This window comes from Juglans microcarpa x Juglans regia, chromosome 1D (assembly GCF_004785595.1).
Source record: "Juglans microcarpa x Juglans regia isolate MS1-56 chromosome 1D, Jm3101_v1.0, whole genome shotgun sequence".
Lineage (NCBI taxonomy): Eukaryota > Viridiplantae > Streptophyta > Magnoliopsida > Fagales > Juglandaceae > Juglans > Juglans microcarpa x Juglans regia.
In genome coordinates, this window is record NC_054594.1 from 49,453,612 (window position 1) to 49,592,927 (window position 139,316).

At 36.6% G+C, this 139,316-nt stretch overlaps 19 protein-coding genes and 2 long non-coding RNA genes across 32 annotated transcripts; 13 read left to right on the plus strand and 8 right to left on the minus strand.

The window, feature by feature from the left end:
* Window positions 1-4,370: 4,370 nt before the first annotated feature.
* Window positions 4,371-6,495, plus strand: LOC121239347 (adenine/guanine permease AZG1). The gene has a single exon (XM_041136586.1). The coding sequence runs from the start codon at window positions 4,546-4,548 to the stop codon at window positions 6,289-6,291; it is 1,746 nt and encodes a 581-aa protein (XP_040992520.1). The 5' UTR covers window positions 4,371-4,545; the 3' UTR covers window positions 6,292-6,495.
* Window positions 6,496-8,372: 1,877 nt separating this feature from the next.
* On the minus strand, window positions 8,373-15,050 carry LOC121265924 (reticulon-like protein B16). The gene is made up of 6 exons (XM_041169584.1): window positions 14,736-15,050; window positions 10,346-10,526; window positions 10,102-10,243; window positions 9,577-9,646; window positions 9,007-9,230; window positions 8,373-8,776 (listed from the first exon to the last, which is right to left on the minus strand). The coding sequence occupies exons 1-5, from the start codon at window positions 14,893-14,895 to the stop codon at window positions 9,064-9,066; spliced, it is 720 nt and encodes a 239-aa protein (XP_041025518.1). The 5' UTR covers window positions 14,896-15,050; the 3' UTR covers window positions 8,373-8,776; window positions 9,007-9,063.
* LOC121266929 (40S ribosomal protein S9-2-like) lies at window positions 12,368-13,046 on the plus strand. The gene has a single exon (XM_041170786.1). The coding sequence runs from the start codon at window positions 12,369-12,371 to the stop codon at window positions 13,044-13,046; it is 678 nt and encodes a 225-aa protein (XP_041026720.1). The 5' UTR covers window position 12,368.
* Window positions 15,051-17,574: 2,524 nt separating the features above from the next.
* On the plus strand, window positions 17,575-19,301 carry LOC121249031. Its single transcript, XR_005937571.1, has 2 exons — window positions 17,575-17,869; window positions 19,045-19,301. It is a non-coding gene; the product is annotated as an uncharacterized LOC121249031 (long non-coding RNA).
* Window positions 19,302-21,145: 1,844 nt separating this feature from the next.
* Window positions 21,146-33,423, plus strand: LOC121265406 (UDP-xylose transporter 3-like). Of its 4 annotated transcripts, XR_005940663.1 has the most exons (9): window positions 21,150-21,523; window positions 22,887-23,071; window positions 23,185-23,252; window positions 25,160-25,292; window positions 25,467-25,628; window positions 25,722-25,994; window positions 26,137-26,347; window positions 26,574-26,640; window positions 30,458-30,777. XR_005940663.1 is itself a non-coding variant. In XM_041169026.1 (7 exons), the coding sequence occupies exons 1-7, from the start codon at window positions 21,403-21,405 to the stop codon at window positions 33,410-33,412; spliced, it is 1,068 nt and encodes a 355-aa protein (XP_041024960.1). In that variant the 5' UTR covers window positions 21,146-21,402; the 3' UTR covers window positions 33,413-33,423. The 4 variants fall into 4 exon arrangements, 2 of the variants coding, with proteins under 2 accessions (XP_041024960.1, XP_041024968.1); XR_005940662.1 differs by lacking the exon at window positions 26,574-26,640; XM_041169026.1 differs by lacking the exons at window positions 26,137-26,347; window positions 26,574-26,640; window positions 30,458-30,777 and adding an exon at window positions 33,387-33,423 and having other exon boundaries at window positions 21,146-21,523; window positions 25,722-26,094.
* Window positions 26,817-28,274, minus strand: LOC121265396 (protein DETOXIFICATION 53-like). The gene has a single exon (XM_041169015.1). It carries the CDS (start codon window positions 28,272-28,274, stop codon window positions 26,880-26,882), a length of 1,395 nt encoding a protein of 464 aa, XP_041024949.1. The 3' UTR covers window positions 26,817-26,879.
* Window positions 33,424-33,464: 41 nt separating the features above from the next.
* On the plus strand, window positions 33,465-34,443 carry LOC121236831. The gene is made up of 2 exons (XR_005934817.1): window positions 33,465-33,585; window positions 33,811-34,443. It is a non-coding gene; the product is annotated as an uncharacterized LOC121236831 (long non-coding RNA).
* Window positions 34,444-35,997: 1,554 nt separating this feature from the next.
* On the plus strand, window positions 35,998-39,334 carry LOC121234835 (superoxide dismutase [Mn], mitochondrial-like). The gene is made up of 6 exons (XM_041130955.1): window positions 35,998-36,390; window positions 37,342-37,388; window positions 37,486-37,611; window positions 37,739-37,795; window positions 38,351-38,428; window positions 39,028-39,334. The coding sequence occupies exons 1-6, from the start codon at window positions 36,120-36,122 to the stop codon at window positions 39,118-39,120; spliced, it is 672 nt and encodes a 223-aa protein (XP_040986889.1). The 5' UTR covers window positions 35,998-36,119; the 3' UTR covers window positions 39,121-39,334.
* A 2,484-nt stretch (window positions 39,335-41,818) lies between these two features.
* On the plus strand, window positions 41,819-44,341 carry LOC121239458 (40S ribosomal protein S26-1-like). Its single transcript, XM_041136709.1, has 5 exons — window positions 41,819-42,000; window positions 42,085-42,177; window positions 42,702-42,786; window positions 42,868-43,001; window positions 44,074-44,341. Exons 1-5 carry the CDS (start codon window positions 41,998-42,000, stop codon window positions 44,146-44,148), a joined length of 390 nt encoding a protein of 129 aa, XP_040992643.1. The 5' UTR covers window positions 41,819-41,997; the 3' UTR covers window positions 44,149-44,341.
* Window positions 44,342-45,765: 1,424 nt separating this feature from the next.
* On the minus strand, window positions 45,766-48,177 carry LOC121238830 (tRNA (guanine(26)-N(2)/guanine(27)-N(2))-dimethyltransferase). The gene is made up of 6 exons (XM_041135882.1): window positions 47,531-48,177; window positions 46,957-47,157; window positions 46,711-46,810; window positions 46,437-46,637; window positions 46,286-46,348; window positions 45,766-46,105 (listed from the first exon to the last, which is right to left on the minus strand). Exons 1-6 carry the CDS (start codon window positions 48,148-48,150, stop codon window positions 45,989-45,991), a joined length of 1,302 nt encoding a protein of 433 aa, XP_040991816.1. The 5' UTR covers window positions 48,151-48,177; the 3' UTR covers window positions 45,766-45,988.
* Window positions 48,178-48,814: 637 nt separating this feature from the next.
* Window positions 48,815-61,742, minus strand: LOC121265534 (alpha-galactosidase 3). The gene is made up of 16 exons (XM_041169201.1): window positions 61,469-61,742; window positions 60,967-61,025; window positions 60,378-60,434; window positions 60,259-60,293; window positions 59,773-59,876; window positions 59,559-59,631; window positions 58,865-58,923; window positions 58,725-58,790; window positions 58,547-58,630; window positions 57,818-57,882; window positions 57,631-57,713; window position 57,381; window positions 56,785-56,874; window positions 56,554-56,612; window positions 49,964-50,104; window positions 48,815-49,186 (listed from the first exon to the last, which is right to left on the minus strand). Exons 1-16 carry the CDS (start codon window positions 61,678-61,680, stop codon window positions 49,076-49,078), a joined length of 1,299 nt encoding a protein of 432 aa, XP_041025135.1. The 5' UTR covers window positions 61,681-61,742; the 3' UTR covers window positions 48,815-49,075.
* LOC121265528 lies at window positions 53,821-56,198 on the minus strand. The gene is made up of 2 exons (XM_041169189.1): window positions 55,682-56,198; window positions 53,821-55,555 (listed from the first exon to the last, which is right to left on the minus strand). The coding sequence occupies exons 1-2, from the start codon at window positions 55,782-55,784 to the stop codon at window positions 55,041-55,043; spliced, it is 618 nt and encodes a 205-aa protein (XP_041025123.1). The 5' UTR covers window positions 55,785-56,198; the 3' UTR covers window positions 53,821-55,040.
* A 19,568-nt stretch (window positions 61,743-81,310) lies between the features above and the next one.
* Window positions 81,311-88,379, plus strand: LOC121255300 (potassium transporter 2). 6 transcript variants are annotated; one of them, XM_041155567.1, is made up of 10 exons: window positions 81,311-81,664; window positions 82,854-82,938; window positions 83,206-83,440; window positions 83,524-83,769; window positions 83,863-83,916; window positions 85,028-85,288; window positions 85,447-85,499; window positions 85,645-85,762; window positions 86,034-86,288; window positions 87,121-88,379. In XM_041155567.1, the coding sequence occupies exons 1-10, from the start codon at window positions 81,657-81,659 to the stop codon at window positions 88,242-88,244; spliced, it is 2,439 nt and encodes an 812-aa protein (XP_041011501.1). In that variant the 5' UTR covers window positions 81,311-81,656; the 3' UTR covers window positions 88,245-88,379. The 6 variants fall into 6 exon arrangements, with proteins under 6 accessions (XP_041011501.1, XP_041011512.1, XP_041011527.1 ...); XM_041155578.1 differs by lacking the exon at window positions 81,311-81,664 and adding an exon at window positions 82,394-82,743; XM_041155593.1 differs by lacking the exon at window positions 81,311-81,664 and adding an exon at window positions 82,394-82,651 and having other exon boundaries at window positions 82,849-82,938.
* A 315-nt stretch (window positions 88,380-88,694) lies between these two features.
* On the plus strand, window positions 88,695-89,661 carry LOC121255338. Its single transcript, XM_041155604.1, has 3 exons — window positions 88,695-89,069; window positions 89,158-89,221; window positions 89,362-89,661. The coding sequence occupies exons 1-3, from the start codon at window positions 88,740-88,742 to the stop codon at window positions 89,532-89,534; spliced, it is 567 nt and encodes a 188-aa protein (XP_041011538.1). The 5' UTR covers window positions 88,695-88,739; the 3' UTR covers window positions 89,535-89,661.
* Window positions 89,662-90,746: 1,085 nt separating this feature from the next.
* LOC121256239 (mini-chromosome maintenance complex-binding protein) lies at window positions 90,747-95,958 on the plus strand. Of its 3 annotated transcripts, none has more exons than XM_041156953.1 (14): window positions 90,747-91,069; window positions 91,311-91,424; window positions 91,516-91,629; window positions 91,882-92,013; window positions 92,414-92,455; window positions 92,881-93,000; window positions 93,118-93,276; window positions 93,405-93,494; window positions 93,655-93,768; window positions 93,942-94,144; window positions 94,263-94,398; window positions 94,672-94,899; window positions 95,394-95,461; window positions 95,548-95,958. In XM_041156953.1, exons 1-14 carry the CDS (start codon window positions 90,908-90,910, stop codon window positions 95,660-95,662), a joined length of 1,797 nt encoding a protein of 598 aa, XP_041012887.1. In that variant the 5' UTR covers window positions 90,747-90,907; the 3' UTR covers window positions 95,663-95,958. The 3 variants fall into 3 exon arrangements, with proteins under 3 accessions (XP_041012887.1, XP_041012877.1, XP_041012898.1); XM_041156943.1 differs by having other exon boundaries at window positions 90,748-91,069; window positions 92,414-92,458; XM_041156964.1 differs by having other exon boundaries at window positions 90,750-91,069; window positions 92,414-92,458; window positions 93,420-93,494.
* Window positions 95,959-96,753: 795 nt separating this feature from the next.
* Window positions 96,754-98,311, minus strand: LOC121256258 (expansin-A8-like). The gene is made up of 3 exons (XM_041156989.1): window positions 98,065-98,311; window positions 97,373-97,685; window positions 96,754-97,289 (listed from the first exon to the last, which is right to left on the minus strand). Exons 1-3 carry the CDS (start codon window positions 98,210-98,212, stop codon window positions 96,986-96,988), a joined length of 765 nt encoding a protein of 254 aa, XP_041012923.1. The 5' UTR covers window positions 98,213-98,311; the 3' UTR covers window positions 96,754-96,985.
* A 3,418-nt stretch (window positions 98,312-101,729) lies between these two features.
* Window positions 101,730-105,524, minus strand: LOC121256251 (bZIP transcription factor 18). The gene is made up of 4 exons (XM_041156976.1): window positions 104,913-105,524; window positions 103,756-103,888; window positions 102,638-102,722; window positions 101,730-102,256 (listed from the first exon to the last, which is right to left on the minus strand). The coding sequence occupies exons 1-4, from the start codon at window positions 105,371-105,373 to the stop codon at window positions 101,877-101,879; spliced, it is 1,059 nt and encodes a 352-aa protein (XP_041012910.1). The 5' UTR covers window positions 105,374-105,524; the 3' UTR covers window positions 101,730-101,876.
* Window positions 105,525-109,455: 3,931 nt separating this feature from the next.
* LOC121235772 (RING-H2 finger protein ATL74-like) lies at window positions 109,456-110,867 on the plus strand. The gene has a single exon (XM_041132173.1). The coding sequence runs from the start codon at window positions 109,970-109,972 to the stop codon at window positions 110,570-110,572; it is 603 nt and encodes a 200-aa protein (XP_040988107.1). The 5' UTR covers window positions 109,456-109,969; the 3' UTR covers window positions 110,573-110,867.
* A 6,021-nt stretch (window positions 110,868-116,888) lies between these two features.
* LOC121251550 lies at window positions 116,889-118,104 on the plus strand. Its single transcript, XM_041150829.1, has one exon. It carries the CDS (start codon window positions 117,135-117,137, stop codon window positions 117,837-117,839), a length of 705 nt encoding a protein of 234 aa, XP_041006763.1. The 5' UTR covers window positions 116,889-117,134; the 3' UTR covers window positions 117,840-118,104.
* Window positions 118,105-125,442: 7,338 nt separating this feature from the next.
* On the plus strand, window positions 125,443-130,993 carry LOC121251530. Of its 2 annotated transcripts, none has more exons than XR_005938047.1 (7): window positions 125,443-125,876; window positions 126,002-126,104; window positions 126,619-127,755; window positions 128,083-128,145; window positions 128,234-128,454; window positions 128,837-129,020; window positions 129,052-129,745. XR_005938047.1 is itself a non-coding variant. In XM_041150804.1 (7 exons), the coding sequence occupies exons 2-7, from the start codon at window positions 126,005-126,007 to the stop codon at window positions 130,740-130,742; spliced, it is 1,749 nt and encodes a 582-aa protein (XP_041006738.1). In that variant the 5' UTR covers window positions 125,444-125,876; window positions 126,002-126,004; the 3' UTR covers window positions 130,743-130,993. The 2 variants fall into 2 exon arrangements, 1 of the variants encoding a protein (XP_041006738.1); XM_041150804.1 differs by lacking the exon at window positions 129,052-129,745 and adding an exon at window positions 130,634-130,993 and having other exon boundaries at window positions 125,444-125,876; window positions 128,837-128,955.
* A 1,040-nt stretch (window positions 130,994-132,033) lies between these two features.
* On the minus strand, window positions 132,034-137,849 carry LOC121251544 (U-box domain-containing protein 62-like). The gene is given in 10 exon segments (XM_041150819.1): window positions 132,034-132,440; window positions 133,136-133,206; window positions 133,299-133,394; window positions 133,591-133,679; window positions 134,300-134,357; window positions 136,062-136,143; window positions 136,762-136,889; window positions 136,892-137,097; window positions 137,203-137,550; window positions 137,596-137,849. Coding segments are annotated over 10 exon segments (1,347 nt in total). The 5' UTR covers window positions 137,741-137,849; the 3' UTR covers window positions 132,034-132,316.
* Between the last annotated feature and the right edge of the window lie 1,467 nt (window positions 137,850-139,316).

Genomic DNA, 139,316 nt, shown 5'->3' on the forward strand with positions numbered 1-139,316 from the left:
GCAAGGACGTTGCAGACCACAATGAGCCCACACGTCCACAAAATGTTAAAAGAAAAAGAAATGCCCAGAGAATGACCAAAATTATTCCTCCCGGTGTCGCACTCGAGATAATAAAAAAGAAAAAAAGAAAGAGGGATCCCTCTTGAATTGTCTCCAACCCACTAGGGGTTGGCTCCCCCTTCCCCCCCACTTTCCTCTCAAAGCATCATTGAGAGTAGTGATCGTCGATAATGACATCCCTCATCTGATATCCAACTTCCCCAGTAGCTAGCTAATCCATTTTATAATCTGCGCCTACCATTCTATTTGCTAATAATGCTATATATATATATATATATATATATATATATATTCAATGAATGCAATATGGGCAAGCAATAGCATGTTCACGTGGGCATAGATCCAAATGGGTGTACCTGCTTTCTTTCTTTCTGGACCCTCGTTAATTAAATTTGGAGTAGGGCCTACTGCCTCCTACAGTTTTTGTTACGTGTGATTCATTAAGAGCAACCCACTGGCATTTGCATGGATAACATCCTCATCCGATTCCCAAACAAACATTCCTTCGTGTTTCTATTCGCCACGCCTTTATGCACGTACAGTACTCCACAGATTCTTACTTACAATTGGTTCATTGTTTCTATTCGGCATTTGCAGGACCCCATTGTTTATGATGTGCTTCTTCTTCTTCTTGTTTTGTTTTTGTGGCATCCAACGCGACATTTGCTGATAAACAATGAGCTTATAGATGTAATAGAGACATCTGGCCTCTTGGGCAGGCATACAAAAGTTAAAAAGTAAAAAAATCCCCTCCATTTCCAGAGGCCAGTGCCTACTTCTCAACCTGATCCTCCTCCATCATCTTGAGTTGTACGTAGCATTCATTATTTTTAGAACGCGTGTCACTCATATGCATATGTTTGGCCCAGAAGCACCACCAAAAAAAGCGAAGTAAAACTCACGTGATGCGTGTCAACTCAAGCATTTTTTGTAAAGCGGTACTGTAACTGGAGGGATCCCAAGTCCTACTAAGTACTACATATATAACGCAACATCCATCTAGAGGGAGTAATCAGAAGTTTGGATCTTTTCGATGCCCTGAAACAACAAATAAGATTGAGAAATTGGTTCATTGGAGACAATTAGAATTAGCAACTTGTACTTTCACCCCCACCACGTACGTACGTAAACAAAGGGATCATGAACTCTCTTGTCCTGTACAAATAATTCATGCTCCCAGAACAGAAAGATCTTTTTCACCACTTCAGGACCATTCAGGTGAAAATATTATTATTATTATTATTATTAATTATCTTACGATTTCTTCTAATTGCATCATCATTTGAACTGCACTTCTTTTGCCAGGTTTTTGTCTAAAGTTGCGCTGGGATTCAGTGAAACCCTTATAATAATGATTAAGAGGAAAAAGAAAAATTAATAATAGCACCGAAGTGTAAGAGGTCAATTAAAGGTGTCAATATGATCATCAAGTTCTTTGATTTTATCATGCAGATTATAACCGTAAGTGTCAATACTGGATGACATGATTATATATACAAGTGGGCAAAGATGGGGTCCGACTACTATTTGACTGTCACCTTTTTATGATTCCCAACTCCTTCGGATATTGCTATCGCTTTCCAATTTCTATCCAGATTGTAAAATCCATTTTGAAGAAAAATCTATCGAAAAAAATAAATAAATAAACAAATACCGAAAGTTGTATAGCTATTATCTTTTACGTTTTTCCTTTTTCTGTCGGAGATAATAATATATAGCAGAGGGTGATTTGCCAATCTGTTCTGCTAGGCAAAAAAAAAAAAAATCACTGCTTTAATTTATGCCAAATACATTCCTTTGTGCTTGTCATAATCAAGCAAATGAAAAACACTACATCGGCCGGCAATTATGTAGTCCCACATGGAATGGACAAATTATGCTATCCAGCTAAGGAAGCCAATGAAGAATAAACTATACATTAAATAAGCATAAACTGCATTATTATATAATTTGTCCTTCATTCAATTATTTTCTCGTGTCCATTACTATAACATTAGACAAGAAAGCTAATTAAAGTTACAATTATATATTTGGGTTTAAATGTTGGGACTAATGACTCATTAAGTATCACAACGTACAACGCCTTTTTGTTGTCTTCACTTGGCCTAGGAAAAAGCAGTCCTTAGCTAGTGCGCATAGGTTGTAGAATTTGGATATCTTTAATTAGAGTGAGTAATTATTAAGTATTTTTTAAATTTAAACATGCACATGATATTCTCATTCTATTATTCGATATGGTGTCAATGAAAACTAATCAGCATTTGGCATAATTTACATAAGTAAGGTTAATTACATGGCATACTTTGATCATAGAATGAAAGTAATACTCATGTCATCCATATTCTAAGAGTACTTAATAATTCTCCATTTAGAGTTTTTATAATTTTGAGTGGAAAAGAAATAGATACATAAATATTTATTGAGTGGTGCTACGTGTATTTACAATTTTACTAACAATATTCATTTTGTTAGTTTTCTTTTGAAATTCAATTTTCAAATTTCATGATTTTCAGCATATCTACAATTGACATGTAGAGAAATCAGTTTTTTTTTTTTTGTAATTTATTAAGTAGATACATTTTGTTAAATAGTGCTATATGTACTTACAATTTTATAACTAACAACACTCATTTTATTAGTTTTCTTTTGAAATTCAAATTTTAAATTTTAAATTTTATGATTTTCAGCATATATATCAATAACTGATATGTGGAGAAGTAAATTTTTTATAATTTATTAAATAGACACATTTTGTTAAGTAGTGATATATCTACTTACAATTTTACTAACAAGACTCATTTTGTTAGTTTTCTTTTGAAATTTAAATTTTGAATTTCAAATTTTATGATTTTTAGTATATCAATATTGACATGTAGAGAAATAAGTCTTTTGTAAGTTTTTTTTTTTTTTTTTTTTTAAGTTCATTTAGCATTCTCCATATTTATTTATGTTTCTCTTTCATTTTAGATTTAAGAATTTCAGTATAAAGAATTTTGGGGTAAAGGCATAATAAATTAATAATGTATGAGATTGAAGCGATTATCTGAAACTAGATATAGATAGACAGCTAGGCTAGATTGCGCCAAAAAAAAAAAAAAAAAAGGGGTGGACCAAATAGCGTCAGATCCATGAAAGGTGGAGATACACTTTCTACTCTCAAATTGCAAAAATCACATTAAGGATGCGGGAGAGGAGATTCTAAGAGCCTATGATGTCTTGGAAGGGTTTGACTTGACACAACTAATACAACGTCCAAATTTTCTAAATTAAAAAAGAAAAGTATTCTCGTGTCTATGCTTATTTCTATATATATATATATATATATATGAAAAATTCTTTTCATCAGTCACTATTTACTATCTCATACTTCACATTTTATAAAACAAAATTAATAAATATAAAGTATAAAAATAAATAATAACTGATGTATAATATTATATATATATATATATATATGTAAAGCCAACGTGTTTTTCAGAGATAATTAATATAAATAAGGGACAGTACTGCATCTAACCCGAGTGTGAACTCGAGACAACTAGCTGCACTTGCCCTTCAATTTTCCGTCACATTCACACATAATATATATATATATATAACACATATTATATATATTATATATATCTTGGAAATAAAGTATTTACGAAAATAACAATAAGTAGAAATTAAGAAATAAAAATTGAATGGTAGAATTTGAAAAAAGGAAGTCAACTGAAGCCGCATTTGTCTATATCTTCAATTCCAATATGGACATTCAAAGTGGAACCATACGGTAGGAATTATACAACGCCACGCAATTTCCCACACGTTCACATTAATTTTGATTAATTTACGGGTTTTGTTTGTTTGGAATCAAAGAGGAATTGGCATTAGACATCATTCGGCCAACATCCAATCATATTCATATATCTTTGGCCAAACAACAACTGGCCGTCCGTCGCGGGGGAAAAGTAGTTATACACTTTCGTTACGTATAGATTTATAGTTTGGTCTTTGCTGGTTCAAGTTTTTCAATCAAACTAGCAAGACTTGTCATTGGTCACGTGGGTCCCTCCCCTCTCATTAGATAAGCCTTTAGATAGGCATTGGTACGTACTCTCCCCCTTCTTTAGATATTTCAAATTATTCAGTTATATTTTGACAGAAGATGCAGTATTATTAATCTTTTTTACGGTTTTAATGATATTTGGAAAGTATGCTTTTTTTTTTCCAATTTATACTGCCTACAATAATCCAAAAAGAGAAGAAAGAAAATTAATTAGAATCCTTGAGATACTTTCCCTTGCATATTAACAAAAGAAACCTTTCCTTCGTGGGAATCTATCTCCTCATCCACACTAATCACTCTTATTTTATATATATATATATATGACTCCTAATACATTATATATAGTGCGTAAAAACAAGAACTAATTTAATTTACCCTACTTCTACCTCCTCTTGATCGATCCAAGCCACAGCGAGTTTTCTTCCATAGCCCAGGTTATGGAGATCCAAACACCCCCACCAAAGCGCAAGCCACTGACCCGAATGAACACGTACGTCGCCAACAGCTGGGTGGGCAAGCGGTTCAAGCTGGCCGAGCGCAACTCCACCTTCACCACCGAGCTCCGAGCCGGCACCGCCACGTTCCTCACAATGGCCTACATCCTCGCCGTCAACGCCTCCATCCTCACAGACTCCGGCGGAACGTGCTCGGTCTCCGACTGCATAAGCCTCTGCTCCGATCCCTCCATCTCTGTCCTCAACTGCTCCGGGCCCAATCTCCGGGTCATCCAGCCGGACGCGTCCTGCAAGTTCAACCCTGTCAACCCGGGTTACGAGGCCTGCCTCGAGGGAATACGCAAGGACTTGATAGTAGCCACCGTGGCTTCTTCTCTTATCGGGTGCGTCATAATGGGTGTATTTGCTAATCTTCCTTTGGCTTTGGCTCCGGGTATGGGTACCAATGCTTATTTTGCTTACACGGTTGTGGGGTTTCACGGGTCGGGAAGTGTCTCCTACAGCAGCGCCTTGGCTGCCATTTTTATCGAAGGTTTAATCTTCTTGGCAATTTCAGCAGTTGGGTTACGAACCAAACTTGCCAAACTCGTCCCAAAACCCGTCCGAATCAGCTCATCGGCTGGCATCGGTCTATTCTTGGCTTTTATTGGGTTACAAAACAACGAAGGAATCGGGTTGATCGGCTACAGCTCGTCAACCCTGGTGACACTGGGAGCCTGCCCTGCATCCTCTCGGGTCTCCCTCGCCCCTGTTATAACCGCAGCGAACGGGACAGTTAGTTTACTCCCAGGAGGTACCGTCTCAGGGGGAATCTACTGCCTCCAAGACACCATGGAGAGCCCAACGTTTTGGCTCGGAATCGTCGGGTTCGTAATTATTGCATATTGCCTGGTGAAAGACATTAAAGGCGCAATGATTTACGGAATAGTATTCGTAACGGCGGTGTCGTGGTTCCGGAATACGAAGGTAACGGCGTTTCCGGATACGGAAGCGGGGGATACGGCGTACGAGTATTTCAAGAAGGTAGTGGATGTGCATGCGATAAAAAACACGGCGGGGGCATTGAGCTTTAGTAGTATCGGAAAAGGTTCCTTTTGGCAAGCTCTGGTCACGTTCTTGTACGTGGACATACTGGATACGACCGGTACGTTGTACTCGATGGCCCGGTTCGCCGGCTTCGTGGATGAAAACGGCGATTTCGAGGGGCAATATTTCGCTTTCATGTCGGACGCCACGTCAATTGTGGTGGGGTCGTTGCTAGGGACTTCACCGGTGACGGCGTTCGTAGAATCGTCGACGGGAATTCGGGAGGGAGGAAGAACGGGGCTAACGGCGCTTACGGCGGCGGGATACTTCATGTTGGCGTTTTTCATAACGCCGTTACTGGCGTCGATACCAGCGTGGGCGGTGGGACCGCCGTTGATACTGGTGGGGGTGTTAATGATGAAGTCGGTGGTGGAGATAAACTGGAACGATATGAGGGAGGCAATCCCAGCATTTGCGACGATGATATTGATGCCTTTAACTTATTCAATAGCGTATGGGCTTATTGGTGGGATCGGGACTTACATTGTATTGCACCTCTGGGATTGGGGTCACGCACTTATGGTAAGACTTGGACTGGTGAAGCCAGTCGTCGAAGTACATGGCGGATTGGTCAATGGGACACCTCATCCTACTTCCACTTCTAATTCTCCTCCTTCAAGTCTCAAACCACTCGAGGTCTAATCTAATTGGAGGGGACCATGTTAATTTGCTTTTGTTTTTTAGTCCTTTTGATTAAGAATATTCCACTTTTCGTTGTTGTTCCGGTGAAACAACTGGGAAGAAAGATTAGAAATATTGGATTATCGATCCATGATTTATTTATTTATTTATTATTGTGTAAATAAATATAAAATATTTCCATGCTTAGTTGTAGTTTCACGATTGTTTGTAAACAGTTGGATAGCTAGGTTGGTCGGCAAGTCTCGGTTTCAAACTTTGTTTCTATTTTTGATGCATCGTTTAAGTTATTCTATTCTATATACAATCGTGAAATACATAAATATTATATAATCGTTTTGAAAAAAAATATATTTTATTATTAAAAAATTAATTTTTTTATGTGAATTTTATATTTTATTAATTTTTTTTAAATTAATTATGTAATAATATATAATTTATAATTATAAATATTTTTTCTGATTTTATTTATTAATAAATTAGAGTGGTCAAATTGATGATGATGGTTTCCAAGCTACACACAACCATATAAATTTGTAAATTTCTTCATCAATTGCGTCCTGGATGAGAGTATAGCATTGACCTCTCTTTTTTAGCCTTTTTAAATGGAGTTTAGGTATAGGCAGGTAGGCAAGTACAGGATTGCCCTAATAATTGATTACATGTGCACAAATTAAAATTAGCCAAAAGCACCGCTCCACAAAGTTTCCTATACAGAATCGAAACATCATAACACAAACTTTCGTACAAAGGATGATTCTTGTAGCAATGAAGAAGACATATTGGGTGGCAAGCTCGTATTTGCCACGCCCATCTTTCCCCAACACCACCGATTATTCTGTTTGCTAGATGATAACATAATTATGCATGGATTTGGGGACGTATATTTATATATATATATATATATATATATATATAATATAGAAAATGAGTTGGCTGAGAGAATAAATTATTTGCCTCTGTGTTCAACTGATGTATGAACCTGCTGCATGTCATTTTAGAAAGAAATTATATTTGTAGTCGTGAGTGTACAAGTATTGCGTAATCTTTTTAAAAAAAATTAATAAATACAGGATCTACATGAAAAATAAATTAATTTTTTAATTCATAATGAATCTCACTCTTTTTCAAAGTAACTGCATGATTGTTGCACACTCCACGATTATATATAGTATTACTCTATTTTAAAATATTATTTTTTTGTTGCTCCAAAAATAAAAAGACAATTTTTGTTGTTTTTTAATTTTCTTTCTGAAGCTAAGCTAGATCCAACATGTCTGCGTGGGGCCTTCCCCGAATACGACCATCACCAGCTAAAAGCTTTGAAGATTCAATGTGCATTACAAATATTTCAAACTTCAGTTCAATTGATTGAATTCAATTGCTCCTACCTACCAAATGCATGAAATAAAGCCTCCCCAGTCCAATTTGACAACAGGTTATTTCAAGATGATGAAAGCTGCCACGATAGCTATTATCTACAGAAATTAGACGTCTGCCTCCACGTACGATTCCCCAATATCTTTGAACTTGTTTTGATTAATGCCGCACAGCTGGTTAGTCCTGATAAATGGGTAATTTCTTATCCATAGAAATCTTCTTGGATACTTACTGGCATTAATTATATGATGCATTGATAGTAGCTACACTTCATTCTTCTCGCGCCACATATTTGCAAGGGATTATTAATGTATGTAGTGAAGAATATCACGAGCTTTCTTTGGGAAAAGCGATCATCATCATCATCTGGTGCTTGCTATCTTGTCATGTGTCGTTTATCTATGTCTTGATAAATGAAACCCATTTAAATGCTGCTCCAACTTCTATCTCCATATATAATGCCACTATATATTATACGCACCCAAGGAAACATGTTCTTTTGTTTCTTTCTTATGGTCTTTATAAATATTGTATTGGTAGGGCCAATAAATTGTATTCGTCGTCATCCTGCTCGCATAATAGCGTGTCTCAAGGGTGTTGTCCACGGCACTCGCACGAGAGAGAGAAAAGAGTATTACACAAGTGTAACGAGTAGGTTTTTGCCACTTAACAATTTGACATACATTAACATACAGAAAAAGAAAGAAAGAAAGATCCTTAATTAGTCTTACGAGTAAATTGCGAGCGCTGTATACAGAACAGGACTGGAGTTTCATGGCAAAGCCTAGTTCTTGCAATGAAGGGCAAGGTTACGGTCGACAATCTTGGGCCAACAGCCTAATATTACGACGATAGGCTACAAGGCTAAAGCCCTTCGTTCTGGGATCCTACCACAGAAATAAACCTTTCGTAGTTCGGCCTGGAACCTCTAATGCCAGAAAAGTACATAATTTATCTTGCTGCCTTCACGACCAGATCAAAGATGCAAAACCATTTTTTTTCCCTTCCTAGTTCCGTCTCAGCAGTAATAAACAGTAAACATTACTAGCACACTGCACAACTCCAGCCAGCAATCCTTCTCTCTGACAAGATCACTATCCATGCGACCCTGCCAAGGCATTTTTCCTACTATGTGTAAATATGTGTTTAAATAGAATGACAAATCACATGGTGTGTGGTGTAAATGATGATTAGTAGAATTTTTCTTCCTACTATACTATGATGAAAGATAACAGGGAAGAATCCTCCCGTTAAGCACAAAGAGAACAAGGAAGCAGGGATTTCATTCCGGTCCAACATATAGACAACAACAAAAATACAGATGACTTCAAATTGCACCTGAAACTCTCGAGTCTTCTGCACAATGTCATTGCGACTGAAACTAGAATATCAGAACTACGCATCCTTGTCCTTGGTTAAACTTCGAGGAAGTCTGCTAATCACACTTTCATCCACTATTTTATAGTGCTTTGAAAATTGCCGGTGGATCATTCCGCAATACCTATCCACACGCTCTTCATACTTGCTGTACAAGGCAGGAACTGTAATGAATATGATGGTTCCTGTCAATATCAAATTAGAGAGATGTTAAAGGTGAAAAAGAAAAAAGAAAAAAGTGAAGCATCAGAAGGCAGGAAGTCGGAAGCTCCCAAACAAAGTTTCTTTGGTGAGCTCAAGTCACAAAAAGATTGATTATGTAGTAATTGGCAGGATATTTTTTTTCGTCAAGATATGGACGGCTTATGCAAGCCATGCAAGAAGAGTCAAGTGCCCCACGTGTTTGGAAGGAAAATATGAATTAAAAAAGTTAGAAAAAGGAAGGCAAGTAGAATGCAGGAACAAAGACCATAATTCTGAGACAACACAGCTCAGCACTAAATTGACAAGGCTAAAGATGAACATCCATACCAATATAAGCGATTGTGAAGAAAGAGAAGAAGCTCCCAACGACAGACAAGAGCCACACACAAACAACCACCTGTCAAAACATCAATAATATGGACGAAAATTTCTTAAAATGAATCAGTTATGAACACAATGCACGGTTAGAAGCGAAGTTCTGTAGTTTCAATGGGGCAGATCATACATCCCAATAACTTATTCAAATAGCTGAGAGCACCATAAGGAATGCAGGGGAATGGGACCCAAGGACAGTGGTTTCCACTACCCTCCTGCAAACCATATAGTAAAATATATTGACAACTAACCTGGGTGCTTGATTGTTCTCTGAGAGCACATAAAACAAATATTCATGCTCCCCATTTTTTGTTGGCATCATAAATCCATTTTACAGGGCACCAAGACTCATTGATCAAATTTTATTTTAAGAATAGAAGTACCTATTATCTATAAATATATTGGCCCCACTAGGACCACAACACCTCAGCTACGCCACAGCAGTTTTAAATTACTATACTATTAATTTAGACTGACCTTAGAAAAAAGTCTAAAATCCTTGCCAAGTGTGATGTCATGAGCCATAAGCAGCACGTTATTGATTTTAACACGAAATGATGCTGCAGCATTATTAACCATTTCCTCTGACAATACTAGCTCCGGTAATGTTTGCAATTGTCTGCTCAAAAGTAGAAACAATTCTTGTGATGAAATTAGTTTCCATGCTACAATGGTAGAAAGTTGTAATCAATAGGCAGATTGAGGGTAGAAGACTTGTTACCTATCTCTGAAAACAGCATAGTTGGCATGAAGAAACAACAGTACAATTAAAATCAGCAACACATCTGAACAAATTGATAAGAACGATAATCCAGACCGCTCAAATAGGAGCCATGCAACTGTAGCAACAGCAATGATGCCTAAAGAAACATTCCGCCGCTTCCACAACAGAATATCAGCAGCTAAATGAAGAGGGAAGGGGAAGAATCAAGTATAAGTCTAAAAATACTTTTTTTTTATCCACAGTATAAGTCTAAAAATACTAACAAGAGCACATAAGTGAATATGCAAAAGAATGTACCCAGCGTCAACAAAAGTTGTAATCCAGCAATTTAGAACAGGTCTCAAAATCAATTGAATGAAAAGGGCAGAGGGGAGAAACAAAAGTATAAAGAAAACAATATCATGCCTAATTTTTTTTTTTTCTCATATAAGTAAGGTCATAGCTAAATAACAAGAGTGAGAAGTAAGTGTTGATCTGCAAGGAATAGCATAATCCACTAAGGGAATGCTACACAAAGCATTGACTCTCATCTCAGATCATATGTCACATCTAATGTCTAAAGTACTTTAAAGAATCTGCAAGAATGAAAATTGTACGGAAGAACTCAAGCCATTTAAAAAGGACAGTCTCAGCAAGCAAATGGAAACTTTCAATCTGAGGAGAGGAAAATTTTCACCAGTACATGATGGATAAAAAGAAAAGACCAACGACAGTTATGATTGTATAGATACATTGCATTCACTCTGCATTGCCGTTACCATCACTCTTGGCAATAGCACACCATGAAAATCTCTTTGAAAGGGAAATGAACGCACGAATAAATAAAAGAAGACAGTTTATGCTTCATGTCCAAACATACAGGCAGCAACACATCCTGCAAGGCAAACTTTGTGATACAACCCATGCCTATGACAAAATGTAAATGTTGGCTGCTCCTACAATATATCTATAAATAGGATATGCATTCTATCTTGCTTTTGTCACAGTCCAGGAACAGGATACATGGGCCATGGGCCAGTTTGGGCCTATTACTTGTTGTTTTCCTTTATGTTATGTAAGGAACTGGACCATAGAGTAGCTGGGCCATTAGCTTGTTATTTCTTTTTATCCAGTCCGTTAGTTATTAGTCTTGAGTCAGGTTTTATCAAGGCTGAGGCCTTTTTCAGATGTTTGGCAAGATTCTAGCATATATGTTCACTGTAGCTACCGAAATGATCTAATCAAAAAGTTAATGCAAATATTACTTCTCATTCTCTTATCATCTTCTTCCTTTCTTCAATGGAGGTGCTCCCCTCGAAGTGAGTAATTTTCTTGTATTTTCTCGTATATTTTCTAGTCACCCAAACACCTACTATTAGGTGTGTTACAAGTGGTATCTAGAGCCAGTCTTTCCTTGGCATCAGCTTCATCAATCCGTGAGAATGGAAAACATCTTCTCATCCTTACTCAATATCAAAGAGCTAATGGAACAAATCTTCAATGCTTCAATGTTCTTCAACAACATCTGAAGGATTTTCGGGAGAGCCACAACAAAATGCACCAAGTATTTCAGCAGTCCCTTGACGAATTTGCTAGCAACTTTCAGGAAAGCTTCAACCAATTCGAAGATCAAATCTATGACATACAAGAGGAAGATGCAGTTGTTGTGGAAGAAAAAGATGAAATCAAGCCCGCTCAACTTATTCTTTCTCATGTTCCCAAAAATCCTGAACCATTCCTACCATTCTCTGATCCTCCCCTAAGAATCTTGTGTCCCTCTTTTCATCTCAGAAATTATTTTTTCTCTTCTTCCTTCCTATCGGTCGCCGCTAGCAACAAAGACTCATTAATCATAAGAGGCCTAACCATCGTATGGGAGTTCAATCCCAGTGGCGTTGATCACGACCTTCAAAACTTCATCGCCTCTCTCTCTCCTTTTTCTTGCGACAGCGAGAGGATGATGCTCTCATTTTCGTTCCATCCTGAGCGCACAGTGACGCACCAAATCTATTCCACCACTCAACCCGTTGTTGTGCATCTGATGCTCCAAGATTTTACAATTCTTCAATACGGGATTTCCGTCGGATTTACAGATTTAATTGAACTTGTTGGGGCTTCATCGTCTGGTAAAACACAATTAGAAGTCAATTTGAGATCACATATGCTGAAAGGAGATATGGTCCATGTCGGTTTCTACTGGAACTATGGGAAGACTTTCAAAATTCCACATCGTCCGTATGAGAAGGAACAATTGGATCATGAGCTGAAGCTTGTGGGAGAGTACGGGCTCCGATGTAAGAGAGACTTGTGGAGGGTTCAATATCCTTTGAGCCGCAACCGTAATGCCGCCAAGGAACTTCTCACTCCGGATGAGAAGAATCCTTGTAGGAGATTCGAGGGTGAGGCCCTTCTCCGCAAATTGAACAGGTACGGGCTCTTGGATGAGGGCCAGAACAAGCTTGATTATGTCTTGGCTCTGATTGTGGAGAACTTCCTTGAGCACCGACTCCAAACCCTTGCATTCAAGTTAGGTATGGCCAAGTCGATTCACCATGCCCGTGTATGTATTAAATTAGTTAACAAGGATTCAGTTGTGCCGTCCATCTCCAAGGCCTCCTACGATGAGTTGTCCCTCCATCACCGCGCATTTTCCCTCGACTCCTCCATCCGCCGCCTCCAATCTTTAAGCCATGCTCTACTCTCCTATCACCTTATATGATGCTATACCTCCAACCGATTCAACGAAGTCCTTGTTCGTTGATGTTGGTGTTTCAATTGATGGCTCCCAAGGGTTATTTTAAGGTTTGTTGGTAATGTTGGCTAGTGTAATGCATAGCATACCCGAGGGATTTACTATGAAGTCGACACTTGCTATAGCCTCTAAAGTACTTATTCATGGCATAGTATATTTCATTGCTACGGAGGCAATTGAGCTATATGAACAATTGGAGTACATTAATGTTTTCTTTGGAGAGATAAAATTATTATTGGTCCCGCCTATTCCTATTATCCATGGCTATAAAGTGGAAGATGGGGCCTATGATGGTATGGGAGAACTCCTTAATGGTGGGGTTGTGGTGAAACATGGTGTGGCAATTGAGACAAGGAAAGTCTTTGTTTTTTACCCTGGTTGTGGGGGTGGGACCTTTGATGTCAGTGTCTTGACTATTGCAAATGGTGTTTTTGAGTTTTGGCCCTATCGGCAACATTCATCTAAGAGGTGAGGAAATTGATTATAGAAAGACCCTCATGGTACCTATCAAGAAGACTAGGGAAGATGTCAGATTAGAGAAGAACCAAATTGCTGGAAGTTTGCTGGTCCAACGGCTTCTTAAGGTCTACTTTGGACGTATACCGCACACCTTGTGGACAAGGTACTTCTATGGGGGATGGTTTGTCACAGTCCAGGAACAAGATACATGGGCCAGTTTGGGCATATTACTTTACTTGTTGTTTTCCTTTATGTTATGTAAGGAAGTGGGCCATAGAGTAGCTGGGCGGTTAGCTTGTTATTTCTTTTTATCCAGTCCGTTAGTTATTAGTCTTGGGTCATGTTTTATCAAGGCTGAGGCCTTTTTCGGATGTTTGGCAAGATTCTAGCATATATGTTCACTGTGGCTACCGAAATGATCTAATCAGAAAGTTAATGCAAATATTACTTCTCACTCTCTTATCATCTTCTTCCTTTATTCAATGGAGGTGCTCCCTCGAAGTGAGTAATTTTCTTGTATTTTCTCGTATATTTTCTAGTCACCCAAGCGCCTACTATCAGGTGTGTTACAGCTTTATTCTGCAGTTTTCATCTTATTTACTGTCGGTTGCTTAATTTTTAAATATCAAATAACTGAGTACTGTAGCAAGTAACAGCAATGGACTTTTCGGATTATATAAAACTTTAGAAGAAAAAACTTGCATCATCCTGAATGACATACCAATCACGGACATAAGATGCACAGAACATTATGTGGAACATAGGACCCAAATCTGAGTGACGTAATACCCAATTCGTTCTTCTTTTGGCCCAATAATACATTGAAAATTAAAAAAAAAAACAAAACAACACAAAAATGAAAGGAATCTAAGGGCAATCTACAAGTGCCGGTATCACCTCAGTGGTGCCTTAGAATATGCAAGGGAAACTATTAAACTCGAATAAAAGAAGAGACATACTGAAGAAAGACATCAAGTAAACGGAAGATCACATGAACAATAAGACTGCTGACCAAGAAAGCCACCTCACACAACACCCATTTATGTTCTTCATTAGAAGCAGACAATCACAAATCCCATTGACTAAACAATCAGAAAGAATACCCGCATACGGTTTAAAAATAAAAGAAACAAACCCATATGTAAAGGAAGCAAACTGAACTTGAGGAATGGAAGAAATCAAAGAGAAAAATCTTACCTTGACCTCCGCCCATACACTGGTGGACAGAGGCTTGGCGACCGAACAATCGGTAACCTGACCCTCCTGAGCTACATGGCGATGTTGATGATGTACAAGCCGTGGGTTTCCTGGCATCCCCATCACCCTCCACGTTACATAAATCTTGGGAATATTCCATGAAAGCCAACACCAAGAAAACCCAGAGAAATTGAAAATTCAGCCCCCACAGGGAAAAAGAGAGTTCCAAATCGAAATTGGGCAAAGTTTTGAAATAGGATCCGAGATTTGGGACGCCGGGGCCCGGGAGTCCTCAACTTCTCTGTTTCCCAGCTAACAATACGTGTCCAGATCCTTCGGGGTGGGTAAAAATGGAAAAGAAATGAAAGTCGCCTTTACAACCACGAGAGACTTTAGGGACTTTAGGAGTAATAGCAGGTACAAACTTTATATATGTAAGTTTTAAATTTTGAAAAAAATTAGGTTTTATTGATAAAAAATAATTTATTTTTTTAGGTGGAGTCTATCTTTTTACAAAAATTTATATGAGATTTGTCTATTTGAGATTTATACGAAAAGAAATTCTACTCAGCCTCATATTCTTACGTGGGAAAATCTAAATGCAGTCTATTTTGGAGACGAATCTGCACACGAATCCACCTGGCCCATTAAATGAAACGGCTCGTTTTGCCACTTCAGCTGACCGAGTTTTGGGCGGATAAAAATGAAATGATAAAAGCCAGACCAACTATTCCTCTGACTTCTACAAGCTTCTTCTCAATAATGATAATGTCCTCTGCAATAGTGGCCTGAACCCATGGATTTTGCGTTGGCGAGCCAGAAGGTTCGCGTACAACAATAGTAGAATCGCAATGTTTGATTCCTTCAGAAATTTTAGTTCTTCTGATAAATTCACATTTTTGATAGCCGGCTATGGGCCATTGCTAATATGATTCATGGTGTTTGTGGGGCTAACAGTATATACAGTTATGTTCCTAGTATTGGCAGAAATTGCTCGTGCCTTCCAGGATATAAGATGATAAATCATACCGATTGGTCTCAAGGGTGTGAACCCGAATTGGTCTCAGCCAGAACGTGTTTGATTTTTTTGCAGCTATCCCATCTTTATTTTTTGCAGTTATGATTACAAACAAGGAAGAGGTGCAGGAGGGATTGTGTACATAGGGGTGTTGGCAGACAATCGAATTGGGATCTGGGGGAGGGGAGATGAAAATGGATTAGGGAAGTCGTGGGTCGTCTTCTTCTTCTTTTCGTGTTTTTCTTTTCATTTTTTTTTTAAATAAAAACAGCTTTGACAGCAGCAGGCTACACCGTGTTTTTATTTTTCTTCTTTTTTTTCTCTGACAGCAACATGCCACATCAGCTTCGTACGCGGATTTGTCCACCAAATCGTCTGTACCTAGACGGACTCATTCTTTCCTACACCGCACTCATTGCTGACATGGTTTACTTTTATTTTTATTTTTTCTCTTTTTGCCTAAAAACCAGTGTTTTGTCTTCTTTTTTTTTTTCTATTTCGTCCCCCCACCCTTTTCCCGTACACTTTTACCACGCCAGAGAGCCACTTCTTGTCCGTGCGAATCTCCTCCCCCACTGTGCACCACTCCTCCTCCGTGCGAGTCTCTCTCAGCGACCAAAGATGTCCCTCACTTTTTCTGCTTTCCTGCCATCAGTAGTTGGAAAGTAAATGAAAAACTAAACTAGCATCACATTACTTTTGATAATGTAGTTTCTTGCAGAGTTGCTTCCAATAATATAGGCCAGATTGTTTCTCTAATCAATAACTAAACTTGTCCTTTATATGGCATTCCTCTCCAGTTTTTGTTTTACTTACATTTTTGGAAAATTCAAACATTTAAGATAAAAAATACAACTTCCAAGAAATCGCAAGAAGTCATCTTCATAATAATCATATAAGTCTACACAAAGAAAACTGTTTATTTACATCAACACAGCCACCTCTTGAGTCTAGACTCCACACTTGGGATTGGATCGAGTCTTAACTTATATATATCACTCTCTCATGTGCAATAGATGAGTTGACAGGGGCCACAAGGTTCTTGATCAGACCAAGGCCCCAGGCCAACAAGTTTCTCACTAATTTCCCACTTTCCAAGCCGCTTCATCACTCACATCTTGAGACAACTGGTTCTTAAATGAAGCCGAATCCTTGTTCCAGCTCCAGTAAACACCAGACTTTGTTAAGTTTAGATCACTCACCACCTTATACATTAGAAGGAACCAATTAATATCGTACACCCCTGAAAATGAAAAAAAAAACAATTATCTTACTCTGATGTCATTACCTGAACGAGCATTTTTCCAAATTCTTCAGAGATGAAGTCCTTAGTGATGTACTTCTGGAATGAGGGTAAGAGGAGCCTCAACAAGCGGATACGCTTGAATTGGCGTGGGAAAAGTGTACGGGAGAAGGGTGGGGTAAAGGATGCCGGGGGGAAGGACGCTGGGGTGGGGGAAATCAAATAGAAGAAGAGACAAAACACTGGTTTTTAGGCAGAAGATAAAAAATAAAAATAAAAGTAAACCATGTCAACTAAGGAGTGCGGTGTAGGAAAGAACCGGAGAGGCTGAGTAGAATTACTCTTATACAAATTAAGGACCCGTTTGTTTTCGGAGATGAGTTGAGATTAAAGTTAAAAAGTTAAATAAAATATTGTTAGAATATATTTTTTAATATTATTTTTGTTTTGAGATTTTAAAAAGTTAAATTGTTTATTTTATTTTGTATTGAAAGTTGAGAAAGTTGTAATGATTATATGAGATAAGATATTTTTTAAAAACAAACGAGGCTTAGACTATTCACTCGGACTGGATTTTTTTCGGCCCAATCCGGAACCCAGATAACTGGATTTCGATTACTGGTTTCAGCCCGTATAGGAAAACCAAGGCATACCGAGTCTGGGTTACAGGTTTGTACCCGAGTTTTATAAGGAATAAAAAAATTTAGAACTCGGGTTTATTATCCAAGGCACTCAAGTCTCTCTCTCTAAACCTCGGCACTCAAGTATCTCTCTCTCTCTGTTGTTTTGGATATGTGTTCTTTTGCAGGTTTAGCCAAGCAAAGACTAGCTTCATCGTTAGCCCAGTGATTTACTTTCGATGACTCTAAGATGGTTCGTTTTCCACTCACTCTGTGCTATGAGATCTACAACTTAGAGACAATGAGAGTATCGATTTTATTTTGTGTTTATGTGTGTTTGTTTAAACTTAATATAAATGAAGAAGTAGAGCTTCTGTCTATTATATGACATGAAAAAGACTAAAATTAATGACACCCAAATATAGATTTTGCATTCTTCTAGTTTTGCTAATGATGAATCATGATTCAGACACATATCTAAGTTTACTCATATTTTGGGTTTGGTTCTCAAGTTTTTTTATGCAATTTTTTTTTTGGTTAGATTCGTGTTTTGAAATATGTCTACCACAAATTAGTTGGGGAAGAGATGTTGTGTTATAGGCGCACAATAAAACAAATATTAGATGTATAAAGAAGGATATAAAGCAACATATAGTCTACCATTTTACAAGTATTACTTGATGTATTCTATGACTAGTTTTAACTAATTTTCCACATTGTTCTTGATTATTTGTGTCGTACATTGGTTAATGGTACATTACAAAGTAATATTATTTTGCTACTAGGCTGTCAAAGGGATGCTTAGAATTTAAGCTCTAGGTACTTTTTATAGGTTTCTGATTCACACAGAAGTCATCCTTCAAGGAAGAACATCTTGATTTGGGTTGTTCATGTGACGTGTAGATATTCTTAGATATATAAGATGGAGAGATTTATTGCCAAATGAATGAAATCCATTCAGTTCATTTTCAGTGACTAGAATATTTATGGTTTGATGCACTATTTGAAATTGCAGTTTCATTTTAAGGGACGTATTAGGAAGTTGATTACACATCTTGTCTGGTGTTAATCTTGAATGAAATAACTAAATTGAAGTAGTTTTATTGTTTGAGGTCATCTTATCTGGTTGTTTTCTTCTTGTTAAACCCACTTATAAACTGAAAAGTTCTTAAAACTAGTAAATACGTTTGGGTGGGCTTGCAGTTTTTGAAATGCTAATTTCATATCTAGCAACCTGGTTCATGTTAGCTTCAGGTTATACTTTTGGTAACTAGTCTTCTATATACTAGCCATATCTGCAATTATATTGACATTCTTTATGGAATACTATATATTCATTCCCCTTATTTTTGACTAGTTTGGATTTTAATAAATCTTTCCTGCATTTTCATTTAATTTTCATAATTGGAATCCTTTAGAACATTGCAGAATATGGTGGCAACAAAATTATTGGGTAGTGGTTGTTGGATTTTTGGCTACTCTGGTTCTTGAATTGTCAATTTACGGGGCATGGTTGAGTTGGAGGTCTAGACAAGGGAATGTATCATATGAACTTGTTGGTGCTGTTGCTGTAACTCATGTGGTAATTTTGTGTTTTGTAATCTAACGTATAAATACCAAATAATGTAATATGTAGTGGATTGCATTGTGTTGTATGCATTTTACGAGATGAATATTTTATTTTATTTATTATTGTACATGCATTTAGTTAAGAAGTTACTTAGTTTTTTATAGTTTTAGTTATTTTTTACATAAAATTAGTTTTCCAGTTTGATATATTTTATTATTATGTACAATATTCAATGCATTAGTATTATACTTCTTGAAAAACTTAATAATATATAGGCTTTTATATATAAAAAAAAAAATTATGGTTTTCAGCATCATTTTTTCTTGAAAAAACTTTAAGTATAGGATTTTATATATTTAAACAAATTATTTTTTTCAACAATTTTTTTCTTGAAAAAACTTAAATAGAATATAGAATTTTATGTATAAGAATTATGCTTTCCAACATTCGGTGTTTTTCTTTTTCTTGAAAAATAAAATTCATCATATATAGGCTGTTTTATTAAAAAAAAAAAATCATAACATATAGATTGTTTTATAAATAAAAAAAATCCTGAACTTGGATGTAGCTCAGGTTCCGTATCGGGTTATAACCGGGATACCCAGTCTAGGTTCTGGACTCTATTTAAAAATTGAGTTCCAGTTCAGGAATACCAGACCTCTCGATCTAAAACCCAGATGAACAATATTAATACAAATAATTTCTCTTTGTATTATGGCTCGAATTTTAAACACAATCTCTGCCACCTTGATACAAGGCTCGTGTAAACAAGTTGTCAGATATAATGAAGCAAAGCAACTCAACATTTGTTGCTACTATAGTTGTGCAATTATCGTTATCGTCGTCAAGAAAGATACAAGGGAGCAAGTAAAGGTAAAACATAAGTATGTGGTAACACGTAACTGCTTGAAAGGGGGTTTTTCCCCATAGGCCCTAGAAGCAAACCAAAAACCACTAGGGAGGCTAGTCTGAAGGCCTAATCGAGCGTTACGACCCTCTGTTAAAGGGAGTCAATGAGCTCTTAGTAGGGTATTTGGCCCACGGGCACAACCTGCCCATGAATCAACTCCCTAGAGGGGAAAGTGGACGGTCAGGGTAGAGGGGACTCACTGCCTTGACATCACCCCAATGATAGACTACTCTCGAAAACCTGCCTAGGCAGGCGTATGGGAAATATGAAGAACCTGTGACTTCCTGATAGTAGGCATGAAGAGGCTTAATAGGAAACGTCCCGCAGGATAAAGTGAGTTAAGAAGCTACGGCCCATTAATAATACCACTACTCGGACTCCACGTCGCATTAATGACGCCGCCCCAAAAGTCACGCCGCATTAAATGATTATAACAAATGAATAGTAGAAATGACATAAATCTCTCAAAGTTAGGGATGGACTATCCTCACTCGAAACCTAGTATCCTTTAAGTTTATGCACAAACTACCAAGGTCCCGATTCTTCGTGTTTGTTTAAAGTGTGCAGGTAACAACTCGAAGACCCGAGTTACTGGAACCCGGTCCAAAAGCATGCGAAACACGATGTTAACACTGTTTTTCTCTATTTTTTATGTATTGATTATTTAAAAATGTAATAAATCTTTTAATTTAATTTCATAATGAGTGGTAAGTCAGCCATATTCGAACTAGTACATATTTATACAATTTTTTTATTTTCAATTTTAGAGGGGCTTGGAAATTTCAAGACAATTTTCGACTAATTATCGTCCTCCTCTATTCAAATTTCAAAGCTAGCTAATCTAGATCAACAAAAATGCAATAAATATTGTCTAATCGTGAAATTCCAGTTTGCAAATCAAACTATATCAAAATCATCATTTAAGTGACTTTTCTTTGGTTTATTCAATATTACTAATCTTTTGGTCCTAAATCGCACATTATAATTATTTTGATTAATACTATATTGATTTGTCAATGTAAATACGCTTGCCTAAAGACCAGAGAGATGTAAATAAAGAAAAGAAAAAAAATCCGACCAAAAGTTATCAAAGGAAAGCCTTCCTTTTCATCACCTTTGTTGCTTAACACACCCACCAGATCTAGCGCTTTTGAACTTCTCTCCGGCACCCGCTAGTTGCGAGGTTAGCTGCCTCTTGTTTTTTGTGTTTTTGGAGGGTCGCCAGTGTGAAATCTGAGGGGGTTTGTTATCGCTTTTACCAAATAAGAAAGAAAAGAAAGGGAGAGTAAAACGAAAAAGGAAAAAGATGGGAGGGGGTGAGCGGTTTCAGCTGGGAACGGTTGGGGCGTTGACTCTGTCAGTAGTTTCATCAGTGTCCATAGTGATCTGCAACAAGGCTTTAATCAGCTCATTGGGTTTCCATTTCGGTATGTTTACATTTTACAACCTCTGCTTCATGTTTTGCTCAAACATACAACTATGCCTTTTTTGTTGGGTAGGGGCTGGGGGCTCGTGTAATGCTTTTAATTCTCTGCCAAGTGACAACCTGTTCGTATTTTGAATTTTTGATTGTTATTGATGATGTGGTTAAGGCTCTAAGTGGCGCGATGAGGTTGGCGAGCCATAAACCGTTTACGTAGTGACAGAAGGGACCGATTTAAATTGTTGCAAATTAGGACCTAAACTACCTAAAATGGAGAATCTAAAAATCAAGCCAAGTGCCTAAGTACACTTGTTACCGGCCAGAGTAGGGGCATTTAGTCGTGGCATGTAAATTGGATTTTGTTTTTTGTTAACCCGCTTTGTGTTGGTAAATCAAGGGCCTTTTAGAATTCTAATTAATTACTGATGATTTTTTGGTGACTGAATTATATCCCTTCGATGTAATACTCTTCATAATAGTTGTGATGACGATGGTGATTTAATTTGTTACTATTAAGGTGCAGTAAGATCTTGTATTACAACTACTATTAAGGTGCAGTAGACAGGATGCCTGAGATAATCTTCGATTTTCCATTCACTGTTTTCTATTTCAATGTAAGATGAAATGGGCAGATTCAATTTCTGAGCGATTGTCCAGTACCCTATCTAATGTATTACATGTATTTAAAGTGTCAATCCTGGGAGAGAATCACTTTGGTCTCTGGCATCCCACTGAATAGATCAACCTGTGTTGAAGCACATGTTTAGCATATTTCACATAGTTTGTGTGTGCTATAATTCATTTTGTATTTAAATGATGAGCATACTCTTCATAACATAATAAGGATCTTTAACCTATATGAATCGTCGTATCGAGAACCGTCAAGCATCTATGATGGTAAAGATGTGATTATCCTATGAAGGATACATGGGGTTGATGAATTGATTTCCATAATTTATTGTCAAACTAAGATTTGATAGGTCAGGTCGTCATTTGACAGATCAGATCATCATTGCAATCTCGAGCAATTTGTTCCTTTGGATGATACCTCCTCTCCCAATGAGTTAAAGATATTACGTTGCTCGTCCACTTGATGCCTACATCAGGCTAAAGGTGCGGTGTTATGGGCTGGCAATGACTTGGGAATGCCTTTAATGACAACATTAGCCTTTAGCACTTCCATCTGACATGTGCCACCTGTGTATAAAGCCCACAGATAGATTGCCCTTTCCAGAAAAGATGTTTTTTTAGGAAGATTTAGTCTGATTCTGATGAAATTATTACAGTTGTGATGACGATGGTGATTTAATTTGTTAGAACTACTATTAAGGTGCATTAAGATCTTGTATCCTTCCATACTTGCACAGCTACAACTTTGACAAGCTGGCATCTTCTAGTCACCTTTTCTTCTCTTCACGTGGCTTTAAAGATGAAACTGTTCGAACACAAACCGTTTGATCAAAAAGCTGTTATGGGCTTTGGCATTCTAAATGGGATCTCCATTGGACTTTTGAATTTGAGCCTGGGTTTCAATTCTGTGGGATTTTATCAGGTACTTCTGTTATTTTTTAAACTACTTTGGCTTTTGATCTATACATCCTGTGTTGTTTCAATGTTTTTCTCAAAATTAACATTTTGAAGGATCTACTGTTTTTTCCAATCCAGATGACCAAGCTGGCAATCATCCCTTGTACTGTACTTTTGGAGACCCTTTTCCTTGGGAAGAGATTCAGGTTTGTCTTGAGAAACATTTATCCTCCTACGACCAAGATGCTTACATACTGTGTGCACAACTTATCTAAAATAATTATAAGCTATCAAAAAGTTTGTACCACATGAGACATATGACACAAAGGAATCATCTTCCAAGCCGTGCCCACTTGAGAACAACCATGAAGCCCATTCCAACACGCAAGAAGGTCAACCACTCTCAAAGGCATCAATCACCCAAGCCAAGCCTATTCTACAAAAGAAAAGATGTCATCCCACAAAGCCCTTGCAACCTCACAATGCAAGAGTAGATGATCCACGGTTACCCCATTCTTTTTACACATGAAACACCAATCCATAACTATAATACCTCGCTTCCTGGAATTATCTAGCGTCAAAACTTTCTCAAGAGAGGCAGTCCAAATGAAAAAGGCCACTTTGGAAGGCACGTGGGACCTCCAAATACACTTCCAAGGAAAAGGAGGACTATCCTGAAAAGTCAACAGCTTATAGTACGAACGAACAGTGAGCTTTTTACACCCCTTGACTTCCACAACATCCTATCCTCATCATTACCACCAATCCTCGAAGAGTATAAAAAGCTGAAGAAAGCTGAAACTTCGTCAATCTCCCAATCCTGTACAGCTCTAGATAAACAAATATCCCACTAATCTTACCATTAGAATGACAAAGCAAATCTGAAACAGCGGCAAACTGATCTGAAGCCAATCGAAAAATAGCTGGAAACACACTATTGAGGGCCCAATAACCACACCAAATGTCAAACCAGAAACGGATCCTAGATCCTTCACCAACAGCATAACTGACATGACTAATAAAGCTCTCCAAGCCCTTTGTAATGAACTTCCAAAGCCCCGCACCACAAACTCCCCAAACTACATTAGAACACCAACCCCCGCAAGCACTTCCATACTTCCGATCAATGACCTCCCTCCAAAGCGACTCTCCTTCCGATTGATATCTCCATAGTCATTTCCTCAATAAAGCCTTGTTGAAGATCCTCAAATTATGAATTCCCAACCCTCCAAACAAAATAGGAGAGCACACTTTATTCCAACTACCAAGGTGGAATTTAGTTTCCTCACCCATGCCACCCCATAAAAAAGCATGAAACAACTTCTTAATCCGGTTGGTCACCCCTGCAAGCAATGGAAATAGTGATAGAAAATAAGTGGGGAGATTAGAAAGGGTACTCTTAACAAGAGTAAGGCCTCTTTTGTTTTCGCAGATGAGATGAGTTTAGATAAAAGTTGAAAGTTGAATAAAATATTTTTAGAATATATTTTTTTAATATTATTTTTGTTTTGAAATTTGAAAAAGTTGAATTGTTTATTTTATTTTGTGTGAGAATTTGGGAAAATTGTAATGATTAGATGAAATGAGATGATAATAGTTGTGAAAACAAACGAGGCACAAGTGGTATCCTTCAGATAAATATAGTTGCTTCCAACTAGCCAACCTTTTCTTAACTTTCTCAACAACCCCATCCCAAATAGCATGAACCTTTTCTTTTTTGTAACTTAACTCTCGCAGTTTGATCATCTTTGTGGTTGTATTGCTTTTTGTTTTTTTTTTAATCTGAATTATATTATTTTCCTCTGAAGATCAGTAATGTTGCTTGCAGTTGGCAAACATTGTACTGATACTGTCTGTACTAATTATTTTTGCATTAGGGGTTCCTGGCCTTGTTATAAGTATCATGGTCGCTGCTGTTACTGATCTGCACCTCAATGCTTAAGCTCTTTTTTATCTTTTTAGTTGTTAAGAGCATGGATTACTCAAACTGTCTCAACTGCAGCTGTCTTTAATTAAATCCACATTTGTATTACCTCTTGATCGAACCATTTAGATGCATTTTGGTTTCTTCAACTGTGAAATAACCTGGTTTTCACCTCTGTTATTATGACAGTAGGAGTATTCAGCTTTCGCTCATTATCCTCCTTCTGGGAGTTGGCATTGCAACAGTCACTGATTTGCAACTCAATGCTTTGGGCTCTGTCCTATCTCTCCTTGCAATTGTTACAACATGTGTTGCTCAAATTGTATCCTCAATGAAGTTACATTAATTGAAAATCTATACACACCACTCTTTAGTACTTTGAGACATGCACAGGCGTTGATGCTTTAGGCTCAGTCTTTGCTAGCAATGTTCTTGCATGGACAACATGTTTCTCTGACTTTTATCTTGTTTAAGATCTTAATTTAGTTCATTTCAGATGACCAATACCATCCAGAAGAATTTTAAGGTTTCTTCAACCCAACTTCTATATCAATCTTGTCCATACCAAGCAGGCACTTTGTTGATCTCTGGTCCATTTTTGGATGGGTTTTTGACTGATCAAAATGTATTTACTTTCAAATATACAACTCAAGTACTGGTGAGAATTAAAGCTTTCTGAAGCAGAAAACTCTTTCTTCTCCCCCCTTTTGTCTCCTTATGTTTGAAATCATTCTCACTTTCTCTGTTACAGGCTTTCATCATTCTATCCTGCCTAATATCCGTCTCTGTAAATTTTAGCACATTCCTTGTAATTGGAAAGACTTCCCCAGTCACCTATCAGGTTCTTGGACATCTGAAGACATGCCTTGTATTGGCGTTTGGTTATGTCTTACTTCATGATCCCTTTAGCTGGAGGAATATTTTAGGAATTTTTATTGCACTGATTGGGATGGTTCTATATTCTTATTTTTGCACTCCTGAGAGTCAGTCAAAAACTACCGAAGCGTCAGCACAACCATTTCAGGTCCTGGCCACTTTTGTTATTGTTTTATCTTGTTCTCATAATAGTTCATACTTTAATTGCCCGACATTTCATCCATCTCTTGTTAAGTCCTTTGCCAACATGCTTTGTGAACTCTTTTTCTTTATGTTTTGAATGATGCCAGCCGGTGGAAGGTGAATCTGATCCTCTGCTGAATGCTGAAAATGGAAAAGGTGGATTAATTGAGGCTGTTGTCCCAAAACCCCCTGTATGGAATTCAAGCAAAGATTTGGATGCATGAAGGATTTTTCATACACCTAAGAGAAGCAGATGCAACAACCATGAGGGCAATGATGATACACGAGACCCATGTCTTACATCCCAAACTTGCACAGGTGTGAGCCTTAGTTTCCTTTTTAGTGTGGTTTATCATTGTATTGAGTCGATATCCTGACAATTAGCTCAAATGAAGTATGCATATAGTGGGTATTTTTTTTTTCCCTGAAAGCAAATATGGTTCAGCTTTGTAATTACTGAATTTATATATGGAATGATGAATGCTCAGAATTTTTTTAATGCATAAAATTTATAAATCATGTTGTTCATTGTTATTAATTATAGATCAGGATAGCCTTTTATTGTTGGGGACATAGGAGGCCACCTGGGCATATGGGCTAAAAAAATGCAGGTAACTTTTCTCACCCTCAGGATATGATCCCAGCTCTATGGTATCTTCTCATTTCACTACTTTTTACTTTCTTTGGCATCCTTTTGCTCTCTTCTTCAAATATAAATCTGACAAGTAAGTTGAAGGAAGAAAGATAAGGAAAAGGGTGTTGGGGGATACAAAGCCGATATTTTTACCATTTAGGACTATGTCATCTCATAGTACAAGGAGTTTATTTTATCAACTACTACAAAGCAAAGTTAGCCGATGAGGTTGGCTTCCAAATCAGTGCCGTTACCTTCAGTTGTTTGAGTCAGTTCCCTGGCCCTATTTACTTGGTTCTTCCAATCAGTTGAAACCAAAGCACAGATCATCATGCACATACATGAAATCTGAGCTGCTGCGAGACCAAACCATAACCCCACAAAGCCCATCTCGAATGTAAAACTCATGAGTGCTGCAACTGGCAAACCAATTAGGTAAAAGGAACCAAAATTAATGCAAGCACCAAGCTTAGCCCTTGCAGAGCCTATAAGGATTCCACATGCAGCTGTCTGGGGACAATTTCCTAGCTCACAGAAGCCTAATATGGGAAGGGCAATTGATGTTAGAGCAAGTACCTTTGTTTCACATGTAAACAGCTTGCCCCACCCATTTCTCACTGCAACTGTGAAAACAAAAGCTAGTATACTGCACACAACCGCCACAACGAGTCCAATTACAGTAGTCCGTTGAGCCCGTGCAGGCTGCCCAGCCCCCAACTCTTGGCCAACAAGTGTTGATAAACCCAAGCTAAGAGAGTGAGGGAACACATAGAGCAATCCTGTTGTTTGTATGAGTATTCCCATTGCAGCCACACTTTCCTGTGGATGACTTAGTAGGCCACACAGTAGCAGCATTATTTCATACCACCACCACTCCAAACAGACAGAGAGTACGCTTGGCAAGGCAAGGGTGAGCAGCGGTTTCCAGCCTTGAGAGCATGCATGTTTTGCTTTCCCATCCCAAGGTTTAAGTGCCGTCCTCGATTGAAAAAGGTAGACTAGCAAACCAAAGTACAAGTTTAAGGTAGTCCAGGCTGAGGCTAGAGCAACACCTCTCATCCCCATATTCAAGTATACAACGAGGCAGTAGTTGATAGGAAGGTGGAGAATCATTGCACACACAGCAGATAAAGTGAGGGGTTTCGTTAGACTTTGTGTCCTTAGGAAAATTCTTAAGGGATGAAGGAGGACTTGGGCTAGCAAATCTGGAAGAGAATATGTTATATAGACCTTAGCCATAGGCATAATGTTTCGATCCTGACCTAGCCACAGTAGGATTGGCTCCATGTTTAACCACAACAGAGAAATTGGAATGGCTGCTAGAAAGAGGAGACACTGAGTCCTTTTGTATGTCTGGCAGAGAACCTCCCACTTTTTTGCTCCATAAGCTTGGCAACATATTGGTTCCATCCCCATGGCAAGGCCTTTCAGAACAGAGTAGCCTGTAATATTGGCAAATCCAATTGAGAGCGAGGCCCCTGCTAACTCAGAATTCCCAAGATGTCCCAAGAAGAGCATAGAGATGAGTGTCTTGAAGTATAAAAGCAGGCTTGATACAACTATGGGGCATGCAATTTTGCAAAGTGATGTAAGCTCCTCTGCTACCTGCATTTGTCCATAACCAGAATTAGGTAATACAAAAAATAAACATGTGAGCACACTAGGAACAAGGCTTGCAAAACATGATTGCTTGTAAGATATTTGTTCAAAATTGATATACCATAATGCTAAGTAGAACCGATTAACTGCACAGTGTTTGTCAATTTTGACTGCCGGTGGGATGAACACGCTTTTCCCTGTTTTGAAAGAATTAGGGTTTTCTTGACTTCTCCCGATACACCCACTTGAGATTTTAGATATTCTTACCAGAACTCTCTTATTTTACTATTATTGCCTGAAATACCCTTCCATGGGTCAACATATTTGAGGTCCAGCCACAAAATACGTAATACACGTCATGAATATCTATGGACAAATTGGTTCCCTTTTATGAATGGAGAAGGACAACGCTATGCACGTGGTAGGCAGTTGCATAAGCGGACAAATGTGGGTAGTTGGAATTTACTTATTGACCTCGAAATTTGTGGCAATACAATCGCGTGCCAAATGCACCCTAGCAAAGCTTTTGGTGGGGGTGAAATTGTGTTTTTGCTTCATCTGTTTGGGAAAGATATCCCATCTATATCTGCCAACCTGGTCATGAGTAAGTGCTTGGAATTGTTTCCATTAATTGTCCTAAATTTCACTTTGTATCATTGCATCTCCTTCATTGATGCTTTCCCTCTTTGTCAACCTGCAGTTTTCCAATTATAACTTGCAAAACTAGTAATTTTCGTTGGTATAGGTGAATAGATATACAGGCTGTGAATCTTACTATATATTAGTTTGATCATGGAATTAAACCCATTGGTCCGGATGGTGGATCTCTCATATGTTTTCAGAGATTCCATTGGCAGTATAAATCATCACATGCCATTAAGTTTGGACCTCGGTGGATTTTCATAATACATTTTTTTATTTGGTTTTTGATGTATTAGGTGCCGTGAATCATTTTTTTAGTAAGCTTCAAAGTTTTAATTAGCGATGAATTACTTATTAAGAAAAGTAGGATTCAAAGAGGCTTGATATGAGTGCTTCGTGCCTACTTTCTCTTGTGTATACTTTGTGTACTTGGGTTATGCCTGTTGCACTTTTTTTTATATAATCTTCAGTTTCTTATTAAAATATGAGTCCTTCATGCTTGTTTAGATAAGTTTGATTCCATTGGTAATTAAGAGGAGAAAATCGAAGTTGCTTTTCGGCGAGCAAAAAGAACATTGTCAAAGGAATTGTGGGGGCTTAAATTTGAGTAGTTTCGTTCAAGTTGGCTGGCTTTTAGTTGAAATGACATTGGCGCATATTTTCATTTTCTATGTGCTCTGTGCAAATTGAATCCCGAAACCAAAAGGTGGAGTTGCTCCCTCTAAGCAGGATGCCCTCCCCTGCTGGCTTTGCAACTACCTTAATTTTACCTCAATTTCCAGCAAAAGCATAGTGGGGACCTGTAAAGAGAGACATTTAGCTTAGAAAATATAGATGCTTTTCCTTAGAAATAAAACTTTTTAGGAGGCACACATTGATCATTATAGCAGATTCTGGCGGTACCTAGAGGAGAGGGGCATCCCTTGCTGTTAGTTGGAGAAGTTCAGGTTTCTCATCTCTGGAAGCGCCTCTATGTCCATTAGTTCAGCATGATTAAGATTAATTTGATGGTGCAAATTGACAGGTTTTTGATTTTGCATAATGCATAGTGTCATTTTCAGGTAAATATTTGTGTGCGTGAGTTCATTCTCTATGATGCTAAGCAGGAAGTCAGTGTCTAGCCCTGTTGGCAATTATATATAAATGTCTTTCACGGTTACTCCTATTTTCTGATAAACTGAAATTACAAATTTACAAGCCATGCTCATTGTCTCTCGACGCGTTAGTGTATTTGCCCATGTGCCATCCCGCCTTTTACTTGTATAGAAAATACGTTATCTCAAGTTAACATTAATGTAAACAACTTTGAAGGCAGTATAACTATAGCTTCGGCGCAAAATTGTAGTTTCTGTCGAGATGAAAGGGGAGAGAAAAAAAAAAAAAAAAAAAGGTTACGAACAGGAATAATTCTACAAACAGATGATGAACTTGGAAGTGGTGCCTTGATCTGCGGCTAATATACAATGATTTCATAATTTCCATTAGCATAATTGCGTCCTTTTATCTGCCTTTCGTCTATCGTCTGTGTCATTTTTATCTGCATTGTTTGAAAGGATATCATGCTACACTGATGGAGTCGGTTGAAGTGCTAAATGTCAAAGAGATAGCAACTCAGGCAGAGCAAAGAGTGGAATGACAGATGCCCAAATTGATGCTGGGGGAGGAGTAGGCATTTAGAGGATCGACACAATGGGGTCTAGTAGCTTGTTTCTGTATTATATATTCTATGGTCGGTTGTAATCATACATATACTGCACATGTTTGTGATAGGTAGCTAGTTCCATTTAAAAGAAGCTTTTCGAATCACTATTATCGCCTGCCATGCTGAGTCACAATTTGTCTTGGGTTCCTGTATATACAAGAAACGTTAGGACTATTTAGGGGAAAGGATTTGATTGAAGGTGACGTTTTTTCGGCGGGGCGGAGGGACACCACCTGGGTAGATTTTGGTTAGGTTTAGATGATAAATTCATTATTATTATAATTTTTTAAAATTTTAATATAATATAATAAATAATTTAATTTTTTTAAATCTCAAAAAATAATATTTTAATAATATTTTATTATTTAACTCAAATTAATTTAACTTACTTCAACATTTAAATGCAGCTCTCAATTCAAGGAGATGGCATATTTAATTAGTGAATAGAATGCTGTTATTCATTTTACATTTTTATTAATTTAAAAAAATCTAAAATGAAGAATAAGGTAAAATAGTTCAGAACTGAAGATGGGACTTGCTTGAAAACAAGCATATGCATGCTTTTGGGTAGAAATTGAAGGTTCAGGGCACAAGAGAGAGAGAATTTTGTAGATGGGAGTGGAATTGCTATGTCCTATCCTATCGATTCCATTGGGTAGACTGAGTACTGGGTTCCCTTGAAATTATAAAATTTCAAATTATAATAGACTAGAAAGGAAATTGATGGATAAAAATGTTAAGTTTACTCATTCAAAGGTGCAATTAAAATATACAAAAGAGCGATTGCCTATTGTTGAGCTATTTCGGATATGATAATTGATATTTATAATTATGGAGTGTGCAAACACGGTACAATTCCTTTAAAAATATAAGTAAATACATGATTCATATGAAAAAAAAATAAAAACTAATTTTTAATAGTAACACTCTAGCTATAAATAGATTATATAAAAATAATTTTACAAATTGATGTAATATGATGTTGTTCGTTAGATTGTAAATTTACTTTTATTATAAAGTAAATATAATGGACTACATGAAGCCACGACATTTTGCGAGATTACTTTTGTGTAATCTATTTTACTGCAACAGTACTCTATATAGATATGTGTGTGTGTGCGCGCGCGCACGCGAATAATGGTTTTTGGCGCAACGCTTAGTGGGGATTCAGAAAAATACTTGAGATTGCCCTCAATAGTTGGGAAGTCCAAAAACATAGCATTGAGAGGGATAAAGGAACTATGGAAGAAAGTGCACAACTGGAAGAACAAATTCCTTAACCAAGCAAGAAAGGATCATAAAAGCTATCATCCAAGCTATCTCTACCTATGCTATGAGTGTGTTCAAGTTACCCAAGCAGTTAAATAAATAAATCTCAAATATAATGTCAAGGTTTTGGTGGGATCATATGGAGCAAGACAAGAAGATACAATGGAAGAAATGAGGTAAGGTGGGTAGATCAAGGGTTGTAGGAGGTTTGGGTTTCAAAAATATAGAAATATTTAATTAAGCTTTGTAGGCAAAGCAGTGCTGGAGGTTACTTACAAATCCTTCATCTTTGGTAGCTAGAATTATGATGGAGAAATACTATAAAGGAGACACTGTTGTGGAAGCAAAACTAGGAGTATGCCCTTCACAAATATGGAGAAGCGTATGGGGTGCTAGAAATTTACTCAATGAAGGACTAAGGTGGCGAGTTGGAAATGGTCATCGGATCAATATATGGGGAGATAGGTGGCTACCTATACATAGCACTTTGAGGGTGCAATCTCCAGTGAAAGTACTTAACAAGGAGACCAAAGTGAAGGAACTGCTAAATAGTGACAACAGAAGCTGGAAGAAGGATTTAATTTATGAGATTTTTGATGAAAGAGAGGTAGGTATCATTTGTAGTCTTCCATTCAGTAGCCTGAGATTAGAGGATAAACTAATATGGGGTCTTATGAAAAATGGTCTTTTCTCAGTAAAGAGTGCATACCACTTGGAAGTTCAGAAGAAAAAGTAAAGAAAGAGGTGTAGCATCATGTAGAAAGGGGGATAGCGTAGTTTGGGAGAAAATTTGGGCTCTAAATGTGCCTAATGGGGTCAAAGTTTTCATTTGGAAGGCAATGAATGGTACTCTGCCAACCAAACATAAATTATTCATGAGGCACATAATAGACAATGTTATCTGTCCTATCTGCAATACCATTGAGAAAACTATATGTCATGCTTTATGGAGCTATGCAGCTTCATTAATGTATGGGCTGAACCTCTAAGCCCAATTCATAAATGGTCCAATAGTAAGGATAATTTCTTTGATATTTGGGGTAATTTGGCAACAAAGTTGAAACAACAAGAAGTGAAGGAGGTTGTTGTTATTCTTAGAAGAGTTTGGTAAAGAAGAAACAAACTTATATTTGAACATAAGTTTGAGAGCCTAAGAACCTTAATCACTTCAACACACAACGAGTTGGAAGATTTTAAAATGCACAGATTGCTTTGATTAAACATCCATCTTCAACTGGAACGATAGATCGAGTTGTTGAATAGATCAAGCCTGCTGTAAGTGTCTATAAGGCAAATTGAGATGCTGCATTGAATAAAAGAAACAAGAAAATGGGAGGTGGATAAGAGTGTGCATCTGGACCAGATTTTTTTCTGGTCCAGTTCAAATCCAGAAATCCTAGTGAATCTGGGCAGTTATCCGCTTGGATAATACCCGAACAGGTAGAATATTATTCTGCCCTCCCAAATCCAATTACGGATACCGGATATTAACCCAGTTATCCGTATCCAATTTTATTTAAAAAAAAAAGTCCTTTAACATTAGACTTTTGCATTTGGATTAAGTCCTTTTATTACGCGCCTAGATTCCACCTTCCAGAATACTCTTATTACTCTCTATCTTCTCTCTCTCTCTCTCTGTGAAACCCTAGCATTCCTGTTGTTTATCCATCTTCGTCGGTGACTAGTAGAGGTTGCCGTATGCTACTCTCGGTATGTTCCTCCCCCCCCCTCTCTCTATCTCTCTCTCTCTCTCTACTCTTTATGGCTAGGGTTTTGTCTACCATCATGTGTTTCAGTGCATGGAGTCGGGCACATGGCCAACCTCTAAGGCACTCTGGTGTTGGTTCTTTCTTCTTCTTTTTTTCCCTTCCTTTGGTTTGGATTTGAGTTTGTGGTTTGGTTTGGATCTGGGTTGTGTTTGTGTTTATTCTATAGGAAAATCTATCTTCATCCCGATTGAGGCAAGATTAGGCCCAATAAAGGAAAAAGTTCGACCCAAAAGTTGTATCTCCACTTAGATGATAATAATCACGAGAACAATGGTGTATATTTATGTTTTTTCCTATTGGAAGAAATATTTGGAGCATCGTTGATTCCGAAGTACTCAAGAATAGAAGAGGGAAGTTTGGGGATCTTGAAAGACATACCAGCTCAGAGACACTAGGTCAACTTAGGCGAGTTTTCCTGCCCCGTATCCCATGATTCCCATCCTTCTTCCTCACTAGTAGTTGGGTTTTATCAGATTTCATGCGCCTGCAATTTTTCTGCCCCCCATTATTTAAATATTCGGCTCTTACGGTTCTGGATCTAGTGCATGCATTCTTGAATTTTAGGATTTTTTGTTTTGTTTTGTCTGCGTTGCTTTTATCCTCAGAACCGATATTTCTAGTGCGATTTCGAGATTTAGGGTTTCAATTGCTGTCTTGTAGCCTACAAAAAACATGCTTGTAGGCCAAAATACAAAGGGGAGTTGGTCTCATTTTTTGGCACTTTTTCTTTCACTATATAGTCTGCTACCTTAGAAATTTGTTCATAGTTATGCAAAATCTAGTGACAGCTGCTCCAAGTCTAAAAAAAAAAAACAAATACTCAGTGATGGTCAATAATATCTCTAGTTTAATGTACAAATTCCTAGTTTAATGTACAAATTCCGCTTCTTCAACAGTAGGAATAAATTAAGAAGAGGTGGGGGGAATCTATAGAAAATGACATTATCAGGTTGGCATGGTGTTCCCAATTAAAATTGAAAGAGATTCATTGAGAGTTTTATGTTAATTAATTGATGTGGGATTATAAGTTGGTGTAGTAATAGTTTTTTTTTTTAATGAATTCTCTTTGTTTAGGAGTCTTTTCTAGATACAAGAGTTTCCAAACTAATTCTGGATAAATCAAGAGATGGAATGAACTCCTTCTACATGCCCTGTTTTCCCCCAACTCTGTATCATAATTTCTCAAACTCCCTTTGTTATCTTTGCTAACTTCTCTATTGTTGGAATGAATGTTGGACTGTTGTGGACAACTTAAATAATCAAGCAATGATTGAAAGTTGCAATTGAAGGAAAAATTTTTTTTGCTGTTGCACACTTATTCACATAAATGTAAAAGTGATGCGAATCTGGTAAAACGCTACACCATGCAATCGCATTTTTTTGACTTTTCTTTTCTTTGTTTAATGCTACAGCCTACACCACCTTTGCTTGTTCATAAGTCTGTTATTTTCTATTACATTTCAATTTTAACTGCCACTGACTTTATTTTTTCTGTGAAGTGTTCAGAATTCTTTTAAATGTGATTGAAATTCTTTGAGATCAACAACAGAGGAAATTTGAAGATGGTTGTATTCATGGATATAAATCATTGTGATGAGAAACTCATAGATTTGTTCATTGTAAAATTGTTGTTTTGCATTGTGATGTAAACAATGTAATATTATTATGTGTTGATGTCTATTATTATTTATGTCGTTTTATAATTGAATGGGCAATAAAAAGTTTTAAAAAATGGATATAAAGATATTCATTATGTAAAAAAATAATAAACATAAAGGCATATATTAAAAAAAGCCTTTTAAAAGGGTAAAAAAAAAAAAGCAAAAAACTCCATGTTTATTGAAGAATATTAACAAAAAAAATTGGGATTTATTGAAGAATTTATTAAAAAAGCACAAAAAAATCTGGATAATAAATCCAGATATATACCCGAATTTTAATCGGGATATCCGCCCGTTATTAAATATCTGGATCTAAATAAACAACCCTAGATGTGGAATCATTGTCAGGGACTGACAGGGAGAGGTAATTGCGGCTTTGTGTCTAAGTGAGGATGCAGTTTCAACACCTTCTGCAGCAGGAGGAAAAGCATTATGGCGAGCTATGGTCTTTTGTGCTGAAATTGGTTTACATGTTGTAATGTATTAGGGGGGATGCAAAAGCAGTAATTGATGCAGTAAACAACCCTGAGGAAAATTGGTCTGAGCATGGACAGATCATTGAGGATGTTAAAAGCATCAAGAGGAACAGACAGCAGTGGCCTCATCTTCAAATATTGCTCTGATGTAAACGTTGACACGTGACATGCTCGTGTGTAAACAAAATAATAAATCGTGCTACTAAAATCGAAAAATAATATTCTAAACCCACTACTAGTCGGTCGCCCCCTTTCTGTCACTCCCCCTGTTTTCCTTCTCACATACTACACTGCCCGAATACATCCAGACCTCCAGACCTACCTTCCCCTCATCTCCCATGGCTCTCCGATCCCTAATGACCAGAAAAGCCACCCTAGGTCTCGGCCTTCGCGGTCTTCAGACCTTCTCTCTTCCTGATCTTCCCTACGATTATGGTGCCCTCGAACCCGCCATCAGCGGCGAGATCATGCAGCTCCACCATCACAAGCACCACCAGGCTTACATTACCAACTACAACAAGGCTCTCGAACAGCTCGAGGGGGCTCTGGCCAAGGGCGACACCACCTCCATAGTCAAATTGCAGAGCGCCATCAAGTTCAATGGCGGAGGTCCTTTTCCTTCTCTCTTATTTATTTGAGTACGACTTGGAAATTCGTTATTATGTCTTTTTTATTTTTTATCCAATTTAATATACGTCCAAGTGGAATTTCTTTTCTCCACGATGCGTTTCGGATTGCATGTTTATGTTTGTTTTTTTTTTTTTTTGGTACGATACATTTGGTTGATTTAATCAATTTGATTATATTTCGAAGTTATGGTGTATTTTTTGTTAGAATAGAGTTGGAGAAACGGTCAATTGAGTTTTTATGTTGGATTTTAGTACTCTATGTCCTTTTGTGAAAATTGGGTCAACTTCATGAATTACGCAGAAACTTGAAATTTATCAAAATTGATCAGTTTGTGAAAGTGGTAATGGAGTTTGATATGGGATGGGTAGAATTCGTGATTATGTAAAATTGTGCATCACATTAACATGGTTGCTGATGGTTCTCGATGTGACTTTGCTGAAGTAATTAACAGCCAGAGATCTTTCCGGGGGATATTTTTTATGGCATCCTTCTTTTTTTAATCTAAAGAAATGTTAATCAAATTTGTAATTGAAGGAGTCTGCTACATACCCATCATGTTTCTAGTCATTTAAATGGCACGTTCCTCCTTTAGATTTTAAATCTAAGAAATTTATATGTTCTCAAACTGAATCTGTTTTAGTTTTCTGGTGTTAGTTTTCTTTTTGTTTCTGAAAGTTGTAGGTATTTCCTTTGTATACATCCTGTGTACTTGGGATTACGCCTATTTCTTTGAATAAAATTGTTACTTACAAAAAAAAAAGTTATATGTTCTCAAAACTACCCTAGCATAAGCAGTTAATCTAATTTCTTGTTCTTTTCTGGTTGTCATTGTTTCTATTATCATCTTTCTTTGTAACTAACCTGAAGATAAAAAAATAATCATCTTTGTTGTTAAGTTCATTTAACATAGTCAAAATATTTTTCTTACAGGCCATATCAACCACTCGATTTTCTGGAAGAATCTCACTCCCGTGCGTGTAAGTTTATATTCTTTAGGTCCCTTTGAAATTCTTTTTTGTTTTAATTGATTTTTCTTTAAGAAACTTCGTTTACCCAGTGCCTTAAACATGACAGGAAGGGGGTGGTGAGCCCCCACACAGTTCCCTAGGTTGGGCTATTGACACTAATTTTGGTTCACTGGAGGCGCTTGTGCAAAAAATCAATTCAGAAGGTGCTGCTTTACAGGGCTCTGGATGGGTGGTAGGTTTTGCAGCTTGTGAACTTCCTAACATCCATTTTGCATCCCTGATCATTGGCTGGTTCTTTTAGTCCATGCTCATTTTATTTTTTTTCTGTATGGTTCTTTTCACTTGTGTCTGTCTTTCAGTGGTTTGGTCTGGACAAGGAGTCAAAGAAGCTTGTGGTTGAAACCACTGCAAATCAGGTATAATTTAGAATATCCAATCAGAAGGTCATACCGCAATAATCATTAGTGTTTCCAATTTTCTCTTTGATTAAACATAATTTTAGCTATGTTCTTGTTGAATTTGTAATCCATACTGCATCAAATTCGTGGTCACTTGATGATACTGCTGTCCTCTTTGTGTGGCAATGGCTTTGGCTCATTATACTTATGAAAAAATGGCTTTGACTCATTTTAATCTAGGAGTTACGTTTAAGGTTGTCAGGATTTTGAGTTCAATCTGATTATGTTCGTTGCACAGAACAGTTGGCTGTTAAACTTTGTTACTGTCTTGTTTTGGGTTTGATCTTATGCTGGATATGTGCTTCTATGTAAACCCTCATTTTTATGAGCTCTGCAATTATGAAGAATTAAAAATAAATAAAAAGATTTAAAGTTGCTGGTCAACATGCTTTTGTGCATGGTTTTTTACTCTCTGTAATATACTTCTGCCAAAATGTGTCTGATTATCCAAACATGCAGACAAAAACTGGATTCTTATGTTAAAACTCTTCTCTGATTCTGAGTTTTTTTCAGGACCCACTGGTAACTAAAGGACAACATTTAGTTCCATTGCTTGGTATAGATGTTTGGGAGCATGCGTACTACTTGCAGGTAAATTAGTGTTCTTTAGATTGCTAATGATGCTTCAAAGGTGGTTGCTTGATGTTTCAAACTTGCGACTGTTAAGTTTTGTAGAGATTTTTTATTTGTAAGTAGGATTTGTGGAGATTTACTCCCCTTTCTACACGTTGGCCTGGATTATGCACAAGCACAGGGTTTGTAACGACACATGATAATTTTTTCCTTCTATGGTCATCTTCAGTCTTTTCCACTTTGGGCTTTTTTAAGTTGTTAGAAAAGTGGCATATAGGATTCGTTTGCAGGAAACCTTCTTCTATGATTACTGAGCGGCCTCTAGGTATTGAATATTCCTTACATCATGTTGTCAGAGTAGATGAGGTTAAGAGGAGGTGCACATGAGGTTGCCTTGTTTAATATAGCAAAGCCGTTATTGAAAGACTGCTTGATTTCTATTCTAGCATTTGTAAATTTTGTTTTCGTTTTCTGTTTTTTTAATAGTCAACTTCTTTCTGAAGTGTCCAGTGGAGCATCATCCCCAGTTAGGGAATGGCAAAATTTACCCTGATTTTATTCTTCTTTAGCAATCATATGACATTTTCTTTTCTTTTCTTTTCTTTTTCATGTTTCAGTACAAGAATGTCAGACCAGATTATCTAAAGAACATATGGAAAGTTATTAATTGGAAGTATGCCAGCGAAGTTTATGATAAAGAATCCAAGTGAGGTGAATGAGAAGATGGGCTTCCAGAGAGATTGTCTTTGAATTGGCCTGGTTAATGGAATAAATGTAATGTTGCAACTGTGAGGGACGGACCCTTATTTCTCTTGGGGGTGTTTGATTACCGGTGCATGTCATGTATGAAAATCAAATTGAGTTTGAGCTATATGCTCTTTGTAGCTTTATGCTTAATCCAAAAGATTGAAATTTGCGCTGTTACATTTTTACCCAATTTTTCATTTGTTTGGAATTGCATGGCTTAACTGCATATAGCGCAAATAAACTACTTCTTTTTCGTCAAGTGATACATGCTAGTAGTGAACTCGTTATTGTCCATTGTATTGTTACTTAAAAGTAAATAAATTAATTAGAATAATACTATACACTACACTCTCATCTCACTATGTAAAGATGTGGCATATAGTTATTAAAAAATGCTAGCCAGAAGCCCCTTTTAATGAAGCAAACCGCACACCCTCCATGTCATCATATGTGAAATGCCGATTTTACCAACTTAAAACTCATTTCTCTCTTCTTCTTTCTTTTCACCTTCTCTCCCAAGCTTCTTAGATAGTTAGAGGCTTCGAAGACCAGAGAGCTAAGGTTTGTTGATCATGTTTTGCACTAGGGCTCTTGCTCTCAAATCTGAGCTACTTAGAGTTTCAACTTTCAAATCTTCATTAGGGCTCTCGACGGGAACCACCTCTCTCTCGAGTTGCTCGAGGTTTTTGAAACTTCACATATATTTTTCGTGGTTCTGGTTTGTGAAAAAATTATTTGGTTTTGCAGTTGATGGCAAATTCTCTGGTTTGTAAATTTTTTAGTTTGTATGGGACTTTCCATCCTGAAATGTGAATTTTGTGGTTATGTTGTGGTTTTGTCGTGATGCTGAAATTCATGTTGTAATGGTGAATTTTCTGGTTTGAATTGTCTTTAAAAAAATCCTAGAAAGCAAAACACGTTTCTTTCCTTTTCAAACCTAACTTTGTTGATATGTGATGAGAGAATGAATGGCTTTTCAAATTGCTAGAACATCTTGAGTGATACTAACTTAACATTCAAATAGTGTGTACAAGAAAGGTGTTTATGGGAGAGAAACTGTAGAAAGGAAGAAGGGCGAACAAAGCTTTTGAAGATAAAACGATTTTTTAGGGGTCTTGTACGAGAAAGGAGGAAGAATTTAAAGCATATTTCTCTTTTAATTTTTTTAAATTCAAATCAATTGTTTCGTGCGGTGTGCTCCACTTAAAGAGCTTATTTGTAGCATTCTTATTCTAAATAAAGGATCAAGGGTAATAATTACGAGCAACGCTGTAGAGAAGTCCCTTGAGTGGAGCACACTACATGAAACAACTAACTTGAATTAAAAATACACGCTCCAAATTCTCCCTCCTTTCTCGTATTGGACCCCCCAAAAATCATTTCTCTTTGAAGGCCTTGTTCGCCCTTCTTTGTTTCTACAGTTTCTCTCCCAGAAGCTCCTTTCTCGTACACACTATATAAATGTTAAGGTAGTGTCATTCAAGATGTTCTAGCAATTTGAAAAGCCATTCATGCTCTCATCACATATCAATAAAGTTGGATCTGAAAATGGACGAAACGTGTTTTGCTTTCCAGGATTTCTTTAAGGACAATTCAAATCTGAAAATTCACTATTACAACATGAATTTCAACATCACCACAAAACCAAAGCATCACCACAGTGACCACACCATTTCAGCATCACCACAAAATTCATATTTCAAGATGCAAAGCACCATACAAACCAGAAAAGTAACAAACCAGAGAATTCGCCATCAACTACAAAACCATAGAGTTTTTTCACAAACCAAGACCACAGAGGATATTTGTGAAGTTTCGAAAGCCTGTGAGCATCTCAAGAGGGAGCTAGTTCCCATTAAGAGCCCTAGTGAAGATTTGAAAGTCAAAACTCTAAGCAGCTCAGATTCAAAAGCAAGAGCCCTAGTGCAGAAACACGATCAACAAGCCCTAGCCCTATGGTCTTCGAAGCCTCTAACTCTTTAAGCAGCTCAAGAGAGAAGGTGGAAAAAAAAAAAGAGTTTGAAGTGAGGATAAAATTGACATTTCAATATGATGACAGGCTTGTTTGGGGCCTTAAATGAAACATAAAATTTTCATCTGATCTCATTTATCTCATTTAATCTTATTCTCAAACATAATTTAAATACAAAATTTTCAGCTTAATTATTACAATTTTTTCAAACTAATCATTATAAATTTTTCAAATTTTCAAATAAAAATAAAAAATAATTTCAACTTTTTCAAATCTCTAAATTAAAATAATATTATAAAACTATATTCTTATAATATTTTAACTTTATAATATTTTTTATTTAATTTTTTTTCTCTCATTTTCTAAAACTCAAAAAATATTTAATACAAACTATTTCACTATTATTCACAAGAAAAATGATTTATACAACATTTTTTATAACATTTTACATAACTATATTTTAAATGAGAGATATTTTTATAAAATATCTTATAAAAGTAATATTATTTTATAAAACTATCCTTATTTTATAATATTATTATGATATATTATATAATATATTGTGTGTATATCATTAATCTATTTATAAATTATCTCATTATTTACAAAATTTTCATGTTATGTCCCGTCAGCCTAAAAACGAGTTAAAAGTTCAAACCAAGGAAGGAGAGTACAAAGAAGAGAAAAAGTGGGGTTCCTCACTCTGGTTGATTGGGCGCGTCGTGGTTCGTGCCAATATAAAAGGGCATTCCCTTTCCATTCCGTAGACGCAGTCCCCAGCAGCCTCCAGCGGCATAAGCCCTAGCAAGCCAGAGCCGTCGACTCCAACGCCTCGGATAGATCTCCAGCGGCGTAAACCCTAGCAACCATGGTTGGATAGATCTTATCAAATAGAACCTCAAATCTTCGTTGTTTCTACTCCTTTCGTCGTAATCTTCTTGTTTTCTTTTTGTAGACTTTCAAGCGCAGGAATGGTGGACGCAACAAGCACGGCCGTGGTCACGTCAAGTTTATTCGCTGCTCCAACTGCGGTAAATGCTGCCCTAAGGTATTGATGTAAACTACTTACCTATGTCAATTTATATGAATGCATTTCTATGCATTCAAATCCGCTTATAGACATTTTGTATGGTTTTCATCTGTGGAAATACCTGTGCAATTTTAATGATACATGTTTTATTATGTTTGTATGATAGTGATTTAAATTGTTGATATGCGTGTAATTGTGCTTCTGTGAATGAAATGTCAAGAGTAAAAGAACAAATTGTATATGTTTGCAATGAGTCAGTATTTTTCATATTGATCATACGCACAAACTTCTTTGAAATTATGATTTTTGCTGTGTATCATCTTCTCCGATCTTTGTGTTTTCTTTCTATTCTGCCAAATCTGCTTAAAATATATATGTGCAACTGGTGCATGTATATTTACGCGTGCCATTTTTGGTTCTGCTAAATCTGCTGTTTTCAAGTGATTGGAATTACAAATACTTGTATGATTGCGAATTGTATATATGACTTCAACTATAGATCTTGACTTTTAATTTGGGTTATGTTGGAAAATGTAAAAAAGGACAAGGCAATCAAGAGGTTCCTCGTGCGGAACATTGTTGAGCAAGCTGCAGTTAGAGATGTTCAAGAAGCCTGTGTCTACGATCGTAATATACTTTTCCTTGCATTAATTTCTTCTCTTTCTTTAGCCTTCATTACGACTGCTGAAATGTACATTTTGTATGCAGAATATGTTCTTCCCAAGCTGTATGCAAAGATGCTGTATTGTGTTTCATGTGCGATTCACTCTCACGTTGTGAGGGTCCGCTCTCGCACTAATAGAAGGAACCGTGAACCACCACAGCGCTTCATCAGGCGCAGGGTATGCTTTTGCATTACATGATGCAGTTTTGTGATTGTTTTAATTTTTGCATATGGCTTACCGATATAAAATAAATAAATAAATAAAATAAAATAAAAAATAAAAAAATCTGCCTATGGGTCTGCTTGCTTATGGACGATCTTATCAATTCTAACAATGATATTCTAATTAAAGATGCATTTTTTCCGTTGATTTAGTTTTTACCTTATGTGGTTTGAGATTTGAGAATGAACTTACAAAATTTGCAAATGTAGACTTGGTATCTTTGTTTTAGTTGCCATTACCTTAGTTTCTTGCACTGTTTCTCATTTGCCTGAATGTCTCGAAACTGGCCTAATGCTTTCCCTGCCAAAAGATTTTTTGAATTGAGCCCGCCAAAAGTGTCCCTAAGCATGCTGAAAATTGTCTTTAAAGGTCCGATCGTTTTTTCTCCTTAAATTAGCTTCTAAAGCAGGAAACAGAATCTCAGAAATGTTGTCTTATGTAAAGCCAGACTTCAGTCTTTTATCTACCTTGTCATTGTTACTCTTTAAGCATTGTGAGTTGGAAGCCTTAATGTATGATAGTTATTTTATTAAGACTGGAGCAGTTAGTTTTTGGTTAATTTCTGATGTTGTATGTCAGATTTGTGTTTAGTATGGTCCAGTATATACACTTGCCAAATGCGTACCTAAACCCTTTTAGAAGGTGTGGATGTGATATGCAAGTAGGGCGAAAAATTTGTTTATTTTAAAAATTATGTGATATGGAATATTCTTAGTTTTACATCCAACAAAAGGCTTATGGCCTAATAGAGATTTATCTAATGGGGCTACAGTAACAACGCTTACCATGGTGGCACAAAACGATGGATTTGGCATTTACTTGAACTGACAGGATTCTTAGGCTAAACTCCATTTTCTGTGCACACCTTAAATGATATCTCAAACAGATTTATTTTCTGAAGATTAGCTCTGGGTTTTTTAGTATAATATTGAACGGATTCTTTGATAGTTGCATGCACTTACCTGCACTGATTAGCTTGACATGCATTAGCAGACATCTGGTTCATTGCAATTTGGTGATTTTTCAGGATGATCAACAAAGGCCAGGTCAGCCTGGTCAAGCACCTCGTCCTGCTGGAGCTGGGAATCCCGTCCGTGCTTAAAACGCAAATCAATTTATTTATTCTGGCATGCTCCTTTATTCTATGGGTATCTCGAGTTTCTAGAACTTTTTCAGTTTTGTAGCAAGTCTCAATGTTGGATAATGTAATTTGATGAGAATGCAACTGGAAAATCCGCAATTGTTCTTGTTTTCAGAAAGATGGTTATTCTGAATCTTACGAGGCACTTTTGAAATCGTCATTTCGTCAACCCTCTATTCTTCTTGCTCTACTCCCATTCTCTTATTTAAGCAATACCATGGTAAAACATCTGTTTTGAGTCTTGGACATTTGAAAAACAATATGCAAAGAGTGCTGTACTGTTAGCTGGTAAGCATTTTTGTGGGATTGGTTTGGCCTTCTGATGGTGGGTTTCGTTGGAAACTGTAACTGTAGCCCAGACAGACGCCACCTGGTTAATATCTTTCAAAGGCAGGCCCGATTGCATTTGGATGATGGAAAGTTAAGATGTCCCACATTAGAGCTACAGGGCATATCGTGCCTTAAAACAAAATTTAAGGTACTTCAATTATGGTATGCGAGAGATCTGAGATGAGTTTAGTATTGAAGTCTATGACTGTTCATTTGGGTTCCAGCTCGGGAATCTGAGTATATCTGGACTGGAATCTGGATTTCAAAATCGGGCTTTTAAACCCGGAATCTAGATTTACAGCCTGGTATCTGGTTTTTTGTTTTGTTTTTTTATTTTTGGTAGTTTAAATATTTTGATGTCTTTTTTTTTTTTTTGTTCCTTTCTTTGTTTCGTACCCCTTGCGGCCTTAACATTTTTGTCATGAAAGGAACTCAATTTACATGTAATTAATCAACCACAACTGTGAAAATACTGCTTCTAGACAGAGATAGTATGCGTGTTTGGATCTTTTTTTTCCCAAAGTAGAGAGAGCCCGAGTATCTCCCCAGGACCACAGAGCAGTTCGGACTATTGCCAATGCTCTTGAGTTTCCATTGATCTCTCTTTTCTTCTACTTTTTTCCCTATGCTATTCTTCTTGTTATTTTTGCTTTCTTTTGCGGGTTTGTTTGTATGCATCGTAAAAGCTAACCTGGCCATGCACTTCTTTCTCCTCCAGATCACGGGCCTGTGCTACAAAATTCTTTCCAATATTATTCTCTTCTCCGTACCTTTAATTTTTATTCTCTTTCCTTCACGTCTTGTTGCTTAACGTTGGACGTACAAAAAGAAGTTTCGGGATCGTCTTGTAATTGCCAAAAGCACGCCAATAATTATTTAGTAAGAGAGATCTGGTATGTGTGTTTGATATATTTTATTTGCATTTGCTTACTCTTGATACATTTTATTTGCATTTGCTTCCTCGTCAAAGTAGATCACCATGGATAATGTCCAGCTTGCTAGCTAGCTAGCAAGCCCGTTTCTAATGATATCAATTATTTGTTGTCTTGATCTTGGAGACAAGCATAGAAGCTTAGAAAAAATAAATAAATAAAAATAAAAATAAAAATGGTTTACAATCTGGTACTCGGACCGGGTGTATCCAAGTTTTGCAACCCGGGTTTTGAGCCGGAACTTGGAACCGGAATCCGGTTTCCTGATTTCCAGACCGGGCTAGAAAAAAAATCCGATCCGGATGAATAGTCTTCCTGAAGTCATACTCTTTGAAACTTCAGAATCATTTGCATCCATTCATGATTTTTAATCTTTCGAAAATCTCAAGCAATAAATGGACACCAGATTGTAGAAGTGAACGCGGAATCGAATCTCCTTCCATTGAACATTGCACATCGTGGATAAAAATGTGCTGGCAACAAAACTAGGTGTAGCTTTGACGTCCAGTTTGTTGAGCAGTATAACTAAACCTGCCAAATCATTCACCAGTGCAGGAATCCTGTAGTTTCTTGGCAATTCTCATGCATACAGTCATGGGGCAGTTTGTCTTGATCACATTGGGAGAAATGTGTGACCTGCTAGCTACGTACCCTTCCTGCATGAAACCAACTCGGTTTATATTTCATCTTCGGATACCAAAAAGCATTCCCATATGATCATCCAAGTCTAAACATAACGAGGATGTATGTGACTTGCAACAAATACAAACGTCCATGTGTTTCTTGGCTAATCACAACCGAAATGCTTGCCCCTAAGAGATTGCTGGGGACATTACCTGGTGCATGGCGCTCATCATGATCCGGAGGGGTGGAGAATTTATTTTGGCACGGCTTGCCACCTGGTACATAAATGAAAAACTACATTTATTATTTGCAAATATTATATGGTAGAGGACAGAAACTGATGAAAAGATATTGCAGGAGAACCTCATCCAACTTGATGTACCCAAAAGACAATTTGGGGTCACTTTCATCTACCATCTGTTTCAAAAGTTTCTCGAGTTCAGCTCCTTTGACATTGCCCACCCAACCCCATTGCTCCGCCAAATTTAGCATTTGTGTGACATAGGCAGCATCGTGAAGAGGTCCCGTCCAAAGGGGCCCCGAAACCACAAGGGATTTGGAAACCTGGAAACAAGTCGAAATACCCAACAGAACATTTGCATGCAAGGTAGATTAACGCTGTAGAGGAACATCATACCTTTGAATCACCACAGGGGCAACTCATATGACCTAGTTCATCCCATGAAAAGGCTTGAGAGTTTCCGCAGCTGTGGCAGTAGCCTATGAATCCATAATGTCTGCCATTAACGGTTGAAGCAAACGATAATCAGCTACATATATTATAGATAAATCACGAAACATTTTAATACAATTTTTTTTTTTTTTTTTTTTTTAATAGGTACATTTTAATACAAAACTGGAGCGCAGGTATATCCACATCTACCTATGATCAACAAGCTTCCCACGGCTCAACTGGAGCATGACTCGAAAAACAGGTCCATGGTACGAGTAGTACGAAAATAGGGGTGTGACGCGATAGCCTAGCACAGAAGCTTCCCTTACAGCTCCGCCTATAAGCATCCGCAAACCAACCTCATTCGAATACGGCATTGGGCGAACATAAGCCCCATATGCAGATAAAGATCTGTCCTAGCGATAATTGAAATACACAGGTCATCAACTGTCAATACTGTCCTGTTGGAAGCAGCAAAATGGCATAACAAGCAGGCTAGATAAATAAAGAGTTAGTTCGATATAATAATCAATTCAGAGGTGTAAAGTACTGTAAAACAACGCAGCTGAAGAAAAAATGGGAGGAACACAGTCCGTCGAAACGTGAACTGTCAAGCATAACTGAGCTTCAACATCTCAGTATATCATAGGCTTTACTCGGAAGGCGTCCTGGGTGACGTCTCCCTGCACTAGTAGTATATGTAAATTAAATGCCTATAATCTAAAGAATCAAACTGATTCGTGAATCGGATCCAATTACATGGCTGCAAAACTGAGGAACTCACTGGCAAGGCCGGTGACCACCGGATGTGTATCCATCGGTACAAGTAACATAAAGCAACCCATTCAATTTCAGAGCGTTCATCGCCGACCTCAAAAACGATGAATCGCTTCCGAACGAATCCACGTCAATGAAATCGAAAAACTCTCTTTGCAGGTAACACTCCGCCATGACCCGATTCGCATCGAAGTGCGTCACCATCCATCTCCGCTCGTCCTCCAAACCCCTCCAAACCACCCGAGATAGATTCTCCGAGATGATCCTCCTGTACTCGTCGTTTGCGTCATTCGCCCAGACGAAATCAGCCTCAGCTCCAACGAGGTACCGAAGAGATCGGATCCCACAACCGCACAACGCATCAAGAACCCTCAATTCACCTTTGGATTTCTTGTAGAGCGAGGCGGCGAGCACGCCTAGGTCTCGACCCGTAGCGCTCTCTTGGCGGAAGAAGGTGTCGCCGGTCTGGAATTCGAGACCCCTTTCGGTCCGACACTCGGATTTGCAAATGTTATTGGATGCTGGCTTCAATTGGCAGGGGTTGGTGAATCTAGAGTTAGGGTTTTGGGGGATTTTTGGGTTGAATTGAAAAGGGGGAACAAAGGATGGAGTACTGAGGTTTAACATGGCGGGAAATGGTTTGGTTTGGCCCGTAGCTTTGATAAATAATTAAATAAAATTGCACTTAGAGGCCCACAGGTTGCATGATGATCCAACGGTGGACGATCCAGATGTACACGATCGACGATCGTGTTTTAAAAATAATTTGTTTATTGTCCCACTTGACATTACCACGTCAGCTTCAGGGTTCATGTAAAAATAAATAAAAAATACTTACAAATATAGACTTTTCAACTAATCTTCTTGTCGATAATGAATTTTCTATAATTATACATTATATAGTAAAAAGAGATATTCTCCCAATTCAATAACCTTAGGAATGTGAATAAAGTATTTAAAATGTATAACGCTTGATTTAGGACCCATTTCGATATTAAAAATATCTCAAAATATATGTAAATAATAATAAAATAGTCTAGAGTTGTAATAACGTTGTTACCAAAGAAAACTACGATTGGAGCGTTATATAGATTACACCATCAATACCATCAGACACCAAGTTAATAACTTAGAGTAATTCTACATACAATCGTAAAATACATAAACACTATATAATCACTTTAAAAAAAGTAAGATTCACTATTAAAAAATTAATTTTTTTCATGTGAATCTCATATTTTATTCACTTTTTTCAAAGCGATTATGCGGCAGTTACACAATTCACGATTATAAATATCTTTTCTCTATTATTATTCGCAGCAGTCTTTGCACTACATACATTACAGGATTTAATTTTCATTTGTATGAACAATATGTTACAGGTATTGCTTGGTAACCACCAAAAACTCAATACACAACCTGGCGACAGTATCTGTAATGCATGAGAAGGACCCACACTACTGTTAAAATGTTGCCAAGGGGTCCAACAAGCTGCATAAAATGCTTTAAACCTAAAACAGCTGAACATCCAATGGGCTAATGGTACGATGACCTAAATCACAAAGCGAGACACTGTCTTGGGGGTGAAAATATAAATCTGACAGTCGTGGGCATCCACTCGGCCACTGAATGATGACACTGCATCTCCTGTGATGTCTTTTTGCTGCAAGCAGTCATGATATTAATCATAAAAATACCTTGGAAGATCAAAAACTCGAATTAACTTGAAAGGTAATAAAGGTTTTTCACTTCACTTGTAAGCCTGATGGGTTGTAGGCTGTATAAATTGATTTGCTTAGACAAAAAAAATGTTCCAATTTGTCATCGAAAAATACTAAACTGTTCCAACTTCCAAGTTCAAAGTCAAACAAATCACCTTGACCCAATGTCCAACATGAACTAACCCCAATCAAGTTCCCTGCCAAATAATAGTTTGGCAGATGCACGGTCGATGCAGCCAAGTACTAAACTAGTTTCAAAGGATAGGGAATTAAATTTCACAGCCTAGTGTCCTTAAAACCTCTGAAGATGTGTTTTTTTTTTTAATAAGTAAAAAAGCTCTAAAGATATTGAAGGTGCCAACTAGCTTAATTGGTGAATTCTCACCAAGGACCTAGGACCAAACCCCACTTTCAATCCGAGGTTTAGGGGATAGAACATATATAAACATACTCAAAAAGGATTTTGAAAATCGAAGATTTTTTAGATCAGAATGCGTCTTCCAAACACAACTGCTTTAGGATGCTGCAAAGGAATCTTCTGGGTCAAGGTCTGAGGATTTATTGGGGACATCAATTTGGCATGGATGAAGAGAAAGGGGGAAAGGTTCTTTATATACCATCTCAAGGACTCATCTGAAACCTGCCCGTGAAGTGACCAGTCAGGCCTTCACTAAAGATCAAAACTCTTACTAAATGTTCATGCAGGTAACTTTCCTCACCTGCCACAAATCTCTAATTGAGACAACGGTGTTGGATTCAAGCCCAAGTACATCCCATCCAGCAGTGATAGTCGCCACTTTCGAACAGCGATTCCAAAGAACAACAACTAGTCGATGTCCAGATAGAGGACCCGCCCAAACCTGAAATGCATAATCATATTAAATGAACCAAGTTTAATTAGGTACAATATATATACAATTAGCCATGAAATTTCCAAACCGTCAACAAACACTTATACTTCTCGTTGTTGCTCATATTATTTTTGTCTGCAAAAATCTTATACACAATTATATCCTCTTAACCTTACATTTGAGAACCTGAGAACTTTTATATTTTGTTTTCTCACTAAAGACAACATAAGCACGTGTATATGCACATATTAATAGGGACCGAGGTTTAGCCTGAGTATTTGATTGTGAGAACAAAGTGAATAAAGAATATCCTCTTCAATCAAAACCCTGTATGGGAGGGAGCATGGTGGAAGTTTTATCAGCCTTCAGTTAGAGAATATTTGGAATGAAATCACATTTGGCTTGGATACGATTTTTTTTATGGGTAAAGATTCACATTTAGCTTGGAAAAGATTCATCAGTATTTATATAAATATTTTTTTTACTAGTAAAAAGAAATATATTAAGTCATGAAAATAGGCAAGGCCTGAGTACACAGGGGGGTATACAAAAGAGCCTAGATACAAGCTAAGGGCTGCAAAAAGCAGCGTAAAGATCATTGAAAGAAGTGTCATTCAATACAATAGAAGAAGCCCAAAGTAATAAAGTATGATAAAAGAAGTCCCTAAACCTTTCCGGTGAACGCTCCTTCTCCTCAAAACATCGATTATTCCTTTCGTTCAAAGTGCACCACATTACTCAAAGAGGCACCATCTTCCAAATAACTGTGATCTGCCCCTTACCCCAGATTCCTCTCCAACATGCCAATAGCTCTATCACCCTACTAGGCATTACCCATGGCATACCTAGCCTTGTGAAGATGTCGTCCCATAAAACCTTAACTACTTCGCAATGGAGTAGATGATCTGCTAACTCAGTGTCGTGTTTGCACATGAAGCACCAGTCTGTTAGGTAGAGGCCGCGCCTTCTCAGCTTATCGATAGTCAGAATACTCCCGTGGGATGCTAGCCAAACCAAAAAAGCCACTTTTAAGAGAACCTTAGTCCTCCATATGCACTTCCAGGGGAATGCATTGCAGGGGCGTGTCGATAATACCTTGTAAAAGAAACACACTGAGAAGTTCTTGTTCCCTGAGGATGACCATAGCAAACAATCCTCTCCATCAGTATGTAGATTCAGCGCATGTAGTGCGCTATAAAAATCAGCAACATCTCCCAGCTCCCAATCCTGCACCACTCTAGTGAATCTCACTAACCAATTTGAGGAGATGTCCAGATTGTTAGCAACTGTAGCTTCCTTATCGAACGCAATCCTGAAAAGAGAGGGAAAAGTGCTCTTCAGAGCAACCTCGCCACACCAAGTGTCATGCCAAAAACTGATTTAAGTGCCCCTATCCACTGCAACCCTACAATTAGCAAGAAAATCTGTCCAGCAATTGCATATAAATTTCCACACACCCACGACATAGACCCCTCTTACTTTATTGGAACACCAACCTCCCCACATGCTCCCATATTTAACGTCAATAATTTCTCTCCAAAGGGCGTCTCTTTCCCTGTGATACCAACATAACCATTTACCTAGTAGAGCTTTGTTGAAAGTTCTCAAGTTGCGAAGCCCCAATCCACCGTTAGACAAAGGTGTACAAACCTTTTCCCACTTGATTAAATGGAATTTTTTCACGTCTTCCGAACTGCCCCACAGGAAATCACGAAAGGTCTTCTTCAATCCATGTGCCACACCTGCAGGCAAGGGGAATAAGGAAAGAAAATATGTGGGTAGATTAGAGAGTGTGCTCTTAATAAGAGTGACTCTGCCACCTTTGGACAGATAAAGACACTTCCAACCCGATAGTTTGCGCTCGATCTTCTCGACAATCCCATCCCACAGAGGGAGACCAAGATACTTCATAGGCAAGGATGAAACCTTGCAGCCCAGAAAATCAGCCAATTCGCTTAGATTATCAACCACACCAACTTGTACAATTTCAGATTTCCTAAGATTGACCTTGAGGCCAGAGACAGCTTCAAAACAGAGCAAGAGAGCTCTTAGAGAGCAAATCTGATCAGGATCTGGCTCACAAAAGATCAGCGTGTCATCAACAAAGAGAAGGTGAGAAATTGAGAGATTACCATGAATGGAGCCACCTACCGAGAAACCCGAGATGAAACCCCCCTCCACCATTCCATTCAACATTTTACTTGAGACATCCATTACTAAGATGAAGAGAAGAGGTGACAAAGGGTCTCCTTGCCTCAATCCCTGAGAACTATTAAAGAAGCCTTCGGGAGTGTCATTCACCAAAACAGAAAATCTGGTTGTAGTGATACAATGCTTCATCCATTGGCACCACATTTCCCCAAAGCCGTACCTGCCAAGTATGTGCACCAAGAAATCCCAATTTACATGATCAAAAGCTTTCTCCATATCCAACTTGCATAAAATACCTGGAATGCCGGTTTTGACTCGACTTTCCAAACATTCATTAGCAATAAGGACCGAGTCAAGTATTTTATGATTTTTGATATGATCATATGATCTGCCTCCCTCTTACAAAGGCAGTTTGGGACTTCGATATGATCTTCCCCATCACTTCGCTCATCCGCTGGGCTAGCACTTTGGAGATGATTTTATAGACCCCACTCACCAAGCTAATGGGGCGAAAATCTTGCACCTCAACCAATCTTGCCCTTTTTGGGATAAGAGCGATAAATGTAGTATTGAGACTTCTCTCAAATTTCAAGAAGAAATGAAATTCAAGAAATACCTTCATGATATCCTCCTTGACAATGTCCCAGCTAGCCTGAAAGAAAGCCATTGTGAAACCGGGCCTTGTCTTTTTTTTTTATAAGTAATAATATTATATATATCAATAGGAATAACCAAGTACACTAGATGTATACAAGAAAAACACCTAGCCCATATAAGAAAGCCCATAATGACCCAAAAGCCCATGAAAACCTACCCAAAATACACCTAACCCGAATTGGAAAACTATCATTACAGCTCCCCGACCTCAATCCCCTAGATTCCGTAAAACTAATCCTCAACCCGAACATCACAAAGCCCTCCCTTTAGCTTTTCCTCGACTTGAGCTACCTCCCTTAGCATCGCAGTTGATTGCCCATGAAAGATTCTTTAACTTCCTGCTCTTCTTAAAATTAGATTTGGTTTCAAGCGTGTGGCTTGCCTCGATTGCAGTGAGTAGTGTTTTAAATTGGTCTTCATATTCTCCCTGTTCTCCATATGAAAGTCACAGGGTTTGTAGAAACCCGTTATCTTTATTCAGAATCCAATCCGATGTTGAACTTGCTATATCATTGATCAGAGGAAGAGAAACCAGGGGAACAACATAGGGGGCCTTGTCTTTTCCCATCCCTTTTAGCACATTAAACACCTCCTCCTCTTCAAACGGCCTTTCTAACCACACTGCGCTAGGTGAATCGATAGAATCAAAAGTTAGTCCATCTACCTTGGCCCACTAGGGGTGTTGCTCTTTGAGGAGTTGGTCATAAAAGTGGACTATGTGCTCCTTTATGGCTACCCTGTCTGATATGATCCTCCCTTTAGAATGGAGAACCTTGATGGCGTTGGTTCTTCGATGAGAGTTAGCAACACGAAGGAAGAATTTAGTGCTCTTATCCCCTTCCTTCAACCAAAGGGCCCGAGATTTTTGTCTCTAGGATATCTCCTCCAAAAGCGTGATCTTCTCCAACTCAGCTATTACAACCATTTTCCTTTCCTTTTCATCAGCCGTGAGGGCCCCAATCACCTTTTTGTCCTCGAATCACTGCAGTTCTTGAAAAAAATTATACCTTTGGTCATTTAGATTCCCAAAGACTTCCATGTTCCAAGTCCTCAGGTCATTTTTCAAGGCTTTAAGTTTCCCCACTAACACAAAATTGGGGATGCTCGAGATATGATAGGACCACCACCATGATCTGATTTTGTCCATGAACCCATCTACCTTCAGCCACATATTCTCAAGTTTGAAATATCTCTGCCCCTCATGAAGACCCCCGCAGTCCAGCAAAAGTGGAAAATGATCTAAGCAAAGCCTAGGGAGGCGTTTTTGGCATAGAGTGGGGAAGTGTGCCTCCCAGGAAGGAGAGACAATAAATTTGTCCAGCCAAGACCATGCCTTCCTGTTTGACCAAATGTAGTCACCCCCCGCCAGTGGGAGATCAATCAAGTCCATTTCAGGAAATAAGGCTGAAAAGTCAGCCATGGCTGTTCCTGAGTTAGAAACCCCCGACCTCTCACTCGAGAACCGAGTGTTGTTGAAATCACCTCCAATTCACCATGGGCTCTCCCACCAGCTACACAAACCAGCAATCTCATCCCAAAGAAGCTTCATGTTGTTGTCATTGTTAGGTCCATATACGCCTGCAAAACCCCACCCAAATCCATCCTCCAAAGTAGTGAAAGAACATGCAACCCACAAACTCCTCAATAAACTCCTCCACCAAATCAACTCCTCTCTTGACCCACATCACAATAATACCCATGGGTCCTCTCTCGATGGGTTATCGACCACTGGGTTCGTGAAGACTTCATCTAGAGTCGAGAGAGGGTCCAGGTTGCAACCCAAGGGTTCGACTGAGCCTATTGGCCCTTTCTGTGGCGGCGTCAAGCCTCCGATAGCCTAGGAAGCGTGGCAGCGTCATTTTCCTCTCCAAACAGCGTTGTCGAAGTCGATGTTGTCGCTGTCGTGCCCTTAAGCCGCGCACTAACAGTGCCTATAGGAACAACAGGGTCCGCGGCGATGTCTGTGTTGCCGGCAAGGGTGTCGGCGGGATTAGGGCACTCGAACCTAAGGTAGAGGCTCGAGCCCGAGAAGGATCAAAAGGCTCACGAGCTTGGTGGGCTTCTGGGTTGTGGGCCCAACCCTATGAGAAACCCTAACGAGGCCTGATCCATGGGCCTCTTCAGTTCCTGTGCAGGCCTAATCCTGCATATCCTTTCCTGCACAGCCTTTCCAGACCTGCTCCTGTGCAGCTCCATTTCTTTGGCCCATTAACGTGCTTAAGCCCCAGTCAACCTTCCTCATAGGAACCGAAATCTCTTCTGATAGCCCTGACAAATGGCCTCTGACCTCCCACAGCACCCCTTCTACATCTCCCAACATAGTACCTGCAACAGGGGCTCCCCTACCACCCATGTCAGTGATAGGTCTGCTACACAGCCTTTCTCCCATTGCATGCTTCCTGTCAGCCATCGTGTCAGGGACACTCCTTGCCAGCAAGCTCAATGCAGCTGCATATGAGGTCCTGTTGGAGGGTGGAAAGATTTCTTCCTCTAGTGTCCTTCTTAGATGATTGCCAGCAACTTTACCCAGGTGGTAAGCGAAATCCTCCCAATCATTGCCCTTCAAGCCTTTAACCAGCACTGATCCCCTCTTTTTTTCAAATCCAAGTTCTGCCAAGTGCAAGAAGCACCCTCTGGCTTTTACGTGCCTTTGGATAGCAAGAACTCCGTTTCCCACCCTCTTTTGCTTGAAGAAAGTATACCGACGACGAGAGGCTAACCCTTCCTCCACCATTTGGACTACCCATGAAGCCAAAGCTCAAGTTACTACAATGGATGTGACCAATCTTCTGCTATGTTCAGTAATACAAATGCTACTACCCCCCTCCAACATGAAAAAAAAGGATTTTGATTCCACCTTGAAGTGCCTAACATACTCCATAGATGAAAATGAAAAAGAAGCTAATACAAGACCAGAAAAACTGACTAGGAGTTGAGTTAATCAACTCCGACGTGAGGCACTGGAGATGAGTTTACATACATGCATGAGAAAACAGGGGAGGGAGAAAAGTGAAAATTGTACGGAGAGAAAACTGGGGTCAAAAGTGAAAAAAGAAATTTATATAAATATATATATATATATTACTTTTTTGAATTGCTAGGTTACATATGTGCTCCATGGGTTTTGAACCTAATACAACATCCTCCACCTTGTTATCACAAAAGGGAGAAGATGCTTTTAGAGGGGATGCTTGAGGAATGAGGTGAGATGAGAAATTTGTAAATAGTAGTGAAATAGTTTGTGAATAATAGTGAAATGGTTTGAGTTATGATGTTTTATTGGGTTTTGAAAAATGAGAGAAAAAGTTGAATAAAAATATTATAAAGTTAAAATATTGTTAGAATATAATTTTTTAATATTATATATGTTTTGGGATTTGAAAAAATTCAAATTATTTTTTGTGTTTTGTTTGGAAGTTTGAGAAAGTTAATGATTAGATGAAAATTTTGAATATTTGAAATTGAAGTGTTTGTGTTTGAGTATTTTTTTTTATCAATATTTGTGTTTGAGTAATGTTTGGGAATGAGATGAGATGAAACATCTTCCAAACAATCCCTAAGACTCACTGTTTTCAAAATCATCTATATTCCATATCACAGGCAGTAGCACCATTTAAATATGCCAAAAAGGGGTGCAAGAGGGGGAAAACCTGAAGGCAACCATCTGTTCCCGTGACATGAACTTTCCGTCCCTGAACCCCAAGCGGGTCTGCAAACAGTATTCTTGTTCACTTAGTTCTGTGACGATGATTTGAAAACATTGTGGCATGTAAATAACATAGAAATAAAGATAGAATGCAATTTTTGTGCAGCGACTAAAGAAAAGCATAGAGAGAGAGAGAGAGAGAGAGAGAGAGAGAGAGAGAGAGACTGTGCTTCACCTTGGTTAACAGCAATGATCTCCTTATTGGTTAGAATCTCAAAAGTTTCTGCAGTCATATTTCTTACATCACAACCGATCAAAAGAGGGCCTGCAAGTTTTAATTTTGTGTTTGTGAAAGGTTAAATTTCAATTAATATAGTGATTGAAATGAAGCAAGGTTCATTCACATAGAGCTAAGAGAATCCTCGTAACAGAAGTCTTAGGAATACTTTGAATACTATGGATACCAATATAGTGACTAAAATAAAGCAAGGTTTATTCACATAGACTGCTAGGAGAACCCCATAACAGAATTCTTAGCAATACTATTGACTGCTATAGATACAAATACTTCAAAATTCAACACTACTCGGAGTGGAATATTGATCTGATAACATTGAGGCATGTGAAGAAAAAACACACATGTTTTCTACAAACTATTACCATAAGATTGCTAACTATAAACTGAAGAGAAACACACTAATCTACGAGAACCACAAAGAAAGCAAGATTCATATAGACCTGTTTTGAGCATCTGTCACTAAGCTATCAATCAGAGAGGCCAAGCCAGTGCATAATTATCGTACCAAAGTCCACATCTAAGCATTGTGGGACTCTCCAACACCTTTCTCTCATGTCAAATCCCTAAATATGCAAACATACTTGACATGCGGGCTAACAAACAAACAAGTCCTGCTCTGATATGTACCATGTTAAAAGACCCAACCCAAAAACATAAGCCACTCAGTAGGGAGGCACAAATAGTGCCCAAACACCCATACCAAAGTACACAAAATAACTAACATAGAGACTCCCCAACACCATGCCAAAACCAAGAACAAAGTAGAAAAAATTGAAGAGAGACCTTCATCAAAGCCCAGATGCTAAAATGAGCTCGATACTCCTGATATGTCATGCCTCCATTGCCAACTTCCAACATATCTGGATCTGCCCAGACAAGCAAATAAAGAGAATAAAAAAAAACTAGTTCACAGATGAAGTTAATTGCTGCATTTTCACAGGCTACTTTGTCTACAAAGATCATATTTTACCATTCCATCCACCGGGTCCCGCATAGGCTGCCCATTTGTCATTCAGATCGGCAATTGTAGTCATGCTTAAAAACAAAAGAACAAAACTTAATCAATATGACAACCAACATGCTAATTAAAAATCTACATTTTTAACCCTGTTCTTTCTTTGAAGCAAACGGTAAAACTTGTACATAATGTGTTAAGATTTTGCAACCAAGCCTGCAAATGCCACACACTTTTCCAAGGAGAAAGGGCACTGCACTTATCAGAAGAGTGTGAAAGAGCTTTTAAGGACCCTTTTTTAGAGAAATACATCGCGTATGAATCATAGAATTGGAAATGAGGTGAAATCTCTAGACATGTAAAGGGGTCACGTATACAATTAACCATATTAACCAACTCTTTAATTTGCATAAATGGACACTCATACCCAACTAACAAGTATATCCATCACGATAGTCGTCAATCCTAAGCTGATTCTAACATATTTAATTCGATGGCCTGTGCATCATTGCGATTAGTCAGGATTCTTTTCCGGAACCCAGTGATGATAAAAAAAATATATATATATTTAATTCGATGGAGAAAGACACATCCGGTATCCCCATTGCAGACCATATACAATTGACTTCAGCGCAGACTCTTTATAGACAGAGCATCTCAGGTAATCAAGTAGCAAAGTTACCAAAAGCACCAACACATCCAAGTTACTGCCAACTAAGAGCTAGGAGTCCAGATAATCTTAACCTTGCCCATGAATCATTAATGTCATCAGTAGTTCGCCAGCTGTTTCCAAGCTTGCCGGCCCATAAGGCTGGGTCATCCTCTCCCCTGAAAAACCATAAGATAAGGCCAAAAAATTGCTGTTGAGGTAAAATTTTACTATTCTGGGTATCTAACCAAAGATACCAATAAACTGTATTACCAGTCGCATATTGAATAGAAAATAGTGCGGCCAGTTCCATTTAGAGCATCACGCATTGGTGGGTATCTGGAGTTCAATGAAGCACATCAAATCAATTGAAGCCACTTGATAATGATTATGAGACTAAGATGAGGTGATACCGTTCTTCAGGCTTGATGCCTAGATTGAAACAGTTGTCATACTTCAAATAATCTACACCCTGTTAAGACAACATTGAAAAAATTAAGACAAGTAATGGCCAAGTAAAAAGTCAAGAATGTAAGCTTACAAAACTCCTCATCTGAGTTAAAAATAATAATAATTTCTGATTTCAAATTATATTACCAAATTGTTTACCACCAATTGTTTTCAAGATAGACGACGCATTCCATTATTTTTCTTTTTTGTAACGCCTATCTAAATGAGTTACTTATCAAAAAAGTATCTATATCAATCAGTTAACTTCATAATTTGTATGAGATCGCGCAATATTTGAGAACCAAAATCATTCGTAGTTTGAGTTATTGTCTTGATTGATGCTAATTTTCAGATATGATGACTCCACTATTTTTCACTTTGGGCAACCACCTTGTCAAGAGATGGATTTAGCTTGCACTCTTATTAAGATTGAATTACTTACCAAAAAAAATGTTAAAATGCCACCATAGGAAGAAGCATGAATCATAGAAAGGAAATGTAAAAAAGTTCCAAACACTCTCCAAATAAATGGCAAATATATTTTAATGAAAAGGCAACACCATTCAAAGTGCAGAGGGGCACCACCCAAGTAAACCCAAATGAATAGAAAATATCTGTGATATAGGGAATGAAATTATCCAGTGAGCAGGAACTAACCCAAGAAGCGAACATTTCTGCATCATCATTTTCATAATAAAGTGACCCTGGTCGAACTTGACATGTAAAAATCCTATGAGATGCAATTAGCTAGGTTAGATGAGTGGGGAGGAGATTGAAGTAGTAGTCTAAGACATTGGAAATATTGATGAGTGATCATATTAAAAAAAATAAAAAACATCTAAGCTTCTGGCCTGCAAGAAATTTGACCTACCCGGCATCAGAATAAATTCCAAGTTTAAGGCCTTTTGCATGTACATAATCAGCAAGATCTTTAATTCCCGATGGAAAAGTTTTTGGATCAGGGACCAATTGATTCTGTACAATTAAAAATGCCACAAAAGGAAACTGAAAGCTTAGGGCAACTTCAAAATCCTTACTAGTGTACACTAAAAAGTTGAAAGAAAGATGAATATGTGCAACCAAGGGTGCTTCATAATTTAAACCTAGAAGAGAAGCCAAATAATGAAGTGTACGACAGTAAAATTATCATGCTAAGATGCAATTTGATCTGATCCACTCAAACAGGTAACTCGAAGATAAATAGTAAAAGAAGTGACCTTCAGAACTGATTTCACCTAAAGAACATTACTTATTTACATATGGCATTCCCTAGAGACAAGAAGATCTACTATTGATGTTACAAATTACAAATTTGGCTAGAGTTATGATTTATTGAAAGTTAAAGGATTCAACAGACCTCTGAATTCCTCTTTGATGAAGACCAGCAATCATCTGCAGCCAATGAAATAAATTAAGTCCACAACAATCTATATAAGTGAAGATAAACTAGATATCTGAATCATGCGAGAATAATACCTATATTGACGTGCACATAACCTAGATCAGCCAAACCAGTTGAGATAAGTGCATCAGCTGCCAATGACCAAAAAAGAAATTAGAATGTGTTATGGAGGCTGATCAGAATATATAATACAACAGTTGCCAAATGCCAACAGTCACGTTTTAACTGGACACCCCATAATGAGAGAAAGCAAGAGAGTATTCTCTCCATCTCATTTAAAACCCATAAAAAAAGTACTTATAAAAAAAAAACCCATAAAAAGAACTGATCAAACAGTAGTCACAGATGAAGGCATCAAATTCTCTAGAAAGGTGTGTATTCATCAGTTGACATAACAAGGAACACAGAAATTTGACTACATGCCAGGCCTGTTAAGTATTCCTGAACAATTTTCAGGTAAACTCTGCCAAAATATTACAGTCATCATTCGTTATGCATAAAAAATTTCTAATTCTTCAAGACCCCGAATAAGAAATCCCCATCTAATTACCCGAAATCAAGAATACAATAATCCCACAAAATGCATGTAAAATATGTAGTACATTAATCGGCTTGCCATATACTAACCAAGGCAAATGACCCATGGTAGAGATAATTGAATACCTGTTTCCTTGATGACTGTCTCGTTGATATTGCAGGCAAAGAAATTCCAGCTATTCCATCTAACGACACGTATTCCAAAACAAATTATATTTTTTTTTATCGGTTTAAATCACAGATAATTTGGGATCAGACTGACGTGCAACAAACTATATATGAAACACCCTATGCATTAGAAACAATTTCAATAAACAAATTATATATGGAACACCCCTATGCGTTAGAAACAATCTAAATCTCTCCTAAAAGGAAAAGAATTACACGCTGAATCGGCAGATTCCCTAATTATTATATCAAATTCCTACTCATATGCAAGAAATAACACTTAAACCACTCCAAAGTTAGAATCATTGATATACACACCTCCTACAGATTGCCTACAAGTAAAAGATAAATAAACATAAGAACTCTACAATAACTCTACTTTCCAATTTTCGGAGAACCCAAGTAACAAAAAATCCAGAAAATATATGATTAAACGAGAGAGAAGCGAAAAGAGACGAACCCCATGGGAGGCGTCAGAGCCAAGCCGTTGTTGAGTTGGAGAATACCATACTTAGAAGTATCGTATAGCGCACGAAACGTTGATCGAAAACCGGATTTATGATAGCTCTGCAATAGAGGCACTACTCTCCCCTCGATCGCCACCGCCGATAACATGCATAGGCAAAGAACCTCAAAGCACAGAGAGAGAGCACCGTTTTTCTTCGCCGCCATGGATGAAGGGTCTGTTCCTCCGACAACGGGAAAAATCAACGTATTAGAATTTAGGTGACGTTTGGCAGTAAGTTAGATATAAGTTGGATAAAATATTATTTTTTAATATTAATAATTAAATAAGATAAAGTAAGATTGAGATAATTTTTCGATAATATCCGCTCCAATTTCTTTTTCTAATGCATGTGAGGACTCTCGTTTTCTTTGTTGTCGGATTAGAGTACTTTTTATTGCGAATACATCCTTAGTAAAAATATTTATTGTATTATTTTAAAACTAATGCATTCAATTTGGAAAAAAATAACAAAATCTTAATTTTTTTTTTTTTATACTGAAAATCTCAATTGATTTGTGGTGGAGAAAAAAAAATCCATTATATTTTCTTTTTAAGACAACTTGAGAACAAGATCACATATTTTTCATTGCAAACTCCTTTGGCAAATCATAGATAAGTCAAGTTAATCTATTTTTAGGCATTAATTTGCAAGTATAGTTTTTTTTTTTTTTTTAATCTTTATAAGTTTCCTATTGCGAGAGTTTTGTTTTTTTAGATTATTTTATAACTTTTAAATGCTTATTTTGCACGTGATATTTCTCCATTTAAAATTTTAAATGGAAATTTTTCTAATATAATGATGTGGAAGTGGAAGGAGTGTAGCAAAATTTTTCTAATATAAATAGAAATGGGGAGCAACCACATTACAAAGCTTAAAAGATTGATGAAATTAGATTGGCTCGTAATACTAATATGATGTGGAAGTGCGAGTCCTTTCTTGACATCATAGGATGTTCAAATTATTTTTTTTTTTAGAGATAAATTATTTATACAAATTTAAAATAAATAAATTCTGTAAAAAAATAAATTCTATCTTTAAAAATTTATAAAAAAAAATATTATACTTTATTAAAAAGATATTTTTTTTAATAAAAAAAATTTATATCAAATTTATCCATTTAAAACCTCTGCCTAACCTTAGTTTTTTTTTTAAAAACAACCGATTGGATCCGAAAACATCCGCTTCTGACTACTCGAAACTTCCGAACATGATTACTTTACTCAAGTACTGTTTATTCCATGGTTTACCTGAAACGCGTGTATTCTACATTCTGACCCGAATATTTGTTTTCTAATTAAATTAGCTAAAAAATAAAAGGCAACTGTTATTTATTTATTTATTTAAAAATTACAAAATCATGAACCCAAAAAACCGTTCAACCCATGTATTTGGTCATAAGTGTAGTTTTGACCCAGCTCAAATCTTTTGATTTGACTTTGACTCAAGTTTCGTTCAAGACAAAAAATAATAATATTTGTGACGAGATATGTATGATAAAAATAATTATTAATAACTAAGATATAAAATAAATAATAAAATTTATATTTTTATCAGTTTAACTTTTTATGATAAGTGATTATTTCATATAGTATCATAATAAAGGTCTTCAAACTTTGACTCTACAGTATTTTATTATATTTAATTAAATATTCTACGTGTTAAATCATCTATTGAGTAAGAGTCAGACCCACACACAAGGAGGGTGTTAAGATATAAAATAAATAATAAAATCTATTACTTTTTATCAGTTTAAATTTTTAATATAAATAGTGATTTCACAAAGAAAATACTCATTTTAACAGAAAATAATCATTTTAATAAAAAATAATTGATGACAAGCAAACAGTTTTATTGTATTTGAGATCGATAGATTTTAGTTCCTGCCGCCAACCTTTGTGGACAACAACTCAACAAGTTAAGCCATTGGAACAAATTGAACTTATTGCCTTCATGACTTGCGGTGCTCTTAAATTAACCTTGTTTTTTTTTTTTTCCCACATACTCATCAACCATTTATGGCATTTGTAAATTTAAGTTGCATCGAGTTTGAGTTGTAAAAAATTGTATGGCAGCACCTAAATCTCTTAGCAAATTTTAGTACCGTCCGAACTGCAGTCTGGCTGCATGCATGCATGCATATCTTAAGAAGACAAGGAAATCGGAACTCAAAGAAATGACCTCCGACTGGTCGATTAATGTGCGCATGCTCAATGGTTAATGAAATAAATTGAAAATGAAATAACATTGATCTAGTAATTAAATATAAATAAATCAACACTGTCAGGCCAGCTATTATAAGCCTATAATTTTTGTATAATTCGTGTAACAAGCATTTAGCATCCAAAAAAATAGTAACTATGAAGAAGCAAAAAAAAAAAAAAAAAAAAACAGAATTAATATTTAAGAATCAAGAAACGCGGTGAAATGGCATGCATGCATGGGTCTTGATCAGCTTTTCAAGTTATCAGTTGTTGCCTTTGTTTGTCCGATGGCCAGGTCCAGATGGCGGTAGCGGTACTCCCTTGGGAAGCATGTTGAGAACCATGGTCGACCCATATTTGCGGGGAAATAATAATTTGGACTTGCATGGTAAAACATGATGCTGATCATCAACTTCTTTCTCCAACGGGTAATCCCCGGAAGCATTAATGTCTCCGGGAAGCGCAAGGTTGAGAGGCATATTCAAGATCAGCCTGGCCGACGAAGAAGATGGAAAGGTGGATATCATAATTAGACAAATGACAATCAACAATGTTAGTGTTGGTGTAGAACGGTAAGACGTAGGGTATGGTTTTGCCATTAGAGAACTAATTAAGGCAAGAGGAACTAAGAACTATTCTTTAGGGCGCTTCCGCTTGTTTTTCCGGAATTTTGGAGTAGTGTGTGTTTTGAGGGAGGGTGGTGAGGGGATAACCGGGTTTTATAGCCTTCAGTATGGGTTGGGTTGACAAGGTCATAGTGCCGAAGTCCTACCCAACCCATGAGTTATGGCGGTAGTACTGACTACTGATCCCGCATACACGCTCCATCCATACTCCCCTTGTAGGAAGTTAGCCACGACTGACCGACTGACCGAATGGTTTGACAATCATTTTTAAAGAAAATGATCATATACTGATTATATTATCAAAATGTATTTTTATTTTTATTTTTTTAGTATTTGTGTTTGTTTATTTTTTTAGTATTATGTTTTTTTATTCTTTTGTATTTTTAAAAAAATACACAAAAAATAATGTAAAAAAAATGTTTTAACACTCTGGTACAAAACTCGGTTTCTGTAGACGTAGCAACGTCCAATTTTTAATTAAAGATAATGACCAGACTTCTAACTATATTATATATTATATATATTATATATATGATCAATGTGCCAATGACTAACTAACTCACCAAACCAGACGAGACGAAAGCTCTTGCCTCTTGCCTCTTGCCTCTTGCCCAAATCGTGGCTGTGGGCGTGGGTAACCCATTTTCATTGTTGACTGCAAGAAGAGCGTATGGTGCACGGCGAGCGTGGGCAAGAGAGGGTCAAGTTCCCTGTAATCACGCGTTAGCTCACCTCCTCCGCGTAGTGAACCGAGAACGTAAGCAAAGACTTCCTGCACACGTTTCCCAAGACCTCTAACACAGTCAAATTCTTCTTCTCCTTCTTCTCCACGAAATGTATTATTATTATTATAGCCATGTTCACAGTTCCCATTAGTCTTTCTTTCTATGGTTAGGGTCATGTCCAAATTCAATGTTTCTACTTGCGAAAAAGGATACTTCACCGTTGGTTCTTATCGCTCAATATTATCGTTGTAATTTTTTATTTTATATTATAATTTTTTTTATTTAATGATTAATGAAAATATTAAAAAATACATGTAAAAAAATATCAATTATATCTATAAGAGCTGAGAGAGATGGACGTAACACTGTCCTCTACGAAAATATTTGGAAAACTGAAAAGAATATATTATTTAAATAGCTTATTTATCTAAAAATGAATAAAAAAAATGAGAGCCACAGACAATTTATACCGAAACCACCGCACCGAATTATGTGGCATCTGGGAGCCTGTCTCACTCTTAGGGTGTGTTTGGTTATCAAATTGACCTCAACTTCTCATTACAATTTTTTTAAATTTCAACATAAAATATAATAAACAATTCAATATTTTCAAATTTTAAAATAATAATAATATTAAAAAATAATATTTTAACAATATTTTATCATCACAATTCAACTCAACTCAACTCACTTCAACATTCAAACACACCTTTATAATAGGGGTGGGCAGCGGGGCCCCGCCCCGCTACCCCGCCTCGCTTCCGCCCCGCCTCCGTTAGGCGGGGCGAATCACCCCGCCCGTTAGATGCGGGCGGCGGGGCCACCCGCCAGCATCTGGGGCAATATCCGGGGGCTGGGGCGGGCTGGGGTGACCCCCGCCCTGGATATACCCCGCCCCGCCCCGCCCGGATATTATTATATATATATAATTATAATTATATATAATTATATTATATATTATACGTTATTTACATATATATTAAAAAAAAAAAACCCAGGCATGAAACGACGTCGTTTCATGCCTGGGTTTAAAATTAAAACTGAAACCCTAGTTACCCAGCCCCCCTTCTTGCCTCTGCCGAGCCCCGATTTCTCATTTCTGTTCTTCTCAGTTCTCACTCTCGCAGCCTCGCTCTCGCCTCTCTCTCTCCCTGAGTTACTTCTCGCAGCCGTGAGCCGCCGCCCGGTCCATCTATCTGCATCGCCATCCCCGTCGCACGACTCGGACTCACACCCGGTTCCTCTCTCTTCATCTCCGAATGTAAGAAACCCAAATTCGACACTTCAATTTTTTTTGTGATTTACATATTTAATGGAGATTGGAGGAATGATGGGGTTTATCGGAGATGGAGGATGGGATTTTGTGAATTGTGTGCTGTGTAGTTTAGATTGTGCATGTGGTTTGATCTTTGAAATTTTGAATGGCTCCCGTGACTCGTGAATTGTGTGCTGTGAATTTTTTTTTTTTTTGCATTATATAATGTGTGTAAATCACTGAATTTCAATATTATTGTGTCTAATTAATTCGGATTGGAGGCCTAAATTAATTTACGGCTCCAATCCGAAACCCTAAATTAATTTAGGGGTTTCAATCTTTGAAACCCCTAAATTAATTTAGGGTTTCGAAATACCCTAAATTAATTTAGAGATTTTAATCTCAATATTATTGTGTCTAATTAATTCGGATTGGAGCCCTAAATTAATTTAGAGCTCCAATCCGAAACCCTAAATTAATTTAGGGGTTTTAAAGATTAAAACCCCTAAATTAATTTAGGGCTCCAATCCGAAACCCTAAATTAATTTAGGGGTTTTAATCTTTAAAACCCCTAAATTAATTTAGGGTTTCGAAATACCCTAATTTAATTTAGGAGTTTTAATCTTTGAAACCTCTAAATTAATTTAGGGGTTTAATCTTTAAAATTGCTATGCACTAGGGGTTTAAAAAATTAATTTAGGGCTTTAAAAACAGAATTTGATGTTCCCTACCAAATTGAACAAAAAAAAAAAAAAAAGAATGCACTAGGATATTTTGAAATTCAATACAATGAATTAAGATGAAATATATATATATATATATGAAATTATGAATGTCAAGTGGTATTTTTTTTTATTCTACTTTTTTTTTTTATGTTCATTATAATTTATATAGTTGCTATGCTTATGCCTTATAGTCTTTCAAGTTATAAATATATATATATATATATATATATATATATATGTATATATATTATGAATGTCAAATTCATTTGAACACAAAAGAGAATTTGCATAAACATGTTGTTTTAGTAAAAACAAAGCATTTAGGGTGAGAAGACAAAGCCCTCAACAAATTTGGAACATTCATACTAACACAATAATTATGGTGCATGCCCATTATCGATATGGACATTCATCCTTTTGTAAAGCGACCATAATCATTATTATCCATTCATATCAACATCTCATCCCTTATTTTGAGTTGATTTCTAGACGTTTCATTTTTATTGTATTGTATTTAATTTCTTTATTTAATTTAATATGCTCGGATATGATCATTTTTCTTAATATGTTGGTTCAAATTTGTCTGTTTTGAGTTCGGAGAAATAATTAAAATAGTACAATAAAAATAACTAAAACCACTATAAGTCTTTTTATAACTTGAATAATTAATGTGTCTTTTTAATGCCTAAAATTTATGACTTTAAATTTTTTACAATTGTTTGATGAATTATATGGTCTAATTTTTTATTCTAATTTTTTTTTTATGTTCATTATATATTTGCTATGTTTTCTATAATTTCAGATTTGTTGTTTGCTTGAGTTCATGGATATGCCAGCAGATTCTAGTGCGAGCTCTCTTTTCCAGGCAGAGGGCACCCCTACCCCTACCCCTACACCTACACCTATACCTACACCTACCCCTCCTACTCAAACCCCTACCCCTAGCCCTACGGTACCTTGCCCCGCCCCCAAGCCCAACAATAAACCTGCTTCAATAGTTTGGAGTCATTTCACCAAACTAGAGGGTGGTGACTCAAGTAACCCCCAAGCCAAGTGTAACTATTGTGAAAAAATTTATGGATGTTACTATAGGAAACATGGCACCTCACAATTAAAGGTGCACTTAGAAGAGCAATGCAAAAAAAGTCCAATATTAAGATCATTACAAGACAAAAGCCAATCTAGGCTAGAAAATTGGATTTAAAAAAATGGCGGATGAGACTAGTGGGGGTGCAACTTTGAAAGGGTATACTAAGTATGATCCCGATGAGTGTAGAAGACACCTAGCTCGTATGGTCATAATGGACGAGCTACTTTTTCAAATTGTTGATGGGAAAGGGTTCCAAGCGTATTCTCGCTACTTGGAACCAAGGTTTAATATTCCTTCTCGCCACACGGTGGCAAAGGATGTAAAAAAACATTATTACATTGAAAAGGAGAAGTTGAGGGGTCAATTGGCGGATCAATTTGTTTGTCTCACCACTGACACTTGGACATCGATCCAAAATTTTAATTATATGTCTTTGACTGTGCATTTTATTGATTGTCATTGGACATTGCAAAAGAAAATTATAAAATTTTGTAAAATCACCGATCATAAGGGTGAGACAATTGGAAAGGCCTTGGAGGCCGCAATAAAGGAGTGGGGGTTGACCCGAGTGGTTACAGTCACAGTCGATAATGCCTCGTCTAACGATGTTGCATTGGGACATCTAAAGACCTATCTTAGAGAGGCAAATAAGACACTCATGGGTGGTGAGTGTCTGCATGTGAGATGTGCGGCACATATTCTGAATCTGATTGTCACTGATGGTTTGAAAGATCTTCATGACTCGATTGCTCGGGTTAGGACTACTGTGAGATGGGTGAGATCTTCTCCTTCGAGGTTGGACAAATTCAAGATTGCTGCGAGATCTGCGGGCCTAACATCTAAGAGGGGCCTTTGTACTAATATGCCTACACGATGGAACTCAACATTTTTGATGTTGGAGGCGGCCCAAGAATATAAGCTGGCATTTACATTATTGGGTGACGAAGACATCTAATATGTTAAATATTTTGATGATCACGGGGGATTAGGGAAACCCGTAGAGGATGATTGGGAAATTGTAACTAATTTTGTAGAGTTTTTGAGGTTTTTTTACTATGTCACCATGAGGCTATCTAGAACTTTGTACCCTACATCTAATATTGTATGTCAGCAAATATGTAGGGTAAAAGAAGAATTAGATGACATGGTCGCGGGTGGTCACATTAGGATGCGAGAGATGTCATTGATTATGAGGAAAAAGTACGACAAGTATTGGAGAAATTTAACGAAGGCTAATATTTTGTTATATGTAGCTGTCGTCTTTGACCCGAGGTATAAGTTGGATGGCATGATATTTGGATTGGGCCTTGCGTACGGGCAAGTATGGGCAGAGCTTATTGCAGTAAGGGTTCGGGAAACCCTTACTAGATTATTTGATGAGTTTTCCACCCTGCGGGGTGGTAATATTGCGGCACCTACACCTACCCCCTCAGCCTCAAGCTCACAGTTTCCTGAAGTCGAGGTTGGGAAAAGGCGTAGATTGGAGTGGGGTGAGAGGTATGAGCAGACTCCCTTCCTTCGGAGTTCTATAGAGGCTCAGCCAGAGATAGACAGATACTAAGCAGCAGAGATTCTACAATTTTCACGAGATTTTGATATATTAAGTTGGTGGAAGGTGAATGCCGTGAAGTATCCCATCCTTGGAGAGATAACCCGCACACTTTTGGCCATCCCTGTTAGCACAGTAGCCTCAGAGTCGGCCTTTAGCACGGGAGGACGTGTATTAGATTCATTTCGGAGTTCATTAGCTCCTGCCACTGTGGAGGCTTTGATTTGCACGCAGAATTGGATCAAGGGAACTCCAATTCATGTTCCGGATGTTCTTGAGTATGAGAAGGTCGACGTCGAGGAGGATAGTGATGATCAGTTTGGATCTGGTATTTATTTTAATTTCATTTTATAATTTCTTATTTTAATTTATTTATTTTCATTTAATTGGTATTCATTAATTTGATTTCAAATTTAATACTTATAGTGATACATGAGACGACGTCTACGGCTACTTCCGATGCAGTATGACTTTGTATTGGACCACCATTGTCATGGTTTGCACAATTTCTTCCATAATTATTTTTTGCATTTAAAATTTTGTTTCATCTTTATAACTTTTTAATTTTAATTTGTTTTATTTTTAACTTATTAATATTTCAGGTTTTATAACTTATTGACTTTTATGATCTTGATTTTCAGTCTCACAGCAATCAACATAACTCACCACTCAGTGAACTCACCGCTACGGCTCCACCCCAAAATCAAATTGATCAAATTGAAAAATTATGATTTTATTAATTTATAATTAATTGTAATGTTGCTACAATAGTTAATTGTACAATTTGTAATATTTATTTCTTTTAGAGGAGTTTGTAATAGTGTAATAGTTTATTAGTTCTCTTAATTTGTATAATTGTGAACAAAATATTTTAGCATAGTGCCTTACTGCATTAGTGATGATTACTACTTAATTAATTAATAACGTAATAGTTCAATGTATGATTATATATATATATATATATATATATATTTTCCTGTTTTTAAATCTATATACTTTTTAATCTAAATAATGGGTTCAAATGGCTCAAAAACGAATTCTGGGCCCAAAGTGGCCCAAAAACCGATTCTGGGCCAATTAGGGCCCAGAAAAATGTACTGGGTTGAAGGCCCAGTATGGGGGCGGGGGGTGCGGACGGGGGACCCCGCCCCCGCCATGCGGGGGCGGGGTCTGGGAGAAATTTCCCATCCCCGCATATGCGGGAGCGGGGTCCGAGGAGAAATTCCCCACGCCTGCATATGCGGGGGCGGGGGGCGGGGGAGCGGTGGCCCCGCCCCGTAGGGGGCGGGTATCACCCCTACTTTATAATTTCATGGTAAACTTTTTTTATTTTTTTTATTTAGTAATTAAAAAAGTGATTTTAAATATATTAATATATTTTTTTATTTTTTAAAAATATTTAAATATATTAAAAAAAAATACCATCTAACGATAAGAATAGGGCGAAAAAATAGAAACACCTGACAGCCTAACAGTAAAAATAAAATTTAAAAAAATAAACATTAATGCACCATTTCCCGTAACCCAAATCTCTCTTCCTTTCCCTCTCCTCCCTTCCCGTCCCTGCATCATTCTCAGCGTATAGGATTCATTTTTTAAGCAAAGCAAAGTCACATAGCTCCATTTTCAGCTCACCTCCAGACTTCTTTGCTTTTCGACAACGGTTAGCTGACTCTATTATTGCTTCCGATTATTTTTTATATTCTTTTTTTTTTTTTCTAAGTGAGAGAGGGAGTCTGGAGGTGAGCCGGAAATAGAGCTGGGTGAATTTGCTTGGCTTCAAAAATAAATCCTGTACGCTGAGAATGGTGCAGGGACGGGGAAGAGAGATTTGGGTTACGGGGAATGGTGCATTAATGTTTGATTTTTTTTTAATTTTTAATTTTTACTTTTAGGCCGTCAGGTATTTGTTTTTTCTATTTTGCCCTTTTACAGTTTACTTGTTAGGTTTAAAATTTAAACTCCTCTTAATTTATTTTAATTTATTATTATAATTTTTTTAAATTTTAACGTAAAATATAATAAGTAATTCAAATTTTTTAAATTTTAAAATAATAATAATATTAAAAATTAATATTCTAATAATATTTTATCATCTCAATTCAATTTAAATCAATTTAACTCAATTCAACATCTAAACGCAATCTAACTCACAGTGACTTTGTCACGTAATTCGGTGTGGTGGTTAATTTTGATATAAATTTACTATCGCCCTAGCATTACTCTAAAAAAAAATACTGGCATTTAACACATTTTTCATTTCAAAAACAACTTTAATCTAATGGGAGATTGCTAAAGTGTTTAGGGGAGGTGACGTCTCAATAATAGGTTTTTCAAGTATTGCACACTGGAAAAATAGAGGGAATAATTTTTATTATATCATATAAATTAAGAATGGTTTCATCAGGGCAGGCTCCCTAGACTAATTTCTTCCAGTCAGAAGCAGATCAATGGGACCTAGAAAAACAATTTGATAATAGCAACAACAAAAAAAATGGAAAATATTTCTCGGATCATAACTTCCGACGTTGGACAGAATTTAAATAATCAAATTTATATATTTTCATCCTTTTGAGTTTTTGATATAAGTGATAATTTTAATATATAATACAACAAAACATATATCAAATACTAATTTAATTGCTTCTCCTTCGGTATAATTGGTCTTATAAATCAAAACTAACTGCTCTCCGCAATCAATAAATAAAGTCAAAACATACCACTTGCCTACTATAATAATTTAAGTCTCGTTTAGTTACACAGATATGAGATGAGGTAAAAAATTTATGAATAATAATAAGATAATTTATAAATAATAGTAAAATTATTTGAGTTAATATTTTTATGAGATTTTAAAAAATAAGAGAGAAAAAATTAAATAAAAAGATATAAAGTTAAAATAAGGTTATAATATAATTTTGTAATGTTTCATCAAGATATGAAAAGATTAAATTATTTTTTATGTTTTGTTTATAAATTTAGAAAATTTGTAATAATTAGCTAAAAATGTTAAAAAATTAAAAATAAAAAATGTTTATATTTAAATGTTAATGTTTGAATGTTGAGATGATCAGATAAAACGATTTCAAAGATTTGTCAATCAAAACCAAGCCTTAAATTTAGAACAAATTAATAATGGATATTGATATTTCGTTAAATAAGCATAGCTCGGAGAATTGGATCCTAATTCGAAGCTAAACAATAGATTTCTAGATATTGCATCGTGATAAATAATTGCAAATTAAAGCAATAAAAATGGGGAAAAAATCATCCTTGTTCTTGTCGTCACTCCCCTAATCAGCTGATAACATGTATAAAATGAAAAGTAACAAATGTGAATACATTAAGAACAAAACATGAGCATTCCATTGATTAACTATGACAGAAAGAAAAGTGGTAATTATATATTTACACTTCCAAAATAATAGTTACCATGAATAGGAAAAAATAAAAATAAAAATAAAGATCGTAAGAAATCAATTAAGAGACAAGAAACAGAGTCCAATCGACCGCAGGATGGAGCAGGAACACATGCGTGTGAACTAGTTGTTCGAGTTGTTGATTTCTTTGCCCGGCCCAGATGGAGGAAGCAGCGCCCCCTTCGGAAGCATAGAGAGAACCATGGGACCATATTTCCCGGTAAGTGTCGCAGTTGCGGGGAAGCTTCGTTTGGAGTTGCTAGATTCCATGCGATGACCATGACATGGTAAAACGTGCCGAGATTCTTTCTTCAATGGGAAGCCCACAAAAACGTTGTCTCCGGGAAGTTGGAGGTTCAGATCAGCCTGTTCATCCGCTGGGGAGTTGATGAGTAGGATATTCAAGAGCCTGGCTGACGAAGAGGATGAAAATGATAGTATGAGACAGGTGATCAACAGCAGACTTGATGGTATGAGAAGGTGCGGTTTTGTGTTTGATTTGGCCATTAGATCAGACGTAAGATGAACGATGGGTGCACTTTGTTTCGGACCGGAATGAAAGAATACAGAAATTAATTTGAATGTTCTTGGTTTCAAGGGGGGAGGGCTTCCTGGGACTAATTTATAGGAGGGGAGGGGGAGAGAGAGAGAGAGAATAATAAAGTCGAGTTGACAATGTCAGACGTTGAAAGTCAGAGGAACGGATTATGACTTGCGCCCTGCGTCTCTCCAGTTATTTTGCTTGGAAGTTGCTATCATACATACGAGCCTATAACGGAAATGAGCAGATTGTCGTGAATGAGGACGAGATTTAGGATTTTATTGTATGTTCAACTACTCTTAATTCATCTCAATTTATTATTATAATTTTTTTAAATTTAAATATAAAATATAATAAATAATTTAATTTTTTTAAATCTTAAAATAATAATAATATTAAAAAATAATATTCTAACAATATTTTATCATCTCAACTCAACTCAACTCAACTTACTTCAACGTCCAAACACACTCAGGCTTCATTTATTTTCACAGATGAGATGAAATAAATTGAGATTAAAATTTATAAATTAAATAAAATATTATTAGAATATATATTTTTAATATTATTTTTATTTTAAAATTTAAAAAAATTAAATTATTTATTTTATTTTATGTAAAAATTTAAAAAAATTGTAATGATTAGATTAAATGAATTGATATGAACTGTGAAAACAACGAGACCTTAAAGAGAGATAAGATTTTATACTAAATAAATTCGAAACAATTTCTAGGACGGTTTATTTGACGAAACGATATAAAGATTAAGGCTTTGTTTGGATCTTTAACTACTCGCAACTCAACTTATCATTACAACTTTTTCAAATTCTAACACAAAATATAATAAACAATTCAACTTTTTTAAATCCAAAAATAATAATAATATTAAAAAATAATATTCTAACAATATTTTATCATTTCAACTCAACTCAACTCAACTCACTTCAATATCTAAACACATTCTAAAATAGTACATTTGAGTGGAGAGTTAAATCGGTTTATATTTTTATACGTAAGAAAATAAATTAAATTTAAAAGTTACAATGGTTCATAATGAAACATCGCTTTTAAAAAGTTTACTACTTTATAAACATAACACTTCAAATTTAATGGGCAGAATGTCTATTTTTATGGATAGGATGACATGTCAGAATTATATGACTCCGCTTTTATATATAATAATAGATGAGTAATGCTACATACAATCGTAAAGTGTGTAAGTATTGTGCAGTCGTTTTGAAAAATAGTGAGATCCACTATTAAAAAATTAATTTTTTTATGCAAGTCCCGTATTTATTTATTTATTTATTTTTAAAATGATTGCGTAACATTTTTACACTCACGACTGTAATTATCAGTTTTCTATATATATATATATTGTTGTTCTTATTTTTGCATCGCCAGTCTAGTGTTAAAAACTAACAAGACTTCATAATATTGGATGAATTCGAGATTTAACTACTGCATTTTCTAATGTTCATATTTGAATTTTTAAGTTGCGAAAAAGTATATAAGACTAAGGAGCTGGCTGCAAAGAGCAAGACAGCGGAAAATGTGGGCTCCGGGCAGGATTGTCAACTCTCGATGATAATCCATACGCGTTGTAGAGAAACCGACAACGCAAGCCATTTGCGAAAACTTTGACACGGCAAAGTTGAGCGATCGATCATGAATGTAGATCAAATTCATCGTCCGATTTAAAATTCTATCGCATTTTCGGAGTCGGACTATTAACAAGAAGTAATGAATTATAGACCAGGCCAGTACGTTAAATGGGAAGGAGAAAAGAAAATAAAAATGAATAAATTAAGGAAGATATAGCTCTGTAAATTCACCTACCATATTAAATACATTTGAATGGATGATCGATCCATCAGACAATTAGCACAACACGGCCTCAACCGCGTTGATGTCACCCGGCCAGGGCCAAAGAAACGAACATATATAAGCCGAGTTTTCATTGAGATCCAAACTGCATGTAATTTCATCGTAATTTAAATTCACCATATGATATGAGAATCGACGTGCGTGTTGAATACTCAGCTAGTCTCCGAAATGCAATTTCTACGAACTCTTCAACTTACACCCGTTCTTCGTTTCTTTTTGACCCATATAAGCGCGTGTCGGTGAATAAATTTCATCCTTTTTTTTTTGTTTTTTTTTTTTCGGTTTTATTGATCTATAGTCATGAGTCATATATACATGTATAGTAGTAGCATGTGCTTTGACCCATTACGTACCCCCCCGCGGATCGATTAATCCCTGAAATAGTGCTAGCTTAATATCATGATGAGTCGTTGATGACCAAAGACCTACCTAATGGCCATTAATTACTGGGATTCTTTTTTTTAATATATATGAGGCGGTGTTATATTTTTTTTAAAACAAGCATGCCATCATGAGAAAAGGCCATCGCAGAGGTCGGTTCCTGAACCACGTGTAAAAGTTCCAACCTAATATCATTATGTTAGAAACTTGAACGGATGTGTGTAAAGTTGTAAACTCTCTCTTTCTCTCTCTCTCTCATTAATATTTGTCATGACTTGGACTGCATTCTCTTGAAAGACGTCCGATTTTCTAAAGTATGTCATCATGGTGTCCGTTACAGGAGCATTCTGAGTCTTTTTTCACATGATATATATCAAAATTAAGCACTAGGTCCGATCGATGGAGACTAGTGCATAGTATTAGGATTGCTGATCATCGATCTATCGATCTGATTTATTTCATAGTTAGCTAGGAGGTAGATCGAAAAGGCAGAGATATATAATACGCAAATTAAAGTGATCCCAAGAGTTCAGGTTGACATTTTAAAGATCAGGCAAAGGCAAACCAACATGAGTACCCCACTAAATCCTTTACTATCCTGCTATGCTTCCATGATCGATCTTATCCAGTACTCGAGCCGAGGGTCGTATTTTCAATGGATTTATTGTATTGGAATTGCTCCAAAATTTATTTCACGAGCCACTAATTATTAATTATAACATTTTCTTTTATCGTCGCTTGTACTCGTCATCATGTTCATGTATTTTTTTTTTTTTTTTATATCTCTGCCTTTCAAGATAATGCGGGATAATAAATATGTTCTAAGTGGTGTAAATCTTAATTAAGCATGCAGATCTTCCATGTGCATGACAGGGGACTTTTCAAGTCGATCAATATCCATGGCTGTCTATATCCGACTGCTGGCTAGCTTGGTGTCTGTCTCGACGCATGCTCCTACTCTTAAAAAGCTAAGACACCACGTACCTCGATCTGACCGATCAGAAGCATATGAAAGAAACTCCCATGCTCTTAAATTTTCCCTTTTTCTCTAGCAAGATGACTACTTAACAACAGCCTCACCGGCCCCCAACTACGAGTCATTTAATTTATTAGTTTTAACACCAATTTTCCAAATTATAAAAACCAATACATTGCAATATTTCAAACTACTATTATATAAAATTGTAATGTGCACCACCAATATACATTAATATATATATATATATATATATATATATATATCCTAGCAAGCATTGAGATCATTGGTAATTAGTTGGAGGATAATTAATCATATATGAGACTTTGTGTTGCCAGCTTGGAGAACATTATATATTTAATAATTCTTATACGTTTTTGGTGTAAACAACAACTTGGCTAGAACTAATCAAGTTGTCGGTAACGACGGATCAGTTTCGTATCTTGCAAGTGTGTAATTAAACAAGCTGTACGCATGGTCAGGCGGCATGGATATGCAGTGAGCCTAATTTGACGCATGCATGATGCTGTCTCCTACGTAATAGTGGATATATCTATAAATTAACAACAGAACGGTATCACATGGATCGAGGACAAGTTTGGCCAGAGCCTTTTATATAGACTTGAAAAAAGTAATAATATCTATTGTGTCGAATATTCCTACGTGAATTGAATGTTATGGGCCTCAGGCCCTACTTTTATAAACATGAAGAAACTACTTTATCTTTTCGAAAATGGTACCACCATGATGATTGCCCCATATATAATTCAAAATGGTGTTCCCCGATCCAACTCCTTTTAAACAAACTCTGTTCTACTAAATCTGAAACCGGCATCTGATTAGATTGCGGATTAATGGCTCGGAGGGAGTGCTTGAAAACAAGTCATGTTGCGTTGATTCTGTTGGTTATTCTGTGTTTGACAATCCAAACAGCAACGAGAAACAGCGATGTTTGTATTTCAGGGACGTGCCACTTGGATATTACTGCTGGAACACGGAGGACGCTTGATCTAGATACGAAGTATGATACTACTGAAGATATCGAAGCTGCAGATGATTATTCTGATTTTTATAGAAAGCATGGTGATGTTCCCAGCCCTGGAGTTGGTCATTGAAGTGATTGTTCATTCTTTTTTTCCTTTTGGTTCTCTTTTATCTGTACATAATATACATACTTTTCTTCCCTCCCTTCTTTGTTCTGTTCTTCATCATGTATCTATTTTTCCAGTAACGTCTTGTTCTTATTGCCGGTTTTAATTTGTAATTTGCTTGTTTGCTTGAGATCGAATTCTGGCTAAAGCAATCGCATCGTGATCGTGTGTAAGATTTTATTTCTTTTTAAGTAATGTATAATATACATACATACATATATATATCTGAGAGGGGATTAATGCAAGCCATTATATTATGGCTGTTCTTCACTAGCTCGGTCGTTCAAGCATGATGAGATGAACCGCAATTGGCCGGGTTGAAACAAAATCAAATATTCAAAGTCGAATTAAGCGATAGGATTTGCGGTGGTTGCATCCTGATCAATCTTACCATGCATGGTTCATGTGTTTCCAAAGCCATGAAAATTCGTACCAGTTCTGACAGTCTCTACAACATGATCAATGTGCTACAAGCTGTTTATACGGCCATTATAATTATCATAATTTTTTGAACTTCGTCACAGCAATTTTGAAATTTGAAGCAGATAAATCTCATGCATAGATCACATATATAATTCAGCAGTGTTGCTTAAATAATTACAAATAATAATAATAATAATAATAATAATAATTAGAACAGAGATCCAAAACTCAAATGCGTAGACTTTCATTTCATATAAAGTTTTTATGTAGACCAAACATTGATCTTGGTCATTATAGCTGATGAAGTATGAATCTGGCCATGGCCGAATTACCAAATGGGTTGAGTTTGGTCAAGGTTGGGCTAAGCTTCGGCCAGACTTGAGGTCTAATTAAAGTGGATAGCAGGCCTAGATCGTCCTAATTTAATTATGTGGGTCTTTTGAAATTATGCTAATTGAGCTATGGAAGGTTGAATTTTGTCTTTTCGATCATATGCTGATTAGCAATCGAGTCTGGTGCTAACAATTTTTGGGAAATATTGTTGGCAGATATTACGTGTTTTTTTTTTAATTATATATGAAGTTTTGTAGTAAGCTATCGTTTACAAATTGGAGTAGAAAAGAAGCACAGTCCTTGGCCCACTCTCCCTACTTAATCCCTTTCCCCCGACACTATTTACATAGACGGCTGTTAATTAAAGTCGGTCCCGTTTGTTTACCGGATAGAGAAGATGAAATGAGATAAAGGGTTGAATTACATGTCATTTAAATATAAATTTTTAATATAATTTTTATGTAGATATTTAAAAAGTTAAATTATTTATTATATTTTGAGTGAAAATTTAAAAAATTTATAATGATTAGATTAGATGAGGCTCCTTAAGACTTGTTTAGATAGAGAAACAATCTCATCTCATCATTATAATCTTCTCAAATTTTTTTTATAAAATATAATTAACAATTTAAAATTTTCAAATTTTAAAATAATAATTATATTTTAAAATAATATTATAATAATATTTTATTCAAATATTATTTAAAATTATCTCACCTTATCTAACATTATCATCCAAACCAACTACAGTCTTAATTGCAATTTTAGGGAGGGCCTGTGCTTATATGTACCCGACTATATTTAAGTTGAAGCCATTTTTTTTCCACCTCCCATTAAATACTAATTAAGAAGAAGTAATAGTTAGTGGACTATTTTTTTTTTCTTTAATAAATAACTTAGACCTGATATCATATTTCATCTTTAACTTCTTCTTCTTCTTTTTCTTCATCTTTTCTTTTTTTCTCTTTTTATTTGTTTATTTATTTTTTATAAGTAGTGCTAATGTGCTACCCAACTTTAACCGTTGGGCATGTTTACTAGTATAAATTTCACTTTTTATTTATTTATTTATTTATATTTTTTTAATATTTATATATGTTAAACAATGAAAATAATAATTACTTCCTTAATTAGTAAATAAAAAAAATGAAAATAATAAATAAATACATGAGCACTCAAAATGAGGCAGTATAGTAACATTATTATTATTTTATTCTCAAATAACATAATCAGTTAGATATACTTATAAGACAGGTTCGTTTGGATACAAAAAATATTTTATCTCATCTCATTTTATCATTACAATTTTTTTAAATTTCATATAAAATATAATAAACAATTCAACTTTTTCAAATTTCAAAATAATAATAATATTAAAAATAATATTTTAATAATATTTTTTTTACATTTCACATTTAAACTTTTATCTCAACTCATTATTTAAATCACAACTGATCTCATTTGGTTACGCAGTTCAGATGAGATGAAATGAGATGTTTTGTTGAAAGTTGAATAAAATATTGTTAGAATATAATTTTTATTTTAATATTTGAAAAAATTAAATTATTTATTATATTTTATGTAAAAATTTAAAAAAATTATAATGATAAGATGAGATAAGAAATTTTATATCTCTAAACCAAGCAAAACGTAAGAATTTTGGGGTTGCGTGACACATGTTATTGATAAGACATTTTGGATTCGAATTTCCCTTTCATCATCTTCTCCTTGCTCCCGATTGCACATTCTTTTTATCTCTGTTATATATATATATATATATATATAGAACTTACCTTAAAGATTTAAAAATATGACAATTGTAGTCAAATTTTCTAATGGAAAACGGCAATTAAGATCCTAAGAACTTTATCATAATAATATTCAAAAGATATAAAAGATGTGATAAAAAAGAGAGCGGTTCGTACTAAAGAAAAAAGAAGTTACAAGACACGCAATATTCCGGGTCATGTGAATTACAATTTATATTAGTATTTTGTACGCGGGGAATCTAATGTTCAGCTTTATTACTCCTTTACCGAGCTACATTCGCCATTGTCGGTTGGTACAGAAAGATATAATACTGTATTAAACGAAAAGCTTAAAAACGACACCACATACTCGATATCATGACCATGCTTCAATTTTACGTAAAACCGAAAATATTTAAAGACTAGAGAGTGTTGAGGTTGAAGTTTCAACTTCCTCAAACGTTCTCCATCTCATATATATTCATGTTTGCGACATCTGTGATCGAACATCTAGAGGTACACGGTATGCCGCAAGTTCAATAAACACTCATGTAGTAAGTAGTATTGAAACTCCAGAAATCTCCCCCCTTCTTTTTGCTCCAAGATTTTATCTTGTTTTATACAAGTACGAAACAGTATTTATTGTCTTTTATATAATATACACTGCTATTGCTAGAAATACACTCTCTATCGGTACTAAAATATAGATTGGAAGTGCAGTGCAGAGTTTCGTTAACTCTGTAGACTCTAATCAATGTGGGCTTAGGCTAGAAGAGTAGAAGTTGCTCGGGATCTTCCAGAAAATGAAAAATCGGAGGGAGGTCACTCTCACAACATGAGGAAGAAAGATGAAGCAACCGAAAAGCCGCCTGGTTGAAGTACTGAAAAGACATCGTGTGTCAGATAAATAAAGCGAGACCCACTGGGTAATCTCGAATACGGAAAAAAACTTAACTTAGCGCTAATGGATGGCGTGATGAAGGTGTCTGGCCCATCCGGGAAATGCCGGTGCTTTGTGCCCTTGGTGTTAAAGATCATGTTCGGCTCCTCGTGTCCTTTTGGAACCGTCCTCTGTGATTCACATGGTTTTGCATACAAGGATACTTTTTAATGGCCTCGTGGGTTTATCATTCCCTGGGAGCTCTGAATCTGACCATTCGTCATTTTTTTTTTCCATTTTGTGGAAATTAATAAGGTCTGGTATAATTTGAAACTTGGGATTATGCTCGCTCACAGTGTTTGATCAAGCCTGTCTTTACCAATTCTTTTGGTTTCTTGAATCTCCTATTATTACCACCAGTTGCTTGAATTTGTTTGTAACCTACCCAAGAAACTTTAGCAGGCAGATTAGAGTGAGGGGCTTTCAAACGGGTTGGTGAAAATTTTGGCATACGATATCGGCTTGTAGCTGGACAAAACAATTAAATTATTTGAAAAAAAAAAAAAAAAAAACTGTGTATGTGAGAGAGAGAGAGGGCGGTGAGAAAGTGGGTATAATAAATGGTCCATAAAATCGGCTTTATTTTCGTAGACAGTAACGGGACACTAGTTTAGTTGGCTTGGCTTAGTGTGGCTGTTTCGTGTATGTAACTGTCGTTGAATCACGTGGTTTTGTCTTCTCGTCGCCAATCTCGCAACTCATTCTTATTTGATATTTCTTCTGCTTTTCCTGTGAAAGATGTGAACTTTCCGCATATGCATAATTGCATAATACGCTGCTAGTTTCCAATTCGCTGTGGATTGTATAATCTCTTCTGTTCTTTTGTAAACTAGTTGTCTCAACTGAAGGGCAAGAAACGGTGACGTGTTAGGTATTTGTTTCTTTACCATCTCGTCAACCAGAAAAGACTATAAGCCGAAAATAAAAATGGGAACAGAACCACTAGGCAAATGAATGAGGGCCCTTCTGCATTTATGAGACGCTCGCCGGCTGAATAATTCTAGTCCAGCTGAGCTTCAATCCTTTTCTGAGTTGCAATTCCACCACTTGTTTAGTTACTCGTCTGGAGTTTTCTTGCGGGCTTTTGTGTTTCTCTCTCTGAGCTTTAATTTCCTGGACTGTTGTGAGTATTGTGTTCTAATTTCTTAAATCATTGAGATAAGAAGTATTGATGTCATGTGGATTTATTGAAAAGTGGGCGAATGTGCCCTTTTTTTAATCTCCTCTGTTTGCGCGAGGAAAGCAGAGAGCTTGATGGTTGGCCTAGGAAGTGTCAACATGAAATTCCTCATTTTATTTTTTTTATTTTTAGAAACTTGATTCTATTGGACTTTTCCATTTCAGCTTCCATTTTTTTTCTAGTGCAGAACTGCTGGTGTCTTTGCTCAACGGCATAACTTGTGGGTGAGAAATATGGATCTTGACAATGGCAAGTGTCGGAACACCTCAAAGGTGTGTGCATTCTCTTTCTGAACTAATTTGGCACGGTTTTGTACCGAACGTTCAAATGCTTATGAGCCTAACCCCTTTGAAGTTTATTGCTATTTGTCCTCCTTTTTTTCCCTTTGCTTTTTTTTTTATTTTTTTTTTCCCCTTCTTCTTCTGCGGCAGATTAGCTTGTAATTTGGACGAACAATTTTAGTAATCCACAAACATCCGTAATTGTCATAACAACAGAGTACTTGAATTGTAACTGGATTGACATTAACTGCATTTCAGAAGGAGTCTTGGAAGACTATCCTGCTCTTAGCCTACCAAAGCCTTGGTGTAGTGTACGGGGACTTGAGCATTTCCCCTTTATATGTCTACAAAAGCACGTTTGCAGCAGATATTCGACATTCACAGACCAACGAAGAGATTTTTGGTGTTCTTTCTTTTGTCTTCTGGACTCTCACTTTAATCCCTCTGTTCAAGTATGTCTTTGTAGTCCTTCGAGCAGATGACAATGGAGAGGGTGAGTACTAGAACAAATATGCAAGATCTGCTCTAGTATGTCTTTATAGTCTTCATATGTAACTTCTCGTGCATGATTTGCAGGTGGTACTTTTGCCCTTTACTCGTTGATTTGTAGGCATGCAAAAGTAGGTCTTCTTCCCAACCGACAGGTTGCGGATGAAGCACTCTCTACTTATAAATTGGAACAGCCTCCACAGAAGAAGAACAGTTCAAGGGTGAAACTGTTGCTTGAGAAGTACAAAGCCTTGCACACTGCTCTGCTAATTTTGGTTCTTCTTGGAACTTGTATGGTAATTGGAGATGGACTCCTTACTCCGGCCATTTCAGGTAGTGTTTCTGGTTATGGATGCACTACATACAATTGTTTCCTCTTAGTTTGCCGACTATAATTGGAGATCTAATTTGAATCTTTTTATGTAGTGTTCTCTGCAGTGTCTGGTCTGGAGTTATCAATGTCCAAGGAGCACCACCAGTGTAATCTTATTTATCAGCTTCTACTCTTGTGCCTCTAATTCTGCCTGTTTAAGCATATTAAGTCCAATACGAAAAATCCCCCCCCCCCCCAAAAAAAAAAAAAAAAAAAAATGATAGAAGTAGTTTGAGCTATTATTACTGCAGAAGGAATGAACATGTAGTTTGAAATCATAGTGAGATTATTCCTTTAAAGCTGAACTGTAGTGCATGTTCAAGGGAGAGAACTGAAAATATGAAAATTATGGCTAGATCTGAAAGAGCCTTTGTGTGTGTGTGTGTGTGTGTGTGTTGGGGGGGGGGGGGGGGGGGGGGGGGGGGGGGGGGGGGGGGGAGGATGGGAGGTTTGGTTTGGTTTTTTAGTTTTTTCTTTATTTGCTAATTTACTTTGGATGTCATTATATATTTGAGTGTACTGAATCAATGATGTCTGCAGATTTTTTTTTTCAATAAAATAGTGTAGTTTACATAAAACAGTTAGCAGCTGTATGTTTTGGATCATTGTAATTAATAATTGGGTAGAGGGATCCACTTTGTCATTCTGATCCAGTGAGCAATAGCTATTTGACCTGAAGCGCGGGGACCATCCAAAATTGCTCAAGTAGTATGCTGACATGCTCATATCGCTTTGTATTGGTCCCGCCTTCTTTAATTTTCTAGTGCAGGGGATATTGCACCTCTATTACTTACATATAAAAAAACTTGTTGCAGCGGGTGGAGAAACTGTTTCTGAGTGAGGTTGACAGATGTTTGAATATGAGAATAAATTGAAATATTGAAGTCAGGACTCGGTGTTAGCTCTGCACTATGTGGAATATGGTGTTTTTGTTTGAGCGCCAGCTTTCTAATATGTAAAAGTGTTATAAATGTAACAAACTGAGATTTTACAGAAGATTTTTCCTCTTCAGAAAATGATCCATAAGTTTCTTGAAAGTATCTCTATTTAACATATTCTATTCCCTATTTCTTTTCTCTCCGAGTACCTTGGGTATTTCAATGTACAATATCATTAGTGATGACAGTAACAAATTTGAAGTCAATGTCTATAATAAGTGCAGTGCTGGTTTTGCTTTATTGATTGTCTTTACACTGCATCCTATGACATTATTTACAGATGCAGTCATTCCGATTACTTGCTTCATACTTGTATGTCTATTTGCACTTCAACACTATGGAACACATCGGCTTGGGTCTTTCTTTGCTCCAGTTGTGTTGATGTGGCTTCTATGCATCAGTGCCCTCGGTTTATTCAACATCATCTACTGGAATCCACAAGTCTATAAAGCTCTTTCTCCATATTACATGTTCAAATTCTTGAAGAAGACAAAGATAAGTGGATGGATGTCTTTGGGTGGAATACTCTTATGCATAACAGGTGAATTAGGAAAAAGAAAAGACACTATGTTCAATTCTCATGTCTTGGTGTGTTGTTTGTACTGCATGTGGCCACTCACTCGTTAAAAAAGTTAAGTGTTATTCAAATGAGGGTTTTCCGCATCCTGCTAAGTGCCCAGTGTGTGACTGTGCATGCAGGCTCAGAGGCAATGTTTGCTGATCTTGGCCACTTCTCATATGCAGCAATTCAAGTAATGCTGGCTCTTTGCTTTTTCTTTTTCTTTTTCTTTGGAAATTGTCCTTTTAAGATTTGATTCCTAGTAATGTTTTTTCTACACTTGGGAAGCTCTTACTTGCCTACTAGTAGCTGGAGTCTAATTGCTTACCTTGTCACAGATTGCTTTCACCTTTCTGGTTTATCCAGCACTCATATTGGCATATATGGGACAAGCTGCATACTTGTCACGGCATCACCATCCCAGCCATACAATCAGCTTTTATGTTTCAGTACCAGGTATACCTCGGCCATTCTTGAATTAAAGGCAACAAGATTTATTTAATTTCCATAAAATTAGAATGGAAGCTTACAGAAGACTAAGACTTTATAATAAATAACAATGGAATTGTTCTGAGAAGTATTTCCTAATGGATTGAGACATCAAAACTCACATTTTTTCAGTCAAGGGTGAATCTTAGTTCTGAACAATCCATATTATGTACTTGACTAGGAGTCTAGGATATTAGCTAATTGTGGAAGACTTGAAAACTTAGTTTTTTGGTCACAGAATGTGTGAGGTGGCCTGTGCTTGTAATTGCCATTCTTGCGTCTGTCGTGGGAAGCCAAGCAATCATCAGTGGAACATTCTCTATCATAAACCAGAGCCAATCACTTGGTTGCTTCCCAAGAGTCAAGGTTGTTCACACCTCAGATAAGATACATGGCCAGATTTACATCCCTGAGATCAATTGGATGCTCATGATCCTCTGCATTGCTGTGACCATTGGGTTCAGAGACACAAAGCACATGGGGAATGCATCTGGTAAGCTATGCCCTTCTATCCTTCTTGCCGGGATCATAATAGAAAATATTTTCATTATTTACTAAAAATATCTTGCCAAATACGAGTCCCAATCAAATCATGGAAACCCTATGAATCATCAGCAGAAAATGTGAAATTACGACTTGTCCCAAAAGCTTAAGTTGATGGGAAGATGTAGATTTAATTATTTGTATTATATTCTTAATACTCCCTCTCACGTGTGGGTCAGACTCCCTCTCATAAGTGGCTCAACACGTGGAATATTTAATTAAAGAAAACTGCTAGAGACCCAAAAAAATTACACAAAGTAAACCCACAAACTGATGTGGTTTCGTGGAATCCGTTAGATCTACTTTATAATAAAAGTAACTTTACAATCTGACGTATCACATCAAGTCACATCAGTTTGTGAGTTTACTTTTGTGTAATCACTTTGTAGCTAAAGTATTTTCCTTAATTAAATGTGGTAGAGTGTAGAGTCAGGGTTCAAACTCAAGACCTCTGCTTCGATACCATGTGAAATCACCACTTGTCCCAAAAGTTTAAACTGATGGAAAGATGTAGATTTAATTATTTGTATTATATTCTTAATTGAAAATGTTGGAAGTTCGTCTCCAATTAATGATACCATTGTCATTACTGAGACATTCTGGGGAAAGCCTAGCACCGTAGCAGTGACTTTCAGACTCATCAAATTAGTCTTAAAACTTGTGCCAAAAATTGATCACCTTCCCAATTACTTGGCTGATATTCAAGTCAAAGAGAAGGGCCAGCTTAATCATAAGAAGTTCTAATTCTTTATACACTAACATTTTATCTTTGCATGTTGCAGGGTTAGCAGTGATGACAGTGATGCTGGTGACAACATGCCTCACTTCCTTGGTTATTATCCTTTGTTGGCACAAGCCCCCTATCATAGCTGTTACCTTCCTTCTCTTCTTTGGCTCTATTGAATTACTCTACTTCTCAGCTTCGCTCACCAAGTTCAGAGAGGGTGCCTGGCTCCCCATCCTTCTAGCTCTTTTTCTTATGACTATCATGTTTGTGTGGCATTATGCAACCATAAAAAAATACGAATATGACCTTCACAACAAGGTTTCATTGGAATGGCTGCTAGCCTTAGGTCCAAGCTTGGGCATTGCTCGGGTTCCTGGTATTGGGCTAGTTTTCACCGATCTCACCTCTGGCATTCCAGCTAACTTCTCCCGCTTTGTCACTAACCTCCCTGCCTTCCATCGCATCCTTGTCTTTGTATGCGTAAAATCGGTACCTGTCCCTTATGTTCCCCCTGCTGAACGATATCTTGTGGGCCGTGTGGGTCCTCCAGCTCATCGGTCATATAGATGTATTGTCCGGTATGGATATCGTGATGTTCATCAAGATGTCGATTCGTTTGAGTCTGAGCTGGTTGATAGATTAGCTGATTTTATCCGCTATGATTGGCATCGGAAACAAGGGACTAAGTCATGCGATGAGGATGATGATGCATCACGATCCAATGAATCATCTAGCGAGTGTAGATTGGCTGTGATTGGAACAGTGGCTTTCTCGGGTCCACCAGCTTTTGAGATTGAGGAAAGCGCGCAGCCAGCAAGTGTTTCCATTGAGTTCCCTACTGTAGAAAGTATGACAGATGTTATTGAGATGGAACCAGTAGGAGTTGCTGAAAGAAGAGTGAGGTTTGCCATTGAGGATGACTCTGAAACGGATGTACAAACTGATATGGGTGTGCAACTGCAAGAAGAACTGGAAGATCTGTATACAGCTCAACAGTCTGGGACTGCATTCATACTGGGTCACTCACATGTTCGCGCAAAGCAAGGATCATCCCTCCTGAAGCGAGTGGCCATTGGCTTTGGATACAATTTCCTGAGGAGGAATTGCCGGGGCCCAGACGTGGCGCTCAAGGTGCCACCGGTGTCTCTTCTTGAGGTTGGCATGGTATATGTTGTGTAGGGCAGATATGTAACGTATTTGTTTTGTTCGGTAACTTAGATGTAGAGATCATCTGAAAGAGGTTTGCCAGAAAGGTGAATGGTTGTGCTGACTAATTGAGGACGTATATAGACACTATTATATTATATTGAGTAACTCTTGTTGGCATATTAAATTTAAATAGTTAAAATTTATGTCTCCTCAAAACTAGTTTGGAAACAAGTGGTATTTAACATGATATGTTCCACTAGCCATCGAACTTTGGATTCTCTCCGGATGGCAAAACCAAAATGCTCCTCACAACTTCAAGAGCCTGTTAATGAGACACGTAGTTCCCTATTAACCACCATACTTTCTGAGAGCGCGGGGCGGGCCATGCTAAATACAAATCCACGTGGCTGTAATGTTATGGTCCAGAGTAGCAAAACGTTTGTTCTTAGTATATAGACAATGTAGCAAGAGTATCTTATAAAATAGCTGCGCCAAGACGTACACAGTTATAAGATCTGCTGTGTTATGTTAAGGGAAGCGAAGATGGGAATAAGAGCTCTTCCCTTGACACCTCCAAATGGCAAATTCCCTTCGAAGTATGGAGTCGCACAAGACTGCTACTTGTATCGGTCTAACCATAACATGAATAGGTTCAACAGCAGGGCCTTTAAGTTTGCAGTTTCAGCCAAATCAGAGAAGGGTGAAAAGGACGAACCCAAGAAGAGCAACCAATCTTTGTTTAGCAACATAACGGAAGCCCTGGATTTTTCTCAAGTTAGATCCTCGGAGGATGCAGAGCTTCTGGCCGAGGCCAGAGAAGCCACCAAGTCTGGAGGAAAAATGTCCAGGGAACAGGTAATTTGGCTTGGATTTTCAACACACACACACACACACACACGATAATCTATATGGTATGTTTACAGGAATTTTTAATTTCATGCAGTATGGAGCCCTGAGAAGGAAAATTGGAGGGACGTACAAGGATTTTTTCAAGTCCTATATCGAGGGTATGCGCATTTTCTTTTGCAGTTTAGTTTGAGCCATAAATGTCTTATCTTCTTTGCTTCCTTTGAATTTACTTCAGATTATATTTTGACCCTTTTATCATTTTTATTTTTTATTTTTTTTAATCTTCGTTCGATATTAGTGGACGGGCAATATGTTGAGGATGGCTGGGTTGATAAAACGTGCAAAGTTTGCAAAAAAGATACCAGGGGTGAGTCCAGGCAAGTGGACAGGTTGGGAAGATACGTTCATGTGGCATGTTTGGAGAGGTCCAAATCATCCGGAAACTTTTTTACCAGACTTTTCTCAAGATGAAGGCGAAAATTGTTATCTTCGAATTTGGCTTCTTTTTTTTTTTTTTTTTATAAATTATGTAATTAAGTTAGCATGTCTTAAAAGTATTATACAATAAATAAAATATTTTTAAGAGTTTCAATTTTAATATTTTGACCTATATAGTCTTCGCTAGCCAACTTGATTTCTTTATCTCGTAGATTTTACTTGAGTAATGTCACAATTACGTATTTGCACAGTAATGGACCGAAGTCATTGGGGTTGATGGGCTCAGCCCTATTGGTTGTGTTTCTTTTATTTTCAAGTTAAGCTTGAGTCAGGCCATAGCCCATTTAAGATTTGTTGAATTGTCCTTTTTTTACAATCTTTGTTAAAATGGCCCCTCTGGCCCATTAGCGAGTGAGAAGAATAACAATATTATGTAGTGGAAGGAGGGACGTGTATAGGCATGCAGAAACTTAATCAAAATCTTATTTTCTTTCTATATTGTCATCTTCTTTCTCCCTTATCTGAAAATGCTCTACTCGAAGTGAGTGAATTCAATTTGTTTTTCTACAAAGCAATTTGAGGTGTGTTACAAGTAAATCAAATAAAAAAATATATATATATTTATATAATGATTCGAAGCATTAGGGCATGAGTTAGAAAACAAAAAATAGAACCGACTATCGGCCAAGGCTGAATTTTAGATTTTCTCCTCGGCCATCTCGATGTAGGCTATTTTCCTATAATCGACTATTGACACGTACTTCACCATACCACTACCCAGCTACCGATTTACGATACGAGACTAATTTATTGTAAAAAATATTGACACATGAATTTCATGCGTGACTTTATTTTATTTGCATTTGACCACAATGTGTCCTTGCATATCAATATTGCCTAGTAGTAGCATGGGCGTCTCCAAATTTACAAGATTTGACTCATCTCAACCTATCAAGGGTTGATACAACCACGTGCGACAATTTATGACCATCAATGGTTTGAATCATTTAATGTCCTATATTTAATTATGTTACCGTTTTCTCTAATTAGAGATCTTGAGGATGAATATACAAATCTCTCTCAAATAATTCAAATTAACAAACGAACGGGAGCTTTGTTGGGGCTACTTTTTGTAACTTGTTGCATTTTATTAACGAACTATTTGTTTAGGGACAAAAATATAAAATCGCATGATAAAAAAATTATTTTATTTTATTTTTATTTTTTATTTAGAAAAAGACAAGTAACTTGAACTAGGACCATCCCTATGGTATACCGATTGAATGAAATCATCATTATAATGAGTTCCTGATTTTGGCGGGAAAACCCTACCACGACTTTACTTAACCACTAGTTTTAGCGCGCTCGGGACTTCCATCCACGAACTGAACACACTTGGGATCGAGATGGTCGGTTTACCCTACGATCTGGTGGCGAACCCTCTCGGAGCCGTCCGATCGACGTTCGAGAAAGCGGCGGCGTCCTCGGGATTCGATCCCAACGGCAAGGACTGGGGCGTCCTCGATCTCTTCCGCCATTTCCTCTTCGACCAAGGCCGCCTCTCTCAGGTCCTCTCTCACTCTTCCACAACCTTCTTAGCTTTTGCTGGAATCAATCATATACTACTCATAATTATTGTTTATTTGTCAAAAACATCGCTCGTAAAGATAGTGGTTTCTGGCAAATCTATTTTTTTCTTCATTTGCGGGCTTTTGTTCGAAAAACTTATTGTAACTTTAGTCCCAAATTGTCATTTATCACCAAGATCATAGATTAAGACTTGGGGGGATTGTTGTGTTTGTCGTTTAGGTCCCGATTCTTAATGGTGAAACTATCAGATGGATTCAGCCCAAAACTCTGGTGCGGTTCCGGGCAATGGTACAAGACATGTTGGGGAATGAGTTCTACGTCGGTGCTTATCAGGTAACTGCCACTGTTTTGGCCTTCTAATTATGTATTAGTGAACTATCTCAACCATAATTTTCATGCCAATGAGTTTTTCATTTTCTTCCAGGATGGGTCGGTATGGAGAACCAACAAGTTCAGGGATGTCTCTCAATTCCCCTTGGGTGATTCTTCGCCCCCCCATACGCAAGTTTGGGAACGCCGTCTGCTTTACTGTGTTCCTGTAAGTTCACTATAGTCATGGTTTTTTTTTTTCCTGTCGCTCCATTTAATTTCAAGCTTTCATCTTTTATTTTTAATCCGAACACATTTTAAGCTTATGGTACGTGTATCGAAGTTGTTTCTGTACGGGTCATTGGCCAGCTAAACGTCTTTAAGCTTATCTTTCAAATTCACTATCAGTTTTGTATCAAGGCTCTGGATGAATCAAAATCATGGCTTAACTCCTCTTGGGTTTCACATTTCTTCTTTTTAGGTTCCAGGGCAAAATTCTTGGACGGAACCATCATTCGAGTCAGTGGTGAATCAATGCAAGGATTTCATACCCCAACAGAGAGAGAAGCGCAGGAGAATGGACGAGGAAGCTATAGATGACATGAATATGCTTGTAAGTTCTGTCCCTGTAATTATATCCTGTATTAGTTCTTTTCATTGAACTAGCTTCTATAGATTGATCATGTGGTGTGTACCTAAGGGTAACTGCAATGCTACCCTTCATGTTTCTTTGGTTGGATCCTACCTTCTTAGGTTCTTATTTGGGTTGGATTGACAAATTTTTTACGTCAACGTGTTTAGTTTGGGAATTCTTGGAAGTTCTATGGAGTTAATATATTAAAATAGGTACATTGATTACAAACAGTTTCAGTCTGGGCATTCTCTTCTTGTGGTTAAGAATCTATTGATTGATGATTTATTGGTCTTTTGGGAGGTTCTCAATGGCTCTCTCTTTCTAAAAGTGATTATGTCCTTAATTTATTTATTATCTGATGTACCGCATTCAATGTCAGGTTTCAGACAACGGGTTTCAAGTTTCTCCCAGTGTAAAAAAGGTGGTAAGTTCAGATGATTCTCATCATTCACGTGCCTTACCATCTTTATTTTCCCCATTGGCTGGATAAGAATTATCCAACATTTTTTGATCTGTGAGTTAATGATTGGTTTTTAATAATATCTTTGCCGAAATTCATGTTCAAATATGTTGAGAACCATGAAAAACATGGGTTCTTCGGTTAACGGTTAAGGTATCGTGGACTAGCTTGATCTTAGGGGCTTTAGAGGGCTCTCTTGTTGCAATTGAATTTCTTCCTGGAAATATTCAGGGCCTGGTTCTTTGACATTTGCACGTGTATGAATCAATTATTTGCCACACACACTTTGTGTTTGCTCTGAATAGGATTATATCACGATCAATATTTAATTTTTATTTTAATTAACAAACAAGAAATATCAATCCAATTCCTCTTACCTATGCTAGAAAGAGGATGGCTGCCCTTCCACGTCTTCTCAGACTCAGGATTCCTCAAGTGAAGGCTACTGCTCTAATATGAGTATGGTAACTGGAATTGACAAAGATTTTCTTAGTTGTCTTGTTAAGGTAATTGGCTGGTCACTTTTTCCCCCTTTAAGTTACAGCTAATCATACTAATATAAATGGTTGGAATCCAGTTTCTCAACTATCCCATGAAACTTCTAAAAGTATATTATTACACAGATATACGATTCTCCAGAGTCTGACTTGAAGCTGAATGATGTTTTTGAGTTCATCGGGATTCTCACTCTTGATTCAGAGCTTAATGAAGACAAGGATGATCATGATGAGCCCGATAATGGTTTTTGTGACGATGTCATGGTACATTTGCCCCCTAACAAGGTATTGAATCCTTGCAGCTGTAAAATTTTTTTTTTGGTTCCATTATCTATGTTGCTGGCACCAGGCTATTGTCCAGAAAGGGCTCGTTTAGCTGTATTTATGTTTTTCTTTTCCTCTTCTTGTTATTTGTTTTTTTGTTGCAGGTACCACGCCTCCATTGCCTTATTCACAGGAAGCTAGCAGCTCCCGACTTTCTTCGTGGTTCTCCCATGATGGAGGTGATTTCATACCCCTTGGTTTGATTTTCATCCTTCTGAATGAATGGTTGTAAATCTACTTTATATATGTTGCCCATGCAGTGATTTATGATCTTTAATGTTCCTTATATTTTTTCTTGTCGTGCATGGTTCAACTATTGTGTCCTCTTTGGTCCTACAGCCAAAGCCCCATTTTGTCAGAGAGATGAGAGAAGTTCTGTTAAGGCATCTTACAGTTGTTCTAGGCAATGATGGCATAGCTGCTCATTTCATGTTGTTGCATCTCTTGTCCAGGGTAAGTGGTTTTCCTTCCTTGAAAATGAAGTTTCGTTATTTTTCTTGATCAGTTTATACATCTCACTAGTCCATGTCTTTTATCGACAGTCTTATCTTTATTAAGCTACTTTCCTTTGCTTTCTCCACATTTCTTGCTCCTATGTGTGAAATTTATGAGTGTTTTGGGAGCAGGTTCATACTAGAGTAGACACTGTTGCCGTGGGCAAGCTTTCACTGAACCTCACATGTTTTAGCAAAGAAAGTGCGGCTCTGTTTGGCAGTCAACTTAGTCTTGCTTTAAAAACCCTCTTACCTTTCACACATTGCATACCCCTTACACTGGAGTATCTTAACTCTGTATCACTTGCCCCAAAAAAGGATTACGAGACAAACAGGTAATCATTCATCACCTTGTGACTTGGAAGTTGTTTCCCCTTTAATTAGCGGCCTAATCTTGACAATCATCAATTCTTTCTCATAGGTTTTGACCTTTTAACATGTTTAATGCTCCAGACTGAAAACTGGAGTTCTGCAGCTAGCTGAGGGCTCGCACATAATCATTGATGAGACCCAATTGGAAGCAGGGACCCTCAACTCTGTTGGGATGGAGAATGCAAGATTGTTAAGAAATCTAATGGAGCAGCAAAGGGTATATCTTTTATCATCTATATATGCATGCAGCTTTGTGTGTATATTCCTTACGTCTTGTATGTAGCCCTATGAGTTATGAGAGATGTGTTTGACTACTTAATGCACAAATGTACAGAAACTCTGCATTAATCTATCTGCTAAAGCTGAAAGACAATTCCGAGAATTTAAATAAGTGCCCCTGTACTTCTTAGGCTACTGTTTGAGAGTAGCTCTCAGCGACTTTGTTGGAAATAAGATCTTGATAAATATATTGAAATCTGTTTGTTTGCAGGTGGAATATGACTTTAAGTACTATAAAATGGAGATGGCAGCTGATGTCCAATTGCTTATATTTTCTGAGGCAAAATCAAATATTTTACCTGCTGATATAGTTATGCCTTTCCAGCCTTCTTCAGTGGGCTCCTCTGAAGTTGTGACTGCAGAAGCACTAGAAGCTTGGAGATGGTATTTGGCTACTGTTAAATCATTGCCACATTTTATCGAGTCAGAAATGCAGAAGGTATGAGTTAGCTTGCTGGGACAGAGCTTTATAGAAGGAATTTGTTTGGCAAGAATGCCGTCTCTTACAATTTCATGTTTGTTGTTAGAGAACATCATTTAGCATCCATAACTAGTCCAACATGTTTGATTTGAATGAACATGCCAGAGGTTCCTGCTGTAAAATTTATTCACCAGTCATTACATGGCCTGATTGTGCCACCTTACTAAATTGCTGTTTGCAACAAAGTGGTGTATCAAATAGTGTCTTTTGAAGTAGCATTTCATTTCCACATTTGTTTGTTTATGGCCAAGATTTTCATTTTACGTGCATTTTTGCTGTATGATTTGTTGCCAGAAATTGTTACTTACAAGATGCTGGTGACAAAAAGAGATATTGCTTAGAAAGTTAACATGCTTTAGTTTCTTTTGTTGATTTTCCCTCTCACTAATGGGAATAAGAGTAGTGATGGGGGCAGCTTTAGAATCCTAATGTCATATACTGATACGTTACAGGTGGTAGAAAATGACCTGGTTGCGGCAAGGCAAGCAGACCGGAGCATAGGGAGCCATGATTTCAACAGGTTGGTGAATGTGAAGTGTGATGGTGGTATTGTTTTCTAGTATTGCAATTATGTTGCACATTGGTAATTTTGTTTCTTGCATACAGATGGCTGACAATGGGCCGCCTAATGTCTTTGAGTTTTGGTGAAACCTGCCTGTCGTTAGAACATTGGCAGATGGTCAAGGAACTGGAGAGGCTACGAAGAGAGAGGCTCAAATGAAGTATGAAATTGGTTGCCGGGATTGGGGATATTGCTTTTAAACTGATTTAAATTACAGGCCTGGGCTGTGAAGCACATTGTGTTTATGTACGAAAATGCATTTGCCATTTAATAGGAACATGTTGCTATTTATGCCATGCCCGCTTGAGAACTGGAGGATCTCTTTGGCTACTGACCACTCTAGTTCTCTCTCTCTCTCATAGTGTCAATGCTGTATTTAGCGTTAACCAAGTATGTATTCCTCATGCTTTTTGATTGCTCAGTAAAGATAGGAAAAGCATTTAGAATGATCTAAATTACTGATTTTCCTTTTGAAGAACCGCTTTGGCCCATGCGAGGCAACCAAAACTTGTGAGATAACCCCTCACTGTCTATATCGATGCCAGTCACTATTGTAGGGGCTTTTGGTCTGCACACTGCAATTACAAGTGCATGTTTTGTGCTATTAGGTGATGTCTTCATTTAAGAGGGGCCTGCCAAATAGAAATATTTTGGGCTTTTGTTCGTCTCTTAGTTTTGTTAATGCTATCAACTAGGAATATTGGTTTGATTTTCACATTCGCTAGTTGCTCTCACTTTCATTAATTTTTGATAAATCCTATTATTCAAAACATTTATATCACAAATGAAAGATTCATGTTATTCAAATATTTAGATTCACCTCGTTGTTTCATTATGTGGTTTTCTTAATATTTAGATTTATTTACCTTCCGCTTTTTAGTTCTACATGATTTCCGTATAAAGGTTTTAAGGAACAAAAGGTTGATGTTAAAAATTGGTTAAGTTAAATTAGTATATTTGCATTTTCTTTGGATATTAAATCCACACTATCTATATCTTTAGTTTCAATTAAATATTTTACATATTAGAATTTCCATTTCAATGGTTTGAGAAACCGTTAGAATGTAAATTAAATTAAATTAAATCTAGGTGTTTAGAAGGGTTTTGTTAGGAAGTGACTTGGATTAAACGGAAGGCACATGCTGGCATATGCTACACCCTCCCGCGGTTTTTGGCAAAGAACCTTTGGGTTGACTGAAAATGGATGTTAGTTTTGAATGACGATGGAATGAACATCTTAAAATACCAAGTTGGGGAGCATAACTCAATATTAAAATAAAAATCCAACCAATGGAATACCCTGTCCTATCCAAACGCAAACACTGTCTTTCATGTATGAAAGGCCTAGCGGGTGCGGTTCAGCCACCTCAGCAAATACACGGCCATATAATATACAGGACGAGCCCCTCCTACACTACTATACTATTTGGCACATCACCCACTGACCCTACATATAATATATATATATATTGAACGAAAACCTTAGAACTGAGCCCCCTCAAATGTCTGTCCAAACCGCCAATCTTCCGGAACGACGTCGTAGCTAGTCACGGTCTTGCCATCACTGGTTGTGAGTTGGAATGAAAGACTCTGTCCATTTAGGTAGGCACTGCTCTGCCAGTTCTGGCCCCAGTTCCGTGACATGGCTTGCCACCCTGTCTTGGAGCCCTTTATTGACACTGAATGCACGTCTCCCGCGCCACCCACGTTTGTGATCAACACCAAGTTGAAGTATGAGTGCCCATTAATGGTAAACCTCACTCCTCCCTTCTTCACACAGGACACCCTGTTCATTCACTTTTATATATTTATACCAACACAAAATTAGCATTCATCTTGTTAATTAACTAACTTCAAAAAATTGTTTACCTTCTAAAGGATATGGGCACAATCCCGGCTCTGTATTGAGCAATTTCCAAGAAAGCAGGCTCGGCCAAGTCAAAGTGCTGAAGAGGAGGGTTGCACCAGCCACCGTTGTCGTTGGACAATGCGTAGTTAGGAGGGCAGAAGTTAGTGGCGGTGACAGTGATGGTACCTGGGAGGCACCATTTGGGATCGTCGTTACATCGCATCTCGTAACATGACCCGCAGCTTAACCCATTGTTGAATAGAGCTGTGCTGAGTGCTGCAGTGTTTGTCCCGTACCCTTGGCTGTACAGATTCCCATACCCACAAGCTCCCCCTGCATCCAACACCCCATGATGAAATTACCTTTTATAAATTCCACTTAACTCAATTACTGCTACAAAAACTCATTCTCATTAATGAAAAATATCTTATTACTGTTTTAAATTTACGATCAAATACATGCCAACACCATCATTTCCGAAGGTCCCATTTCCTAACTCAAAAGAGTAAAATGTCGACTTATTACATGCCCAAGCACCATATGTATATAATTATATTTTCTAACACAGGATCACATGACGTACGTGTATAGCAATTTGAAAATGTAAGTGAGGCTTTTTTACTAAAATTACGGGATGCTGTACTTGTTGAGAAAAACAAAAACTACTCCTTATTCTTCAACTTTTAAGAAAATTGAGTCATGTATAGCTTACCCATTGTGCCTGATGCGTCGCCTCCTCCGTAGAAAGTGGCATGACCAGTCTCCCACCCTCCATAGTCACCGTAAGTGCCTCTAAGGCACAGGTTTAGGATAAAGAATGCAAGGGAAATAATAGCAGGGAATGATGCTGCAATAGCCATTTGCCTTTATATTGGGGAGCAGAGAGGGGGACGTGCAGGGGTTTGAGAGACTCGCTCTCGAGTGCCAAGTGCTTAGTTTAGTGCTTACTTAGGTCGAGGGGAGTTGGGGTTTACTTCTATATATATAAATTAAAGAGAGGCACAAAGGTGTGGCCTTTGTACGTGGGCCGTTATATATGTGGGGTCGAGCGATACGTAATATATGGATGGAGGATGCTCGAGAGAGAGAGAGAGAGATTGACATATTGATGAGGTGAGTAGCAGGGATATATCAAAACTGCTCACATGCTAATGTTGTAGTTAGACCGACTACCAACTGGTATAAGGAAGGTCATGATCGACCCCACCTGCACATGGTTCATATATCTCTTCTTCATTCATTGTCTGAGATTGTGCAATATATCAGCCAACGTTTTTAAGGCCGTTGATTGGGGAGCTTAATTGGAGAACTCTCCCAATACTTAATAATATCCCAAGCTGTGTCCATTAACGAGCTGGCTGCATGCTAGCCTATTATCCTATTATATATATATAGATATATATATATATATATATATATATAGCACTAGTACTTCAGCCCGGCTACATTAATTAATCCCCTTAATTCATAACCATGTTCTCCCTGTAACTATAATATTAACTCGTGTACATCATCATGAGAAGAAATAATAAATCCATTTATCACTGTTTCCTCTCATTTTCCGATCGCTTAGCAAAAACAGCAATTCTATATTGGCAGTACTACTTAAACATATAATGCCAGTCATGATCTGCAAAAACAAACGAGATGATGGTTAGTGAAATCTAATTACGAAAGTAAGGGGGGGGGGGGTAGAAAATTAAACTTGTTTATATATATGGGCCTACCATGTTAGGAGCACATGTAAGTCCCGACCTTCACGGTACGGTCCCATGCATGCAGTCATCTGTATGCATCTATTCATGCATGCGTCATTTTCATATACATGATGTTTTTGAGAAGAAAATGGAGAAACACGGACGACTTTAATTTCCTTTCCAATAATTTTCTCCATCCTAATCTTCAAATTTGTCTCTTCTATATATGTACGTAAGGGAATATATTACCGTCGAGGTTGGACTTTTCTCTTCTATACAGACAATCGATATATGTACGATCTCATCTGTATGATTCTTGAAATTATAACATCACTTGATATAGATCAATTAGACCCAAAGAGATTCGATTTCACCGAATTTCGGTGCTTATATGTTGTCAAAATTCGAATTTCAAAATGACACGTTTTTTCTTACTGGTTAGATCAAGAATGGCCAGAGAATTAACCCCAGTGTACACGAGTTTCGAACAAGCTCCATGTTCTGCACGGAATGTATGTATGTCCGCCGTAATCCTCCTCCTCTTGAGGTGACAACCTATCGAAATTGAAGGGGAAAACAGAATGAGAACTTTTATCAGTTTTTTTAACTTTTGAAGAAGCGCTTCTGCTCCATAAAATGTGCAGCTTTTTCCTTCCAGGACTGCATGCAGCCAGGGAAAGAGAGCTAGACAAGGGAGGGCATATTTTCCGCCGAACAATACTAGTCTTCCCTGGGATTTTTATTTTTATTTTTATTTTTTACTTCGTGATTAAGTAAATATTTTTTAATGATATTGTAAATTTTTTTTTTAAATATATAAAATTTATGTAAAAAAAAAAAAAAGACCTCCAGTTTGTCTAATATTTACTCATGTTTCGCCCTCAAAACTCAATAAAACAGAAGTGTGAAATATAATTAAGAATCCGTTTCTCTCTCCATGTCTTTTTTTTTTTTTTTTTTTTTTGGGTACCAAAGTAACCAAAGATCTTATCCTTTTCACCCAAAAGGGGTGGAGCTTCAGCAACGGCTCCTCTCTCTCTCTCTCTCTCCTTTGTCCGGATAACATTGGAATTGTCCATTACTCTTTTTTTTTTTCTCCATTTTTTTTGTAGTTTTCCATTCATAGCCCCAAATTGTGCCGATAGATCTGTTGTCTACAGGCCTCTTACGACCGCCACACGTCCCACTAGTAGACTCTTCAGTTACTGATTTGTTGGAAGGTAGAAGAAAATTGACTAAAAGAGCAGTGCATATAGCTTACACGCGGCTCATATCGCGTGTGAAACTCACGCGCCATTATGCCAAGGAGAGTCTACTGCCGTCACGCGCGGCACCATTGAGATTAACGGTTTCGAATCTCTTAGATCTAACTATTACCTACTTTCCAAGAGTGGCACGTGAACTACATGTGACTCTACAGGCAATGACGGTCATATGTTGACGTATCGACTCATATTCCAGTTGCTACTTCTCTATGTTTCATTTTTCCTAACTAAGGATCAAGATAAAGTAGTTGTGAAAGTCTCATTCAACTAATCCAAACCAATAAAATGCATCACACAATATTCCACTGTGAGTTTTAGTCATAATTTTATAATCTGTTTATTAGACTATACAAAAATTGCTTCAAATGGCTTCCTTTTAGTGAAAAATGGATTGGAGCCAAATTTTTAGCTCCAGATTCCACTTTTTTATTTCTTGTGTTGCATTTTGTTTGTTTTGAGATAATTGTTAAGAACTCTCACTCTATTAAATATAGTATCTTGTAATCAATTAATTTATCTATAAGATGTTAGGAAAAAAAAATTACTACTTGTGCACTTTTTTATATCAAGTAACAACTCATCTGGCAGAAGAGAGTTAGTAAAACGGGCTGCTGCTGCAGCATTTGAAACCTTTTGATTGGTCAATGGGCCGAATGACATGCATGCCTGAACATAACCAGGCTCATGCGGCTGGGCTATATTCAGATTGGTTTCAAGGGAAAGTGACTCGAATTTTTCCCAAAATTCTCTAGCATATTGCAAAGTCAACAAAAACTCAAAACAAGATTTTTTCGAACTATTGTATTGTTAGAGATCTTCAAAATGTAATAAATAAATAAATAAATAAATAAAATTCTATTCATCGTATAATTAAGTCCTCAAAATATAGATATGTTCCTACCTTCAAACCTAGCCTAGCTCAATAGGGCCTAAGGAATTTTTTGTCGATTTGACGGGCTATAGCGTCATACAGTTGATATTTGGATTGTGAATTGAGATAAAAATTGAATAAAATATTATTAAAATATTATTTTTTAATATTATTATTATTTTGATATTTAAAAATATTATATTATTTATTATATTTTGTATGAAAATTTAAAAAAATTATAATAATTAAATGAGATGAGTTACTTTTTTATCCATTGCTGATTAAACCGGGGCCTTAATGCTCAAAAAGAGTGGCACACCTTCCGGTGCATTCATTGCAAGTTAAAATCATATAGAAGTACTAGATAGAAGCCTCACACTCTTAAAAACATTTGATTGAGAATAAATGAGTCAAATCATATATTTTTAAGTAGTGTGCACGAATGTAAGACTTACATATAGGATTTTTCAAAATCATATTCTCAGAAAAAAAGGCTGGAAAATGTAAGAATGTGGAAGGGAACGAGAGAGAACTCATGAGTGTATAAGACCTGAAAAGGCGACCAAAAATTTAAACGCCCAACCGATTAAAAATAAGTAAATTGAAATAAATAAAGCCTTTTTGGCTGTCAATCAATGAGTCTATGAACAATCCAACGAATTGGGCCAGATGGAGGTCGACTGACTTCGCATCAAAATCTGTTGCTGCTTTCACTGACAGAAATGGAAGTCATGCCTTCAGGTTTCACCATATGGGAGCTTCTGCCACTGATATCAAGCCCCTGCAACCGGCCAATAGGATCCTGCTGCAACGTATCTGTGTAGGCATGCGCTTGGGCGGCAGCAAGCACAGGCTGGTGGGGTCTTGACGTGTTGGACTGGAATTGATGAAATTGCGGCATTTGAATATTCTGCACGTCACCAGGCTGAGGTTGTGGCTGACGTGAAAAGAAGGAAGATGGAGGATACGAAATGTGGTGCATTTCCATATTGTATGCGTCAGTGTGTGTCATTATTTCTCCAGTCGCAGCCTTGAGCCTCTCAACTTCCTTCTTCAGTGCTTCATTTAAAGCTGTTTCGGGAACACATTACTAACAGTAAAAGGCGAGAGAAATCAAGAAGTAAAGGAATGATGTCCCTGTAAGATCCTTTGTGCCTAATAGACTCGTAATTAGGGGTACGAGCAGACAATAAATGGACCAAATTCATGTGCTGCTAGACCATAACCATGAGTGGGAAAGTATAAAAGGGGCTTGAAGTTAGGACCGACATAGAGAAGTAAATTATTGCATTAGTATCTATATACAAGGATCAGAACCAAAGACGGTTCATCTTTGACTGATACAACAGGTAAATGCCACTTCTAGTCTTGCATAATGTCCACACCACCAAAGACAAGTGGAAGAAGTAAACATCCAAGAAAAGGTGCACAAAACAGAGATCACATACGTACCATCACGCAACTGAGCTTGTTGTTCCATAGCTTGTAACCGAAGCTGAAGCTCTGAGTTTTCAGTAGTCAGGCCTGTTGTATCTCTCTAAAAGAGAACAGGAACCGAAAGACAACCAAAGCCCTTGGTCAGAAGTCCATGAAAAGAAAAACATCTTATGACAAAAATAGAGATAACAAAACAAAAAAAGAACAGTTCTGCTTTTTTTTAATCACCAGAATCATGCATAAACTACAGCAGGATAAATTACAGCCAGAAACAAAAGGAGACAATGAATGATTAATCACTTGCGTGTGTTTTTTCCCCTTTTACTAACACAACAATCTCCAGATTCTCTGAGAAAGATTGCACCACAAAACAAGCATGGTGGTCTAGCACAAAGGACTTTGTCTATTTGATGTCATACTTCTTCAAATACTGTCCAATGCGTATCAAATAGAACTACCAAAAGAGCTAATACTGCATAAGCACATGTTATTAATTTTAGAAAACCGCTGAATAAATCTAAACTACTCCTGGACACATATAGGACACACTTGGAACATCAATTGTTTTGTGGATCAATAACTATTTCGCTGTTCTTGTTTGCATTTATCCCACTTATTCTAAAGTAGGTGGATTTCAAAGCCTCCCTCCCAGCTCTAATCTTGAACTCCCCATAACTATAGTTTCATTGACTGGCTTATAAACCAACTACTATTTTTTAGATAACATTCTAATTTTTTAGAAACAATTAGTTATATAATTTGATCTTTTCATTGAACTTTTCATACCACTAAAAGATAGCGAAATCACAAGCCAAGAAGACCTTTTTCATTTCATTTTTTTTTTCTTAATTTGTTTGCTTAGTTAGACTAGAACCTACGGAGTGAGCCCTGCTCAAACAGCATGACTATTTCAATCACCCATTTATACCCTCTCTGATCAACCTTGACCTTTATTTATTTGTCATGTTAAGACAAAAAAAATATGCACACATGTCGAGACAGAAAAGCACAAAGTTACCACAAATGGATTATATCATAGTGCAACAGAGTCTGCTAACATCCATGTCAAACCAAAAATAAAAAATAAAAATCATATGATTTTTGCAAAACAAATAATGCATTTCAGCAAGAACCTGAAAAAGAGTTAGTTGTGCAGAAAGTGTTGTTGCTTCTGTTTGAAGGGTTTGAACTTTTCTCTCAAGTTCGGATATGTAACGTGCTTTTCTCTCTTTTGAGCGCGCAGCAGACTGCCGATTCGCCAAAATCCTGTATCAAACTTTTGTCAATTGGAAATCTTAAGAGCAAGCTCAAGTGAAAATAATGTTGATCTTTTAAATAGAAAAAAAAAAATTCTGTAAAAGAGAATTTTTAACCTCACAAAAGAACCAGGCATTTGAATTATTTTCATTGATTACTGGCTCAAACATTTTTTTTTATCGGTAAACAAAATTTTATTGATCATAAGAATAGGCAAAAGCCCAGGTATACGGGACATATACAAGAGGTGAATTTCTTTTAAGGGTACAAGTGAAGTAACTTTATAAATGAGGACTCCAATTACACATTAAGAAGTTGGTCCAACAGCCTGCAACACTCAAACATGTGAAGAAATATACTTGTAACGTCCCACAAAAAGTCCAAGCCTCATATGGGCCTATACTTAAAAAAACTAGTTAATACTACAATTAGAGTCACTAGAAATCATTATAAGGGAAAATAACTTCTCCCTCCCAAGCAATGCATTTATAACGACCCAAGGAAAGTACAAACCACATCTAGCCATATAGTCTAAGAGCACTAGTCATTAGTACAATTAGAGCCCTTTGGAATCATGATAAAGGGCAAGAATTTCTTCCTCCCAATAAATGTTAGATCCCGTTCACCTTCCTATCCAAATCTTGGGTATTACAATACATGCCAACCGCTCTTAGTGGCTCATGTTGATGGCTTTTTCAAGTACAAGGTACATGTTTGAAATCTGATTAAATGAAAGTAAACAACCCACCGGACCATAATTACATGTAAACAACCACAATGCCCTGAATCTTGAATACATTCCATCAAACATTGACTTCGGATAAACAAGCTGTCTTAACATGGATGGCATAAATTATTGTGAGTCCAAGAGGATCAGGATTTTCACCTAAACATTGCCAACAATATAACCAAAAACACAAATAGTTATATCAAACATAAAGAATTTTACAGTTACAATCCCTCCAAAAAATAGAATACCATAATCCAGATGTAAATTATAAATTCTCTTATGGAAGTAAAAAGAGAGAGCAACCTCTTGGCGCGCTTGGGGTCAACGGTCCACAATTCAGCGAGCTTTTCAGGAGCAATGGCCTTCTTGGCCTCTATGCCCTCCAACATCGAAGCCCCCCCGTCCACCGAATTGCTATGCCGGTGCCTCGGCCTCTCCACCTGTGCAGCATTTTCGGGTTTAGGGAAGGATTGGCCGGAAATTCCGGGTCGGGATCCGAGCTGTTCGATGTCCATGTAAGAACAAAAGAGGTCGTCCTCGGATCCAAACCCGTCAAATAAAGAATCGGAGACCGGATCAAGCTCGTCGGGTATCCTGAAGTGGACCTCGGAGTGGGCTCGCCGGTGATGGGGCCCGCGTAAGGGGAGGGAGCTAGTAAGAGGGTTAGGGACAGGGAAGGAGGAGGCCAGTTCCGTTGGGAGCCGAGAACTAGGATTTAGCATGGTATTGGGGTTTGGATTAGAAAGATCTTGGATTGGAGCCATTAATGTGCGTCGATGTAACGGTGGTAATCAGAGTGTGTTTTTGTTCTTCTTCATCTTCGTCTTTCTTCTCCTTCTCCTTCTCCTTCGTCGTCTTCACTCATCATCGCACGTTCTGCCTTTCGGTACCAGAATTGGATTTTGCTTAAGCGAGGGTTACGTCAACGGTGTCGTTTTAGGAGTTCTTATATTATATATATATATATATATATATATATATATTTTTAACATTTTTTTTAAGTTGTAATTTTAATTATTTTTTTGAAACAATTTGTAATTTTAAAAATCGATACGTCTCTATTGAACACGTAAGAAATATAATTACAGGCTGCGTTGACATACAGTCTACTTTAATTTGTGTATGCAATTGCAGACGAAATTTATGTAGCCGAGTCAATTTTTTTTTTTTTAAAAAAAAAAAAACAAAGAGAGAAAGAAAGAATGCGTCACTTGTCTCACCATGACCATGGGGATAATGCTCAGTGAATTGGTATCATAGAGGTTAGGGTTATTGACATTTATAGTTTACTGGTTGCAAGGAAAACTCCAGATTTACGTTGTTTAAATCTGTGTTCCACAACGGAAAGATTGAAAATACAATAGATGAAAATAAAAACACTGCAAACACAAAAAATGTACACAAAATGTAAACAAAAACACTTGAGAAAAAGAGGAAAATAAATTCAAACGTCACCTCGCATGGTATTTCTTGGCAAGCTTCTTAACCAATTTCTCAGCATCCATATAATCTAAACCAATCTTCTCCACCTCTTCAACATGTTGAGCATCTCCAGGCAGGCAAACTTTCATCTTTGGACGAGGATTATGTGGAAACTGTAGAATAATTAAGAACAAAAAGAAGTGGAATTTGACAATATGGTGATACTTCCGTGAGAGTATTTGTCCCAAGAGTTGGTAATAAATAAAAAGAATTGAATGTATTTATTTGTGCACTAATGACCCCTTATTTATATGCCATCATGTACCGGTTGGCAAATAACACAACTATTGATAAACTAATAGTAACCCAAAGGTCACAACCTTAAAAAGTGACACAACCTCGCTTGACACTTCACTAGTCACACAACCTTTTGACTAAATCAAAAGGTTGTGTCTTTTGACATTTCCTTAAATATCATTTCTCATGAAAACCATCATCATGTTAGAGAGTCATTCCAAAAAATACATCACACTCTTAAAATAAAGAAACTTCACATAACCACCGAATCGCTTATCCTTTTGGAGATCATAATTTTTTAGCCCAATATGGAACTCAATGGTCTCAGTGAAATTACGTTTCTTCTCTCCGGATCCAGTAAATGGCCGCTCGTACGACATCACTCTAAAGCTTACTCATGTTCGAATTTCGAAGGTCTACTTTCACTGACCCACTAATAGCTTTTGCCATTGTTGCGGTTGCAGAGGGGGAGATAGTACGAGAATTTCCGCTTGTGTACAACCCATTTTTTCTTTCCAGCCCAGAACGCACGCAACCCCATTTCTCTTCGACGTCACACCCTGTTTTATTTTCTCCGTGGCATGATAGCTCCATTCGTGTGCAAAGAGGTCCGCAAAATAGACTGAACACATAGTTTTTCATATAAATATAAGGTTTTTAATCTAAACTTGGAAGTAATTTTTATATGCTTAAAAATGCTCGACGCATTTATAGATTGAGGTAAAGTTGGAGAGAAGTATATTATTTTCTTGCCCAAATTCAAATGGCCTCAACGAAAAAGTTGATATTCATGAATAGTGTGATGATCACTAGAAAATTAAAATAATTTTATATTTAAAATGACATCGTCCTCCCAAGAGGAAATAGAAACCCGGCCACGAATGGATATTAAGTAATTGTGGCTAAAAGTATGATGTTTGAAATGCTAACAAGAGATACGGACACTAAAAGTATGATGTTTGAAGTACGTATAATTAGTTGTTGTATATTTTGTGGCTCCTAATTAATCCTATATATATAAGATACATGAGAATGTACGTTGTGGCCTCTGCTAGCTAGCTGTTGTAGAACATCGGCCTTGAACCCATGCAACTAGCTACTTGTGCAAGTGAACGTACTTGACGCAACTCAGAATTACCTTACCATCTTTCATGACTTGGTTGTGTTTTACTGGTCATGCAGCTTCTTCACCTAGGAAATTAAGTGTGTTTATTAATCGGGAAGGAAGCAAAAGTAGGTGAAAGAAGAAGATGGTGGAATTTATGGGTGTGGTGTGATGTGATGGAACTTCTTGTATGGAGTTAGTCAATCCAGATAGAGAGGCCAGACAAATGTGGACCTATCGGGTGCCTCCTTGGAGTATCTGCGTGAGCCACACACTCCATGTGCATGCCTGCCAGTCTTTTGTTCACACGCCATACAGTCTTAATTTCTTGCACAAATAAATTGACTCACACACATATCTCCTCAAGAGCCCGGTTAAACATGTCTCTATCTATTTAAGAAATTACAATTCATATATTCACAAGGTCGAAATTGATTAACAAAGTGATGATCTCCATGATTTTAGCAGTCTGGAGGGAGAGAGAGAGAGAGAGAGAGAGTTTGATGATTTTTTTATTTTTTATTCATTATTTGTGGCCAACTGCTGATGCAGCCAAAGCAACGAAAATCCATGCATATTAAAATCCAGTAGGCGATGATAATGGTTGGTGATGTTAATCTGAAGTCCATCTACTACTACTACTACTACTACTACTACTACTACTACCACGGTTGATGCAGGCCGTGCTCCTATATTACAAGAAAATTAATACGGGTGAAGGCGCAAAAGGAGAGCTTACGGCAGTGGGCGGCTGATATATAGCCAAAAAATAAATGCAAATGGCCCTTGTAGGACAGTTTTGCTAGCATCATCTTATTGTGACTTATGCGATAGGTCAGGGATGTGACTCTTGAGATGGTGCCCAAATGACAATGTTAATAATTAATTATGGCCCATATATGCTTGCCTTCTACCCAATTCTAAGTTTGAGGGTTATCTAACTTATCTAGGAGTGGTTAAACTTTATTAATTATTGAATTAGTCTACGTATAGTCCCTAAATGAAAATGAAGACTGCTCGTACAAACTCATATAATTATATTTTAAAAAAAAATTAAAATTATAATAATATCTTTTTAAAATGATGTTGTTTCCTCATTTATCAATAAGACTGCACACGTAATCTCTTACTTAGGACTGTAAATAGAATTTCTCTTAATGATTACTATCATTGTTATTATATATTGCAATTATATATAATCGACCTACCATTCCAAACTAAATTGTACACACGCATGCTGAGATTCGCTTTACTCATGAATGTTGGGATCCAATGATGGACATTGGCCAAAAACCCAACGAACATTTTACTTAACCTTTAAATTAAAGGGAAAGTGGAAGAGTGGGAGAAGGATTTGGTGCTGAGAATAAGCATTTGTTTTTTATAAAAAATAAGCTAATAAGGATTAGGTGGGATCAGGTACCATAATCAAAATTCCCAGCAACTTTTCCTTCTACTTGATTCTGAAGTTTAACCCTCTTTGTTTGTCAGTAATTTCCTCAACGACGACAATGAAATGAAAAGAAAGCCAATAGATTAACTTAATTTCATTTAGTATTATAGCCTAGCTCCCCATCTGTATCGATCTCTGTTCTCGATGCCACATTCCAAGCGGCCTGGCCTACAAAGCCCTTAAAATACAACCTCTCACAATCTACAAATAACGCATCAAGCTCTCTCTTCCCCCTATCACTCAAATGAATAATCCTCTTGTATCATGAATCAAACCTCTCGTGTTGTATTAACTTTAGGAACGTCATGGCCACGTACGGTAAGGCGGAACGGGAGGTAGTTCTGATGATCTATTAATATATTATACCTTCCTTCGTCGTAGTTGTCATTAATTACGAGGTGTACGTTGGTCTGACGAAGAAACGATTTCATTGATGGTTTCGAGAGGACCATTTGTGAATAAAAATCCAGGTTGTTTGTATTCTTGTAATTAAGCTTATTGATAATTATCCTTCAAATGCTCAGACGCTGCCACTTCCCTTGTCCCGGTGACCAGCAATATGCTTTTTTCTCCCCACCTTCTAAGTCCTTTATCTAGTTGAGTCCTAATTAACTCAAAAGCAAGCCCACCTATCACTTCAGGTGAAAGCAGAACGACGAGATCCCAAACCCAAAACAAAGAAACCTCAAGCTGCCCCTACTTTATTTAATTTTTCCTTTGCCTTCCTCCGTTCACTGGCATCTTCACGGACAAATCCAAGCCTTATCTGGAGTTCTCCAGCAGCAGCCTTGTACAGCAGTCCAAGAACAGAAGGATCCGAAAACCAACAACTCGATCAGAGCTTTGTTCACACATGAGTGAGATGAAGTCTCTTCTTTCCATCTCTTTTGTAGTCCGATTTGCTGCTGAACAGTGGTGGAGTAACGAACTCACGAGCCTATTTGCATAAGTACTTCATCAAGCTGCAGACCGCAACAAGGCCTTTTCTGAAACGGAACCAAGAGAGAGCTAGCTAGGGAGCAAGAATTCGGGGTTCTCCTATTAGTTTTCGGTCCAGGTAAAAAGCAGTGACCCTGTTGAGCAATGGTGATAAGACTTCATCATCGTTCACACCGTCTCCTCCTCGATACAGAATCAAGCACGCCACCATCTATTAATGGAAGTAGAAGCACCCGTGGGTCTTATGGTAGCGAGGCAAACTTCGATACCAACATGGTGATTATCCTAGCAGCCTTGCTTTGTGCATTAATATGCGCGCTGGGACTAAATTCAATTGTGCGTTGCGCTCTAAGATGTAGCCGTAGGTTTGCGTTTGAAACACCGGATGAGACTGCTGCACGTCTGGCTGCCACGGGCCTTAAAAAGAGCGCATTGCGTCAGATCCCCGTAGCTGTATACGGGTCAGGGCTCAATATTCCGGCCACAGATTGTCCAATTTGCCTTGGCGAATTTGCGGATGGTGAGAAAGTTAGAGTGCTGCCAAAATGTAACCATGGTTTCCATGTAAGGTGTATAGACACTTGGTTGATGTCACACTCATCATGTCCAACTTGCCGGCAATCGTTGCTAGAACAGCCAGCAAGTTCCGAGGGTGGGGATGCTGATGCAGATGCTGGAAGTCGGCATATTACAAATGCATCGGAAGGACAAGGGGATGTGCCAATAGCTGTGGATGAGGTAAGTTGAATCTTGAATTGCAAATATATATATATATATATATATATATCTATATATCTCGCGATCCTCCACCTCTGCCCCCAACCAATTAATCGGAAGGAAATAGACAAATAGTAGGTTTTCTTTGTTTGTTTTAGATGGTAGCTGGTAATATTTTCTTTTACATATTGTTAGTTTAGTCATGATATATTATATTGTGCATAGAGAGGCGTCTTCTTACTTGCAACTTCAATATGTCTATCAAGGTTTCTGAGGCAAAACTGTATCTCATGTTTGGGATAAAGAAAATAATTTGTATTGAAAAGTTTCTTGTTTGCCTCTCACTTCCACCTCCCCGCCGGCGGCCGTGGCGGCTCTCTATTAATCTGAATTATCTGCTCATTTGTCCGAGGGTACCGTTCATCATGGTTTGATGAATCATGATATTCTCTACAGAAAACTAGAGTGGGTTTGTTGAATAGACAGATCTTGGTTTTGTAGAATGCAAGAACCAGCATTTGCACTCCACATAAAAGATATGGTTATATCACAAAATAGGAAATATTCCATCCTTTAAACTGGAAGCATTAAGAAGTCCATTGTAGGCATGAGATGATTTGGATATTTAATTAATCAGTAGTTAGATATAACCAAGTCTAAAATAGATAAGATTCATATAAGTCTTTTATAAATTCACACTTTTACAAAGACTTACATGAGATTTATCTATTTAGAGTTTGTATAAATAGTTTCTCTTCGTCATAACATGAACCTAGAAATTCAAGAAGATAAGACTTCACTTCAACTCAGGCAATGCTGTGACAAAAGCAATTTTTCTTTTTTGGGTTGCAGTTTGCAATCACTCCTCCTCCGAAGTGCTAACGATGAGGAATCTCCACGTGCATAGCACGTGCCTTTCTCTGGTCAATTATTATTCAAAGTGGTTTGCAATTGCATTGCCAACCAAAGTCAGATGAAAGGTGTTGATTCCTTCATTTTTGAGTTAAAAAAAAGTAGAGTTATTGGGCACAAAGGCATAATCGCCCTTTTCAATTTCGGAACTTGAGACTTGGACAGTAGTACTGGTGGCAATATTCCCATGTTGTGTAAAAAGTAAAGACGATGCTCATCCACCTAAGCTTGCGTGTGAGTCGAAATAATGTTGTCATGCTGACACCATTCTAAGTTTTAACACTTTCACACATTCCTCCTTCACATGGAAGAGATCATAAATGTTCAAAAAAGAAACAAAAACCATTTAATACTATCTGACAGGACTCTGAGAGCACTCTCATTTAATTAATTAAAAGTTAAATATAATGAAAATTTAGTTATTGAATTATAAAATGCATCACATTATAATAGTTATATTTTAAATATAACTATAATAACTTTTAAAGTAATTTCTAAATTTAAAAGATACTATTTATTCATCAAATTTATTTTAAATCATTTGTTTCTCTTTTCCAAAGTCTCTATCAATGTCTTTTTAGTTTCTATTTTTAATCTATAATTTAATTAGAATATGATTACTAATTAATATATAATATTATAAATAGTAAAATATGATAAAATAAAATAATTTCATAATTAAAAAAATTAAAATATTTTTAAAATTATTAATTACTCATGAATAAATGGATAATCTAATGTAGAGATTTAATGTGAATAGCCAAAGTAAAATTCATCTTTTATTATTTTATTGTCATATAATAAAAAAATAACTATCCCAATGTAAAGACTTATATGAATGGAATAGCTAAAAGTTAAATTCATCTTACATTCATAAAAAATATACTTTAACTTTAGCTAATCCAATGAGAGTGCTCTGAGGAGAGTACTTGGAAGTCCTAATGGCATTGTCAAGGACCTAATCATTTTCAAGTTTAAATTTTATTTAAAATTTGAAATTTTGACTAAAATTAAAATTTTTGAAGAGATTAATTTAGATTAAATTATTTATTTTAAAATCAAAATAATAATATAATATTATATATTTTAATAATTTTTTTATATTTAACAAAATAAATTATTTATATTACATCTCATAACTTTATTTACAAATTTTTATGAGCATATCTACGAGCATTTGTAAGCATTCAAGTCTTCTTTAACTGGACTTTTTTATTTTAGCACAATTTGTAGGACTCTAACTTTTATATTCATAATAATAATAATAAAAAGCACTGTTGAAAACACAGAGAAAAAAAATGAAGAATTGAAAAACGAGAGAAGGAAAATGTTTGTTGGGAATAATTATAGAGTAAAATAATAGTTTGGAGATAAATAGTGACTAATCAAATTTAGATAAACATATAGAATTATTAAAGCTCAAAAATAGAGTTTTGGATGTTTGTCTACTCCAATGCAGCCCACTTTTGAGTTACCTAACCAAATTTTGACTAGTCACTAACATTTGACTTGGCATGCCAGTGCTTTTACAATGGTCTAGGTATTGCCAAATTTAATTTTTTACTAGAATTTGAGGTAAATTTTTTGGAGAGATTAATCCTCATTAGACTAATAATCTTAAATTCAAAATAATAATATAATATTATATATTTTAATAATATTTTTTTAAAAAATTAATATTTTGTATTAATACTAAAATTTAATATTAAAAGAGATATCAATTAAGATTGGACGTGATTAATATTAAAAGAGAGGTAGTTGAATACACTTGTATTCTAAAATGTTCCAATCACATTGCACTACTTATTCTAAATAAAATGTTCCAATCACATTAGAAGAGCATCATTGCTGATTGGACGTGATTGATTGAGATATCAATTAAGAGATTTTTCCTTGATTCTAAAGATTGCGGCGAAGAATTTTATTTTTAAATTAGGGTGGAATCATCGGGATGATTTGCTGTTTGCATTGCATTTCGGTCCAACCATACGTCCACTATACACGCTGTAATGCGACTAGGACTAGGACTCATACGAGTATTACAATGACAACACCGTACCACTGTAGTACATAAGTTTGTTACGGATGGATGGATTGCACCCATTCGACGTTGCAAATCTGACTACCACATTATCGTAAACTAGGCCCAATAGAATATTTTCAGTGCCCACTTCGAGCCGAGTGGAACATTTTTTTTTAAATATATATATATATATATATTAAAAAAGGGGGTCATACTCATCAAGTAGCACAGTTCCTGTGACATAGGCAATCTTGGGCCTTTTTAGAGATCATTTATGGTTTTGGTGGATCGCGTTTATCATCTAATCAACTTTATTTCGAGACCAGAACATATGGCTTCCAGCGATGTTTACTTCCAACTGAATAGTTAAATTCCATGGCGTTGATTTGAGATGTAGATCGTAATCGAGTTTTAGATTTTCTGACTCATCCAAAGCACGAGTTTGAATTCACTTTCTTGGATTCATCATTTCTGTTTACTTGTTTGCACCCCCTCCTGTATTCTGATATTAATTTAATGCGGTAGCTTCATTGAAGAAAAAAAAAAAAAAAAAAGAGAAATGTTTTTACTCACAATAAAATCTCGTAAAATAAATATATAAATTAACATAATTTCATATAGTACTTTATAAATATTTTGCTCACAAAAAGATCTCACAACGTAAAGTATATCTAACGTATCATATGAAAATATGTCAGTTTGTATATTTACTTTTATGTAATATCTTTATGACTGTAACACTTCTCAACAAAAAATAACCATAATTGTATCAATTAATTTGGGTTACTTTCGGGGTGATATGATGACGAACTCGCCCTTGGAACAGTAGCTATAACTCAAACTAGACATTCTGTAATGGGAAAGGACTCCTAGGCATGGATGGAGCTGTCCAACGTCAAAATAAATGGCCCCGTTGGCATTTAGGGCATTTAGCATCCAATACAATATTCAATAACTGCAAATTGCCAATAAGAAAAACAATAATACATAACAGGAAAAGTCTTATTGCCAACGGGTTCGCATACCGATGTTAACATATAAGGCATTCGTTTAATGAAATTGTGCGAGTTGAAAACGGAAATGATTTTCGTGAGACAGATAATCTTTTCTTCTCTCAAAATTATTCTTTTTAATGATAATAAAAAAGGACATGTCAACATCGGTATGCTATTTGGTGAGCCAAACTGCTTGTACCTAGCAAAACTCTTATTGGTATTGTTATTATGAAGCCACAGTTCAAGAATGTGAAGGGAGAATGAGGAGTAACAAGTTAGAACTGATTAGAGGAGGGATGAAGTCAGATGGTTACCACCAATTGAAGGCTATACAAAGATTAACTTTGATACTACTATGAATAAGTAAAATAAGAAAATGGGCATATGAGTGTAATAGCAATAGACCACAGATGAGAGATTCTAATTGTTTTGTGTGCTATAAAGGATTTCATTGGAGAACTTGACTTAGCAAAAGCTTATGCATTATGGAGGACCATCGAGTTATGTAGTGAGCTAAATATTAAGAAAGTTATCTTTGAAAGTCATCTTTGAAAGTGACGCGCAAAAACTAATAAAAGATATAAAAGCAGGGAGGTTACATATGCATGGATGAGACAATTGAAGGAAACATACTTTGGCCCAAAGACTAGAATGTGAAGTGAGGATTTACCTATAGAAAAGGGAATAGTGTAGCTCATGAGCTAGCTAAGAGGGCACTACATGTGGATGGAGAGATTTGCTGGATTGAAGAGGGTCTAATTGAGATCAGTTTTATTGTAGAGAAAGAGATTAACTGACTTTCATATGATGAATGAAATGAGAATAAATATTTTGATGTTTAAAAAAAAAAATTGAAGCCACAGTTCAAGTTGTCATTCTTTATTTTTAAAGAGTCCTATTAAATTCATAAAGTGATTTTATAAATTATATCTTATTAAATTAATACAATTAAATATAACATGTTAGATCTATTTTATAATCTAATGTTAGGACTGTTCATCCGGATTCCGGCCCAAAAATTCAGGTATACCTGGACCGGGTTAACCCGGGCCGGAACTCGAATCAACCCATATTTTTTAAAACTTGGATGAATCTGGATTTTTTGATTCCAGGTTGATTTTTTTTTTTTTTTTGTTAATATCAAGTGAAAATTGAAAAGCATCGATCGATCGATCATCACCAACAAACGTCCCTTCAGGCACACCATGTAATACTACTGTGTTCTGATCCCTAATTCCATTTCGTAATTCCGGCATCCTTTAGCATTTCATGTACTCGTAACTCGATGATCTCATCCATGTAAAGAATTTCATTCTTCTTAAATTAGAGTTCGAGTACTTCCAGTATATAATATAACATCTGAAAACATCAAAACATACAAATTGAAGAAGAAGAAAAAGAAAAAAGAAAAAAAAAACCGAGTATTGGGTTTATCTGAATTTTACAATTTGATTTGTTCCGGATCAGAATTTGAAATAAGAAAAATCTAATATGAATGAACAGTCATATCCAATGCACAATAATAAGATACGTCAATTTATGAGTTTCATTTTATGTCATCGTTTTGGAATCAAAGTATTTTTCTTTAAAAATAAAATTGGAAGAAGGGGAGGTTGGGTACGTAGGTTTGGATCATTAGTATTTTTTTCATTTTTAGCTGTTTGGTCCATTAGTTGATATTGTTGTTGGTGGGTGATGTCTGCATTACCGAGGGTGTTTCATATTTATATTAGGACTCAATTAAGAGCGAAACGGCGAAAATATGGGAAAGGTATCATAGAAAACTCTTATTTAAGTCTTAACTTTAGTTGCGTTTAAGAGTTGAGTTGAATTGAGATGATAAAATCTTGTTAGAATATTATTTTTTAATATTATTATTATTTTAAAATTTGTAAATTGTTTATTATATTTTATGTTGAAATTTGAAAAAATTATAATAATGAGTTGAGATGAATTTAACTTCTAAATAAAGCCAATTGTCAACAATTTGAGATTTTAATAAATGTTTATTTAAAATAAATAAATAAATAAATAATAATAGGACGCTGAATTTATATATATATAATTTATATTATAAAAAATTTAATATCATCGTAGAGGAAAGAAAAAGAGAGAGATAGTAAATGTGCTGAGGTGTAAAGTCGAGTGTGGTGAGGTGTAAGAGAGGCCTAAATGGATTGGTCAGGCTTTGCACGCATGGGACGTATAGGGTGTGGCAGCCTCCGAACTGCATGCACTTTCCACGAGTTTCCACGTTCTTGTCACGGTCTCACCTAGAACCGTTATCTATGCAATGGCATTCATAAAACACAGAGAGTTTCTGAAGCTCGTGGAAAAACGTATCTACACGTTCCAGTACACATGGGCCACGTGGTCCTGGAACCCATAAAAAAGGAATTTCGAAGAAGTAATCAGGATTAGGAATTCAACAAAGACGGGCTCTGTTCTCTGACCCAATCTTGACCGTCCAAAATAAACTCCATCCTTCGCAACTTAAAAATTCACCATTTATCTTATCCTTATTTTAAACCGCTATTCGCAAATACAAAATTCCATTTAAGAGTTGCTTTCTAAATGCCAAGACAGACGAAAGACTGCAACAAGTAATCCAGCCTTTCTTTTCACCTTGGCCATTCCTTCCCTTCCCTTCCCTCCCCTTCCGATGGCTTCCTCCTCCTCTCCGAGCATTCGTTCCGTTTCCCATCGGAATCTCCGTCGTTCATTCCTCCATGAATACAATCATCGGAATCAGAATGCTCGACCTCCGTCTTCCTTGATGATGCCTAACCGCACGGAATCCGCCACCGGAAAAGGAAGAATAATATCGATGGCGACGTCGGCCAAGACTACTCATTTCAACAAACTGCAGGCTCGAGATCACGGCATCGGCGCGAAGATCTCTGGTGAAAACCTAGACCAGTGGATGCGGGAATCGGTAGTGGACATCGTGAAGAACCTACGCCAAGCGCCGCTGCTGGTGCAAGTGTATGAGGAGACTGAGAAAGGCGGGGCGGCGACGAGGTTGGAGACGGAAAAGGCGGTGAAGGAGAAGTGGGCGATGGTGAAGAGTAGATGGGAGAGAGGAGAGTCTCCGTTGCCACAAGGGGTAATATTCGTGGAAGAGCTTGGGGAGGAGGAGAGGGAGAGAGAATCAAATACGAAGGCGTGGGGGATAGTGGTGCAGGGGAGGGGGGCAGAGTGTGGACCCGTGTGTTATTTGTTGAAGACGAGCAGGGTGAAGGGATTGGGATCGACGTGTTGCACACATTTTTGTTTGGCGAAGGTGAAGGGGTTCAGGGAAACGACGGAGTCACAGCTCAAGAATTGTTGGTTGGTGCAACCTGCGTTCTCGTCTACCAACTCATGAATTTCCATGGCTGCCGATCGAGAATATATATATATATATATATATATATATATAGAAATTGATTTATTGATTTTGAAAGGGAGTTCCATCCGTGGGTTCATCAATTGCAATCTTTCTCATATACATATATGTATGTGTAAATTTGTACACCAATTATTATTTGATGCGCTGGGCCTGCGTTGGACTCTTGTTAATTAGTTTGCGACTTGTACTTTGTACAACTTAATTAATACAAAGTGCAACTAGTGATAGTCTCTTCGATCTATTTCTCTCTCTATTTATTTGTTCCCCCGATTTTGATCATTTGCTCTAGTTTACATTAAGTTCTCGACGTTACACGTAAGAGAATATAATGAAAATAAAGGAATTATGAAGGTAGAAAATAAAACATATTTTGTCCTCCTTCACGCTATAGTTAATGGTGGCCATAAATTATAACATAATGACATAAAATCCTTCAAAATAGTCAGAGTTGACATTATACCTCAATATACAAAATATAAAGAAATAAGTATATTTATTTAAAATACCACAAATATATTTAATTTAATAAATAAAATCTGACATATAATACTGCTAAGCATAATGGCATTAGCATTAGTCTATGCATATGCATATGCAAAGTCATATTTGCATAATATGACCCTAAAATCCTCCGTATTGACTTATGCATATCCAAATATTTAGCTACTAATGAACAGTGATTATCCAAATTTGGATAACCACTATTCACCCTACAAATCATATTTTAATTATTATTTCTCTTTCCTCCCACTCTCTCTCTCACAATCTTTCATTTTCTCCCTCCTTCAACAACACAACAAACCTTCATTTCCACATTTATTTTATAATTATAATATATTATATATATTTTTTCATTTTATTATATTTTTAATATAATAAATAAAAAAATTATATTTTTTATTATTGTATTTTTATTATTAATGTCAAATGTATGTAGTGGATACTAATTGCAAAATATATATATAAAAAAAATTGATTTTAGCAAAAAATAATAATAATAAAATAATAATAATTTATTATTATTTTGTCTCAAATATGTATAAACCAATATGAAAAATTGGCCTGAATGACAAAATAGATATGCAAAATAGGTGATTTTGTATATGCATATACCGATACTAATGCTCTAATAACTTTTTAAAGAAACTTGCTACCACCTTGTAGGGGTGCAAGACGTTCAGTCCTACCGAAAAAAAGCACATGACCAAATGGTTCTTCAGATTGATACTCTTATTAGTCGGTCTTTACGTGTGATTTTTTAGACCGGATTGAATTGAAACCGACCAAATATATATATTTTTTAAAATATTTTTTATATATATAATATATTCTTTTATATAATAATTATATAAATTAATTATATGATTTTTATGCAATGAGTCACCATTGATTATATATACAATTAAATTATTTAATATTCATTAATCATTTATAAAATATTAAAGAGATTAATTCATTTTAATTTTACTAAGTTAATTAATTTTTTGTATTAATTTTTATTGTCAAAAAAAGAAAAAATGAGAAAAAAAATTTTTATAGACTGAGTGGACCGATAGCTAATGATCTGGTCCGACAAAAATGATAAACCAAAATTTTTTACCTGTGACCGGATCAATTACACTACCCCTACCACTGTGTAACGTTAATTAAGCAATCGGATGCCTGATTTTCGAATCAAAAGTTTGCCTCACACGTTCCTATTTATCATTGAGTATTTGCTTTAAAAACTATATTTTTAAGGAATCAATACTTGAAACTTTTACGTAATAATATCCTTATACCTAGTTTATTACTCTTTTTTAACTATTTTTTTTCCCTTTGTGAATTTGAATTTGAATTAAAAATATCATAGCATTAGCTTCTTGCATAATTTAAAAATAAATAAATCGCATCAATCAACGTAATCAAGTAATTTAATTAAAAATAAATTTAATTTTAATATAAAATTATAAAAAAAGTTTGATATTCTCCTTATAATTTACAATATGTATATCACAATTAAGCATTACGAAAATGGGACTATTTCTTTCTGACAGTATTTTTGAAATTCAAAATGTAAACGAATATCAATTTTTATAAAATTAAATTTATTTTTAATTAAATTACATGATTATATTAATTTATTAAATTAATTTTCTTCTAAATTATGCAATAATGTCATGTTGGGATCTTTTAGTCTAGATCCAAAGAGCAAAAAAAAAAAAAAAAATAGTAAAACAGTAGCAAATGAGATATAAGTATATCATTACCCTTCACAAATCAATATTTTTGCTAATCTTTCTGGTTGAAATGTTGTCTCAATATGCTGCCTCAGCTAATTCCAAAACTCTAACTTGTTTGTTTTCATAATTCCTCTCAACTCATCTAATCATTATAATTTTTTTAAATTTCCATAAAAATAAAATAAACAATTCAATTTTTTTAAATTTCAAAACAAAATTAATATTAAAAAAATATATTTTAACAATATTTTATTCAATTTTTAACTTTAATCTCAACTCATCTCATCTCATCTGTGAAAATAAATGAGATATCAATTTTGCAAAAATTAAACGTTGAGATCTGAAGTTATAAAAATCTAAAAACTTATATTGATTTTGCAATTAACCTTATTTTCTATGAGTACCATTACAGGCACACAGGATCCCCGAAGGAATCCTACACACTGACATCAGTTTTTTTTTTTTTTATGGAAAATGATTTATACACAATATTTTTTACAATATATTTCACAATAATGTGTTATTTATAAAAGTAATATTACTTTACAAAAATACTATCATCTTACAATATTATTGTGAAAATATGTTGTATGAGTATTAATGCTCTTTTTTTATTCTTTGATCTCTCAGAAAGTCTGTCATTGTCGTTCATTCTTCCTATAAAAACTTATCAGCCTACTCAGAAATTCTAAAATATCTTTATTTACTTTACTTGATCATTACACTTTTCAGGATATTTATAACTTGGGATCATTAAACCCATCTTTAAGAGTGTGTTTGGACGTTAAAGTGAGTTGAATTGAGTTTAAATAATAAAATATTATTATAATATTATTTTTTAATATTATTATTATTTTAAAATTTAAAAAAATTGAATTGTTTATTATATTTTATGTTAAAATTTAAAAAAATTATAATAATGAGTTGAAAGTAGTTAAATATTCAAACAAAGCCTAAGAATATTCTTCCACTTTTAGATGGGCATAGGCTACAACCCATCTCAAATGATGAAACAATTTCTTAAAAAAAAAAAAAAAATCAGAGCACTATAGGTACTCATTTCTTTTTCATGGAAGGAAAATAGAGGACTGTAGGGACAGATCCAGAGGGTGGGCAGCGGGAAGAGTGAAATACATAGGTATTTCACGAATGATTTTATTTAACAAGAGAATTATAAAGAGAGATCATTTTTACAACTTTGTTTCAAATAGAAATTAGTTTTATAAAACAACTTATAAAGTATTTATAAAATATTTTTTATAAAATCATTATCCATTTTAAACAAAATAGTATAAGAGATTATACAATATTGCTATTGGGCTGCCTGAAACTTTCCACTCAGATGATCCGCTTGACGTGGACAATTGGTTTATTAAAAATAAATTATATTAAATCAAAAGGACATCTAAAAAAAGTAATGATATATTCATAATATTTTATATAATATATTATATAATAATATATTAAATGAAGAATATTTTTATAAAATATCTTATAAAAATAACATAATTTTATAAAAATATTCCTCATTTAACATATTTTTATATAATATATTATATAAAATATTATGAGTAAATCATTTTACATCTAAAAATATAAAAAGAATAAGAGTAAAACTCTAGATTCTTTTTACCTGTTTGTATTTGTATTTTCGAATTCTTTATAATAAAACACGTATCATCTATACCGTAAAAAATGATGGTGCCAGTGGCGGACCCACATTGAATTTAAGGGGCATGACTCTCCAAAACTTTTTGAAAAACACAAAATATCCCTTAGATTTTATACATAATTCTATAAATATAAAAAAAGATATTTCTAAAAAATTTATAATTTCTATAAGCTCTTTAAAATCTACTAAACTTTCAATATACTTAGAAATATCTCTCTCCAATTTTTTTTTCTTATAGTCCCAAAGTCTTGTTTAATTTCTATATATTATCTATTTTCAAGGATATTGCCTCTCCAAAATTAAAATTAAAACTAAGTTTAGGAGAAATAATTATAAACTTATTAATATGGATCCCACAATTTTTTGTTATATAATATTGGGTTTCTTAATATGAAATTCAAAATTAAAATATAAAAAAAATCATTTAAGGTCAATGATCTCTTTGAAAAATAGTTGAGAGATTTTATCCTCTAAATTTCATTGAGTAAGGAAAAAAATTATTTAAACTCATTTTAAAAAACCCCTTGATAGTTTATATGAAAAAAATAAATTCTAAATATTTCATTACAAAAATAATAATGGATGAATATTATTCCATGAATATTATCCTCATAAATCTAAAACTTATATTAAGTTGTGTTTTAAGAATTCTTTTATTTTATATTAGAGAAATGATGTTTGCAGTCTTAGAATGTGTAAGTTTTATTCACTTTATTTGAAAAAATAAGTAAATCTAAGACTCACATGAAAAATCAATTTTTAATGGTGAATCCTAATTTTTTTTTAAAGGTAATGCATAAAACTTGCATACCCTAAAACTGCAGTTAACATTACTTTTTACATAAATATATCACAATAGAAAAGTTAGCCCCCTCAACACAATTGCTAGTCCTGCCATTGAATAGTACCACGTTAAGAGGACACTCTATATGATAACTTTTAGATGAGAAAATAACATTTTTCATATTTCTTTCCTTTCTCAATAAAATCAATTGCAAGTTTGTAAGGTAGCAGGAAAATAGGCGGCGGAATTTTGAGGTAAACATCGTTTCTTTGGTGCATGCCATATACATACGAGCAGTGATTGCATTGCCACCGAATTACAATATATTTTCGATTCTTACTAATAATATTTAAAAGGAGAAGCAAATGGTATTAAAGTGACGTATTCATATCGTGTCAAGTTATGCATATTATATGATATATATCAACTTGAATACTATCCATTAAGCTTAACATATCAGATTTTCAAATCTTAACACGACTCATTAAAATAACAGGTCGTATTTTGTCAACCTGTTTCATGTATATAACCCGTTATGAATTAATGAAAAATATATCGACCCGCGTATCAACCTGTTTCAACATTTTTTTATGTAAATGGATTAAATTGACCCAAATAATTCACTTAATTTGATTAACATAATTTTACATAAAAGTTAAAATCACAATATCTTCAAAAAATATAAAACTAACTACATAAGTCCAAAATTACAATTCAAATAATAAAAACACCAAAATTACGATCTATAGGAAGTGTGGAAGATGGTCATGACTTGTGATAATTGATTCAACTGAGAACTGAGATAATGAGGGTCTAAAAGAGAGTTAGGAAATATGAAATAGGGTTAATGTATTTTTATTTTTATGTTAAAAACGATATAATTGAAATTTGAATAAAAAATTTAAGGGGTTAGAAACGGGTTAAGTGGGTTTTAAGTGGATTGACCCATTAGTGACCCGGTAATGAATCGGGTTTTAACGAGTCAACACGTTTTGATCCGAACGCATTAACATCAAATACAAACTCGCTAATTTCATATCGTGTTCGTATTGAGTTAACGAATCGTATCACATATTGTCACTCATAATTTAAATTGTCATCAAAATAAAAGCAAAACTTAAATTTAAAAATTAATTTAATCTATAGTTATAAACAAATTGTTTACGTGTTGTTGTTGTATCATTTTTCAAAGAGAGAAGTTTGGGCCGGACGGGTGTTAAATGTATTTTTGCACCAGCCAATAAGAGGGTGCCACGTAGACACTCCAGGAAAACTAATTTTGAATCTGCATACACCCGATCAGTCTTTTCATTTCCTGGTTTCCCCTTCCCCCATCCTCTGCTTCATTTCCTGCATCTTCTCTCCATCTCATGCCTGATCTACATAACGAACAAAAGTGGGTGCCGACATGCATATAGAAAAATTTGAACACGTAGCAGCACAAGCAACCGGCATGAGATGGTTGCTTTCGAACACGCAGCAGCCAAGACCACAAAAGTTTCTCCTGACTGCGTCATCCAAGCCATTGTAGAGCTTGGTTCAATCGTCGAAGGGCTTGTGGCGGGGCAAGTAATGGACCTTTGTAACGAGGGAACAGAGGTGAATTTGAGCGAGTTGGAGTACATTCATGTCCATAAAACAGCGAAGCTCCTGGAGGCTTCAGTTGTGTGTGAGGTGATAATGGCAGGTGGGAACGTGATTGAGATATAGAGGGTGAGGAATTATGCGAGGTGTGTAGGGCTGTTATTTCAGGTGGTGGATGATATTTTGGATGTAACAAAGTCGGAGGGGGAGCTGGGAAAGACAGCCGGGAAGGATTTGGCAAGCAACAAGGCTACATATCCTAAGCTAATGGGCATCGACAAGGCCAAAAAGTTTTCCCGCATACTGGCAGATCAAGCAATGCAAGAGTTTGCCTACTTCGTACCCACAAAAGCTGCCCCCTTGTGCTATTTAGCTGACTACATTGCCAATCGGAAGAATTAAGGGGGCCTACTTTCATGTCTGCTTTAGATTTTTATGTCACAAAACTGCAGGTTGCTCAAGCCTTACTACGTTGCCAACCATCTCATGTCGGCACTCACTTTGTTCTTCGTGTAGGATCGGGTGTAAGATGGAGAGAAAGAGGATGGAGAGAAGACGTAGGAAATGAAAGATGGAAGAGGGGGAAACAGGGAAAGCAGGAAATGTAAGAGCATTAACATTAGATTGACCATCACATTCTTTAAATTTGGACTAATATATAGCTTTTTAACTTTTAACTAATCATTCGAAGCTTGAAATTTATATTGGATTAGTCATCACACTCTCTATAATAAAAAATATTATTATTTTTTATTATTTATATATTTTTAATTAATTTATATTTTATTTTTATAATTTTCAATAACATCTAACAATTATATTCATTTTTATTTTCACAATTTAATAATCTATAATATAATAATTTCATATGTATATAAATGATAAAATCTCATATGAATAAAAATCTCATATCTATAATATAATAATATCAAAAAATACTTTTAGACTTGCTATATGAAAAGAAAAATAGATTTACTATAGTTTATAATTTGGCTGAAAACAATTTAGCTAATTCAATGTATAGTAAATATGAATGATATTTGTTAAATTTGAAGATGAAAAGACATTTAGCTAATTCAATACCATTACTCTAATAACTGATCGGGTGTATGTGGATTCAAAATTAGTCTTCCTAGAATGTGTACGTGGCATCCTATCATTGGTTGGTGTGAAAATATTTTAACACCCGTCCGGCACAAGCTTTTATCTTTTTCAAACTATACTAAAGAGCAAGAGAATGCATACGTGCGGCATGTGTGGGAAGTCCCTCCAAAACCCTCGTATTTGAATTTGAAAACGCGTCAACGTTGTTAATGCCTTAATGGTACTCAACATTTGATAGTCTTTATATGCGATGCGAGAACCTTGTAGCAAGACAGCCTTCCTATACCCAAAAGAGAGAACCTTGTTCCTTTGCCTTTGCAAAACTTGCACGCGCGATCCCCTCTCTCTGCAAATTCAAATCCTATGGTTTAGACTCAACTCTCAAAATCCCAAAGGAGATCTATTCTCCTACCGCTTAAAAACCCTAATAGACCAATTAAATTCTTTCAGTTCATGCTCGTACCCCAGTACAACAACGCCAAAGATTCACAGTTACTCTTTATTAATTTGACATTTCTTGTCAAATTCTCAGAGCCATGAGTTACATTTGTTGGTTCTGGTAAAAGGGTAAGCGCCATACATCTCATATCCAAAGATACAATGGAGGACCAACGCATTCGTTTTTGATACCCAGATCGGATTCAAAGGTTGGCTGCACTTCTCTTGGTTTCTTTTAAAAGCAACTTGTCCTTATCTATACATATTTCTATCCTCTAAATATTGTGTGTGTGTCTGGGTTTTTTTTTCTTTAAATTTATTTTTTTATTTTAAGATTATGGGTGAGAAGCGGAGTAGCGCTGGATTGGGAGATAAAGATGATTCTGCTCGTGGGCGGGTCAAAATGCGAGATCTTGATTCCGTGTGTCGGTCTGAAGGTGAGGTATTTTTTTTTTTATTGGTAATCTGAAGGCGAGGTATCATTAAAGCCTTTGAGTTTTATCGTTGCTGTTGGATGTTAAAGGAGAAACTGAGGTTTTGAATGGTTAGGATTGAGTATGGCGTGTAATTTTGATCGCGGTTGGTTCATTGACAATTTCCTCTGGCTCCATTTTTGGCTAATGCTTTATCGTTTTCTTTTCTTCTGATTATGCATTAATACGTCTTGTCATGGAGTCCTGATGAAGTACTCGTGCAACTAAGCATCATGTAACTACAATGAAGTTGAAATAAAAAACGAGAATAAATCGCAGATAATAATTTAGGCACCTCACAAGGGCTGCACACTTGGTCTGGTTTTTGAACGCATTATAATTTCTCAATGCATGTACCCTTCAATTTTTCTCTCTCAAACTTTGTGAAAGCTTCTTTTTTTCCCCTTTTAAGTAAAAACCTCCTATTTGAAACTGGTTTTAACTTCAATAGTTGTTAATGTCTACATTTATGGCACAGGAATCAATACCCATTATAAGAAATCATTGAAAAACAAAGAATCCAGTGATCAATTTCAATTGGGTGAAGAAGAGTTGTCTCAAGTTACCGAGGTGCCTGTAAGTTTGGATTTGGATGCTTCTCAAGCGGAGAAAACTGGAAGGAACTCATTTCCATTAGCAGTTAATCTTGCTCCTAGACCACTGGATCTCAATACTGAAGTTTGTGTTGCTGAAGATTCGGCCTGTGGTGATGGTCAGATATGTGCTGAGAATTCTAATCCACCGTCTTTGTACAGGAAGCGCGAGAGAGTGCACGATGGTAAATGCCTAACCTCAAGAGGCATTGGGTTCGATCTTAATGCAGAAGATGTCTCTAGTTCAGTGAGTCCGGAGACATCATGTTATCCTTCCAAAATTCATGGCCAGTTAAAGTCGAGAGATGTTTCTGAGTGTGAGAGTTCTTTGGGACCGTTGGGAGAGAGAGATCCAAAGCGACGTTGGGAGGAGATGAAGCAAAATGGTTTTCTCTCATCTTCTTACGGAGGCATACCAATGCCAAAGCAACGTATGAAGAAAAGTAAAAATGACATGATCAAGAAAAGGATGGAGCTTGCAAAGAGAGAACAAGTTGACAGGTTTACTAAGATTGCTGCGCCAAGTGGGCTGCTCAACGATTTGAACCCTGGGATTATAAACCACGTGAGAAACAGAAAACAGGTCCACTCAATTATAGAGGCCCTCGTAAGGTCTGAGCAACTCGAAAATGAAAACATTAGAAGCAAACAAACAGCTCATCAGAGAAGTGGCACTACAGAATCTGGCAACAGAATGGACCCAGAAAACATTAATGATTCAAGAATACATCCAGTCATTTCTCATAAAGATGGACATTTAAATGCTTTATCTGGGATCAGGCAGACAGGAGTATACACCATGCCAATGAATAAATATTCTCAGTCGATTGTAGAGGGTAAACGTGGACGTAATGAGCTAAGCATGGTAGAGACGGTGTGTGGTAAAAGTCATATCTCACACTTCACCCCTCTCAGTGATGATACTACACCAGAGCTTAAAGTGTCATCTTCATCTCAGGCATCTGAGAATGCTAGCTCCTCATCTAACGAGGATTCGGCAAACTTTGCCAGCACTGTAAAAGGTTATCATACTATTTCTTTGATTCCTTTTGCTTCTTTGGTTGCTTCAAATGTTTACTACCCTCTGTATTCCGTTTTCACACAATTTTATTGGAAAAAGGTAGAACGGTCAAGAAAAAAAACTTGTATGTTGTTGGGCGCATGGTAGTTGTCTGATGGAGGTAAGAGAATTTACATTCTTAGCACATTGTAGAAGAAGAAAATGGTGATAGTTGCGGAAGTAGGACTGAAGACAAGGTGATACATTCATAAATAAGCATCATTAAAATGGGTTTAATAGAACAACGAGAAAGAAAGAGAACCTGAGCTTATATGATTTTTTTTTTCAGCTGCCAGTGTTGCTTCCCAATGGTTGGAACTTCTTCATCAAGACATTCAAGGACGTCTTTCGGGTATGCTATTTCATTTACGTCATTTTGCGAGATTGTTGGCCGTTTTCCGCACATTTATTGGGTGATGTATGTTGTTCTGTACATGCAGCATTGCGACGTAGTAGGAAGAGAGTTCGAGCTGTAATTAGTACAGAGTTGCCATTTTTGATATCAAAAGAATTCTCATCTAGTCAGGTGAATACTCCTTATGTAATGAGAAATTCCATTGATGAATTTTCGAATAGTGCAACTGCAGACATGCATCGAGCAAGATGGAACACGCTCTTTGATCAGATGGATAAAGCTCTTTCTGATGAAGAGAAACAGCTTGTGAGTACATCAAAGAAATTTTTCTGTTGCACTTGCAATTTAAAGATATTCTGACTGTATGTGAAATGATGAAAATCCTGTCCTTATTTATGTGTGATGTAGACATGGTGCATATGCACTGCCAACAAACACGAGACACAAAACCTGACCAAAGTGATTCTTTTCCCCAATTAACGATAAGGAATACTTCACGATTTATTTTGCACTTGGGTGCGTGTGCCCCGTTAAGCGAAAATTAAAAACTAGATTTCTGGCTTATCAAGTGCTTATAATTCATCTGGACTTCGTGATAGACTAGAAACTTGTCTCGTTTATTACTTTAAAATTTCTCTGTAGAAGGTTCTATAAGGCTTGGAGTTATGGGATCGTTCATGAATTTCAGGAAAGTTGGTTGAACCAAGTAAAAGAAATGCAGCTGCATTGTGAACAGGGGCTGCAACATGTCAACTGGAATGCGGCATTTGGTCTAAAACAGTTGGGAACATCAGAAAATGACTCCAGGTAAAAACTTGTCTTAGTTGCTGCTGCCATCATCAACCTACTATAATCATGGATAAATCCTGGCGGTACATTTATACACCATATATTCTAGATCTTGTAAACAGGTTGTCATATTATTTATAATTACAGTCAATGTGTGCAACTGCCATGTGTTCTCTAAGAAAAGTAGCTGTTCTAATTCAGTTAGGTTACTTATTCTCATGAGCATTTTTGGGAACGAGGGAAAAGAGAAAGAGAATCCAGTCTACAAAAGATATTATCTGGGTTTGTAATGCATTTCTGTTCTGAAGTTAGAAAGGTGACAAACATAATATTCCTACATCAGTTGGAAGAAACATGCACCTTCAGATGGATCTGTAAATTTAGACTCAGCAAATTTTGTTTTCTGCCATTGCATAAATTATGAAGTTGCATTTCAGAGAGCAAGAGCGTGGCAATTGAGAAAAAATAGTTTTTGTTTTTTTGCCCGGAGAAAGAGTAGATGGTGCTTTACTTCCCTGTGAAAGCCAAGATTATGAGATCCACTTATTATCAGTTTACCTTCACATTGTTTCCTGCAAATTTCACTTTGAACCCCATGATTCCAGTGTTCAGTGGGATTTCAAATTTATTTTTTCACTGAAAACATGTTGAGTCACTAATTAAACCAAACCTAAGGAGTAAGAGTTCACCTTACGCTATGCCAGTCAAAATATGTTTCCAATTGGTGTTAAAAAGTGTAGTTATGGCTTTCTTGTTCTTATGCAATTTTTTGTTTTGCATAAGAGCTCCCTTCAAATATTATTACTCCAATTTGCCACCCTCTCTTCTATCTGATTTCGTTAATTTGTCTTAGCTTTTGAAAGGCCCTCAGGTAAAAGCATTGTTGAAATTCTTTAGTCAATTGCATTTTTTCTTTAGCTTCTATGAACAAGATCTCTTTATTGTTATCTCTAGTAACATTCTAGACAGGGTTTCCACATATTTGTCATCAGGATGCTTTAAGCTTTCTCTCTAGCAGGTTTTTCGTGCCTTCGATTGTTGTCCATGGACAGCATATTGGCATAATAGTGATTTGTGCATCTAGAAAGGTGTTAGTGCGTCAAGATGTAAATTATACTGTCAATGAATTAATTTACTGTATAGATGTGTGAGAATTATTAAAACTTTGTGCATGATCAACTCTTGCATTTTGACGTCCTTTTAGGTATAAGCTATGGTTTCATAAAGAAGTGCACATTTAGCAAAAATAGGGATTGATAAAACGAGGGAAATTAGGTATGCATCCCACTTGTGAATCATAGCTCCCGAGTCCTGGCAAAGTTGTGCCTCTTGGTACACTACTCCAGGCTACTAATTTTTTCTGAATGTCAACAAATTCCCTGCATTGGTTTCTCAAAGTTAATAAGTTTCGAGCATTCATGCATGTGGACCTCTCATGGAACCCACCCCGGTCTCGCGTAGATCCCCCATACAATTGCTTGCTCGTATCCTTCTATTATATGATTTCTAAGAACAAGCATTGGAGGAGATATGCCCCAGAGACCCCACTAACATACTAAACTTAATGCCCTGAGATCACAACAGTTGTGAGTGATTTTTTGCCAAGCAAAAAGGAAAAACAAATAAATAAAACAGGTGGATCTGGTTCGTGTCTGGTTGTGAAGATTACAATAATTAGTTTTCTTGTCCTTTGTAGATCAAGACAACTGGATAGCTCAGACAGGGAACTAGCTGTTATGGCTGCTGCAGCTTCCATTTACTCGACATCCAATTTCCTGTTGTCAGAGAATGTATCCTGTTTCTGATTTTAACTAGTCCCTTCTCCCCGGTCTAATTATATTGACTGGCCTTGATAAACCTCCATGTGCATTTAAGTAGTGATTGGGGCACTCAATGGAAGGTTCTGCTGAGTTATTAACCTGTAACGTTATAAGCGGACATCCTTTTTTTTTTTTTTTTTTTTTTAATCTTTTTGGACAGACTACTTACTTGCTATACCTTATGTATCTGATACTTGTTTGAACTCTTAATTGATGAATTAAAACGGTTGTGAGAATATTTTTTTCTCCCTCGGTTCTAGACATAGGACAGCCGTGAGTTGGTGAATCTCGGGTTTTTGATGCCCTTTCTATTGGCAATCTATTTGTATTGTAAATTCCTCTTCATGATAATGGGTTTCTGTTACGAGGATTTCACTTGATTCTCGGCCCTTGCTAGCTTTTTATCAGTTTGTTTGGTGGCAAACGTTTTAATTCATCATTGCAGAGTGTTCCTGAAAAATATGCTGGAAAACAAAAATATCGGTCCTTGACTCTAGGACTAGGTGGCAAACAACCATCTTATCAAAGCTCAAGGTACTTATGTTGACGATGACATTGTGTTACATGTAGGCTCCATGTCACCCCGTGCAGCAAATTTGAGCTCTTCAAAGTAGCTGTCGCCAAAATAATAACTTGAGCGAGGAAATCCTTGGCAAATCGAATAGACCACATTAAAATCTGTGGGATAACACTATCGGCAGCCAACAGTCTTGCAAACAATCAGAAGGAGAGATTCCTTTGATGCATGGTTCCTAGTTGAATTTTATGTCCTTTTCATGGTCATTAATGCAAATGATCGAACAGGTAACTTGCCAATCTTCTTAAACTCTTTAAAGCGTAAAGTTATTTAGGGGGAAATACCCCCCCGGATTCATTCGGCCAGCTGACTAAGTAGACCTTTTAGGATTGTGTTCAAATAGGTTGTCCCTAGTCAGGTACGGTCCCTCCGTCCAAAGTCTTCAATCTCTCCTTTATTGAAGTCTTGGACCCGACTAGTAACTCTACGCCGGGTAAAAATTGTGTGTTTGGTGAAAGCAAATCTTATTTTAGTGGGGAGAGAGAGAGAGAGAGAGAGAGTGTGTGTATGTGCGAGCACGCAGACCAACAAACTCAAGCAGCACTGGATATTATAACAAATAAGAAATCGATTCCACAACATTCATTTTCCTTTCAAAGACAGGCTTTGCCGCTTTTACTTAAATACAGAGACAACAGTTCACATTAGTAAAAAGCGAAGATGACTATTGGATACTATAAAAAGATTCCATAACATTCATTTTCCTTTCAAAGACGGGCTTGGCTTAATTAAATATAGAGACATCTGTTCGCATGAGTAAAGCGAAGATGACCATTACATATTGTGTTCCCACCTCAACTCTCATTCGGGTTTTCTCCAACCAGCAATGACAAGGCACCCTAACTTACAAGGCCAAAATATCACGAGTCGCTTGTAAACAAACAAGAACCCACTTCCAGGATAGAGTGAAATTATTTCAAAGTCGCATATTAGTAAAACCATGTTATACAGTCCAACTTTGGCCATTTGGCATGCTGCAGTTCTAGAGCCAGTTTGGTGCCATCTTGCTTGGCATTGACTTCGAGGATGCATCATCTGAAACCTTGGCAAGTGAACGATACTGCAATTTTACACTCTCTGCATTGTCCAATGTCTTCACAACATACCTATGGATGAGTTTTGCATCAGCAATAAAAGGAAACTAGTCTCTGTATTTTTTTATCCCAACAAAGAAATACAACACAAGCAGTCTTCTAGTAAGGACACTTTGTCCCGCTCTTGTTTCTATCTTAGAATATATCAATCAAATGACATTAATGATGCATCTTTGCCTGTTTCACTAAAGCCTTTATGATCAAAGCTACTGAATGTACCGAGGATTCCTTGACAGGTAAAAAGAAGGATATCCAAAGTAATGAAAGATATCATATCGAAGAGTCTATTAATCTGAACCAAATTATCTCAAACATTAAAATGCCTATAGCACATCAGTCAAAGCCTCAAGTGGTTCTAACTAGAACTGCTGTGATACCAACTCAACATTCTTCCTGCTTTCCAAGAATGCATTATAAGAGTATGTATCAGCTTAATAGTGACCAGTCCAAGTAAATAATGAAGAATCAAACTCACAGCTGAGCAATGTATCAATCCCAACTACTTGAGGTCAATACATGATTCTTTCCTGTTATATGGCTCTATATAGAGCTGTAACAACCCCCCCACCCCCCCCCCCCCCTCCGTTTCAAATCCTTGGCATTAAGATTCATACAAATGTTGCACCAACATATATATTTTAACTAATATTTCAAGCCCTAAAAAACGCAACGAAGGAAAGTGAAAGAGAAGTAGAAAAACGCCTAACCATCCATTCAAGCATTGTGTTGTTACAATAGCCTCACGTCCAACAAACCGCATCGGCGTCCTCTTGTTCCCCTGATCCATCTTACCTCCAATTATTAGTTTCACGAAATTATTGAACAAGAATTACAGAAAAGCTTCATCCTTTTCTTTTCATAAGAAATCACCTTTATGATGACCCTGTCTGTCACTGCAAATGGAAACTGAACACCTCTACCCCTTGGAGTATCCATGAGAGTTGAATCACCATAACCACCCTTGTCCTACAATAAATAAAGAAATAACACAGGCTTGAAAGGATATTTCAAATTGTAAGTGGCCAGGCCGTACACACACACACACACTCTCCCTCCCTCTCTCTCTCTCTCTCTCTCTCTCTCTCAAAATCACACATACACTATCACTAATGTCTTCAAGAAGCATGGGATGTTACAAAGCTTGAGGCTTAAAAAGACTAACCTGGTCAAACCTTTCTCTTCTTCTTTTCGATGAGCGATAAAACTGCAATTCTTCTTCCCGAAGGAATGCCTGCACAGCAGCTCGCAGAGCTGAACATGTAAAGCCAATGGAAACAAAGGAATAAAATAATCAGAAAAGGAAAGATACTAGCACTCAGAACTTGGCTAAAAATATTGTTCTTTTTATATCCTAGGTTTGAGCTGTAACTGTTACTGCTCCAAATCTCCATTTTTTTACCCTACAAACAGTAAGCCTGTCAATATCCAATTCATTAGGAAATAGTGGCCTCCTGAGTTTGGAATCCTCTTTTCCTTCCTCTTCAGTTCATCATACATCATCTTCTGTCATATTTCATATTACATTGTAAATTCCAGAAACATCAAGCACCTCTCCTCTGGAGGTTCTAGCAGCAAGTCCAGACATCTAAAAATGACATCTACAACAAAATTTTCACGTTGTACCACGACAAAGATAGTTGTTCTTGTTGGGCAGATAAAGGTGTCCAGCATGATAGCCTTGGAAGCATGAAACAGATGTTGCCCTTGCATTTAAGTCAGACATGCATAATTAAGTCCCAACAGCAAGAAAAATGCTCTGTTTGAGGGTTTGTAACAATGCTCAAGTTCACACACAAGACAAATAGCTACAGATGACTAAAAAATCTTAAGAAATAGATTGTGTAATCTTCTATGACGGAATTTATACTCACAAAGATTTGGAGCTATTGAGTCTCCTGAAATTGACTGAGAACAAGTGGAGCAAGCCTTCTGAAGATTCATCATAAGAAATAATCAAAATACTATTTGATAACCATAACTAGAAGAAATGGTCCTTAATACTTATGAAAAAAAATCCAAATCAAGGTACTAGTTGCCCAAATTTTTTTTATTTTATTTTTATTTTTATTTTTTATAAGAAAGAAGAAAATTTTATAAATACGAACGAAATAGGCGAAGCCCATGTACACAAGACGTATACAAAAGAAAACACCTAAACACATTCTAGAAAACAGAAAATGACAACAAAAAGTCGCGAGTGGAAGCTCCATTAAGCTCTAAAGCAGAAACCATTGCAGTAAAGAGTACACAAAAAAATTCCAGATTTCCACAAAGGTGTGCTCCTTATCATTAAAACACCTCTCGATCCTTTCCAACCAAATGCACCACATAAGACACAAAGGAACCATCTTCCACACTGCAACCACTTGGGAGCTACCATATAACCCATTCCAACACGCAAGAAGATCCACCACTCTCAAAGGCATCACCCAAGCCAACCCAACTCTACTAAAAACTCCATCCCACGAGGCCTTAGCGACCTCACAATGCAACAGTAAGTGATCCACTGATTTCCCATGCTTCTTGCACATGAAACACCACTCCATAACAATAAGGCCACGCTTCCTCAAATTATCCATCATCAAAAGGCTCCCTAGTGAGGCTGCCTATAAAAAAAAAAGCGACTTTGGAAGGCACGTGAGTCTTCCAAATGCACTTCCAAGGAAAAGAGGGGCTATGCAGAACAGTCAACACCTTATAATATGAACAAACCAAGAACTTTTTACTTCCCATAGGCTTCCACAGCATCTTATCTCTCTCAATACCCCTTATTCCCAGGGAATATAAGAAACAGAAAAAATCTGATACATCATCAAGTTCCCCACACCATAAGCCCCCCTAACCTCCTTAGAGCACCAACCCCCCAGTTACACCCATATTTTCGATCAATCACCTCCCTCCATAATGACTCCCCTTCCAATTGATATCTCCACAACTATTTCTCCAACAAAGCCTTATTGAACAATTGCAAATTACGAACCCCTAAAATTAATTACCCACAAAAATAAAGTATGAAACAGCAAACAAAAAAGGATGTTTGAACATCACATATACCGAAGATGAAGCAGTTATCTTTTTTTTCTTTTTTGATGTGGAATCTCACCAAGGTAGACTCACCCCGGGGAATAAACCCCAAATATACGGCCCCACCAACCAGTACCATGTACCAAGTAACCCTAGGAAACTCCTAGCGCAGATTGAACCACAGATATCCGAGCTTACAGCTCATCCCAAGTCCGCCCTTTGACCACTAGCCTGTACTTTGATGGGTAGAAGATGAAGATATTTACTGCTTTTTCACCATAAGAAAAAGTACCCAGGAAACATGGCTTGAAGTGGTCAAGATGCAAAGTGGATAAATGATTGGATAATAAAATAAGCCAACCTTGCACAGTATCATAGTATGCTCGGAGGAAGTAATATGCATTTTCTCACGTGTAGATCTCTCAGCTCAATGATTTTGCAAGCAAATAAACGATTAATGAAACACTAACATGATGTGCAGTCACACTCAAATGAATTTCAGAGCCAAAACTACCGTTCAGGTGAATTTTAATTAATGCCAGAAATTATGTAAACTTTCAATAATGTTATAGAAATGATAATTCCAAAAGGAATTTTCTAAGGACTCACCGTTCTGGTAACATGCTGCATTCCACCACCACCAAAGGAATGTCCACAAGGTAATATCATTGCATCATCCATTAGAGCTCCTCTGATTGTGAAAAAGTAAGTTTGAAGTATCAGTTACAATTACTATCCTTTACAGGTCACTTCAAAACTGGGCAAAAGATATGTTGACGAAAAAAGAAAAAGAAAAACGCATGCACACTCTCACACACAGGGACATAGCTCAATTCAAATGCGCATAGAATTTAGCCATGTGCCTACCATTACACTTTTGAGCATACGATGACAATAATTTAATCTCTGGGAATAGTTTTGAGTACCCAATTGAACATGCCTCAATAGATGATTGATACACCAGTGTTCAACACCAGCTACCACCAAAATAATCTCTTGTTTAAAATCATACATAATGGCATTTCCTATGGATGAGCGCAAAATAACATTTACAAAAGATTTTTCCATATGAAGATAATTTAGCTTGATTGTCAAGTCACAAAGAAAGCCAACATCTCTAGGCGTGAGCCACATTAACTGATGGTTAAGCAGTACCTTAAGTCAAGAATCATGAATGCCATTGCTCCACCACATTCATAAACACTAATCGAATATCAGCTAAAACTGACATTCCAGAAAATAGCCTATAAGATAAAATATAGAGAAGCACCAAAAAGCAGCACATGATCGCTCAAACAAACGAGCTTACGTTATGGGATCGGAGAGGATTTCCCTTAGAGACTCTCCGGAATCGGTTGAAATGAAAACATCCTTTCTCCCACTAAACCCGCCACTGTTGTCCACAACTACAACTGTGTCCTTGTGCCCAGAAGCAGAAGCAGCAACAGCAGTAGACCCTCCGTAGCCTGCAAATACTGAGAGTAATACAACTCCCCATGATCAGGTTCCGCAATCGTTACCGCATCCTGGTAACCCCCGAGCCTGAGGCTTCCCAACTGATGGTGATGATCCTCGCTCGTTGCGTCATTAGCCGACTGACTCACGCTCCCGTCCTTCAACAACACCGCTCTACTACTAGTCGACCCTACTAGGAAACCCAAATTACAGTCTGAAAATAAATCCGACAAAAAAAGAAAAAGAAAGGTTCCAAATTTGGAAAGAAAAAGATTGAATTTCCGAGAAATATTACCAAAAGTGGAATGGTGGTTCTTGGCTTTCCCATTTTCCATCTTGTCCGTTCCACCATGCACACTGCCACGGCCATTGGAGGTATTCCAATGGATATTTCTATCGATATTGTTGCCAGTGCTGTTGTTGTTGGTGCCGCTTTCTTCATGACCACCGACAAGTCTTTCAACTTCAACGTTGCCATCTTCTTCGTCTTCGTCTTCGTCTTCGACATCTTCGTCGGATTCGTCGGTGCTGGGCGTGGTGGCGGTGCCATTGGCATTCCAGTCGCTGCGGCGGAAGTGGGCACCTTGGTTAGGCGAAAAGAAAAGCTTGTCGTCGACGAAGCCGGTGAGGTTTTGTGTCTTGAGGTCCGGGTGATCGGGGAGGCGGCGCTGGGTGGCGGAGCAATTGAAGCGCAAGGGCAAAGCTTCGTCTTGGAAGACCAGGTGGTGAGGGTGGGAGGGGCCCATCCCTATATCTTCAGAGGACATTTGCGATGAAATTGTAATGAAATACCGTTTGTTGATTTGGGGAATTGGAAATGGAAATATGGGCATTTGCGAAGGTAAAGGCTCCGGCTCCTCCTCCTCCTCCTGCGGTTTTTACATTTTGCATCATGCGGGCGGGATTTGATCGTATCTTACATTTTATTCCTTTGATTACATTTTTTTTTTTCCCTTTCTTTCCGGCAAGGGTTTTTTTTTTTTTTTTCCCCTCCTTCCTTCCTTCCTTCTAATCAAGCATGCATACTATATATAAAAAAGAAAAACAATAAGGTTTAGGAAGGATCCTTCCCACTATCAATATATAAAATATTAGAAGGAATATTTGCTACTGGTACACTGCCAAAAACTGAGTTGGTAGCTGCTCATTGCACCACTGAGTGCACGAATCGATTTTGACATTGATCAATTTTTTTAAAGCACCAGTTATTTTATGAGCTTCCAAGATATTTGCAATATCTTCAGTGATGGGGTGATTTGCTAGTTTGTTAAAACTCCATGGATCGAGGATATCACCAGTTGTGCATCTCCTTCTAATAATGTTGACAGTAATTTTTGATGTTCAGCCATTTTTATGGCTAGCTTTGCTACTAAAGCTTACGTGATCACTGGGATTGTGGTAATGTTTTCTTCTGTCCAGATCTCGATAGCTTGCCCATCTGAATTTCTAATGACTGCTGAGGCTACAGTAAATGTGCTTCTTACTACAGCATCAAAGGAGATGCTAATTTGACCGGTGGTGGGATTTTGCCATTTCAAGTCTCTTTTTGACAAAGATTTTTCTTCCTAAGCATGTAGATATTCTTGATAAGAGTGATTCAGTTGCTCCTTTGCATTGTGGAGGGAAAGACTAGCTTTGTTGTGGGCTATATCATTTCTTAGGCGCCAGATAAAATCCAAAATCAAAGTAGCAAAGATTTAGAAATGATGAACTTTAAGAGGAGTAAGGCCTAATTTTGACATTGGATGTATGATGAAAAGTAGCCAATCCTTCATAGAAGATATGGCCAAAGAGGAGAAATTTAGTGGCCAAGTACTTTGATTCCAGAGTATTCTCGTGATTGGACACTCAATAAAAAGGTGGAGTAGAGTTTCTTCTTGCTCTTTACACAGAGGGCAGCTGAGAGAAATATTTGGGATGAAACTTCTAATACGATTTTTTGTTGGCAAAATACCCCAAACAATTTTCCAGAGGAGGAGCTTGTGGCGATCATAGATTTTTAGCTTCCAAATTTTCTCTATTAGGAATCCGGAGAGATTTTCCCGAAAAGAACTACCAATATTTGCAGCCAGATGATAAGCAGTTTTAATAGAGAAATTTCCATTTTGATTTTGGGTCCAGATCATGCTATCCATTCTTTGATTGGAAAAAGGCAAGATGATTTTTTGAATTTTCATTATGCTATCAAACTGGAACAAAGTGCGCAATTTTTGAAGATCCCATGTGAAGAAACCAAAAGCTTGGATAATCAAATCAGAAACTTTGAGCATTGGTGAAAGATTAGTGATAAGGTTCAGAGGCTTTGGTTTGAAATTTTCTAAGGTTGGTATCCATGGGTCTAACCAGGCTTTCACTGATGAACCATTAGAAATCTGGAAGCACATACCTTTTTCAAGTAGAGGTCTTGTC

Coding starts and splice junctions, on each gene's coding strand:
- LOC121239347 (XM_041136586.1), top strand. CDS start 4,546: ATGGAGATCCAAACACCCCCACCAAAGCGCAAGCCACTGACCCGAATG.
- LOC121266929 (XM_041170786.1), top strand. CDS start 12,369: ATGCTCCAAGATTTTACAATTCTTCAATACGGGATTTCCGTCGGATTT.
- LOC121265924 (XM_041169584.1), bottom strand. CDS start 14,895: ATGGAATATTCCCAAGATTTATGTAACGTGGAGGGTGATGGGGATGCC. Junction 10,527..14,735: donor GTGTATGGGCGGAGGTCAAG/GTAAGATTTTTC, acceptor CTCTTCATTTAG/CTGCTGATATTCTGTTGTGG. Junction 9,647..10,101: donor ATTTTAGACTTTTTTCTAAG/GTCAGTCTAAAT, acceptor ATGTTTTGACAG/GTGGTTGTTTGTGTGTGGCT.
- LOC121265406 (XM_041169026.1), top strand. CDS start 21,403: ATGGGAGGGGGTGAGCGGTTTCAGCTGGGAACGGTTGGGGCGTTGACT. Junction 23,253..25,159: donor TTCCTTGGGAAGAGATTCAG/GTTTGTCTTGAG, acceptor TTATTATGACAG/TAGGAGTATTCAGCTTTCGC. Junction 26,095..33,386: donor TGTTAAGTCCTTTGCCAACA/TGCTTTGTGAAC, acceptor TCCGTATCCAAT/TTTATTTAAAAAAAAAAGTC.
- LOC121265396 (XM_041169015.1), bottom strand. CDS start 28,274: ATGCAGGTAGCAGAGGAGCTTACATCACTTTGCAAAATTGCATGCCCC.
- LOC121234835 (XM_041130955.1), top strand. CDS start 36,120: ATGGCTCTCCGATCCCTAATGACCAGAAAAGCCACCCTAGGTCTCGGC. Junction 36,391..37,341: donor CATCAAGTTCAATGGCGGAG/GTCCTTTTCCTT, acceptor TTTTTCTTACAG/GCCATATCAACCACTCGATT. Junction 37,796..38,350: donor TTGAAACCACTGCAAATCAG/GTATAATTTAGA, acceptor AGTTTTTTTCAG/GACCCACTGGTAACTAAAGG.
- LOC121239458 (XM_041136709.1), top strand. Junction 42,178..42,701: donor GCGGTAAATGCTGCCCTAAG/GTATTGATGTAA, acceptor AATGTAAAAAAG/GACAAGGCAATCAAGAGGTT. Junction 43,002..44,073: donor AGCGCTTCATCAGGCGCAGG/GTATGCTTTTGC, acceptor GTGATTTTTCAG/GATGATCAACAAAGGCCAGG.
- LOC121238830 (XM_041135882.1), bottom strand. CDS start 48,150: ATGTTAAACCTCAGTACTCCATCCTTTGTTCCCCCTTTTCAATTCAAC. Junction 46,349..46,436: donor GGTACATCAAGTTGGATGAG/GTTCTCCTGCAA, acceptor TTTATGTACCAG/GTGGCAAGCCGTGCCAAAAT. Junction 46,106..46,285: donor TGATGAGCGCCATGCACCAG/GTAATGTCCCCA, acceptor GGTTTCATGCAG/GAAGGGTACGTAGCTAGCAG.
- LOC121265528 (XM_041169189.1), bottom strand. CDS start 55,784: ATGGAGTATGTTAGGCACTTCAAGGTGGAATCAAAATCCTTTTTTTTC. Junction 55,556..55,681: donor ACATAGCAGAAGATTGGTCA/CATCCATTGTAG, acceptor TTCTTGCTATCC/AAAGGCACGTAAAAGCCAGA.
- LOC121265534 (XM_041169201.1), bottom strand. CDS start 61,680: ATGGCGGCGAAGAAAAACGGTGCTCTCTCTCTGTGCTTTGAGGTTCTT. Junction 58,791..58,864: donor GGCATCAAGCCTGAAGAACG/GTATCACCTCAT, acceptor ATTGAACTCCAG/ATACCCACCAATGCGTGATG. Junction 58,631..58,724: donor TTCTATTCAATATGCGACTG/GTAATACAGTTT, acceptor ATGGTTTTTCAG/GGGAGAGGATGACCCAGCCT.
- LOC121255300 (XM_041155567.1), top strand. Junction 83,441..83,523: donor AGCAGATGACAATGGAGAGG/GTGAGTACTAGA, acceptor CATGATTTGCAG/GTGGTACTTTTGCCCTTTAC. Junction 85,763..86,033: donor CTTTTATGTTTCAGTACCAG/GTATACCTCGGC, acceptor TTTTGGTCACAG/AATGTGTGAGGTGGCCTGTG.
- LOC121255338 (XM_041155604.1), top strand. CDS start 88,740: ATGTTAAGGGAAGCGAAGATGGGAATAAGAGCTCTTCCCTTGACACCT. Junction 89,070..89,157: donor GAAAAATGTCCAGGGAACAG/GTAATTTGGCTT, acceptor AATTTCATGCAG/TATGGAGCCCTGAGAAGGAA. Junction 89,222..89,361: donor TTTCAAGTCCTATATCGAGG/GTATGCGCATTT, acceptor GTTCGATATTAG/TGGACGGGCAATATGTTGAG.
- LOC121256239 (XM_041156943.1), top strand. CDS start 90,908: ATGGTCGGTTTACCCTACGATCTGGTGGCGAACCCTCTCGGAGCCGTC. Junction 91,630..91,881: donor GTCTGCTTTACTGTGTTCCT/GTAAGTTCACTA, acceptor TCTTCTTTTTAG/GTTCCAGGGCAAAATTCTTG. Junction 93,769..93,941: donor TGTTGCATCTCTTGTCCAGG/GTAAGTGGTTTT, acceptor TTTTGGGAGCAG/GTTCATACTAGAGTAGACAC.
- LOC121256258 (XM_041156989.1), bottom strand. CDS start 98,212: ATGGCTATTGCAGCATCATTCCCTGCTATTATTTCCCTTGCATTCTTT. Junction 97,686..98,064: donor CGACGCATCAGGCACAATGG/GTAAGCTATACA, acceptor TGTTGGATGCAG/GGGGAGCTTGTGGGTATGGG. Junction 97,290..97,372: donor GTGCCCATATCCTTTAGAAG/GTAAACAATTTT, acceptor GTGAATGAACAG/GGTGTCCTGTGTGAAGAAGG.
- LOC121256251 (XM_041156976.1), bottom strand. CDS start 105,373: ATGGCTCCAATCCAAGATCTTTCTAATCCAAACCCCAATACCATGCTA. Junction 103,889..104,912: donor GACCCCAAGCGCGCCAAGAG/GTTGCTCTCTCT, acceptor AGTTTGATACAG/GATTTTGGCGAATCGGCAGT. Junction 102,723..103,755: donor CACAACTAACTCTTTTTCAG/GTTCTTGCTGAA, acceptor GTTCTCTTTTAG/AGAGATACAACAGGCCTGAC.
- LOC121235772 (XM_041132173.1), top strand. CDS start 109,970: ATGGTGATAAGACTTCATCATCGTTCACACCGTCTCCTCCTCGATACA.
- LOC121251550 (XM_041150829.1), top strand. CDS start 117,135: ATGGCTTCCTCCTCCTCTCCGAGCATTCGTTCCGTTTCCCATCGGAAT.
- LOC121251530 (XM_041150804.1), top strand. CDS start 126,005: ATGGGTGAGAAGCGGAGTAGCGCTGGATTGGGAGATAAAGATGATTCT. Junction 128,146..128,233: donor CATTCAAGGACGTCTTTCGG/GTATGCTATTTC, acceptor CTGTACATGCAG/CATTGCGACGTAGTAGGAAG. Junction 128,956..130,633: donor ACATCAGAAAATGACTCCAG/GTAAAAACTTGT, acceptor TGTCCTTTGTAG/ATCAAGACAACTGGATAGCT.